The following is a 144179-nucleotide window of genomic DNA, read 5'->3' as shown; positions in this document are numbered from 1 at the left end:
GACTGTCAAACCCAGCCCCAGGAAGGCAGTGAGTTCCCTGTGTGCTCTTAAGGGAAATTGAGCTTGGTGCAGAGAGATGCATCTGGAAATACTGTGTATATCTATCCTTGTTCCATGTAAACATCCCTCACCAGTATCAGTGGTGAGGATTGAGGCTCCTTGATTACTGGCCCAGAGGAGGGGCGTCATAGTGGTAATCAACAACTGGTAGCCATAGTACACACCTCAGACACTGTTGCGTGCAATATATGCCAGCCCAGGCAAAGCAACTATATCTATTCTGCCTCTATGGACCCTCATATGTATGCAATGGTAGCATGGTATCACACGGAATAAAATAATGTGTCCAGTGGTATGCAAAGGCTATGCTGGGCAGTGTGTGGTTGAGTCACTCTGTGCACAAAACACCTCCACTTACCACATTGGAAGGATGCTGGCGATGGCCACAGCTGTCATTATTTTCACAAAGGCTAAGGACACAATGACTTATGGCTCTCTACACAATCTAGGATGAACATTACTGGTCAATGGATGCAGGAAGGTTGGCCATGAAGACAGGAGAATCAGTGTCAAACCTGAATTCCACTGTGGACTAGGTGTGGGAGGCAGTATGTGTCTGCGTATTGAAGCCACAACAATGACTGGATAATGTAGCAGGACTACAGGCCCCTTTGAATGCTAATGTGGCAACGCTGGTGGAACATGACATGTAGGAGGTTCACTGATGAGACAACCCCGCCTTGGCACCTCTGCATCATGATCAGCCCTTATGTGGGTGGGGAACTGAGATACCACTACTGCCACAGCCCTGAACATCTGTTGATTTTTGCCCAGAGCTGCCTGCTAATGTGGGGTGAGCTGTGATATTGGATGGTTCTGAGATCTCCTGTTAAACTACTATAAGGTTGGTAAACAGGCATCCAATGCAATGTGCTGCTCTGTCATCAGAGGACCAAGGAGAGTAGTGGCAGTGCTTTAATTTACAGGAGAACACCCCACACACACACACACACACACACACACACACACACACACACACACACACACACACACACACACACACACACACACACACACAGGGATGGTAAGCCTTCCTGCTGTATATATATTTTAAAGCAGTTGGGGGCCAGGCCACGCTGTCACTCTAGACAATGGGTTTTGGACTACTCAGGTGGTAAATAGTGTCAATGTGTCCTGGGACAATCAATCAACTAACATATACACAGCTTCTTACCACATATAAAATTATACAGCATCCATCTGTTTGTCTGGCGCTAAACACCATTCTGTGTTCTCACTCAGTCATTATGATCTATTGACCAAAAACTACTCTCTATCCACAAACCTATCAAATCTGCTGGGCATGGTCTGTACTCATACTATGTTGCTAAGGACTGAAACTCCTTACCAACAACCATCAGGTCAATACCCTTCCTCCAGTCCATTGCAGCCATTCTGAAAGACTTCTTAGCCAAAATCTGTCTCTCCGTTCTTGCTCAACCCCAGTATATACTATATCCCTAAATATGGACAAGTACCTATTCACATCTTACACCTCATTACTCTCCCTTCTTCACACACTTTGTAACTTCAATCAGTTTCCCACCCCTGACTATCTAAATATGCCATAACACTGTTTTCTCCTCTCATTTCACACTGCAATTCTTATTTTTAAACAAGAAACATCATTATTAAATTATCACTTATGAGATAGGCAATCATACATTTATATATACGAAAACAAACCGCATTGACATATTTTCAGTTGCAAACGTTATACATCACTTATATTCTGTCCAGTCATTGTCAGTCAGATATTACAAAGCTCATTTCTGCCTTCTGTTAAACTTCAATCCTCCTCCAAAACATTTTTATGCATGTATTGTTCCCAAAGTTCTCATTTTTTCTATGTAATTTGCCTCCTACCTCTAGTACAGCTGGTTTCGATTTTGATTTACATTTTCTACTAATTGCTTTTTTTGGCAGCCTTTTCTAAAGATCCCACTTCCAGTTGTTTTATCTCTGTTACTATATTCACTACTTTTAGTTCAGCTGGTTTTGATTTTGATTTCCATTTTCTAGTAATTGCTTTTTTGGCAGCCACCAGAATGAAAATCAGGAAAGGCAGTACTATGTCTAGACAAATCCAATTCTGTATCATAGCTCAAAAAATAATTTCCTTAGTTACCCCAATTTGCTCACACAGTATTTCTGTTAATGCAGTCTGCAGGGAGTTTTTAAAGTCTGCCAACTCATTGCATTCCCAAAAATATGTTTCCAGTTGCCTCTTTCTTCCCCATCACATCTCCAGCATTTGCAATGTACCTGAGAAATATTCTTTGGGATCTGCTTGTGGTATAAAATACCTATGCAAACACTTGCAAGCAAAAATTCTAAATCTTTTAGACTTTGTTGCATATTTGGGAGCAATACATATATTGTCCCATTGTTTCTTTTGAATTGCTTGTCCAATCTATCTTCCCAATCCTTTCTAACTTCCTCTGACTGATTCCTATAGTTATCATGCAATATCTTATATGCCCTAATACATATCCCTTTTTAATAACAGCTTCTGTTCTAGATTCTCCTAAAAACTCTACCAGTGCTGATCCTTGCTTAGGACCCCCCTATACTTCCCCCTGCAGTTTTTGGCCATATTATACTAACTTACCTTTAATTTCTCTAAGCCAGTCAAAACTTCTCTAAATATTAAATTATTATCATATAAGGTGTATCTATTTTAACCAATGTTGTCACATTGTGTCTAATTTGGTATAATTATTGAACATGTACATGTTTTATATTATTTCTGAAGTTTGTAAAATTATTGTTCTTAAAATGTTTTTATACTGCTTTGGAGCTTTTCTCCCTGGGTTTCTGCTGAAAATGGGCACCTAGCCAATCAGACTTTCCCCATAATCAAATCTCAATAAATAAGTAAATAAATAAATAAATAACAATCAGTACTTCTTCTGGTCTCTATCCTATGAAATTGCTGATTCTATAATGTAAGATAGTGCTCTATGCTGTTTAAATACTGTCACTGCAGCGGCACTAACATTGCGGTTTGGCCATAAAAGTCACAGCTAAGTATTAGTTGCACAACTTATATGCAAACGTGACTAGACTCTGCCAGTTTCTATGAAAATTTATTTTTCACAGAAGGCATCAGTGATGTAAGGTGTATATATAGTGTGCTAGATGTCACTGGTATGGCATACATGCCTGCTTATGTTAACGGGCTTTGTGCTCTTGCATGTCACATTATTTAGAAGCATTAAGTTACACTACATGCTATTCTGAGTTCTGCGTAAAACATAAATTACAGGCTGTCATTTTGGCATTCTGTATATTGTGGTTACTAATGTTAGTGTCCTATAGAAAGAGCCTGTCTGGTGTATCAAGGGTAGCAAGATAATACTGTGCCTTCTGCACAGATATTTCAAGGAGCAGTTGCTGACTCTTAATGCATATTCCATTCCATAAGGTGGATGCTTGGTACAACCTGGCAGAGCAGCTAACCAGAGTGACTGCCATGCCACATACTGGGGAGCAGAGCAGGTTCCTGCACAATGACCTGCTATGATAATGCCATGAAGATCGCTGAGCATGGGAAGCAGAGGTGAGGCAGAAATGCCCCAAATGGAGTTGTATCAGCCATTTCCACTGTGTTTCATGATGCAGTTTCCATAATTTTCTATGTTTTTCAAAGTACTGCTCCTAATAAAAGCTGTTTCTTCTAATAGATACCATGAAGTACCAGGTTGGGTGTTGTGAGTGATTGTCTGCCTAATGTTGTGGATAGTTATATTGTTGTGGCACTATGCTGTTAAGTGAGACAGGGCCCATTGCTCTGCCTTTATTGAATTGTGATCAGCATTTCCTACCACTTAGGAGGCACTTACATTTAGTAGGACAGATGCTTTTGCTTCACTGCACATATGTGTGGCAGTGCTGACTATTTCCTAAACCAGGCTTCTTCATTGTACATGCACATGGTAGTGCACCATGTATCTCAGACTGTAAGCACCTTCTCAGACTTTGGCTTGCTTGCACATACATGTGGATCTACAGTTTGCTTTGTAATCTGCTTCTGCCTCATACCTGCATGTGATAGCTTGCATGTTCCTTTTTGTTTTTTAGCATGGGCAGAGTAGGTGGAGAATGCTGAGAACTGCTGCAAGAGGCAACAGAAATTATCATCACAGTGAGGTTAGAGCACACTTAAGTCACCATCTGTAGTATGTATCATATACCTGCTGTGACTCATCATGCACATTTCTCTTTCTGTCTTCCATCTGTAGGTCATGATACTTCAGACCTGCAGGCACTTCAGCCAACATCCACCACTCACCTAGCTGAGGCTGCAGTGAGGTGCATGAGTTGGGTGGGACTTCATCATATGGGGATGAAGTCTGGGTTTTCACTGGCAGATAGGCAGCTCCAAGCACTTGTGCTGGCTCAGAGATGGAAAAAGTGATGGATGTGGTGATTGACCAGATGTTAACATGTTGGATCTCTGCACATCACCCCCTCTTGTGGCAGATTTGAGATTCACCATATCAGCTGACCTATGTGATCAGACCAACAGAGGTGAGTGTGATCCATGCTGCAGGCAACTCATACAAGTGACCTCCATCTACTAGGTCCCACTAACATCTCTCTGGATCAGTCAGCAACTGACATGTTGCCTGTACCCCACTGTATCCCCAATCATGATTTTTGTCCTCTGTTTGTCTGTTTGTGTATATTCTATATCTGCCACTCCTACTATGTGTACATCTGCTCCCATTTTGCTGTCCTGTTTTATATGTGTTTACATACCCCTAATGCATATTTTTCCCATCAGTTCCTCCCCTTCAGGTCTTTCACCCTTCCCCTCTACCATTCTTTCTCTCTCTCTCTCTCTCTCTCTATATATATATATATATATATATATATATATATATAAATAGTTATTTATTTATTTATTTATTGTTTGTTTGTTAACTGGGTTAGTCCAGCTGGGCTTGTGGCCCATTTTCAGTGGAGACGCGAGGAGAAAATCTCCGAATACAAATACAGACATTTGCAACATTACAAAATATAAGTACAGAGTTTTGTAAAACTTGGAAAAGGCAAAAATACAGAGAGTTGCCACATTAGTAACAGATAATGTGAGTATCTTATGTCAAAATTATTATGTACAGGAAATAACAGTTTTACATTAATAGATACACTGCTTCGCAATTAAGAGGGTGTCAGTTTGAGAATATGTGTAAGGCAGGCTAGAGGGGGGCATGCAAAAGAAATAGGAAAGATGTATAATAATAAGAATGTATAATATAAAGAATAATTTGGAAAGATATAAAGAGAAAGACCTATGACATATTGTTAAATTTTGCAAAGAAAAATGATTTAGGAGTGTAGCTAGTGGTGTGGGTGTTTTAGGTGGGAGCATGTGAAGGACATTCCCATTTGGAGGCAAGATGGGAGTGAAGCATGGCTTTGTAGTTGTTATGGTTTGGTATGTTACGTAGTGGTGTGGGGAGAGCGTTCCACAGTTTGGCTATGGTGTGGGATAGCAATAGTTGGCCAGGTGGGTGTAGAGGTTTGTGTACATGTTAGGAGGTTTTGGCCTTTGGATCTCATGGTGCATCCAGGTGTGTAGGGTGTTAGAGATTTGGAAAGAGAGGGGCATTCTGTTGGTTTAAAGATGAGTTTGTGGGCTATTGTAAGTTGTAGCTATTTTAGGTGGTTGTGGAGTTCAAGCCAGTTCAGGGTGTGAAGGGAGTGGCAGTGATGGGAGGAGTTCTTAGAATTTGTTGCAAATTTGCAGATTTTATTGTAACATGCTTCGAGTTTGGAACGGAGGCCAAGTTGTAGGTTGGAGAATAGGGGAGCACCGTACAAGAGAAAGGGGAGAAGGAAGGTTGATGCAAGGGTTTGATGGGAGGAGGGTGTTAGGAAGCAGTTATGTCTGTAGAGGAGACCAATTTTCTGGTTGTTTTTTTTGATTGCAGAGAGCATGTGGGAATCGAATTTTAGGTTTTCATCAACAATAATGCCAAGTAGCTTGGTACTAGGTACGATTTCTAGAGGGGAGTTATTGTGGCTTTTGATGGTAAATTGGTCCTTTTTGAATTGGGAGGTTTTGGTAGGAGTGAAAATCATTAGTTTTGTTTTGTTAGCATTTAGGGCTAGTTGATGAGACTGCATCCATGATTCTGTTTTGGAGAAGGCTATTTGGGTATTAAGTAGAAGTTTGGAGGGGCAGGAGGCTGAGCAAATGATGGTGGAGTCATCAGCACTATTGGATGACTGAGGCGTCGGGGATGGAGTGGTGGAAATTGTTATTGAATAAGTTAAAGAGGAGTGGGCCCTGTACTGATGCTTGAGCGGACTCCTGTGGGTGTAGGTAAGAAAGGGATGGTTGATTCTTTCCATTGTACAGCCTGTTGGTGTATGGAAAGGTAGCTGGAGAACCAGGCTAAGGCTGAGGGAGATAGGTGCAAGTGTGAGAGCTGGGAGAGGAGTAGGGAATGGGCGATTGTGTTGAATGCCTTTGAGAGGTCAAGAAATAGAGAAGATAAGTATTTGCTGTTATCACGTTGTGAAGTTGTGAAGTTGTGAAGGTGGACCCCCCCCCCAAAAAAAAGTGCCTTACCTCTTCTCAAACTTTTTTTTTGTTTTATTTGTTCCTACCATGAGTTCTACTGCTTTTTAAATCTTTTCTTCTTTACTGTCTCATCTTTCCACCCCTTTCATGGATGCAGAAAGGTGCCTAGCTCACTGAGAATCAGTTGGCTGTTTTTTACTATCTGCTGTATATTGTTCCTCTGCAGTGCATTGTAGCAGCTTACCACAGCAGGTAACTACTCACACTCTATATTACAGTTCTCATATATGTTCTTGCAAGGCTTACAGAAGGGAACATCAGGCCACTACTTTGTCCTATTTACATATACTTTCTGCTGTCCCATTGTGCTTCCCAATGTTTCCCCACTGCCTCATATACCTCCCTAATGTTTAGCTATCTGCCTACTTGTACACAATGTCCCTGCATGTTTATTTTAATTACAGTAGATTTTGTCAATGGGATACAAGGCCTTCCACCACACTGAAGTGCATCCTTATAAATCCCACCCATGGATTTACTGCTTATTCTGATTGAGAGTTGTGTTTTTAGTGAGCCACATCACGTTTTGCTTTTTACATAAGAAGCAAAGGAAACTGGTAGAATATGTTTATTAACATGTCTGTGCTATATGGAAAGAGAATGAGATCAAGGACCTGTGTAAACAATCGGGTAGAATTTCTAACTTTAGAAATTTCTTATTTTATGTTTAAGATATTGTTGATGTCACTGATGGGGAGTGAATTTTAATGCATTACTACAGCAACATGAATATCACCTGCAAGATACTTTTAAATGCTAGCCAAGTTACAGACTAAAATTAATGTATTAGTATGAAGTCTTTGCTTAAATTGAGAAAACTAAAATATTAACTGAAGTATGCATCAAGGCTAGCCACCTGACAGTATGAACATTGGCTCTAGGTGATTGGTCACTGTTGATGTGACACCCCAACCCCAAGTACAGAACTGGAAAAATGGGGTTGATGCTGATTCTGATACCTATTGGCAGGACAGCCCAAGTATGGATCTGCAAGTATACTTTGTCAGTTGGAGTACTTCAACTTGATAATGCACCATACAGAGGTATGGAAGTTATGTACTTTGAATATTTTTTTAACCCGAGTTATTTTGATAAACACACAGAATATCAGTTGTCTTTTATTTATTGTGTTTCTTTTGATTACTTATACAGTTATATGACTTGTTGAGGTCCACATAACAGTTGGAGAGAGTACTGCTGAATTCCGACAACCCCTCCAGTATTGATTTAAGGACATGTATGACCTTTTGTTTAATGACAGGGGCAAAAGTCTCTGCTCCTTCTAAATCATGAGCTCAGCAATTGGGTAAATTCACCTTTCCAGCATCCTGGAATAAGCTTTTCCTGGGAGACTAGTAACATGATTTCTATCTAAAGCCAGAACCCAACCTCTTCTTACCCAAGTCAACAAGCCCAATGTGCTAATCCAGAGGTATGTCCTCATATTCCACATAACACAAAAGCCTCACTGGCCATATCTAACAATCCTGTACCATTTTCGCCAGTTGGTTCTAGAAATGTCTCCTTAAAGGATAGCATATCCAGTGGGTTTCAACATTCCTCAAAGTATTATTTCCATAACTTACAGTGTTCCTGGATGTGGTCATTATTTCTCCACCTTTGATTAGAACAGCATGGAAAATCCTAATTTTACTCAACAAATCGTGGTCTCCAAAATTTCATCCATGTGGAGATTGGAGAATGACACCCTTGCACATGAACAGAAATCAATGGAATAGTTTTGTACTATCATACAACTGTAGACTAGAGTAGACTCTTACTCTGTAAATTTCATAGTCCTTGGAGGTAAAAGTGACACTTCTCAATCAACGTCTGTCTTCTATGTTAAGGTTACATCATCGGTTATATATACTGCCCTTACAATAAGTTAAAATCGGTAACCATTTTGACAAGACTCATTAGTGCAAGTCCTGGAATATTGAATGTGTGTATATATATATATATATATATATATATATATATATATATATATATATATATATATATATATATACTAAGTCCAGATCACTGAGTATGTGGCTATTCCCCTTTTTCTGAGGTAAGCTGATGTGTAAGTTAATATATATATATATATATATATATATATATATATATATATATATATATATATATATATATATATATATATTAAGTAGTACCAGTATGGCAGGGCTTGCTCCCTACAAAAAAACAGCTTCAAAGGATAACAGCAGTATTCAACATTCCCTGTTTTCAATAGGGAGTGTTTAAAATGCTTTAAATAATACTGACGTCTGTGTTCCAGAAGTGTTGTATTAAAGGTGCATCTTCAATATGTGAAAAGACTTATACAAATAGTTGTCTTACATATATTCTAAGTGTATTGCATATTACAAGTGATGTATATCCTGTGTAATGTACATGAAAAACTGTATTATGCAAGTGATATATTATCATTTCTGTTAATTTTAATGCATCCTTCTGTCAATTGGCCCAGGTCATGACTGAAAATGGTCACTAGACTAATGTATTTAATGAATCAATAAATGTTACTAAATACAGAAGGAAGGAAGAAAATAAGTAAGTAAATAAATGTCACTCACCTCATGCTTGAATCACCAAATGTTTTGGCAGACACTCTTTGAGGCCATCCAAAAGCCATTTTCCTTCGTCAAAATTGTCCCGTATCTAGGTTTCCCTTTGGTGACTGCCACAGAAGTAGTTTTACTGGAAGCCTTCAGTGCTGCAGGTCATGCTTTTCTAGCCAGTCGGTACCTGCTGGTTAGATATGGAGTCTCACTGCTAACATTACTTGGAAGAATACATAACATGATAGTTCTTCTCACCACTGGTATTCACCAGCAGGTCTTAAGGTTACTATCTGAAGAACACTGTCCATGTTTTGTTCACATCTTACTGATGTCATCTCCACCACAGATGTGCTTAACAAGGACCAGTCACAGTCTATGTTCCTTACCTCCACAGTAAACATGGAGAAGCTGTTCTGGAAATTATCATTAAACTCTTTCCAAAGAGAAGCATCTGCTAGGAATTCCTAGGATACCTTTTCTCTATGTTTTTGTATCTCTGGCCTGTTCAGCTACTGTCTCAGTCATCAACTGACCCCAGCAACTATCTCGTCTCAAGTGTTTAGATCATACGGTCTCAGGTCTGATTACACGATTACAAGCTGATCATCAGTATAGGAGCCAAGATGCATTGGTAGCAAGTATGTGTTGAAATATAGTGTTAATTTTGGAACAATTCAAGATCAGTACAGAAGTCCAATAAAAACTAAGCAATCCTTCTTCTCTGTTATACCTCTCCAGGAATCTCTATCATTTCAAGATGAGCACTGAAATCATCCAGTAAAACTAGAATCAAAGAGCACTCTATCAAACACTGCTTTTCTAACCTCCCAAGAAGTTTACTCTAAATAGCTGTTCAGTCCATAAGTACAGAGTATTTCTTTCTGAAACTCATAGTACTGCATTGCATATAGAGATATGCATACATACATACACACACACACACACACACACACACATATATATATATATATATATATATATATATATATGGGTTCCGGACGTTTGCTCAAATGAGCAAATGACCGAAACTCAAACGGCGGGCATACTTATGTGAAAGTGCTTTTCACCGAAGAAGCACTTTCGCGTAAGTATGCCTGTTGCCGAGGCTGTACTATGGTGCAGGTAAGGGAAATTTCCCTTTTCCCCACTGTAGTGCAGTCTCAGAGGGAGAATGTTAAAGTGGGGGTGTGGGGGGTGCAGGTGGGCAAAGCCCCCCTGCTAAAATGTTAATGTAGTGTTTTTTTTTTTTAACACGCTTTAACGAAAGCGCTTTTTCAATAAAAGCGCTTTTGTTAAAGTGTGTTCGGTTATTATGGATTCGGACATTTGCTCATTGACTTGTATTCTTTTGATTCTGTGATGAACCTTATTGAAGTATCCTCCATTCCCATATAAATATATATATATATATATATATATATATTGATCATCTTGTGGGCCTTACTCTCCCCTTGTCTAGAGTGTTGTGAGCTGAGTATCTCAGCTCTTACTGGAATCATGTTTGACCTGTTTTCTCTGATTTTTATCTCCTTTCTTCATCCCTATAGACACCAGGGAGATGTGTTGTAATTACTTAAATGGTTAGTCGACATGTGAGACATTTTTTGTTTTGTTTTGTTTGTTTGTTTGATTTCAGTGAATATTGCTAATTGGGCATAATTTAGTTTGGCAAAGATTGGAGACCGTCTTTGAACATTACTACTAATTATCTGGTGATAGAAGGTAATTTGCTGCTGTTGACAAGGTATAATTTAGTTTGGCAGTGTTTGGGAGTTGTCTTGAAACATTGCTAGTGCTGGGCCCTTATTAGTTTCACACTGTGCCTGTCAGTTTTACTTCATTCCTACCAGATGAACAGACTCATTTTTGCTGTTGTAGTTACTGTACCAGCTGTATTGTTCTCACATAGTGTGTCCATGGCTACTCTAAACCAATTTTAGCTGTTTAGAATTAGTTGTACCTTCACTAAGCTAATCACTTAGCTAAGTTCTCCTTCTACACTCTACTCCTACACAACCTACAAACAATATATCTTGGGCACTTAGTTCAGTTTGGACAAAATGGAAAGTAAACCTGCTTGTAGTCCCTCTGTTGCCAGCCTTATAGCACTTGGTACTCCAAGGCAGTACAGAAGCTACTGTATGCTCACAGGCAGTGAACGGTACTCCAAGGCAGTATAGGAGCTACCGTGTGCTCACAGGCAATGAATGGTACTCCAAGGCAGTATAGGAGCTACTGTATGCTCACAGGCAGTGACCAGTACTTCAAAGCAGTATAGGAGCTACCGTATGCTCACAAGTAGTGAACGGAACTCCAAGGCAGCATAGGAACTACTGTATGCTCCCAGGCAGTAAATGGTACTCCAAGATAGTATAGGAGCTACCATATGCTCACAGGCAGTGAACAGTGCTCCAAGGCAGTATAGGAGCTACCGTATGCTCACAGGCAGTGAACTGTACTCTAAGGCAGTATAGGAGCTACTGTATGTTCACAGACAGTGAACTTGCACCTGACACAGATAATTCAGCCTGTGAGAGGTGCAAATGTCTATACCATCTGTGAGCATCACACACAACCACCATCTCATCAAGCCACACTCAACTAACTTATGCTGATGGTGTAAAAAAGTCACTATAGAAGCCATCCACCACCATATCGGCACCATGCTCACACTTAGAAAGGGTCACCAGGAAGTAGACCACAAACTTTCTAATGCCTAAAATTTCATGAGTGAAAATTATAATATCTTAGTAATTGGTTATCCTGTTCTCAGCACACTGACTCCATACTCACAAGACTGGACAAAGACAGGCATACAGTTAGTTGTCTTTCTATTGTTAGGATCCATGAGGCTCCGAAGTTGCTCTCAACAGAATAATATGGATCCAACCAAGTGATGATCCATGTGGTGTGAACGGCTTGAAGTGCATAACTTTGATGGATATGCAGAGAGTCATACTAGAGCTCATAGTGCATGTGTCCAATGCAGGCAAGACACTGGTCCTGAGTAATAGCCTTCTTTTGTCCAGAATGATACCCATATACATGAAAAGATGATTAGCTTAAATGACTGATTTAGGAGTTGGTGTCATTCTTGGGGGACAGATCCCTGTTGCGTCAGTGTGAGATAATCAACAGTCCAGCTTGCTTCACCAAGGATGACCTATACCTCTCGATCTATGGCTTCCACATAGTGGCTAAAACCCTTGTTGCTCCCACAATGCCTTTTTTAGCTACAGTCTGGCTAATGGTGATCCTAACGCAGGTATCAATGTAGCCATTTCCAGCTCTAAACTGGACCATATCAAGGTGGCTCTTCTCAATGCCAGACATCTTAACAACAAATTATCTTATTTTCAGACTCTCCTGTAACTAGAACATATACTTGTTTCTGTAGTTACTGGGACATGGTTTCAGTGTAAATACAGCACCTCCTCCATATCTGGGTTTTGTACCTACCATGAATTTAGGCTTGGAGAAAATTAGGCTGCTATTTCCACATTTGGCAAGGACCATATAACCTCTAGACAGATTCCTGGAGACCCGTAAATTAAACTCACTGAATCAATGAACAAGACAAACTATCAACTATGATATTAATAGGCATTCACTTAATAATGCCTTGTATAGACATGTATTACAAAACCCTCTGCATAAATTTCAATTTATAGTATTGGAACAAGTTGCCCCATCTCCAAGAAGAGGGCCTTGGAAAATTATATTAGAATCAAAGGAATATTGGTGGCAGGTATACTTAAACGCCATGCAATTTCCAGGTCTTAATGATTCCATTTCCATTACTAGTATTTTAAAATTAAAAGCTTTTAATAGATGATAGTTGTTTTTAAAATATAAATTTGATTTAATAATTTACATATTTCATAAATTTCATATATTTCACATATTTATCATATGTAATGGGATCATGTGCAATATTATATTATGTAGTATGTATATTTTTTGAGCACTTTTGTGTTGTTAGGTTATTTTATAGGTGTTTAAAGAATATCTAGCCTATTCAATATATGCATAATATGTATTTAAGCAAGTTCTCAATTAACATTAATTGAATGAAATGTATTAGGTAATTGGTCATTATGTAAATGGTATATGAGGATTCTAATCTGAGTTTTAAAATTGTCTGATGAAGGCTGGAGTTCGCAGCCGAAAGCGCTTACCAATAAATTTTACCAAATATCTATTATTCTGGTTGTCCTCTTGATTGCTTTTGTGCTTCTGGATTTATTTTACAAACTATCAACTAACAGATTGCTACAATATACCATCTATTCCCCTGAATACCATGTAAGATTTCTAGGTGCACTTGAGGAACTACATATTACCAAAAATTGCTTTATAATTGGAGATTTTAACTATCTGTCAATAAACTGGAGCATCTATACCTTCAAGGTTGGGAGATTCATGAACTTTATAAAAATTAATTTTTTGAGCAAACAAATAAATCAACTGAAAGACGTAACATTCTTGACCTGGCCATAACAGACCTGGCAGTGGAGTAGCTGTACCTTTTGGACAGTAGAGATCATGTGCAAATTGTTTACCTTGACCTGGCCAAGGCTTGTGACACTATCCCCATTGTCGGTATTATTGAAAAGTTAGACAAACTCAATGTAATCGCTTACATTGTCCACTGGATTGCAAACCAGCTATCTAACAGAAAGTGGGGTACAGAGATCAATGATCTGGGCCCTGTCCTGTTTGGGATTTATTTTGCAGACATTCAAGCCAATATCTCTAAATGAGGATGACCTCATTTTATGACAACTGCAAGCTGGGCATTCTTATCTGCTCATCTACTGATACTAAAAGGCTCAAAAAAGGCTGGTATATGGGCATACTTAGTGTACTAAAAATGGTCTCAAGCTAAATGCAAAAAATTTCAGCATAATAGTGTTCCACAAACAAGCTGTTACTGCCTCCTGTTTTCAGCAGTACTTCTCTTCATAGTCATAAGTGACATGGGTACTTATGTGGATAACTCCATCTCGCTCATTCAGTCATCTTGTTTCCACCATAGTTATGAAATAATTCTGTCTTTTTCAATTAATTTCCAAAGAAATATATTTAATATCTAAAATGTCATCTTACCACTGTACTCTTCCCTTATCAGATCCATTAGTGAAATCAATGGACCCTTTGATTTGTACAAATCTAAGAATATTGCTCAATGATCACCTTGAAAGCTCAGATGTGTAGCTGGCTATTTTTGGAGCCCAGTGCTATTTTGGTGACTCATCCCCTCATCCTAAGCTGAGGAGGGTAACCATTTCAAATGTGGAGACCCACTAGAGCAACAGAAAACTCCTGTCCTTAAACTTAAGGGGAAAAAAGCTCTTTTGTCCTTTAAAACTGTATTAAACTGCTTGCAACACTTGTTGCAAGCAGCTACTATAGTTTATGCCACATGTAGAGCACCGTAGTGCTTCAGTTCTGATTGCAAATGCAATACTGACATTTATTTCTAAATGCTGATATGCACTAAAGACTCATCAGGATCTGCAGATCACATCCCCTAACATTTTGCACCTGGGACAGCTGCCATTTTTGCTTCATTCTAGCTATGCCTCTGTCAAAGGCCCCAATGATTTTTAATCAAAAATATTAAAGGCTTTAAATCCTTCAAGTATCCTGTTAGATTACCACAACTCACCTTCTACTCAGTAGCTTACTAGATGCTTAGAGGTGACCTATGTTTTGCTGTTTGAACCATGAAAGACCTGATCCTATTTGACCTCCTATTTCTTGGCAAAGCCAGTGGCTGTACAAACTTTCATTCTAGGGACCTAAATTTACAATAATGAATAAATAAGACTTGCTGTAGTATAGTTTTCTAACTCAAAGTATTCCCAGTATATGCCACTAAACATTAAGCAAAGTGCTATTTTGTCTGGCTTTAAGGTTAGTCTTGATGATTAGATGGGTAGACATAAATTTATATCAGGGATAGCATGTATGGCATTGCTTGATTTGAGAGTTGGGCATTATTAAGTACTCCTAAAGTGTGGCAAAACATTTAAATGTTTATGTTAAAGATTCATATGGCTAGACCCAATACGGTCCCTGTGACGGCTTGCCTAATGTTGTTCCTATGTTGCTATGTAACTAATATAGCCAGTACATGTACCAACCTTCTGGTTTCTCTATCTCTCATTAAGCCTGATTATAAAATTGCAAGCTTCTCTTCTAAAATCCCTAAAATGCCTGCAGTCAATAACTCTATGTTTATGGAGTTCAGCTAGACAAACCTCCTCAAACTCTTATGATGAGTTATCCAAATTCAATTGTAATATTACCAGACTTGATACTGATACAGCTGCTATTTAGACAAAGGAATTCTACTCCCACAGAGATAAGTGCTTAGTCAGGCCATTCCAACTCAAGCTAGATATAATAGGGCATTTAAGAATAAACCACCCTGTTACTTCCTCTAGCAGCATAAATAAACTTTATAAGAAAAGAAAAAATGGTAAATAATACACAGGTATAAAATTCTTCATATTCAAGATCACATCAAAATATCAGTAGGGGACTAAAAAGCTGCTATCAGGGCTAGTAAGCCAAATCATGAACTTAATTTTGATTCTGACAGCAAGGATAATTATAACTCCTTTGTTAGTTACATTAGGAAACTAAGAAATAACAGCCAGCAACGTTCTGATCTCATCCAAAAAGAGACAGCCATTCAGACTCAACTGACATAGCAAATATACCAGCAGACAAATTTAGTGCAAATTTACTCCTGAAACAGAAATATTTTATGTCAATGGTAACAAAAATTAAATTCTCGTCATACACCTTGTCTGTGATCCTGGATAAAAAATCCCATGAATCTTTCAATATAAAAGTGTGTTCATTCAGCATTCCCCTTACATGGAGGTCAACATATTTAGCTACTCTGTAGGTTTTAGATGCTTTAGCTTCAACAATTGGGCAAAAGAAAGTTTTGTCAAACTCATATATTTTGGGTATACCAAAAATTGTGGGGGTCCTTGGGTAACATACCTGTAAAAATCCATGTTCTTTCTCATCAATCTCTCTAGTCATTAAAAGGTCTTCCAAAAACAAGTCTACCCATCTGCAGGCTATATTCATTTCATTTTCTGACACCTCTTCATATGTGTCAGAATATAGTAGGGTTAACATTTGATCTACAGATTCGTTGACATTCATTACCACAAGGCCCCCACCTTTATCGGGTTTCATTACCTTGATAGATGGATTCTCCCTAATGTTGCTAAGCAAATGTATCTCATCATCTGTCATGTTAGAATGGTTCACTGTGAGTATTGAAAACAAACCCCTGATGTCCTGTTCATAAGCTTTTTCAAACCATTGAACCATCGGTTGAAGCGGTGGATTAAAAGTGTTAGGGTTAACACACAAATTTCTAGAATTACCCATCCTCGCATCATTCATTTTAAACAAAAAACTGAAATTGATTTTCCTTGTAAACATTTTCAACTGTAACAATTTTTCATCCACTTTACCGTTTTTGGCTGGTACAAAGGTCAGTCCCTTGGAAAACAAATCATCCCATTTGTCATTCACCTCAAAACAACTATAATTATACATAGTAAAATCACCCCTATTATCGTGAACAATATCCACAACATCATTAATTTCATCATTGTTGTCCATGCAGTTTGTACAAAAACTCATGAGTTCAATATAATTGTGTCCATCAAAAAGTACATTGTTCTCAGCGGTACCAGCTACCAATTCCTTCCCCTCCCCTTGGGCTGACCCCATTCTGGTGAAAGGAGTCCATGTCGCTTGTTTGCCTGCCTCTCCGGTTCTGCAACCTTTCTGACCTCCTTAAAAAAGGTTGGTTTGTGGACCCCTCTCTATTGTCAAAGTTGTCATAACCCTCGCCATTCATACCCATTTGGTCGCTGTTTCTTGCATTGTCCCAGGTATTAAAAGCACCATTGTCACTCTGGTTGTTTTTTGTCCCCTGTCTGTTAAGTGCTGGGTAAGCTGTCCCCATTTCCTATTCTTTACGGTCCCTATCCAGTTTCGACTTTTTATTTTTTAACTCCTCCATTAATTTGTCAATATCAATTAAAAACCCTTATATTCATTCTCCTTAAGCAAAAAAAATGTCATTTTTTAATTGTCTGTCTAATGTATTAATAGTATCATTACTTTTTTCTATCCTCCTGTTGTTATCACTAATTAACAGCTCAAGTAATTCACATCCTTGTTTATTGAATAAAGCAATCAACTCACTGTGCAGGGCTCAGCCCTGTTCCAGCCCTGTTGGATATTTCCAGCTCCTCAGGCCTTTTGGTATGATTCCACACTGAGTGCATGCCTTCAAATATCCGTTTTCTAGCTGGAGCTTATGGGGTTTGAACACCTGTTCATGGAACAATTTTAGCTGTTGACTAAAAGAATCACCCATAGAAACCTCGGTTCTTCTTTTATGTCACCATTCATTACCATTATTAATCCAATCTGTGAAGGAAAAGGGAGCCTGATCGTTACTTCCAGTTTTCTTACCATTGAAAAAAGCCTGACTCCTATGGTCACCATCAATAAGTGAAGTGGAACCTGATTGCTTCCCTTGAACTCTCTGACTGGGCATAATCCCAGAAGTGCTACAGAACTGTGTAAATCCAAGTCCTTGGCTCACTTCATTAGTATGCTCGCTAGAATGTAAATTGCGATTGTTGAACAAACCCGATATCTGTTTGTTCCAACCTTCCAAAACACCAGTCAAATTAGACAAAGAATCCATGAGCTCAGTTTTTAATTGAAGAAAGGAGTCTCTGATGTCGGCACTGGTGTCCATGGTATAAAAAACTAGAATGTCCAAACCACACAAAAACCAAGAAAACACAAAAACCACGTACTCCAGCCGCCAACAAAGACTCACTTTATTAACAGATTAAGTGCTTTCGTCCGAGAGTATCAAGACCTCATCAGAATCAAATACAGATAAAAAACCCCTGTCCTTATATACAAAAACCCCTCCCATTTAAAATCATGTGATGGTTAATTAAAATACCTGGAATCAAAAGCGTAATTTAAAAACACAAACCCTATAGTTGGCACCCTCCAAACCAGGTCAGGTAAACATTGCTACACATTCAAAAATGTTTCTTAACTCAATTTAACATAATTAAACACTACGTCAAGAGAAAACATTACAAAAACATAGCTTTTAATTTTAGAGCACTGCTTATAGAATTCATGTCATTAAGTTCTGGAAAAACTGTGGCTTGAAGTTATAACTGCCATCTCATTTCCTTATATTCCAAGACTAAATCAGAGGGTCCACTTCTCGGTCCCATGTCAACATGATCAATAACAATATATTTGAAATAATGGGTTGTATATTCCTTCATATGCTTAAATAGTGCATTTTTTCATCACCTTTTGTTATACAATATCCTCTTCCTAAAACTCCTGAAGGTCTTGCCTACATAAAATCCTTCACAAACCTAGCACTTTGCAATGTACACAATCCCTTAGTACCACAGTTATATTTAGAAACAAGTTTAATGTTCCCTAACTTACTTAAACATAACCTTGACCCCTCCAGGACAAATTTACATTTGCCACAATGCCCACATTTTGACATCTTCCCTTCACTTCTTACTTTTAAAGGTTTTCAATGAGTGTTTTTAAATGTGTGTCCTTTTTATAAACAATCATAGGTTTCTTCCCTACTCTTTTTATGTTACCTTCTTCTATCTCAAAAATGTTCCAGTTCTTATTAATGATTTCTTTCACTTGGTCAAAATGCAAATTATATTTTAAAGTCATAGCCCTACTAAAATTAGTAGTTGTTGTTGTTTGGGGAATAGATTCTTTCCTTACTGTTCCTAATAGGGCCTATATATACCCTTTGTTTTTTTTTCGTAACTACCTCTTTGGGCATTATTGTACAATCTCCCACTGATACACATTCATTGCAGCAGGAACTAATCATTATAAACAAGTGGTGTACAGAAAAAGGGTGAAAATTAAATGGGAAAAAGTGCAGTATTGTCACGTTTAGTAAGCACCTCTTTCCCTCAATGCACAGTATAAACAATACCTAACTCCAACACGATAATATATTCAAGGATCATGGAAACTGAGCTGACAAATCTCTCTCCTTCGACCACCATGTAGCAGCAGTAAAAACTGATATCTAAAGGCATGTCATCCACATCAAAAGAAGTTATCACCCCTCTATACAGCTCTAATTGGGCAACTTGTTGATTTTACTGCCCCATAGGATATACCTTTCTAGACATTAAGCAACTAGAAAGATCCTAGAGTTTCCTAACCAAGAAGACTGTTAGTCTAAAGTCCCTGCATGACTAGGAATATCTTGAAGAACTAGCACTTTACTAAGTTTCTTATAGGCTATTACAGGGTAATTTATGTCTTCCATTCCATGGCATAAGAAACTCCATTCTTCTTCATGCCATGTACCTTCATATGTCCAATACATCCACCAATACCAGAATTAATGACATAAATCTCCACCAACACATAAACAGTGTGCTGGAGATGCAAGTTTACTACACAAGTCCTATTCCAACTCTAAAACAAACTTTTTTTGCAATATAAACAGAGGAGTTACATGCTGGAATTCTTTAAAGTAAACCTGGATGATTGAATGGATACCCAAAAATTTCATTGGAGTGACCTGTTTGCTCCTCTTCTGAATGGGGATACAGCATGAGAGTGGGTACTCACAAGGTGTAAATAGTCTTTTAATTAATTTGACTTGTATTCTTTTGATTCTGTGATGAACCTTACTGAAGTATCCCCCACTCCCATTTAGTTGCACAAACACCAGTTGTAGAGCAACCAGATCAGGTCTTGGAGGAACTTACACACTGACCCAGAACCTCTCCTTAAGCACAGCTCCAGAGCAGAAGAGACACCATACACGGTTTACATGTAGAAGTTAGAGCAATTATACTGAGCTGGCATTTTTCATCCTGTTGCACAGCTTCGATCTCCTCCCCTACCACTAAGATAGCAAGCTGTATCTACAAGCCAGTTACAATCTGCCATGCTCATGTCCATCATACTCATTCCTGCTCCTGCTTGCCACCTGAATTAAATCACATCTGATCTCCAACCATTGTCTTGCCATCTGGTGAGCCCACCCAAGGGCTCTATGGAGATTTGTGGGGCTGGATCAAATCATTTTCCAAACTTCCTTGTGCAAATTCAATTAACAGTTCACATTTTTTCTCATCTTAGGTCACTTGCTTTAGTTCCACAACATCAAAATCATCATCATCATCAAGCCCTTTTTTCCCATTTTTTGCATGGGGACAGGACATTCTGTCAAATGTTGCCATCCCTCTCTATTCAATGCCACTTTCCCACCTTCTCATCATGGCGTAGCCCCCTCGGCTCCCAGCAATGGCTGGGTATGGGCCCGATGCTCCAACACAATCCATTTTCAGGACTAGTTGATTTGGCAGTTGAGTTGTTACACACTCCTTAGTGGATTCCGACCTCCATGGCCACCATCCTGCTCAGGAAAAAGTGGGAGACAGAAAAGATGGCCCAGGCTAGGAAGGAATAGTGGTTGACTAACAAAGAGGCTAAGAAAGGAGTTGCAATAGCAAAGAACAATGCATTAGAGGCACTCTACCAGGTTCTGGAAAGTGATTCAGTAGATGGCACAAAGAAACTATTATCAGGTTGCAAGACAAAGACAGAAAGGTAAAGAAGATAGTCAGACAGCCTTCATAATGGATGCCGGCAACAACCTGCTCACCAGTTCACAAGACATCAAAGGCAGATGGAAGGAGTACTTCCAGCAGGTTCTAAACAAAGAAAATCCCACAGAAGCTGTACTGCCCCAGGCACAGCCTATTATGAGAGAAGAGGAGGAGCCCACCATAGAAGAAGTAAGAACAACACTAAGAAAAATGAAGTCAGGGAAAGCAGATGAGGTCACAGCAGATATGATAAAGAAGTTGGGTGAGACTGGGACGAAATGGCTCCTGGAGACTAAGCATACTAGTGCCGATGTGTTCAAGAAAAAATGGGACATTCACAGCTGTGAGCAGTACAGAGGTGTCAAACTCCTGTAACATTGCATGAATGTTCTGGAGGGGTGACTGATAATATAATATGCAGAGTAGTAGAAAGCAAGATGGAAGATGCTGTTGGTCCTACAAAAAGCAATAAAGAAATTGACACTTACCACATTTCTATTCAGATTTGTTCTGGTTTATAAAAGTCTTTAAATACATATGACATACAAGGTCTCTTAGCTATCAGGCTGTATGAAATGCATGTAGGTTAACTTGGTTATAATAAAACTATCGATTCTCTCACTTCAGAAAAGGGTCCTTCTGACATCCATAGAAATATATGCATATTTCTACATTCATCTTTTTCAGTCTCTTCTTCCACTGAAGGTGTCTAGTATTCATGGCCAGTTTCTATTAGTCACTTTGTAGAAGCCATAAATTTCTTTTTGCACTGCAATAATTCAAATCACAGGTGAATGTAGGTATTTATCTTGAAGGATTTTATAGCTTACTGATATATATTATTTGCGTTTTATGCACAATTTTTGATTAACTGGTATTGCTTTGAGGGGTGGGGGAATGGCATAACAGTTAAGGTTTTTATCTCACAGATGCAAGGTACTGGGTTTGAGTCTGACCTTTGGAAGCATCGTTAGGCTTAAAAAGACTCCCTGGGGTTATTAGCCTAGTAATTACCTATGAACATCACCAAGACTAAAATTTTGCTTTCAATACTCCATAACCAAACAGCACTTGAGAGCCTTAAACGTTTCTCAGACAGGGTGATCAGACTGTCTTCTCACTGAATCCTTTCCATTAGTTCATCCTTTAAGAAGCACTCTCTCTCTTTTAGATGGACTTTCTACTTATGTGTTCTAAGGATGTTATCCTCTTGTACTCACCTAGTCCCAATCCGTTGAGAGTCTTGGTACATGTGCGTTCTTCAGCTGGTTTCTCTCATAACAAGACAAAATCTATATATGGTGATGTTATTTATAAACTCCACCTGTCACATTCAGTGGTGAATGTATTCTTTCACTCTCCAGTTTATATTGCCCTTCTAGTAACCTCAGGCATTAATATTGCAAATTGTCAGGTTTCCACAAGCTGGTGAAACCTTTCTACTGTATTGCTGTTTGTCCTTTGCAGACAATAGTAATATCTAAATCACAGACATCAGCATTCTCATCAAATTTTACATTTTTTTCTTTTGTGGCGGATGAAGTAACACTCGTAAAAAATCCATCCATCCACCCACAACCCCTTTTTACACATGGGGTCAGGGTGTCACTTCAACAGTGACAATCATCTATAGCCAAGGTCCACACTATCTGGTGGCTAGCCCTGTTGAGGTAGTTCTACATCACACACTTGCATGCAACTCAAACATATGGCAAATTTAGTGTGTGCAATCAACCTACTGCAAGTCATTGGAATGTGGAAGGAAACCCATGTGAACACAGGGAGGACATGCAGACTCTGCACAGAAGGAACCCAGCCAAGAACTGAACCAGGGAACCTCTTGCTGTGAGGCAAAAACACTATACACTGCACCACTGTGCCACCCCACTCAATGTAAAAAACATAAAAGGAAAAAACTTGCTGAAGGAAATTAACCCTTCCTATGGTCATTTGCTGGTAGTAATTTTCAGTGAACTAAGATCTGACTGTCTGTAAAGGTGCTATACACTTATAATGTTGCTAATATTATCTATTTTTTATCAATTTAGTAAGATACACAGTTTGTTAAACATCAATGAGAAAAATTCAATTATGAAATATATAGCTAATGGGTTTCCTCTCCTTTATTTGTTGCAAAAGTGTTTTGTTTTCTGTACAATGTTGGTGTTATATATATTTCTTATTCTTATTTCCATTCCCTTTGTACCAGGGCATATATAAAAGGATATGAGTATAGTTGGGATTGCAGAATGTAAGCAATTATCTGTCTAGAAATAAAGCAATTTATCAACTTACAATGAGAGTTATCACACAATAGTGTCACCTTCAAACCTCTGTTCTTGTTATACTTTGCTGTTGGTTTTTGATGAACGTACATGTGTGAAATGTTTATGTCATAAAAATAAAAATAGAAATTATGGTAAAATTAATTTGATCAAAAATGAAAATTCATACTTTGGTTTGACATTGTTAACTGCAAAATTAAATGTTTCTTGTCATCACAGAAAAAAACAGGATTTAGCTCTTCAATTCTGCAATATATTTGCTTGTTACACTAAATTAGGAGCAAGCTTTTATTTTAGTCCTTATATCAATATTTCAAATGGGAGGTGAACAAAGTGCTCAAAGCCCCCTCATTTTGTTTACTAAAGACTTTCAGTTTCTTGTAAGGCACAATATTGACAAGTTCGAACATTAATAAAATCTAAGCTAATACTTTAGAATACTGCAAAGCTAAACAACTGGTGTCACATTTGTGGACCTCATACCTGCTTAGTTTTGTTGTTTAATATAACAGGTGAGGTTAGGTTATGGAGGAAATAAATGTGTTGCATTCTGTTTTGTGGCAGTGGGGACCATACACATGTTGTACATTTTCCTTTTCTATAGTTATACCGATATAACAATGTCTGCATAAAATGGAAAAGAACACTTCCTAATGATGATCAGTGCTGCAAACGTTTAGGGAAATAAAACAGAACAAGGATTGCATAACAAGCACTTTATACTCCATATATTAATTGAGATATCTGTATGATAAACAGGAATACTATGCAGTTTCATCAGCAATTGATTTCTTCAAGGAGCCTTACTGGTTGTACTGCCGTATGGTGTTGAGTCATGCATCACTGTAGCTATCACACGTGTGTATTGTACCACAGTTTCTTACATGTTCCGTTTAACTGCTATATACAAGGAAAGTCATTATGTGTGCACTAAATTTATTTCAGTGGTCCTGTGATGAACTTTAGATTAGTATGAATAATAGATATTGGCTGACGGTCACAAATTCCTTACTAAATGTACTAATTGAGTTTTATTTGAGTGAGAAAATATATGATGGTTTGTATTCCAGGAGAATTTAATCTCTGGCAATCACAATGTTTATATTTCAGAAACATTTAGCTTCTGGCAGTCACAATGCTTAGCATGCATTCTTCCAATGTCTAGAATGCAGAAGGTTATTAGCAACAGGTTATGAAATACCCCCTTGACTATATAGCAAGTGATACTGCATGAGTCATAAAGCAAGTGGGAGATCCAGCCCAGGAGCCATCTGTACTTTATTTGAACATGCAGAGTATCAAACTGGCAGAAGCATTCCCTACCCACACAAACTGTTACTCATAGATGGGTCTTCTTGAAGATCCATGTTCAAGAAGATTGGTTCCAAACTGCTAGAGGGATTCATTAATGGTGAAACCAAAGTAGCTAGGTGTCTCGGGTCATCGCATAAGTAGGACGTGCCCTGCTCATGTTAGAACCTGCTGGAAAATCATATAGTTGAGCAACATGTTAGACAGGGGAAACTTTGGGAGAGTGAGCTTGGAATTAAAAAAGGCAGTCACCCTTGTTTGGTTTTATCCTGTCAGCCCTACCAGTGTGCTCTGTACAACTTTTTTTTTTATCAGCTCGCTCTGATTTTATTGACAGGGTAGGATTGGATGTTGATATCATTGTTCCACACTATTCAGTTGGTGTATGGAAACACATTTTTTTTTTCATGAAATAAATTTGACCTTGATACATCAAGGCTTTTGTTTCTCTGGTCCAGTTTTCAACTGGTTGTCTTCTGTGTGGAAACTATCTATCCACCTTGTGTCCATAAGAGTTTTCACAAGATGCTGTGATTTCTACCCACATCCTTAAAACATCCCACTTGGTAAATTGGTAGCCCTCTAAATTGTCCATAGGCTTTTGTGTGTGTGAGATGTGTGGCTAAGTATGTGTATGCATCCTGCAATGCAAGGTTATTGTGTCCAGTATTGCTTCTTTGTCTTGTGCACAGTAAATGATGGGATTGGTTGTGACATGGCCGTGAATAAGATTAAGCAAGTACCAGAGAATGAAATAATGTATCCCTGATGGAGAACATCAGTAAGCATTGTTGAAATAGAAGGCACATCTTACAATTCACAACTGGTTTATAAGGACTTGACAACTTAATATGGAAATATAAAATAAATAAAATGATATTGCTGAAAAGTATAATTCAATGGATATCTCACATATATTTTATTTATTTGCATTTGTTTACTGGGGACGTCAGACTGGGCTAGAAGCTTGTTTTCAGTGGAGACTCAGTGAGAAAAGTTCCATTACAGTTTGCAAGATCACTATTTCACCTCCAGATCACAAGAAGACACTCTATTTGTATAGCATGATACATTTTGCACATAACTACTAGACAGATTAGAAAAATAACCATAACTAAACTGTTTCCCCACATCTCTAGATCACAAGTATACACTGTACTTATATGCCACGATAAATTACAAGCATATTTCCAAGATAGTTTACAAACATAACTACATTGTTTCCACATACGTTGAAAATTATCACATGTTGCATGGTAGGTTTAAGACATATATAGACTGCTTCATTATGTGTACATGACACAACTGAAAGGTATATGGGAAATATAGAGAACAGGTCTTCAAAACCCAGGAACAACAGTAGTTTGTGATCAAAATGCTAACACTGTGTAACAATTTATTTAAAAATATCAATGATTCAAAGCATTGCTCGACATACCTCATATGTATAGCAGTGTCTTGAACATCTAAGAAGGAAGTACAAAAATGAAGTTTGAATCATTAATATGCTGTTAAGTATTTAGTGCATAACAAAATGAAGATGTCCTTATGTAGCCCCTTATTAACATATTGATTAATCTATTCAGTTAATACAGCAAGCAATTCTGCCCAAGAACAATACCTGCTTTAATAAGGCATTTAGCTTTTTGTGCCTAAATGTTCAATTTAACTATTACTGATTCATCAAATTGCACATCAAGAAATGTAATAATACAATTACCAGCAAATGGGAATAGAAGGCATGCCATTATTCTGTTAATCACATAAATGGCTAGTTACCTAACATATAATCTGAAATTAATAATTTCATATAAATGAGGTAAAATGTACAGTTTATTCTGTAGTATAGTACATGCCTCAATGTTTAAATATATGTTGGCCCCCTTCTCACAATTCCAGGCATTCTAAAATGTTGCAAAGTGCCATGTTACAGGTGCATGCCAGATTAACATCACTGTGTGTGAATGTGGCCCTATTGATCATTGTTGGATTACAGTGCTACAGTGCATGATACTAGCCACACGATTGAAAAGTATAGTTTTTACATGTTTAACATTTCCTACTTTATCAATACTAGCAGACCTGCTGTACTTTTATTATCTGGCTGACTGGCACTGAGGCATTTAAGTTCATAAATGTGAAAACTAGCACACAGGCATAACACTAAATCTGTCCTCTTCCTTAGCTTTTACTCTCACCTTCATCTGCAAACTTTCATACACAAAACTCCCATCTGCAGTGATGAAACTTTCAGTATATCCAAACCTTTTGACATTAAAACACAGTCCCAAACTTATCCTAACCACAAACTTTCAAGCATCCTATATTCGACACTTCAACACTCAACAAAGAGTGCTTTTGATCTATTGCACTAACATGTCACATGGACAAAGCACTGATTGCAATCAGCCAAGCAGTAGCACATATGTTGAACTAAATGGTCACTATACATAAGATGGGTGTGTAACTACATATAAGGTGTGTGTGTGTGTGTGTGTGTGTGTGTGTGTGTGTGTGTGTGTGTGTGTGTGTGTGTGTGTGTGTGTGTGTGTGTGTGTGTGTGTGTGTGTCTGTGTGTGTGTGTGCAAATGACACACACAACACAGCACCGCACAACAGTTGCTAACATGGCATGAACACTGATGCATAAAACTAGTGTTGTATAACTTCATATGTTCTGCCATGCAACCCAAGTAGATTTTACTGTTGAAAAAATTTGACACAAGAATCCTGCATATGTGTGGGAAGGGAAATATGGAAATGCATGTGCAAAAACAAAATAGCACATCATAATGTTGATAAACACATGCACAATACACATAGCAGAACGTGGCCGTAAGAGAATTTGCTATGAGTGTCTAGTACATCTGAGTGTTTCATGCAGCAAACTGACACTATAATCAAAGAACAGATATCCAAATGTGCAGGATGTACTCAAAAGAAAAGTTATAGTGTAACTCATGCATAATGTACACAATATCTGGATGTAAAAAACTCTAAAACTACACAAACAAAAGGATGTGCGTAACAGTGAAAAGGCACTGCAGCACTGTAATCCAACAATGATCAATAGGGCCACATTCACACACAGTAATGTTAATCTGGCATGCACCTGTAACATGGCACTTTGCAACTTTTCAGAATGCCTGGAATTGTGAGCAATGCAATCTTTGGGGAAGAACAACATACTGCTGTGATGGAATACAAAAGTTGGAGATATACTTACAAAGGCAGGGGCGCAGGACAGTTGCACATACATGGTTCATGTGTCATTGCTGTACATAGTAGCACAACTATCATAGTAGTGCCATTATACATACCTCATCCCATCCCATTTATATGGTGCATCTATCCTAACCAGCCTACAATCTTCCCTCAGAACAAAACTCTCATCTTGTTTTATCAAAATATCCAAATTTGAGGCAGGTCACAGAGCCTGTTCTCACCATTGTAATTCCCCTCATCAACTAAGTTGGCTAGAATTACCAAACTTCCTCACATATACCCAGCTTATTCAAGTACACAAACTCATTCATAACCCATCTCTCTGCCCCTCCCTAGCAAATACATTTGAAATGCATAAACCAGATAGACTCCTAAGATCCAATTCCCAAAACCTAATTAAATTGCATAAACAAATGCATCCTGCTGGGAATCAATGGATGTCCTCTCTTGCACGCCTCTGGAACTCTCTCTCTCTTCTCCTATCTACACCACCAGCAGTTTCTCCTTGTCTAAAACCTCACTGCACTCACACCTTACTTCACAGCTCTTGCTCTCATCCAACCTAATTCTACCACACTTTCTTCCTAACTTTCCAAACTTTGTTGCCTGTCACTACCTCCTAATGTTTTATATCCCTTGGGACATATTTGACCAATGACTAAAACATTACCTCATTGTAATTCACTAAAAAAAAAAAAAAAAAAAAACTACTACTTACTGAATTAACCTGATGTAATTTTCCTAATGAAAATCTTTTTTTTATTTCTGTATTATGTAACATTTATTTGAATTGTGCAATATGGATTTGTACTATACAAAATATGCATTTAACATTTAATTGAAATGTATATTATGGATTTGTGCTCTTTCTGTACTATGCATTTGTATTTCTCTGGAGCTTTTCTCCCCAAGACTCCATTGAAAATGGGCTTCTTGTAGCCCAGTGGAATATCCTGGAAAACAAACTGCAAATAAATAAAATAAATAAATAAATCCACAATGGCATGAGAACTCACACCGCAGGAAAGGGAAGGAAAAAAGAAATGGCTCCATGTGAGTCATTGTCATTAGCACAGGTGCATATGCTGTCATTATGCTACTACATGCAGGGAAACTATGTCTACAAAGAGCATGCAAAACACTGTAAGCAAAGACAGACAGATCGCACACACTAACAGCATTGCCATTCCAGAGGTACACATACACTGCCAACATGACAAGAATGTTAACACAGGCAAGAGGCAAAGGAGAAAGTATGCTTCTGGGGCATACATGCATGGTGTTACTGTATTCATGTAGGTCTCAGTGGAAACCACTATTGACATATGGCACATTACCAGAACTGATGAATACAGCGTGCATGTCTACAATACATAATGTCCAATAAGATGACACCAAAGGATAATGCATATTTCAGCAGACCACTGTTGTTGATACATATGAGTGACACTATGAAATGTCTTGCACAGGACAAGAGGTTGCCATGTCACAGGTAGAAACAGATATCTGGCATGTACAGCAAATGGTGACATGTCAAAGAATATCATTGGGTAACAGTCTATGGCACATTATAAGGCAACAGACAGTTAAAGCACAACTACCATATGCAGTAATGTCCACAAATATGTACCATGACAACAACAAATCTAAACTATGAGGCAATCACATGCAAGCTACATTACATTACAGTCCCAAAGCACCTCCCTGGTTGAGCCAAAGCTTACAGATGAGCTCCATGGTGATCTTGCTGAAGGAATCATGTATAATCCGTGCCTTGTCCTGGTGAAAGTACCCCATCATTGCCTGTATCTGAGTATGAAATACGTCTATCACAACCTCCCTTAGCTGGACCCTCATGTCAACAGGTGATGCTGGAAGTCGATGTCATCGTCCACCCAAACTATAGAGCATGATGGTCCAAACACCTCATCATCTGGCACTGATCTTTCTTCCAAAAAACACAAACTGCCAACCAACTATCAAAAAAACAAAAAACAAAAAAAAAAAAACGCAGAAAGTGGATTCAATGAAAAGATATTTACTGGTGCATCAGTAAATATTGTTTCATTGAATCTACTGATCTTTCTTCCTCAGACCGTGACTCTACCTGCAGGGATTAGCCATATCCTCTCTGTCATCTTCCATCTGTAGGGAGCCTGTTACATTGTGTACCCTCTGTAAGATGCAGTGAATAAAAATAGTGGACAGATCAGAAGTAGGTAACATGAAATTACCATAGTAACATGCAGTACAACAATATAATGCAACTGTACTCTCAGCATTGTCAATCAAACAGACACATCATGGTTACTATAGAGAAACACATACAGTTAAATTCACACACAGCTACAGAGCTGTCTAAAAAACATATACATGAAAGAGTAACTTCCATAGTTAGCAAATTCTGCTAATGATTGACAGCAAACACTTATGACATTCAGTTGACACATGCTTTAGGCGGGTCTATATTAAATCACCGAATGCTTAAAAAAGCGAATGGTGATTGATCGACCCTATGTAAGCGAAAGCTTGCAATGTCAAAGTGTCAGAACAGAAAAAAAATAAAAATAAAAGTTAATTTCAAACATTCCCAGGGAAAGAATTTGCTTAACAGCCGCTTCGATATTTTCCATTTTCTGCCTTTTAAGTTTGACCAAGACGGATTTGAAAGAATGCGTCTTCGGTCTTCTAATATAGACCCCTTTAGGCATCCATACTTGTCATGAAGGCTATGATGTGTGCCTTCCAACTGAATACCATGGCAATCTAAATGTGCTATGAAATGTTATTTCACAAACTAAATGCAATGACTCCAGCATCATAATTACTTTGAATACTTATGGACACATATAGTAGTAATGAAGTCCTGAGATGCAGGCAACAGAGATGTTAAATATATATCCATTGCACACATGTAATTTGCCCATATCTGTATACAGGACACATATGCACCCAAGTACATCAAGCATCATGTCATATAGCCTCATGAAATAATGACATACACTCCTTCAGGTTATCATAGATGTAGGCAGTCCACATTGAAAAAGCAATTGAGGTGGGTTGGTCTGGTAATGCAAGTAAAAAACATTACCAGTAGCACATATATTGCTACACATTCAGAGTAAGATCCAAGATGCCATATTTTCTGGACACATCATCACTGACTAGCAATTCACATCATATAGTCAAGGGTACACTGGTATGCCCTGTAAATATTACAGTACCATCTTGATATTGTGCGCTATATCAAAAAGTGGATAAGTGTAAATGCTAGCTACAAAGCTCGCCTACCTCATAATAACTAATCAGAATAACAAATACAAATGCTGGATCACTGCTACATATCTCTGTGACCTGTAAAATGCAGAGGACTTATGACAAAAGGCACAGGCATTTCCATGTTTAAGTCAGAGTGTGCCATACATCAATATGTATGCCATTGTTACGATCTTGGGAAATGACACATACCAAAATATGCACATTGTCTGTCAGTATGTGTGCAGATTACAGTCTATTAATCATTTGCAGAAACATCTGGCTATTACAGTTAATTTCTTTAATCATTATACACCACATTTTAAAGCTGCCAGTGATTTTGCAACATATGGCCAGGATTCACGAAGCCTCCGTGTAAGAGTTACAAGGCTTACACGGAGGCTGCAGTTAAACGGTGTGACGTCAGCATGTCATGCATATGCATGAGGGCATGCTGAATCACACCTAAGGCTTACACGGTCCGTGGAAGACAGTAGGGGGCATGTCCGTAGGCCGAGCCCTGCAAGCGGACACGCCCCAGAAGAGTAAAAGTGCCTAAAGTAAACCCCCACGACAGAGTACATGGAAATGTGAATAAACACAACACAACACATGCCCCCACAGACTATGAACATAAAATTATATAAATGAACATGTTATATTTTTTTAAATTGTAAAGATGTTTGCCCGTGAGTGCGCTCGTTTGCGCGGGTGTGCCCGTAGCTCAGCCACAGTTAGCAGTAAGTGGAAAAGCATATAAGAACTAACTATGCAAAGTAAGCCAAAAAGCAATAGCGTAGCAGTAGAGACGTTGGCTGAAGAGCAGGCAGTCATGGTTCGAGCCCCCACAACATCAATTTTTATTTTTATTGAAATAAGCATGAAACAAGTCCCTGACATATATGTACACATATAAAATTATATTTTATGTAAAATGTAATGAAATAGGCCATTTATTTTGAAGAAATGTGAGATAACAAAATAATAACAAATGCCAGATGTGCCTATAGCTGAGCTACAGTTTAACAAGGTGAGTGCATCTGCCCGTAGGTGAGCAGTGGTTTAACAGGTGCAAAATGAGTGCCCATAGGTGAGCAGTGGTTTAACAGGTGCAAAATGAGTGCCCATAGGTGAGCAGTGGTTCAACAGGTGCAAAATGAGTGCCCGTAGGTGAGCCGTGGTTTAACATGCTGAAACTGTGTGCCCCTAGCTGAGCTGAGCGTAATATGCGTGCTGACAGCCAAATGAGGTGTAAACCAGCGTAACCCGTTTGCGCGGAGCTGCGCACCGCGCCAACAAGCTAACCGACGGGCAACGTTGAGCAAGCTGTAACAAAACTGCCTTTACACAGACACACCCCTAGCCTGTCTAGACAGTCATAAAATATAAAAAGCAGTGGCCAGGTTTGAACCCAGGATACCATGCACCATAGTCAAGGTACTGAACCACTAAGCCATGACAGCTGTACTTAGAAATGCAGTAATAGCACATATATAGGAATGAATAGAAAGAGGAGCATGACAAAGCAGGTTTTGTGAAGCTGATACAATTCCAAAATGGCCAATCACAGATAAGTGCGGGAAAAACGGCATATATAAGCCCCATAGGCGGGAATACACAGCATAACCAATTGTAGAACTAACTTGCAGCCAGAATGTCAGGAGTAGGTGAGGGTAGTTGCTTCCGAGCACAGAGGTGGGGCATTGAGGAGTCCAGATATATGGTCTGGCTCCTTGTCCACAATCATGAGGCCCAACTCATGCAGGGCCAGGTCCTGTGGGGAGCATATAGGGCTGAGGCGTGGGACCGGTTGGCTCATGATCTCACCAGTGCCACAGGGATTCCAAGGACTGGTGAGCAGGTCCATCACCACCATGCGGACCTGAAGAGACGTAAGCAGGACCAACTGAACCTTTGGATCCAGGAGGCCCGGCAAATGCCCAACGCCCCACTACTGAGTAAGTTACATCTAATTATGTATGTAAGAAATTAACCTAGCTGATATTATGGAGATGTGTATTCCAATATTACTTTATTTATATTACAGCTGCAGGTGTCCGTTCTGCGAACCGCAGAGCCTATGGCGATAGGCTGGTGTGGTTGCGCCACCAGGCAGGTCAGTAATCCTCTCCCTGTAACTGTAAATAAATATAAAAGTATGACAGTTAGCAAAAGAGTGCAGTGTAGTCACTAAGTAATAAAATGTGCAAGTAACAGTGTAAGAGTGTTTGCAAGTATTGCTTGATTACAAAAGTGTGTTGCAGTCTGTAATCCAAACAGAAAAATGAAAATGTCTGAAATAAAGTCTGAAATAAAGATGCCCCACCTGTAATATAATAGTACACAACCTGCAGCAGGCTGAAAAGTACAGCTGCAGAAGATGAGCAAATCACATGTGTGAAATATATCCCTGTTGAAATACTGAAACATGACAGAAGTGAGACTGTTGGAAAGGATTGTAATAACTACAGGTAAAACATGTCAATAAAGCCTAGAAGTAAGTACCATCCTGAATTGTAAAAATAAAACAAGTGAGAGAGTGTGAGAAAGAGTTATGAATCCACCAATAAAGTAGTAATAACTCCTGAATAAAGTATACTGCAGTCAGTACAGAATGAAATGAATGTGACAAGCAGAACCAAACTGCGAAATGTGTTCAAAATGTTCCTGCAGCTGGAATGTGTACCTAAAATCTGGATATGTTGAAATCAGTCTGCAATATGCAGATAGTATGATTGTCTGAAATACCAAACATCCACAGTTGTCTATAGCTATATAAAGCAAATGTAGCAGGATGATGTAGCTGAACAGAGCCAGATATGAACGTGTATGAATAAAAATAGAAATGTATATTGATGTAGCAGTAACATTCCTATCACCAACTTGAAGTAGTTATCACATAGGAAACTGTAGGTAGAACTGTAGTGTGTATATATCTGCAGCTATTAGAAATGTACAGCATATGTATTGGTATTTGAAGGTGTTAATTATATTTTCTTCACCCTACCCTATAACCACATATAATCCATTCCACGTGAAATTGGTATGTGCAATCACAATTAACACCCCTGGACATTTGTCCTGTTGGGTCATACATATTTGCATGTACGTTGATGCATCTGCCCTGTTCATACATCCAAACCTGATGGCCTGTTGCCATCAATCAACCCTGCATGTTGTTGGACTGTGTATTGCTGTTCAAATTATGCATGTGTTATGCTCGCTGTTCAATGGTGTGAATATCTGGGTGTTTGGTTAATGGGAATACTAATGCATGCTGTTACAACTAATTGCGAATGGTATTGTATGTTACTAACCCAAACTGTCATGACATAATGCAAAACATAGGATGACAGGGAAGGCGGGTTCCAGCGGACCCACCTCTCCCACCTCAGCTGGCGAGTGCACCTGGCAGTAGTGCCCAGTCCGGACCCTCCTCCGGTGGCCCTGTGCCACCTGCGGGTGGAAGCGCTGCTGGGATGGGGCTCATCCCCCCTCTGCAAGTGTGGCCGGAGGAGAACCACCACTCACCCTCCGTAGCGTCCGGACTGTGGTGCATAGGGAGATCCAGGAATCTGTTCTTGGGCCCCTACGCCAGCTTGAGGCACAGGTGGCACAACTAACGGGCATGCCTGTTGCCCAGCCTACACAGCCCCCAGCACAGCCCCATCCTGGGCAGTGAAGGCACAGTGGCAACTGCCCATGGGTGGGGATATCAGTTCCACTGTTGCCATCTGTGGGCTCATGGGCTCTGGATATCCAAACATCCGTCCCCGTCAATTGTGTAACCCCCCACACGTGTCATACACCGCCCCTGTATGCGTCTTGTTTGTCTTGTCTGTTGACCTACCCAACCTACCTCCCCAGCTATACCAACTTCCTTTACCTGACATACCACTCTCACCTGAAAAAAAAAAAAAGGGCACTCTGTACCCACAAAAAAATTACGCCCCATACATAGCTGCCCATTTCGCACACATGTCTGCTGGACATGGAAACTGTCAATTACAATTGGCTGTACAACAAGTATTATTGTTGTCCTTACACCTCTCTCAGGGTGGAAGGTTTCAAATGTCACACCAAATTACATACATATGCACAGCTGTTGCTGATGAAGAAATGGGCAGCTATGGGCCTTACCTACATCCCTCCTGCAAAACCCAAGCTTGTTTCCCTACTGTCTTACCCTCTTTGTGACCCCTTTTTCACCACTTTCCTGTCTCCCCATTTTCATTTCTTTCAAAGAAAATAGTGTGGTGTGCTTGAGTAAGCACTTTTAAGCGGTTGTAAGCGGTGTGCGTGAGCTGAACGCCAGTGCGCATGCGGGAGCTCCGCAAACCAGCGCTAACCGGTTACAACTGCTTAAAAGTGCCTTAGTCACTCTGAATGACAGGTCCTGTAGTCAGTTCAAAAGCAAAATAAAATCCCACTGTCAGTCCCGAACCCAGGACCTTGGAAACAGTAGTCTGCATGACTTACCACTAAGCCATGACTGTTATATAAGAACATTGTGCTACAATAAATATATCATGTAATAGTAGGAATGAATGTAAAGGGAATATAGGATGTGTAGTACACAAAGCATGTCATGTATATTTACTGTCAAATCTAGTGGATTTCTATAATAGTAGTGTGTGAACAGAAACAGCCATGCTAGTTGGTAGCTAGTAGGTAATAATGTCACTGTAGTACCTTGCAAGCCACACACCACAAGTCCCACAGGAAAGCACACACACCCATATTAACAGTAGTAGTAGTAGTTGTAGGTGTCAGTTTACATACACACTTAGTACAGGAAACAGGAGAGATGAATGGAGAAATGTTAATCTACAACACAGCCTGAATTATGAGAGAGATACTAACCTTTACACTCACAGAACAGTGTCCACAGCATACCAGCATGGTCCCCACCCTTACAATCTGAAAGGGCAATGCCTATCTCACATACCCTTTTATAGCACTGTCCTGAAATCACAGTGAGAACTGCAATCAGTACACAACTGGCTGCATGCAATCAGCAAATGCTGGCTAACAATTGGTGCAGAGGCCATCACATGGACATATGCAGATACCTACAAAAGCATCCTGTACTCCCAGTCCATGCATGCAATACTTTCATTGCACCATCTGGAGGCAGAGAGAGAGAGAGAGAGAGAGAGAGAGAAAAAAGAAAATAAAAACACAAACAAAAACTACACTTAAGAAAACTAAGTTGAAGCTGTCATCAGTGACAGTATCAAGCTGGGCTAGCAGCAGCAGGAACCTATACAAACAGTAACACAATCAGCTGTGACAAACACAGGTAATGTAAAGTAACAATTTAATAGTCTACATACTGTGAACCCTCCATATGTGTTATTGGTCTGTATCTATATGTATGTCTATGTGATAAGTTGTGTGTACGTTGTTTTACCCAAAGGGGATGACTATACATTTCATGCCATTCAGTGTTAGGCCATGATTCTGGCACCAGTTGTCCATTTCAGTGAGGCCTGTCTGTAGGATGTGTGTGTCAGCTGGTGTATCGACTATGGCGCCTAGTTTTCAGTCATCTGGGAACTTTGTCATCCACAACCCGCCCATGTTTGCTTTCACATCTGAGAAGTAAATGCCAAACAAGAGGGGTCCTAGGACAGAGCCCTGTGGGATACCACTTGTGACTGGCTTTGAGTCTGACATGGCTCCCGCAAGTTTGACTTTATGGATTCTGTTGTTTAACCAGTTTGCAACCCATCATGTGACATATGTATTAACATTTAAGCTGATGAGCTTGTCTATGATGCCTGAGTGGGGTATTGTGTTGAAGGCCTTAGGCAAGTCCAGGTAGGCTGTATGGACTGCTTTGCCCTCATCAATGGCTGTAGTGACTGTTTTGAAAAGGTCAACCAGGTTCAAAAGGCAGGATCAGCCCTTCACAAAGCCAAACTGGGTGGGATCAAGTGTCTGTAGGTCCCCAATGTCGCTGTATATGAGTCCCATAATGAATCTTTCCATAGCTTTGCAGACCAGGCTGGTTAAGCTTATGGGGCGGTAGTTCCCAGGGTCTGTAGAGGTGCCTCCTTTGTGGAGTGGGACCACTGTTGCTGTACGCCAGTGTTCAGGTACATATCCCGTAGTAAGGCTAAGGTGAAATATCATTTTTATATGCGGTTGTAGCTCCTCTTGGAGTTCACGTAGCACACATCCAGGGATACCATCAGGTCCCATTGATGCTGTGTGTTCTGCTTTGCTGAGGGCGGCCCTCACCTGGACATCTGAGATGACAGGGAGGTTACATTCAGCTGTGATAAGTATTTCTTCTTTTGGGGGAGAGGGAGGGGGGATATTTGCACTGAACCTGTCTGCCAGAATGTTGCCAATATCTGTGGGTTCATTGAATTTTATGTAGTTGTGTACTAACTCTGAGCATATCTGAGGCTTTTGGTCCATGTTTCTAACAAAACTGAAGAAGGCCTTGTGGTTATCTTTAGTGTCCTTGGCCATTTTCCTCTCAGAGTTGGCCTTGGATGTTGTTATGAGAGAACTTAGCCTTTTACTAGTGCTGACCACAGATGCCTTCCCTTTATGTGATTCTGCTCTGTCTTGCAGTAGCCTCCTTCTATCGTTATACAATTTGTCTTTGGCTGGGGTCCACCAGACAGGATGCTTAACCTTTGTGCATAGGGTCTGGGTTAGAATTGTGTGTGCATGTTCCATGCATTCTTGGGGATGTCCATGGGAAGCATTTGCAAAGGGGTCAGCATTGTGGGTTGTGGCTTCCACTGGCCCAGTGGGCTGCATGGATACCATCTCAGTCCTAACAAGTGAAAATCTGTCTATTCACATATATTTCAAAGTAGTCTACTGTGCTGGTGGTGGTGGTGGTGGGATATGTATATCCAGGCCGATTAGTTTGTGTCCAGATCACACTAGTGGATGACGTTCCACATACAGTACCTTGTTATGAACCCCCAGAGTGAGGTGGTGCATTGGACCTGTCTCAGTGTGCTGACTGATGGGGCTTGGTACTATGTTGTATGGAATGTGGCAGGTATTGTTGCACAGGTGTCGGCTGAGCACTGATATCTGGCCATGTACATGTGTATCCACCAAGAGACACACACGTGCTACATATGGGAGTAGTAGTATATCACTACAGTTGAGTATCATGTATAGTATGTGTGCCATATTTTGCTGTCATAGTTTGCTGATATCCTGTTTGTGTTCTCTTTCAGGGACATGGCGCATCAGCAAAATCCTGCCTACTCTGCTGCAGAAGATGAAGAGATACACCAGAGCCTGGTGCAGGATTATGACATACTGTTTTCCCGCACCAGCCAGAATCAGCAGGAGAGGGCTGCACTGTGGCAAGACCTTGTCCATAGGGTAAATGACATTGGCACGCATAATAGGACATATGAGCAGGTACGACATCACTGCAGTGATTTAATCAGAAATGTCCATCAGCGTGCGTCGGATATCCACAGGCAACAGGTCGCCACAGGAGGTGGGGTGGCCACACATCCCCCCCTCACCAGACTGGAGGGCTACTCCTAAGTGTTGTGGCTCCAGCCCAGGAACAACAACAGCAACACACCTGCATTATGATGGAGGCTGGAGCCACACAGCAACACGACATGGAGCGTGCAGGTAATATGCCATATGTACACTTGACTGTTCTGTACACTGTTAGTTTATGCATGTGTAAGGTGTGTCCTTGGTATGTAGCTGTCAACATAGTATGTAATTGTGCAGGTGTGATATTGCCAATATCAGCAGCTGACATGTGAAAGGCAACTGTTGTACTACTGAACTGTATCATACGCAGTATCAATGGCACAGTTGTGCCCACTGACATTAAGCGCCTAATTTCTGCAGGTCCCTCCGGTGTTACAGCAAGGCAGCCCATCCATGCTGGTGAGTGTGTATTAACAATACCTATAATAGTCTTGATAGTGCTAGTAATAATAGTGTAACTCAGTAGTGCTCTGTGTGTATACTGCGGGGTGTGCATGTGTGCGTGTGTCCACGTGTGCATGTGTGCATGTGTGCATGCGTGCATGTGTGGGTGTGTGCATGTGTGCATGCGTGCGTGTGTCCACGTGTGCATGTGTGCACATGTGCATGTGTGCATGTGTGCGTGTGTCCATGTGTGCATGTGTGCATGTGTGCATGTGTCCACATGTGCATGTGTGCATGTGTGCATCACTGGCAACATTGTGTAGACATTGTAAACTGTGTTTCCTGTCTTCCTCCCACAGGTTCTGGTGCTGCTCTGGTGTCCTGCAGCAGGGAACCTGAATCTGGTGCCACAGGTACTGATAATGATGATATCTGTGTAATGGCACAGGAAGGTGTGTCAGGGTCCATCATTGGTCAGCCAATTGACAGTACACAGCTGTCAACCCCATCATTGTGCACAGTCATCCTGCCAGTACATCCTATGTCACCAATGTCCCTAGGTGATGGACAGGATACAGTGGGCATTGACCAGGGTAATGTGGTATCTGTGGCACATGCTTCCCCACACAGCAGCCATGGGCAGGGTCCTGAGATGGTACCACACAGACAGTTGCCCATGGGTTCTCGTGGGAGCATCCGTGGGCATACTGCCTCTGGCAGATGTGCCCAAAGAGGTCTGTCAACCTCAGCTATGTTTCGGGCTGTCATGCAGGCACAGTCACGTATGGAAAGGTACACCAGACAGGGTCTGAGGGAGCTGAGAGCATGTCGCACATCCATGACTGACAGTATGCGTGACATTGCGGATGCTATCCGTAATTTCACCGATGTCATAGACAGACGTTGTGGGGACATATTACAGCAGTTCCACAACTACATGTCCATGAGCCAGGGCAATGGTGGATGGTTGCGGCGTCGATGTGGCCATATGCCAGCAACAGCAGCAGCTGGCAGTCGGCATGGATGACAACAGGCCCGCGGATGCCCCCATAGTGCCAGCAGCAGCCCCAGCAATGCTGGGTCTGTGCTGTCATCAGACCGCCCCAGGAGACCACGTGCACGTGGCTCTGGACAGTCCCAACAGGGACCTGTGTCCAGTCAATGAACACCTGCTTCTGATGACAGTACCCAGTCTGGCTTAGTACCGGATATGGTCCGTAGCACCCCTGCCAGGCACAGGTACCATGTCCGTGGCCACAGACACTGATCTGTATGACCTGGCAGGTGCAGTCTGTGGCTGTCCACAAACTCCAGTATATGGCAGCCATGAGGTGGAACTGTGTGCATGCATACACACATGCGAAATGTTAACACCTAGGGCCACCACATACATGCACACACTGCATCAACAGTGCCCCACCCTGTACTGCTGTCCCTCACCAACACACATACACATACATGTCAATTGGTGGTATCAGTGGCAGACTCAGGCATACCTAGTTCACACCCTGTGCATATGATGAAACTGTGCCACCTCCTGCAATCTCTAACATCAGTGCAGGAACAGGTTAACATGTTGCTGATGCACAGGGTGACTACATAGACGTGTATTAATAGTATCATGTTGGTAACAGTACAGTGTGCTGATATGATTGTGTGTATATCCCAGCATGCCTGATGCAGTAACTGTATGACTGTCCTGAATTGTTATCTACACCCATAGTAAGTACCATAGTGTAACAGCTGCACATTTTGCATACTGGTGGTAAGGAAGTCAACAGATAGCCACATACATAGGTAGCACAGGGGAAGGTAATGCAAGTAGTGATACAATGATGGACATGTACACTAATGGTGGCATGTTGCCCACAACGACTATGCAATGTGGATGTTTGTGCATGTTGATATGTGTGCAGTACCAATTTAATTTAAATTAAATTAAATTTTAAATAATTTCAGTTTTACCATGGACATCTGAGCTGTGCATTCCTGGGTACATGTTTATAGTGCCTGCATATTTGCACTGTTACCTACTGGAAGTGGTACCCCTTCTTTGTTGTACAATGGACTACTTCCAGCCCTGCTTACTGTAGCTTTGTTTGCATGCATGTTTGCTTGAGGTTCCCTGGAACACTGATTCCACCTGCAATGCAGATTTACAGAGCTTCTGTGGATTCCTAGTGACATCTGCATAGCTTACTATACATATGTCAATGTCTCACTTGACAGAACGTCACTGTCTGTCCTGTTCGCATGTACGTTGCCTGTGACACATTGCATATGACTTACCTGGCATTTGCCCACGTGTGCAGTCATAAATGCCAGCGCTATGAAATCAGAAGCAGTACACCCACACATACTCACCTTCAGTATGTTGTTCCCCATTGGCCCTATGTGTTGGTAATCACCATGGCAATCGCACTACTATGTTAGCATGTGCAAAGGTAACTTGTGAATCACCTCTATGGTCCAGTTGTGGAATATGTGAGTCATGTGGCAATGTCACAGCTGCCACATGTATGCAGTCAACCCTCTCCCCTGGCCAGGAATGTACAACACATGTGTGAGATGCAACCACATAGCCAATCTGGGGACTGAGCACTCTGAACCCAGTACTGGCATACCCTGTCAGGTGGCATGACATACTACAGTGACTACAATACCAGTCTGACATAGACCTGCACTGCCAGCAATCCAAACACATGAACACACTGGGGCATACTTGGAGCCTCAGAATAGCATCCTGCCTGAGCATCACACACCTCCGCAGCTGGCACACAGGCATACGATACATCGGAACAGAGCACATGCCACACATGGCACACACATCCTGTGTGCCAAACACTCACAGCCTGTAGGGCTACACAACACACCTGCTACAGATGTGTCAGGTACCTCTCTTGGCCGGTGCAGTGGGGTCCTGCTCAACAGGCTGTACATGGTGAAGGTCACAGTGATATGCCCGTGGGGCACTATGGTCCACCACATAACACATGCATACAGGTCAGTCAGAGGCATGGACACATATGACTCAGTCATTGTCCATGCCACTATGGATGACCTGAGATGTACCTCCCTGGACTACATGATAGGGAACATAGAAGGGCTCTCTCAGCATGTGGCATGGGCTGGTATGAGCCTGACCTTGGTTGCCATCATACCCTCACCAGGTATGCTACCACAATATGTAGGAAGGGTGTTCTATGTCTACATTTTGCTCAATCTCCAATGTCATTCATAGGGTATCCAATGGCTGTCAGCGTGTGCTTACATGCTAGGGAAGCCACAATGATTTGCGAGGGCAGCTTGCACGTGTCACCCATGGGCCATTGTATATTGGCAAAGCCTCTTGATACACACATAGTGCCTTTTGATGCAGGGCTCAGATTACATAGCCACCTCCGCGGGTATCACACGGGATAGGACACTAACAGTAATGCTACACAACACCAGCAGTGTACACCGCAAGATGCATGCACTGGACACTGTCCTCAGCACGGTAAACTGCAATATCTGTGCAGTAACAGATTCCTGATTCACGGCTCACAGGTGCAACCCATCACTGCCAGGTTATACCTCATACCATGCCTGTCATCCCCTACACATGTACCACACATGAACAGGGGGGAGGTATCTCAAGGCACCACAGATACACACACCTCCAGGTTGTTGGCACAGCACAAAGCATCAGGGCCTATCCATGTGCAGCTAACAGTGTGTTGGACTGCCTTCTGGTTCATAGCCTGGCACACACAACCCTCCCATACACAGGAAACCCACCTGTCCTCCCTAACAACACTGGGAATATGACGGTCTCTACATATGTCTTTATATGTCTGGACTGCATCCAGCCGAACATTGTGTGTGAGCATTACTGTAGCTACAACACACTAGCTGAAAGGTTCCTAGCATGTAGTCACTGAATTGCAGTGGAACAACATGTTACCACTCCCACAACAGGTGGGAACATGCAGCACCTGTTCATCGACTACATGTAGACTATATGGCCCAGACCAGATGTGTATCCCCGCTGTTAGGATGATACCATATACAACTCACACTGTATATACACATACCGCATGCAGCCCCTGCACAGTAAGACACAGTCATAATGTTATGCAGTGCAAATACCATTTATACACTTGAGGCACGTGTCAGACATGGGAACTATTGAAGGTCACAGGTATATATGTGTATGTGGCACACACATACATCATGTGTGCATTGCCATTGCTGGTTTAAGCAATGTCATGCATTGTTATGAACAACAACCCACACATGGGCATTTTGTGTGACACAAACACACGTGGCAGTTGTGGGTTACCAAAACATACCTAACTGTGCTCTGACAGTAGTAAGAGACCCAGTAGCGGAGTGCACTATTTGCATTACTGGGCGATTTGCCCTGTTTGGCTGTACTTGTAGTGTGGTGACATCACCTGTGTTTACTGGGGGAATATGCAGCATCTGGTGTATTGTAGTAGTTGCCAAAAGGAACTGTTCTCTCACACTTGCAATTATACACACCCTACTACTCCCTCCCACACACACACACTTGTCATTTGCAGGATTCATACCCCTACCTAACTATGTTATGACACTTGAGAGAGACGCATTAGCAGAGTGCGCTATTCGAATTACTGGGAGGTTCCTCTTCTCCGGCTGTACTTATAGGGTGCTGACATCATCAGTGTTTGGAAAGGGGAATGTGCATCATGTAGTGTGTTCTCCTAATTGCCAAAAAGCACATATCTTCCATACAGAATTGCACACACACAAACTCCCCTCATCCAAACACACACACTTGCCATTTGCAGGATTCAAACCCCTACCTAACTATGTTATGACACTTGAGAGAGACGCATTAGCAGAGCGCGCTATTTGAATTACTGGGAGGTTTCCCTTCTCCGGCTGTACTTATAGGGTGCTGACATCATCAGTGTTTGGAAAGGGGAATGTGCATCATGTAGTGTGTTCTCCTAGTTGCCAAAAGGGACATTTCTTTCATACAGAATTGTACACACACTAACCCCCTCCACACACACTGAGCATTTGCAGGATTCAAACCCCTACCTAACTATGTTATGACACTCGAGACAGATGCATTAGCAGAGCGTGCTATTCGCATTACTGGGAGGTTTCCCTTCTCCTGCTGTACTTATAGGGTGCTGACATCATCAGTGTTTAGAAAGGGGAATGTGCATCCTGTAGTGTGTTCTCCTAGTTGCCAAAAGGGACATTTCTTTCATACAGACTTGCACACACACTAACCCCCTCCACACACACTGGGCATTTGCAGGATTCAAACCCCTACCTAACTATGTTATGACACTTGAGATGGATGCATTAGCAGAGCACGCTATTCGCATTACTGGGAGGTTTCCCTTCTCCTGCTGTACTTATAGGGTGCTGACATCATCAGTATGTAGAAAGGGGAATGTGCATCCTGTAGTGTGTTTTCCCAGTTGCCAAAAGGGACATTTCCCTCACACAGACTTGCACACACAACAACCCTGCTCACCCACACACACTGAGCATTTGCAGGATTCAAACCCCTACCTATCTATATTATGACACTTGACAGAGACGCATTAGCAGAGCGCACTATCCGAATTACTGGGCATTTGTTCTGCACCTGCAGTATTTATAGGGTGCTGACATCATTATTTCTACAGAGGTATGTACATCTAGTACTACCTGTCAGGTGGGGGATAGCATATATATGCATTTGCAGCCACCTACTTCAGGGTCAGATATGCACATCGCACTGGCAGGTATGTTCTATACCATGCTTCGTGACCACAGGACCTGTAACACACAACACAACCAGTCCAGACCACCCCTCCCACATCCTGGACACACACTTTGCTTCCCTGGGAACAGTGCCAGGATATGCAGGTGTTCACATACACCATTCCAGTTGTTAATGTCAGGTACAGGCATATTGTGTGTGGGAACTACTCAGGCCTCTACAACATTACCCTACAGCCACTACAATTTGTGAGTCCATGTGCTATGGCAGAACCACTCACCACAGCCACAAGGGGGAATACATATTGCACCTGACCATCTGCAACATGGGTACTCACTGTTCCACACCAGAGGTAGACCACCATTGTTGATATCTGACCATACCCACCTTTCCCTGGACATCCATTTCCCATCCCACCCTCAAGCAAGGTTGTCACTGCAAACAAACTGTATTTATCAAAAGCAGACTTTACACTTGTGAAGACTGGGGTGGAAGACTTCAAAGGACCCATGCTGGGGGAGTATACAGGCCACTCTGCATAATCCTTGACAATTGCATTCTATGAGCATGTGGAAGGTTTGCATTGATCATGCTATCCCAAATATACCCATGACTGCTCCACAACAGGACACCTGTCAGGTGTACACCAGCCATATATGAGCTGTCCAACAGACAGAGTGAGCTAATACATTGCAGAGCAGTAGCCCACAGAGGGAGGACATCTCTGAACAGTACCGTCACGTCACTTCAATCCCTCATAATCATCACGACACAGTGTTGACAGTGAAATTGTCCAGACAATGCAGATAAGGCTCCCCTCAGTCTGTTATTGATGCCCACTTACTGTTAGAGGTCCTCAGCAACCCTCTTCCAGCACACACCAACAACATGGATGTGGCTTAGCAAATTCAAACCCTGGGATCTCCACTGTGTCCCTGCTTGACAGAGGCACAGCACACTAGCCTCACACGGTGCCTTATGTGACCTACTTTACAGTGGCACAGTAGCCTACTGTACTGGGGAGGCAGACGCCAAGCACACTCTGGCTAAGCTGTCATTCCCTAGGGCAAACAGCCTAGTGTTGACCTCTACACCCATATGTTTAATTGTCAGATGCACATTATTTGTTGCTGATAGACTGTTTGCAGGTCTTTATTGCCATAGCATTCCCTGTTTGTATGAACAACTTGTGTATCTGTGGAAGATGTTTGCATATGGGAGGGATCCACTATATCACATATGTCTCTGTAGTCATTTAACTGTGTGCACTGGGCAGATTGCTGTAATGTGGTTGGTTCCTGGAATAACACGTACAAATACCAGATATGTGTGGCCAACTGCTAAACTGAGATTTGGCCTAAGTGTGTGAGCATGCCCAGTTCAGCCTTCCCATGGCATGTTGTCTGACATATGTCTCATTTATCAAAGTGTGCGAGCATGCCCAGTGTGAGCTTTCCATATGTTGAACTCTGCAGCCCACCACATTTGTGGATGTGTGTGAACTTCAACAATATCTCCCGTTTATGGTTGTGTGTTGTGTGTCATGTTGTGTAGTTACTGTCCAACTGCTTTGTGTGTGAACACAACAGGGATTATACTGTGCCTGCAGGGTTTGCATGGGATACTTTGCATACAGTTGTCAACATCCTTTCATACTGACCTAACACTGTAGTACCGTATAGTGTACTGGTTCAGTACTTTCACTGTGGTGGACAGTATCCTGGGCTTTAGTCCTATCACTGCTTTACATTTCCATAGTGAGCACAACAGCCTGGTTAGGGGCCAGTTGTGCACATCTGACCATGTTGCATTATGTTCAGATATGAACTACTTAAACCAGGCTTGTCCAACATTGGTAGTGTATTCCACAACATAGGTGTACATTGGCAAACACTAGCGATGTGCCCTAGGCCATTTCTAATGCTAGTCGGAGAGTGTGTTTGTCCTTTGACACACATTGTAAGTGGAGTTTGCCATGACATATGTCATGGTTAGTATACTGTGCCTCCGTCTACCTGTAACATAACAGTGATACCCAGGGTAAACCTACCATCTCCCATCCACTCATCAAGATTCCTCTTGAGGAGACTCGATGAGTGACTCTATGGATAACCTGTACTGGGAGTTTACTCATGAGTGGGGGTGGCTTCTGTGTTATGGATCATGCAGTACAGCCTGTCCTATGTATGTCAGTGCTGGGGTTCAGGTCTCTCATGTGCATAGCTCACTGCCATTCAGATTGTACAAGGTGCAGCATGTTCATTGATTCCAGCTTGGACATGGCTTTATACATCAGGCACAGCTTGCCTCTGGGTGGGCAGTATGGCAGTGTGTGGAGCTGCAGTTTGTTTAATCAGGCAACACATGGCATCTGTTCAAGCTCTTTGATACTCCTGGTGAGGTACTGTTGGGGACTTTACAGTTGATGGAGGTGTCTGCTGAGGTACATCCCACAGGGGCTATTGTAGTCAATTGTAATGCTGATGAAGGATGACTGCAGAGCCACAATGACCTCCCTTATCTAGATCTGACAACCTTCATGATTAGGTGGGTATATGGTATGTTTCTGTAAACACTACAGCCACATGTTTGTCCAATGCAGGATATCTATCACCTTGTGTCCCCAGGTCTCTCATTACATGTTAAGTACATAATGGGTTAACACCTATGTGGTAATTGGTGGGCACTTACTGTATATCCACGGGGGTTGACTATACAGTTTTCTGCAATTAGCTTGCTGACATGGCTATGGCACCAGTTGTCTGTTTCTATGTGGCCCTTTTGTGGGATGCTTGTGTCAGCTGGAGGGTCAGATATGGTGGCCAGTTTGTAGTCCTCTGCAAACATGTTCAGACACAGTCCTTCCATGTTGGCCTGTACCTATGGGACATATATACCAAACGAGAGAGGTCCCAGGACCAAGCCTTGTGGGATGCCAGTTATATCTGGTTTGTAGTCTGACATGGCTGCAGCATGTCTGACCATGTCAGTTCTGTCCTTGGTCTGGTTTGCAACCCTCTACTGACATAGGGGTTTATATTTAAGCTGGTGAGCCTATCTATAATGAACACGTGGGGTATTGTATGGAAGCCTTTGCAAGGTCCAGCTACGCTGTGTGGACCACATTGCCCTCATCAATGACCTTAATGACTGTTTCAAATGAGTCAAACATGTTTAAGAGGCAGCATCTGCACTTAAGAAAGCCACACTGGGTAGGGTCCGGTGTCAGTAGGTCCCCAATATCTTTATGTCTGCGGTACATGCTGATCCTTTCCATAGCTGTGCAGACCAAGCTTGTCAAGATTCTGGGGTGGTAGTTTGCAGTATCCATTCAGGCAACACCTTTGTTGGGAAGGACCACTGTTGTTGTACACTGCTCTTTGGGTACATATCCTGTGGTAAGGCTGACATTGAGCAGTAGTGTGATTTGGCATTCCATTCTTCTTGGGGTCCATGTTGGACTCAGCCCAGGACACCATCTCATACCATTGCTGCTGTGTGTTTTGCTTTGTAGATGCTGGCTGTTACCTCAGCATCTGCAATGTCAGGGGGCCAGCAGTCTGCTGGGATAGATATTTTGCATTCTGGGGGGTTGCACTGCACCTGTCAGGTTGTATGTTGGCAATATGTGTGTGTGTTTGGTATGTTGTTTGTAATATATGAGTGATTCAGAGCATATCCGTGAATTCCCAACAAGGTTCCTACCATCAGTTGAGACAGCCTTGTGATTATCCTTAGTGTCCTGTACAATTTGTATCTTCATAGGTTCATAGGTTCATACTAGGCTATCCACCCTAGGGCATTTATAAGCCTAGCCAGAGTGTGTGTGGCTTTCGCCACCCCTTGCTATGTGAATATTATGGCCATTTATGATTTACTTTACTGTGCCTCTGTCTGGACGTGACACAGTGAAGACCCCCAGTGTACATCTATGATCATCCATCCACTTGGCAAGATTCCTGTTGAAGAGTGTCAGTGAGGGGCTCTGCCTAACATGGAGTGGGATTCTGTTCCAGGGTGTAGGGAGCCTCTGGGTTATGTATCTGTCCCTCCAGCACATCCTATTTCATTATGTGTTGAGGATGACATCTCTCACTCTCACAGCTCCGATGGCTTTGGGTTTTCTGGGGTGGAGCATGTCCATTACTCCTGTGTTGGACATGGCCTTGTACAACAGGCATACAATGCCTCTGTGTAGGCAGTATGTGACTGCATTCAGCTGGGGTGTCTACAGCCAGGCAGCATATGACATATATTTGAGACCCTTTATCCTCTTGGTGAGGTACCTTTGAGGTCTTTCTAACTGCTGCAGGTGTCAGGTAAGGTACATCCCAAATGAGGCATTGTACTAGATTATGGGTCTGATAAGAGAACAGTACAGGGGCACAATGACCTCTGTTGACGTAGATGTGAATCCTTTCATGATACGGTGTCCAATATAGACAGTCTTCCTAGCCAGATTGGCAATGTGAGTGTCACATAACAGGTTACTGTCCACTTGTGTCCCTAGGTCCCTGATTACTCCTTCCATACATAATGGTTTACCACCTATGTGGTAATTTGTGAGTACCTTGTTTGGTATTTGGTGGGACATTCATACTGTCCAGTGTCTTCAGGATGGCTGGGTGGGGTTCCTGTGTGTGAGAGTGTGGTCTGTAGCATGCTACCGACTGTACAGCAGTTTTGCCTATGGTTAGGTGCACATGGGTGGTCTCCGATTCTTCGTGCATTGTCAGTTACCTGGACGTATGGGTGTCTGTGCTGAATATGGATACTCCCCCTCCTTTTATGTTTTGGTCCAGGTTTTGGGGCCATAACGCATGATATGAGGTATAACCTGGTAGTGCTGGTGTGCTGTCAGGAGGCTTGCAGCAGGTTTCTGTCACTGCACAGACATTGATGTTCTCCATACTGGGGAGGGCCTCAGGAGCATGCATATTGCGGTTTACATGTCTGGCATTGGTCAGCATTACCCTTATGTTTCTTACCACTTATGTTTTCTAGGGTGGTGGGTTAGTCTTTTCAGCCTTGCCTACGTAAGGCTCTATGGAGGTGGCAAAAGCCTTATCCAATATCCAGAAACAGGTGCAAGCCATCCCTGGAACAGCAGCATGGCTTGTCAAGCATGACATCCCAAGCAGACAGACATTAGATCCTCTTGGAATGACAGCAGTAATTGTGCCACTTGTTAAAGCTGATCATTCTGTGTTTGTACTGTGGCATCATTCTTGGTGAGGGTAGGATGCTGCAAACGGTCAGTGTCATACCGGCCTGGAGTACATACTCAGAGAGCTCATCTATGTCTCTTTTCATGTAGTCCAGGGAGGTACATCTCAGGTCATTCACGCCAGCATGGACAATGACTGCATCATATTTCTACTTGCTTTGGGGTGACCTGCGTACTTGTGTTATGTGGCATATTGTAGCAGCCTACAGGCAGCTTACTGTACCCTTTCCCTTGTTCAGTCTGGTGAGCGGGACAGCAGTGTGTCTGACTATGGAGTCACCTATTACAACTGTATCAGGCATGTTGTTTCTCCTTCTGGCCTGTGACTGTTTGGCACACCAGCTTTGTGTACTATGTGTTGCATGTGCTATGTTTGGAGGTTGTGGTTGCTTAGGGTCTGCTTTGGAGGCCTCTGTTGGTGTGTTGTGTTTGTAATTAGGGCCTCCGGGAATGTTTTTCTGTGTTTATGTCTTTGGTTTGCAGTTGTGATAGGTCTATGTGGGACTGGGTTTGTGGTGTGTGTGGTTACCTTCTCCTCCTGACTAGTTTTGACAGTACTGAGTTGAGGGAGCTCAGCCTCCGGTTTGGATAAATGGTTGCATCTCTCACATATATTTGTATTTCTTGGGGGAGTTGAGGGTTGTCTGTGTACTTGGGGCAGGTGTAACATTGCCTCAGGATTCACAGATTCAACTTGTTGTAGCTGGCCTTAGTGGATTGTATGTGTGGACGTATTTTATTGCCATACTACTGATCAGTGATTACTTCCCTTTTTATGTTTGCTCTATCATGTAGTAGCTTCCTCATTCTCTTGCATGGTTTGGTAATGGCTGGAGTCCAGCATGCCAGATGCCTGCCTGTATGGCATTGTGTCTTGTTGTTATTTGTGATTGCATAATCCATGCATTCCTGGCTGTGTTCATGGAATGCCTGTATAACAGGTTCTGAGGTGTGGCCCATATTTTGCACCTGCACAGGGCCTTTAATGGATTCCACATCAGTTTGGAGGAGTGCAACTTTTGCTTTACACATGTTTTTCACTGTGGTTTTCTGGCCAGGGACTGTGGTCAGGATGTGTATATCCAGTGTGATTACTCTATGGTCTGGTCTTACCAGTGAGGGATACACTTCTCATCTTGCCATCCAGTACCCATGTTGCTGATTATCACATCCAGTATGCTTACCCCTCTTGTGGGAGTGGTACATTGTTCCTGGGCATTTTGGTTTATGGATTCTAGGTACTTTTCTCCTACAGTGTTGGAGCTAGTATAATGCTCCCAGTCTATGTCTGGGTATTTTCAGTCACCCAATATAATGTGGTTTGGGGGGCTTGATATATTCATGTATTCCAACATAGGCCAGGTGCAGTTCCTGGTGTTAGGACAGTAGTCTGTAGCAGGCTATAAACTGGGAAGCAGTTTTAGCCACTGTTACTTGACCATGGCTAGTCCATGCTGCTTCTTGTTGTGGTACCAACATGGGGTGTGGTTATCCTTGACAATTATTGCTAGTCACCCTCCTTTTGTAGCTTGTTCCATGTTTTGAGGCTGTACAGCACAGTATGAGGTGTAACCTGGTAGTGTTAGGGTGCTGTTGTGAGCCTTGACCCAGTTTTCTGTTACAGGACAGATATCAACATTCTCCATACTGGGTGGGTTTACACTGCACACATCTTGCTGTTTAGACTTCTGGCATTGGGTAGCATTACATCTAGGTTCTTATCCCTTGTGATACCTCTGGAGGTGGGTTTGTGTTTTGAGCCTTACCTATTCAGGGCACGCTGTGGGTAACGACAGCCTTTGCCAGTATCCATGCAGCCTGGACTGATAGGTGCATGCCACCCCTAGCAGGTGGAGCATCATGTCATGCTCAGCATGTCATCCCAGGCTGGCACACATTGGATCCCCTTTGACTAACTGCAATACTTCAGCCAATTATTGCAATTGATCATCCCATCGTCATATTGTGGCATCATGCTTGGTGAGGGTAGGATGTTAGTCAGGGTCCTCAAGTGTGCATATAGTACATGGTGTTACATTACTTAACACATGGCATTCATGCCTCAGGTGGTGCTGCAGGGCTGCCTCTGTCGGATGCACATATTACACTCCCTGTACATGTTTGAGAGCAGGTTATGTCATTTTAGGCATCCATGTTATTATATGAGTGAGTCAGAGAGGGGTATCATTCCCAGGGTTCCTACTGAGCCAGTGTATGTGCTATGCATTGCCTCTTTGCCAAGGCCAGGGCATACTGGGCATGCCTCCTTCTGCCTACTGGGGCAGGCTCAGGTTGTTCCTCCTCTGAGTCACGCTCTGCCTGTGATGGCCTTGGCAATGGTGGGGGGCTGTTTGGCCCGGCCCTATGCTGGTCCTGCTGCAGCTGTTTTCGCAGAATCATATTATGTAGCATAGCACATACCATGACAATTTGGGTACATGTAGTTGGTGAGTACTGCAAGGCTCCACCAGATGTGTCCAGACACCGGAACCGTGACTTGAGCAGCCCAAACACACGCTCTATTACATTACGTGTTTGTGCGTGTGCCTCATTATGGCATTCCTGTTCAGGTGTGTGTGCATTTCTGATGGGTGTCATCAGCCACAGCTCCAGTGCATAACCTGCATCTCCCACTAGGTGTCCATGTGGGATGTCCCCATTGGCAAATGTCTGGTACAGCTGCGTCAAATGCCAGATATGGGAATCATGGTAGCTCCCAGGGCAGCCAGCACACACATTCATTATTATGCCCTGGGCATCACACACGACCTGGCAGTTGATGGAGGGAAGCCCTTGTGGTTAATGTAGGCCCTACCCGCTCACCGGCTGGTGCTTTGATGCATATGTGCGTGCAGTCTATTGCACCCACTACCTCAGGGTATTCCGCTATTTGCTGGAAGAGACGCATATTGCTGGCCAATACCTCACGGGCATTGGGGAAATATACATGATCACCGACATGTGCTGACATGGCATCCAGGAACTGGTGCAGTACCCTGGAGGCTGATGCCTGTGATATCCCCATCATATCACCAGTTGGTCTCTGGAAGGTACCTGTTGCTAGTATTCTTAGGCCAACACATACCTTGGTTTCCACTGGGATGGGTTCCCCTCTGTTGGTTCTGTGTGTGAGGCGTGGCCTGCACAGCTCGACAATTTGCTGCAGGAGGTCTCTGTCCACTCTATAGTGCTCTACTATCTCCAGCTCATGTAACCCATGGTAGGTGACCCTGGGCCTGTACACTCTTCTCCGTCTCCTCACTGTGGGTAGTCTGGCACCATCTGCATTGTCACCACCCTCAGCATGTCGCCTATGTCTCCTTATGACAGCTATGGCAGCCCCTAGCATTTCTGCTCTGAGTTCAGCTTTTCAGTTTTCACTTCTAATAGCTTACTCCTGTCTTGCAGTGTCTCTTGAGAGAAACATCTTGCACTGCTGTTTGCAGAGTTTTAAGTGCTTGGCTGAGCTACTATTCTGCCTGTGTAATTGCCTGCTTCTAATTGTTTTCACCTGCTAGCTCCAGCAGTATTCCCTGTTAGCTTCCTACTAATTCTGTTGCTTCCTTTTTCCTTTCTGTTTCCTCAGGGGGGAGCAATGTGCATACCAGCAGAACCACGCTCACAGTGGCTTAGATGCGCGCACACATGCTTACACGGTTCAGAATCTGCTTATTCAGGTTAAAACGTGCGCACACCAGTGCAAACAGTCTTCTACACGCTGCACACATTCTTACACGGTTTAGAATCTTGTTTTTCGGGTTAAAACGCACGCACACCAGCGCAAACAGTCTTAGAAGTCTGCCAACATACTCCCATATGCTCAGTCTGCCTTACATGCATGCACACTGCCCTACTCGCGCTTCATGGCACGCACACGTGTGCATGCATGTCCAGCAAGAAACTTTGGTGTAAGCAGCAGTGTACACCTTCCATTTCTTGACGTTCCCATGCTTATCTTGTGGCACTCCTCTTTCCATGATATGTGTCTGACATCTGTCATGTAACACTGACCTCCAATGAACTGCATTTCTTTCTACCATTCCCCCCTGTGATGTCACCTATCTCCTACTCTATTCCTCCCCCTTATGTATCTCTTACACTACTCAGAATGTGCTCATTTGCTATGTGACAGTGGAATTCAGTATCCTAACACTCATTTACATCAGATTGCCTACTAATGCTTAGTTACATCTCTTAGACTCAGCTTCCCCCCTTTGCAACCACTAAACGGTGACCATGTTGTTTTTGGTCTGCTGGTCCCTGTATTGTAAATCCATGTATTGCATAAAACCCACATTTGTGGGTTTATAACCTTCATTTTTATGTTTTATACAGCGCAACCCGTTTGTGCAGGGCTGCACTGCATTTAAACATCGCCGAAAAAAAAAAAAATAATTATTTTTCATATTTGCATCAGGGTGCCTTGCCAATGACCACATATTTGGCCATTGGCATGCTGCCTGACACATATGCACCCTTTATTTGGAGCTGACATGGCTCCATTGTGATTTTTGCAGAGACGTACTCAGTTGTCAACTGAGTACATTTCTGCAGCTAAAACGGCTCTTACACGGGCTGCTTTCTGCTTCGTGGATCGCTACTCTACCTCATTTGCATGCCTTTCGGCTGCAAGTGAGGTATTTAGCATATCCACGCCCAGTCCGTGTAAGAGACGTTTTAGCTGGTCTCTTACATGGAGTTTCGGGCTGTTCCTGGATCGCGAGGCTTGCATGGAGTCTTACACGTCTCTTACACTCCGTGCAAGCCTTCGTGAATCCTGCCCATTAACTATAATGTACTGCTTGCTTTTATATTCACAATTTACTCATGCTTTGTCTGCAAACACATACATAAAATGATCGGGCTGAAATTTATATGAAACAGTAAACAATTTTCTTCTTTAAGGGAGCAAGTTCTTACATACATGGCGGTGTCAGTAGTGCATCACCATATGTAAATTATGATTATTATTTATGGTATTGGTAAATGCTAGTACATCAACATATGTAAATTAGGATTATTATTTATGGTATTGGTAAATGCTAGTAGGGCTGAAGTTGTGCTGTGGTGTGGACAGAAGCTGCATTGGGTATCGGCCATGAGGTGATTCTGAATTAGGTGGTGCATGAGTTGTTTGTGTATACATTTTTCCATATTCTTAGCTAGTGGAGAAAGTATAGCTATTGGTCTATAATTGGAGAATTCAGTGGAGAAACCTTCTTTATGTAGTGGGATTACATAGGATGTTTTCCAAATGGTGGGAATTTTAGCCTCTGCTATGGTACAATTAATTAGTATTGATACTGGATAGGCAATGGCATCATCTGATTTTTGAAGGTACTTGGCAGGGAGTTGGTCAGCGGAGAGTGTGGTGGATTTTAATTTTTTGATCAAGGTATGGATAAACGACATGGACACTGGTTGGAAGCTGAACGAGAGTAGGTTTATAGGGGTGGTACTATCAGGGCCAGGGGAGCTAGGAGGTAATTGGCTAGCTAGGGCTTGAATTGTCTTTGTAAAGAAATGGTTAAAACTGTCTGAAACATCCTCAGGGGATTTACAATGGTAACAGCGGGGACAGGGGTAGGCATTTTTCCAGGATGAAGTAGATTATTCAGACCTGCCCAGAACTTCTGAGGATTGTTCTGGTTAGCTGTCTGTAAAATACAATAGTATTGTTTTTTGTCTTGTAAAATGGATCTTTTAGTTTCATTCCTAGCTTGCCTGTATTTAGCATGATTATGGGGTTCTTTAGTGCAGTGCCATAGAGCCCAAATTTTGTTTCTACTGGTAATTTTTAGTCTAGATTCTTTAGAAAGCCATGGTGCAGTTTTTGCTTTTGTTCGCTTTGAGCGGGCAGGTGCATGCAAGTCAAGGATTTCAAGAAATTTGATGTTAAAATATGCAACTGCCTCTTCTAAGGGGAGGTGTTTTAGCATAGACCAGTTACAGGAGTTAAGTTCCTGTTAGAATTTGGCAGGTTCAAAGTCTTTTTTGTTTCTGACTTTTCTGAGTAAGGATTGATCAGGATTAATGACTTTTTGCTTAACTATGTAAGTGAGAAGGTGGTCACTTAGGTCACTGGGGAGGGTTCCAGCAGTGTACAGTTGGGGGTTACTATTTACAAGTACCCAGTCGAGTATGCTTTCTTTATGTTTGGGTTTACCTAGCCTGGTAGGGGTGGTTATGATTTGAGTAAATGCATGCAGGTTAATGTGGGTAGAAGGGGATTCTGAGGAACAGGTGCCCCAGTCTATGTTAAAGTCACCAAGTAATAGGGTTTCTTGGGGGTGTCTTTGAGTGTGGCTATATTATAACCTGGGGAATATACATACAGATGATGTTGATGCATTTACTTTTGTTAAGTTGCAATTTAGTGGCAAGAGTTTCAGAGTTGTTAATTTGAGGTGGTTGATTAATATCTATGGTCACATTCAATTCAGATTTGTAGAGTATAGCTACCCCACCCACTTCCTGGAATCATGATCCAGCCTGTGTATGTTATACCCAAGTGGTAACACTTCATTGTCAGTTGTGGTAGGTTTTAACCAGGTCTCAGATAGACAGAGAATCTCAGGGGAGTGGGCAGCCAGAAGTCCATGCAGTTCATGTACCTTGTTATTTAATGCTCCTAATATTGAGATAGGCCAGGAGAGAGTTAGTAGGTCTACTAATTATAGTTTTATGGCTTAGGTTACAGGTAGAGGGGATGTATATATCAGAAGTGGATGGATCAGGGTTGGGGTGAATGTCACCACCAAGTATAAGGCTAGGACTATACTTAGTGATAAGCTTCAGGAGTTTGTTTAAAAGTTTGTAATATTGTCTATCTCTATAGCTAATGTGCCTGGGGTTAGTATGCTGAAAGAATGAAAAAGGCATTGAGTTGGACCCATTGTTATTAGTATGGCTGAGGGTAGGATGCTTTACAGCTGAAGTGATAGCATGGCCTTTTGGGTATTGATAATCAATAAGCAACTGGTTTTCATACAAGGTGAGTACATCAGTGGCCAGCAAAATAGGTAGTAGAGAATAGTGTAACATTATGAGAGAATGAGTGTAGTAGTTAGGATCTGTTATTTGTATGACACAACAGGAGAAGATCTGATGGTCACTATAGAGGTAATAAAGAGGGTGGAGAAAATATGCTAGTTGAAAGCAGATAGGATGTTAAAACGGTGGAAAGAGTATGTTGGTGAAGCTGATAGGATATTGTAACAGGGGTGTGGTGTAGTACCTATAAATTTAGAGGGAGTGGGGGGCAGGGAGGGGAGCTGAGTGGGGCAAACACTGACTCCGAGTGTATTCTTAGGCTGGTCTTTGGTATGTATGTAATATTAACTTATTACAGAATACCAATACCATAAATAATAATCGTAACAATAATCACATATTCTCAGCCCTCTTCTTGGATCTTTCCAAGGCATTCGACATGGTGAATCACCAACTTTCGATTCACACCCTGCAGTCCTTCTGTCTAAATTCTAATGCCATTCAATGGTTTAAATCCTACCTCAATGGGAGGCAGCAGGCTGCTCTCTGGCAGAACAAGCTCTCTAACCTATTACCGAATACCCTTAGAGTACCACAAGGCTCCATATTAAGGCACCTACTGTTTTCCGTCTTTATTAATGACTTGTATACAGTTATCCCAAATGTCAGCTATATCCAACACTCTGATGACTCCACCCTGATTTGCTCAGCCACATCTCCTTCAGACCTGAGGTCTGCCACCCAGTCCACCTTTAATACTATAGAAAACTGGCTCGCCGAACATCGATTGTTGCTAAATCCAAAAAAAACTAAACTGCTGTTATTCTCACCAACACAAAGGTCTGCTGCTTTTACCTTCACCATAAATGCAAAAGATGGCACAATAATCTCCCCCGACCCCTCTACAAAACTATTAGGAGTCATTATCGATAATAACCTAAAATTTGACCTTAATGTAAACCAATCTATTAAGACCATCAATAAAAAACTTGGGTCACTGCATAGAATAAAAGCCTTCCTAACCCCTCCAGCTAAGATTGCCATAGCTCGCTCTCACCTGCTTTCAACACTTCTATATGCTTCCTCCCTTCTCTCGAATCTAAACAAGACTACTTAATAGACTGTCAACCTGTTACAATCACATTGCCAGGTTTGCCACTGGCCTGCTGAATAGAACACACCACTGCATCGACCTTAAACAGCTTAGTTGGCTAGAACTTCCCAGTCTAATCAAATATAACCTTCTGATTATGGCTAATAAAATTCTCTATAATCCAGATAATACACCAGCTCTTAAAAATATTATCACCCCCTACAACAACCCAAGACTGCTTCGATCCTCAAACAGACTACTATTTCAGACAATACAAATTAACAATGTAGCCGGTGATTCCCTCTTTGCAAATTCTACAGGCAGAGCCTGGAACCTACTTCCAGCTGATATTACTTTGCTCTCCTCCCTATGCAAATTTAAAGCTAAACTCAAACAACATCTAGCACTAAACTGGCTTTGCCACTGCAACAAACCTGGCTAACTCTCACCATGAATGTGAATAATCAATTAATCAAACTACTGTTTAATTTTCCCCTGACTGTTACCAGGGTTAAATCGAACTTGTGAAATAATCTATTCATGTCTGCTTATGTATTATTTGTAAATACCATATCTGTAATATGCCTTCTTTGTTATTACTGTATCTGTCTACCTTGTATCTTTCCTTCCCGGGCCTACGCTGAAAATGGACATGAACCCAGTCTGACTATCCAGGTCAACAAATGTAAAATAAAATAAATAAAATTACAATGTGAGGTGTAGCAGCAGCAAGAAATACATAATAATGTATCTGCACCAAAAGTGAAGAATAAGATGACTGATGCATTCTTCATGGAATACAATGGTTTAATGGCATATATAGTACTTTACATAAAGTGAAGTTTTGTGGGTTCAGTATATCAGGATGGCATGCCAGGGATTGTCAGCTCAAAGAAAATATTCACGGGCCATCCTTGTCAATAAATAAAAATGTATAAAACTTAGCTCAAAGAAAATATTTGAGGGCCATCCTTATCAATAAATGAAAATACATAAAAAGCATACACATTTAGCATCAAACAGAGGTATAGCATGCTATTATGTATGTTTAAAATGAAATACGTACTTCCCAATATTTGTTTTAGACACTTGCTGCAGAACATAACAAATACACTTCAGTGAAAAACATACTGCGCGCACCCCTGATAATTACAGCAAATTAAGTAAGACATAATATATAGACCTTATAACCGAACATGATGATGTGATTGTACAATCACCCCTCCCCAACACTGCAGCAAAATCCCTGTAAAGGTACATAGAGAATACTATGGCCCCCAGTACATGCTATGTACTACCACAAGCTGTGGCATATAAATATGAACCCTACCCCTTTTCGCAAAATATAAATTGACAGAAGAACCCTTTCCTATGTCAGAACATGCATAGATGGAGTGAACCAGTGTAGAAACTGTATACTTCTATGCTGTACAGCTGATAATGTGCAAGACCAAAATAGCAACAACAGAGCAAAGCAATTGACCTGCATATAATGTCAAGATTCAGAGAGGAACACACACACCAACAAATAAGCAATACATGCAATCCTTGCAATTTGTATGCGGTACTGAATGACATGTGATTATCATTTCAGTTGTGCACACAAAAAAGTCATGTACATATATGCAGCATTACAAAGGTCTTTTCCATATAATCAGTTGTAGTTCATGAAGTATGCAAATGGGTTTATGGTTGACTTGACAGTGTGCACAAGCTTCACAAGGTTATGTGTTGACTAATTTAAGTTGCACCATGGGAAAACATGCACATGAATTTGCATATAAGGTGGGGAAATGGTACAGCTTCTCTACAGGACTAGAAAAAAAGACTGTTATGATGAGCTTTCAAGTCATATAAACATATCAAAAGATGTTACTTTCCCTACCTCTGTCATGTCAGTGCTCCCACAGGAGATGCATGCAATCAATCATCATTATTACATCATCTTTTTGACTTGTTAGGAGATACAAGAAAATAAACGTGGTCAGCACATAGTAAGGAATGTGCCATCAGCAATAATAAATCTGTGCTACTGATACCTCACAACATTGCCAAAAGCTAACAGTTGGGTATGAATACTTTTCATCAATATACATATAATAAGCGTATTATCTCACTAAAACTACCTGACATGGACAAATAGCCGTTCTCATGACAGTATCCTGTACAATTTGTACAGTGCAATGTAATGAAACACTATTGCACTATTATCTTAGGTGGAAGGAAACGGTCATGCTAGTATTTCTGCATAGAAAAGGGGATGGCACAGTGGCACAGCAAACAGCATTGTTGCCTTATAGTAAGAAGTTTCTGGTTCAATTCCCAGCTGCGGTTCCTTTCTTGCAACGTCTGCATGTCCTCCCTGTGTTCACATGGGTTTTCTCCAAGTGCTCTGGTTTCTTCCCACATTCCAAAGACATGCAGTAAGTGCACTGGACACTCTAAATTGGCCATAGATGTGAGTGTACATGCAAGTGAAAAGCTGTGGCCAGGTTAGCCACCCATTTGTGTAAACCTTGCTCTAAATGATTGTAACTGTTGAAGTGACACCCCAATCTCATGTGGAAAATGGGAAAAGGGGATGTGAATGAATGGATAAAGGCATTCATTGTGTAATGTTACCATGCTGATAACTAAAGGCTGGATTCATTAACATCTACATTAAGTGTACACCACTCTGAGTGAATAGACAACACAAGCATAACTCCCAGTTTCTTACTCCTAATTTCAGTTTTCCTACTGATTGTCTTGCTACTTTAAATATTGAGGGGAAATTCATATAGGTCACCACAAAATGTAGACTATGAACTACATTCCAAAAGCTATTTACGGACTTCAGTGTGCCAGCTGTGGATGCACTTTCAGAAAACACACTGAAAGCATTCCAAGTACTTGTCTATACAGTGTAGGATAATTACAGATTCTGCACAGGCTTGATTGATTCCAAAACACGTCGTGCAAGCCCAATGCACCATAAATGTGACAAACTGCAACAGTATCTCTGTTTCTGAAATCCTCGACATATGCTATTTGGCCTCACAAAGAACGGAAGTTACTAGTATGGATTCTGCTGTATTCCATAAAAAATGCAAAAAAAAAGAAAAATGCAACCTGCAGTTAATGCACTGCAACAGGGTGCAGTAATATAAACCTTAAATGAGGATGCAGCTGTGTGCTCTAGAAGGCAGCCAGCTAGAGTCAGAGCAAGGCTGCAACTAAGCCAGTTTTCAGACCAACAAATAATCAACAGTTACTGCCTAGACAAACAGCTGATGAAGGCTGTCTGCAACATGTGTGCCCCATACATGTTTGTGTGGACCCTGTCAGGAAACCCATCCCCACTGAAACCAAAGTGTGTCTCAGTCTGGGTATTCTTGCATCTGGGATATTCCAGAGACACATGAGGGATGCTGTGGGAGTGTCACAGACAGCTGTCAGTCATATCCTGGCAAAATTTCTGGCAGCAACGTGCAGCAATTTCGATAACTACATCCACTTTTGATCCACCCTTGTGGAGTGCAGAACTGTAATGCACCAGTTATACAACATCACAAACATTCCCCATGTACTCAGTGTAAGAGATTGCACACACATCCCTGTGAAAACTGCAGGATCCTGAAGCAGACCAATATATAAACAGAAAGGGATAGCCGTCCCTTAACTGCCAATTTGTGTGTGCAGCAGATGGCAGCATAACAAACCTCATCCCAACACCCTCTGGAAGTGTCCATGATGCTGCCATATGGAGGGAAAATGGACTGACGGCTGCATTCCAGCAAGGTGAAATACTTGAGGGACTACTACTAGGTATGTACAGGAACACAGCTAGGACATAAGCTAAGGACATCCCTTCCAGCAATATCCATGCTGACAATGTGTGTTTATTCTCCACAACAGGTGACTGTGGTAATCCACTTGAGCAGTGGCTAATGATCCTGTACCATGAACTATCCATCCCTGCAGAGGAGGCCTGCATTAAAGCACACACAACAGCCAGAAATATCACAGAGCATGTGTTTGGTATACTGAAAACTAGGTTCAGATATCTGAGCTCATCTGGGAGTGCACTGCAATACACACCTCAGAAGGCAGCACAGATACTACTGGTGTGCTCCATGCTGCACAACATGCTAACTAAAGCACATGGCGGTCTTCTAGCTACAGGTCTGGGTGACCTACCCTAAAAAACCCAGACGTCTGAAGATGACATCCCACAGGCATCAGAGGAGGGCAGGAGGACATGGGGGGCAGAAAACACAGACGTAGGCAATGTAGGGTACAACCACAAGTGCAGGCCCTGACAACATAGTAGTGTCTGACCAACGACTTTGAGTCATGACAAGCCACACTTTCATGAGTGCACAGATTAAACATTGATGTTCAGGTGCTGTCCCATAACAGCAACACACATTGCATCTAATGGCAAATAACCACTAGATGTAAAGACTGAGCATTAGACATAACAACATAATCATAACATATAACATGAACATATACAAATCTATGACAACAGGGATCATCAACTCAGGGCACAACTGACACAGGTATGTATACAGACTCAGACTGTTGTATCAGTGTATGGCACACAATAAGGGACACACATTATTGCAACATATTCCTACCATAGCTCTCAACCTTCCATGTCCAAAATGAGGAACACTAGCCCTCATAATGTGGAACAAATGGGCAAAATGGCTTGGAACTATATACAACTTCAGCTAGGAATTCCTACCTCTCCACTACAAAAAGTTGTAAACTGGTAAACAACACAGGACACAATGCTGAAATGTTGTTAATACCACAAGGTAAATATAAAACTGTAAAGTATGCATAAGTAATGTAATGGAGTCATCTATGTTTAGTAATACTGTTGGACTTCTGGGGCATCAGACTTATCAACGAACACTGACAGATGACATTGGCAAAGTTCTGCACAGCAGTCATCATCACCATGGGGTGAGAATGACAACACCGAACAGAATGGAGCAATTGACTGTGTGCCTAGGCTGATGGCTCACATCACGGTCTGGTCTGGCTCTATCATGTATGGAAACACTTGGCCCAGGTTGCTTCACAGACGACACTGATGGGATGACATCAGCATATGATGGTGAAGGATCATAATTGTGACTTGACTATCTAGTCATGACTGCCGTACCCAAAACAGATGTGCCAGCTTCAGAAGTGGGTGCATATTGGAGTATAGACATTGATGCCTGATGGTCAGGTTTGGTTCTGCTGAGAGAGGCCTGCCTCTTCCATGTTGTAATTGGCTAAGTAGAGTCAGGGCACGGAGAGCCCTATTATAGTATAGCACTGCTGTGGTACTGTAGAAGCCAGGGATTCTACTGACTGTGCCATAGATAACATACTTTCATTCTGAGCAGCCAATGATGCCATTTCCTCACAGTGTCTGTGCTTCTGTCCTTTGTGCAGCATACCCAACTGGTGTGCAGTATGATTTGTGGCATGAGCAAGTGCAAGGACATCAGGTCCATGACTTTGCTGGGAATGTTCATTTACTGTAGAAGTAGGTAGGCACCTTCTGACACCTGCCCATGTACACCCACTGACACCTGCCCATGTACACCCACTGACACCTGCCCATGTACACCATCTGACACCTGTCCATGTATACCATCTGACACCTGCCCATGTACACCTTTTGACACCTACCCATGCACACCATCTGCACAGCTACATCTACTGCAATGGCTGATATCAATGTGTTGTGGAAACTGTCAACATCAGCACAAGTCTCCACATGGGTCTATTGTTAACAGGCCTCATCCCATCCACCATCCGATGTCCCCACATTATCAAAATAGCCGGACAGTTTTCCCTCTACATCTGAGGCTACAGCTGCATCCACATGACTGTCACCATCTTGGCTGAATTGTATCACCATGACACTGTCCTGTGAGCCATAGACCATGCTACCATACCGAGACCTATCACATCCCACATCATAATCACTCAGCTGGCTAATGGAGGATGCAGGTAACTGATGTACTAAAAAAAGAGACAGATGATACAGATCAGGACAACATGCTTACATCACATGCTAGATATTATTAAAGACATATGATGCATATCTCACTGCAATGTTACAGATAACATTGACTTACCATTAGGTCTTGTCTGTGAATGGTTCATGGAGTCTACATAACAGGGAATTGACAATTAGGTTACATATCCAACATACATAACATATGTGATGAATGCACACATAACACAGACCTGAAAAGCCTTCATCGGAAGACAGTGCGGTAGAAGAGGGATGACCTTCAGCTATTGCAGGGAAACAAAGTCACCATTAGTAATCACATCATTGTCAGCATGAACTATCTGAGCAGCTTTAAAACATACAGTAGGTTTTACACAGACATAGCACTTGTTTGTGCACTGGATGATGATGTGATCTCTCATATGAATGGGTAAAAGACACGATATTAATGGAGGACAACAACAGGAGTAACAGCAGTGACATGTATGAAAGACAGGTAATAACATACCACTGACAGACTCCCACTGGTACAAAGACAACAACATCATGCCACAGGAGTCTGCATGCATTTCACATTAAAATACTACACAAATTATCAACTGAGTAACTTATGGAATATGTTGGAAAATCTCAGTATCTGTAAACAGACCACTGAGATAACAGAGCCTTTTAAAATTGAAACAGTAATTATAAGACTTGTGTTAAGAACCATCAATGAATAAATATCCATAACAGCAAAAGGACATAGTACATACAGATAATGTAGGAATCTATAGGTTTCAGTACATACACCACAGAGTGTATGGAGTAACCTATAAAACATACTAATAATCTGTAAATCCATTATTATGTGCTGTTCATTTTTGCTATGTAAATCTGTCTATACAACTGCATATGAGAAATTAATGCATGCCTTTAATGCAGATGGCTACACCTATATACACAAAGGTAAATTAAAGAGCTCTCCAGCAAGTTATAAGCATTTTTCTTAAAGCATACATTTTCAATAAAAATAAATCTAAACAGGTACATTTGAGAAAACAGAGGTAATATTACCCAAAACAGGAGTGTTGGCAGGTGCCAATTTACTTTATCAGCTATCTATGACTCAGGTATAAGTGAAAGTTAAAGCACCTAATGTGCATCCATTTTTAAGTACAATTTGTGCCATATATAATTAATGAAGTTTATTAAAATTCCAGGTTTTGGAATCCCATTTGTGTACATCTGCATAAGTTCTCAAAATTCAGTGCATTAATCAATAGCTTGGTATAATGGAAAGGTGCTCCACACAAGTACCCAATAGGTATCAATAAACAGTACCATGTGTAGCACATGCCAATCATTTTCCAGTGATCTAATAACATAAGCGCCACTTTTAAATATTGATTTTGAAACATTTATAGATCAGAACATATAGTTGAACATTTCTTTGAAATTTGGAGATATAGCTGTGTAACAATATTAACATTTTACATGCAGTCAGCAAGAATATTATATTGGCAGCTAAATATTTAGTTAGAGTAGTAACATTTTACAGAAAACAGTTGGGTACAATGTTAGAGATCAAACTGCAAAAAGCATTTGCAATAAATCATACAGAAAAGCAGTAGAGTACAATGTGAATTCTTACAACAAAAACTTAGGTACAATGTCATGTAGTTATGGACTATATTTACTTCTAAGCCTCCTATTCCTCAGAATGGGCTTGATTTGTTTGTCATTTAGTCCAGGTGCATGATCAGCTTTGCACCTGATGATCCATTTTAATTCACATTCTAGAGTGAAGTTAATAACATCCCCCCCTCTCTGACTAACATAAATTTTTTGTATAACACAAAACCTAAACTTATGGGTGGAACCCAGGTCCTTGTGGTGTTTCGCCAATGCGTTAAAATCAGACCCTATTCTGACATGGTAAGTGTGTTCTCTAATACGTTCCCTTAACGACCTATTAGTTTTTCCAATGTAAAATGCAGGACATGCTTCACATCTGGCTAAATAAACAACATCTCTACTATTACAGTCTGTATTGGTGCTGAAATTAAAGACATGCTTTGTAATGGGGTGCATAAAAGTTGTATCTTCATTAATATACATGCATTGATTGCACTTCCCACATTGTGTGGTATTGGGACCTCTCCTAGTCAAACCTTCCCCTCTCTTGACATTCTTTGGATTACATAATAATCTCTTCAAATTTGGTTTATTTTTGTAATATACCTTCGGCTTAGTACCGACAACCTGCTTAATGTTCTCATCTAATAGTAATATTTCCCAATTCCTAGCCATAAGATCTCTTAACTGTACAGCATCTTTGGTAAAGAACAAAGGGGCCCTAAGTTCTCGTATATTCAACATATTACTAGTATCAGAGGGTAAACAAGGCTCAGAGTAGTATGGCTTCGCTATGTTACTTCGAAGCCCATTAACTTCTATAATCCTCTTCTCCACTGTCTCCCTATTGTACCCTCTCTCCTTCAGCTTGGTTCGTAAACGATTTATCTCATTCGTATAACCTTCATGAGAGGGATTGAGCCTAGATGCTCTTACAATCTGTCCTTTGACCACATTACAGTCTGTAATTATGTCTTTGATAATGTGGTCAAAGGACAGATTGTAAGAGCATCTAGGCTCAATCCCTCTCATGAAGGTTATACGAATGAGATAAATCATTTACGAACCAAGCTGAAGGAGAGAGGGTACAATAGGGAGACAGTGGAGAAGAGGATTATAGAAGTTAATGGGCTTCGAAGTAACATAGCGAAGCCATACTACTCTGAGCCTTGTTTACCCTCTGATACTAGTAATATGTTGAATATACGAGAACTTAGGGCCCCTTTGTTCTATACCAAAGATGCTGTACAGTTAAGAGATCTTATGGCTAGGAATTGGGAAATATTACTATTAGATGAGAACATTAAGCAGGTTGTAGGTACTAAGCTGAAGGTATATTACAAAAATAAACCAAATTTGAAGAGATTATTATGTAACCCAAAGAATGTCAAGAGAGGGGAAGGTATGACTAGGAGAGGTCCCAATACCACACAATGTGGGAAGTGCAATCAATGCATGTATATTAATGAAGATACAACTTTTATGCACCCCATTACAAAGCATGTCTTTAATTTTAGTACCAACACAGACTGTAATAGTAGAGATGTTGTTTATTTAGCCAGATGTGAAGCATGTCCCGCATTTTACATCGGAAAAACTAATAGGTCGCTAAGGGAACGTATTAGAGAACACATTTACCATGTCAGAATAGGGTCTGATTTTAACGCATTGGCGAAACACCATAAGGACCTGGGTTCTACCCATAAATTTAGGTTTTGTGTTATACAAAAAATTTATGTTGGTCAGAGAGGGGGGGATGTTATTAATTTCACTCTAGAATGTGAATTAAAATGGATCATCAGGTGCAAAGCTGATCATGCACCTGGACTAAATGACAAAACACAAATCAAGCCCATTCTGAGGAATAGGAGGCTTAGAAGTAAAATGTAGGCTAGTCCATATAGTAGGATATATATGCGTGTTTTTTATTGATAGAGTTCACTGGTCACACATTTATATTCACATGTTAGAACACTTACATGTTTTTATTTATGATACGTATTTTTAATAATATTTTTAATAATATATTTGTATCTGCATTTCACATCTATTGCTATTTTATACTTATATGTTTTAGTGAGCAGCTTATGATGTGCTTGAATTTAAAGTGCTTTTTAGAGTGTTAGCTCAAATGTACTGTGATGAATTAGAGTTGAGTAATCAACCAATGAAATCATTTGTTGAACTATTTAAAATGGTGAGAAGTAACTGATGTTTGTATAAGTCTGATGAAGCCTCCGGGCGAAAGCGCTTACTTGCTGTGATCCAAAGAAATTAAAAGAATTATTATTTTTACACTTCTGAACAGCGTTTTGCTTTTCCTGATGTCGTTGATTTAACTGGTGTTATTTGGACTGCATTGCCACACAGTTACCAGAAGCATATGCGATTTGGTATGTATGAAAGACAGGTAATAACATACCACTGACAGACTCCCACTGTTGTGAGTTTGTGTATTGTACTGTTGATCCTGCAATGGGAAAGTAAAGACAAAGACAACGTGGTCGTGTACGCAGGCAACAGAATATGACATTTATGAGACAGTGGCTGTGGATACGCACGTGATGGACTTGAATGGAGGTACAAAGACAACAACATCATGCCACAGGAGTCTGCATGCATTTCACATTAAAATACTACACAAATTATCAACTGAGCAACTTATGGAATATGTTGGAAAATCTCAGTATCTGTAAACAGGCCACTGAGATAACAGAGCCTTTTAAAATTGAAACAGTAATTATAAGACTTGTGTTAAGAACCATCAATGAATAAATATCCATAACAGCAAAAGGACATAGTACATACAGATAATGTAGGAATCTATAGGTTTCAGTACATACACCACAGAGTGTATGGAGTAACCTATAAAACATACTAATAATCTGTAAATCCATTATGTGCTGTTCATTTTTGCTATGTAAATCTGTCTATACAACTGCATATGAGAAATTAATGCATGCCTTTAATGCAGATGGCTACACCTATATACACAAAGGTAAATTAAAGAGCTCTCCAGCAAGTTATAAGCATTTTTCTTAAAGCATACATTTTCAATAAAAATAAATCTAAACAGGTACATTTGAGAATGAGTAAAGTTAACAGAGGTAATATTACCCAAAACAGGAGTGTTGGCAGGTGCCAATTTACTTTATCAGCTACCTATGACTCAGGTGTAAGTGAAAGTTAAAGCACCTAATGTGCATCCATTTTTAAGTACCATTTGTGCCATATATAATTAATGAAGTTTATTAAAATTCCAGGTTTTGGAATCCCATTTGTGTACATCTGCATAAGTTCTCAAAATTCAGTGCATTAATCAATAGCTTGGTATAATGGAAAGGTGCTCCACACAAGTACCCAATAGGTATCAATAAACAGTACCATGTGTAGCACATGCCAATCATTTTCCAGTGATCTAATAACATAAGCGCCACTTTTAAATATTGATTTTGAAACATTTATAGATCAGACCCTTGCTACCTGCAAACTGAGTGGGACCTCAGTGAGCAGTTTTCCATTTTTACTACATTTTCCATTGGAGTATCAGGATGGCTACTTCCAGGAGGTTTCAACATGTCCAGGCACCCAACTGAACTGAGGAGGATACCACACAGATGTTGACCATCTACACTGGAGTGGAACATTGGATGACAGCCGGGGATCTGTCAGACGAGTGCAGGTTCACCAAAGCAACAGTAACCTGCATCAGAGTGACACAGAAGAGATTCGTCTGAGGGTCACAAAGATGTGGAGACAGCACATCGATACCTACACTAAGTGTCACAGCCTTACATATAGTTGAACATTTCTTTGAAATTTAGAGATATAGCTGTGTAACAAATATATCAGATCCATGCCATTTATTTATTTTATTTATTTTACATTTGTTAACCAGGTTAGTCCAGTTGAGTATTAGCTCGTTTTCAGTGGCGACCCGAGGAGAAAAGCTCCGCAATCAGTATTAACATTTTACATGCAGTCAGCAAGAATATTATATTGGCAGCTAAACATTTAGTTAGAGAAGTAACATTTTACAGAATACAGTTGGGTACAATGTTAGAGATCAAACTGCAAAAAGCATTTTCAATAAATCATACAGAAAAGCAGTAGAGTACAATGTCAGAATTCTTACAACAAAAACTTAGGTACAATGTCATGTAGTTATATACGTATAGGTACAGACTGAGTAGTAAGGTAATGTAGAGGTTAAACAACGAGACAGAGAGGTAGAGGAATATTAAGATAGACAGTGCAAAAGAAAGGAGGGATGAGGGACTGAAGCTAGGGTTAGGTAGTTTCAAGGAGGATGACTACAATGGTAGGACCATTTATTTATTAAGTATTCCTGAGTGGCTAGTTTGAAATGTTTTGTTTGGTCAAGGGACCTAATTTCTAGGGGTGGTTGGTTCCAAGTTGTAGCAGGGTTATAGTTATAGAGTAAATACCCTGTTTTGGTTTTGGGTTTATAGATCTGTAGGAAGTCTTGGTCTGAGCTACATAGTGTCCTGGTTGGGGAATATTTAGTTATAATTGATAGAAGGCTAGGAAAGAAATATGGTAGATAGAGGATGGAGTGGATAATTAACAGTTGCTGTAATAGCAGCAAAGGAGGGAATTCCAGACACTGCAATTGTTTAAGAGACAGGCAATAGTGCGACTTGCAGGCTTGGTTTGCAGTAAATCTGGCAACTTTATTATATGTAGTTTTAAGTTTGGTTATGAGTGTGGTGTTAAGATTTGTGTATAATTGAGAGCTATAAAAGAGGGTGGGAAGAAGAAATGCATGGGAGAGAGTTATTCTGGCTGAGTTGGTTAAATGTCTTTTGTTTCGGTAAAGGAGTCCCAGTTTCTGGTGAGTCTTTTTGATAGAGGTGGTGATTTGGAGGTCAAATTTAAGCTGATCATCTATTATGACTCCTAGCAGTTTAGTGGTAGGGTCAGCAGTAATGACAGTGTTATTGCTAGATAGGATGGAAAATGTAGTTTTGAGATTGATGAGGTTTTTTGGGAGGAAGAGTAGGAGCTTAGTTTTCCTAGGGTTGAGAATTAATTTGTTGTCACAAAGCCATGTCTCTATGGTGTTGAATGTTGCTTGGGTAGTAGAGTGGAGGTCATTGGGATGGTCAGCAATGGTGATGACTGTAGAATCTTCAACATATTGTACAAGTGTAGAGTTGGGACAAGAAGTGTAAAGTAGGTTGGTGAAAATATTGAAGAGCAGTGGCCCCAGTATGGATCCTTGGGGGACACCCATTGGGACACTTGGTGGGAGAAAGAGCAGAGTGCCATTTAACAGCTTGCTGGCATTTAGAGAGATAGCTGGAAAACCAGGATATGGTGGGAGGAGAGAATCTTAGGTGAGAGAGTTTGTCTAAGAGGAGGGGATGGGAGACAGTGTCAAAAGCTTTGGACAGGTTGAGGAACAGACATGAGACTAGTTTATTATTGTCATGGGCCAGTGATACAGTATTGATGAAGGATATTAGTGCAGTTGTAGTGCTGTGTTTGGGACAAAATTCATGTTGTGTGTGTGTTAGGAGAAGGTATTGCATTATCTGCTTGTGAATGCATTTCTCAAGAATCTTGGAGAGGGGAGACAGTATAGCAACTGGTCTGAAGTTTGATATATCAGAAGAATTACCTCCTTCATGTATGGGTAATGTGTATAAAGTTTTCCATATTGATGGAATGTATGATTCAGAGATAGATCGGTTTATCATGATGTATACTGGATAGGCTAGGGGTTCAGCAGCTATATGTAGGAAGTAAGAGGGTAGGTTATCAGCTGAGAGGGAACAGGGTTTGAGTTTAGAGAGTAGGGATTTAATATGTTTAGTTGAGACGGATGTAAGAGAGAAAGAGTTAGAAGGAGAAGGAGGGAAAGATGAGAAAGTGGGGTTTTTAGTATTTTTAATAGTGGGGAGGTCATTGATTTTGGTAGTTACTGAGTTAATAAAATGATTGTTAAATTAGTGGCGGTTTCTTCAAAAGTTTTATTTGGGCATGGGTTAGGAGGGGAAGGGTTTCCTGGATGCAGTATATGATTGACTGAGTTCCAGAATTTTTTAGGGTCAGATTTTAGGGTAGTGGGAGGGTTTGCATAGAAGTTGATCCTGTCTTTGTTGATAATTATTTTATTTGATTTCTAAGTTCTTTGTAAGTCTGTAGGAGAGAAGGGGTCTTAGTTTTGGTCCATAATTTCAATATCTTGTCATGTCGTTTCATCAAGGCTCTAGTATGCTTGGTCAGCCAAGGATCACTGCTTGCTTTGATTCTGATAGTACGGAGGGGAGCTAGGGAGTTGAGGATGTTTAGAAAGGTAGAGTTGAAAGAGTGGACAGCCTCATCTAAGGGGAGTGTAGTGAGATGGGACCAGTTAATATTAGAGAGTTGGTCTATGAGAGAGTCTGGACTAAAGGATGAGGTTTTGCAGGAGGTGATAAACCTGAAAGGTCTGGTGAAATGAGGAGTGTGTCTAGTTACTATGATAGGGCAGTGGTCACTAAGGGAATTTGGTAGAGTGTGAGGGTTGTGGTAATTTTGGGGATGAGACACCAAAATCCAACCCAGGAGAGACTGTGCCAGGTGTGACTTGTTAATATGGGTAGGGGAAGTGATTAGTTCCTCAAATCCATGTAGGTTGATACAAGAGGTAGTACGGGGAGTTTGAATTGTAAGCCATTCTATGTTTACATCCCCTAGAATAATGGTTTCATTACGGATGGTCTGTGAGAGGTGGTATAGGATATTCTCAAGTATACTAAGATTATCACCGGGGGGGTGTAGATTGCTACAACACTTATGGTAGTAAAGTTGTTAAGTTTAATATTGGTAAGTAGGGGTTCAGCTGTAGAGAAAGTGGGTAGAGGGAGGTTTGGGTGGTTATTGAGAGGTAGTCATGAAAGAGTATGGCTACCCCTCCTCCTCTTTTCTTTTGTCTATCAAGTCATAAGATGTTATAGCCAGGTGGGGTAATTCACTCTCTTTATTATATGGTTTCAGCCAGGTTTCAGTTAGGGTGACTATATCAGGGGTATAGTTAGCTAACCAGGCCTGGAAGTCCTGTACTTTATTTACTACACTCCTGAGGATGATAGAGCAGAAAGATACTTGCTTTTTTAAGGGGGTGAGGTTAGTAGATGTTTGTACAAGAGGATTATTATTTATGGTAGGTTGGGAGGGGCCTGGGTTAGGATGGATGTCTCCTGATAGTAGTGGTGGTTTAACCATTAAGTAGTTGTTCTGACGATTAGCTCATTTAGATAATTAAAAAGACATGGTGACTTTTCTTCATATAAGTATGGGTTCTATTCCTATGCTGCTAACTTATTTACTAATGTTTATAATATACCCAATTCTAAACTTTGTAGATGTATATCAGTTTTCCATCATATAATGACATAATTTCAAAAATCCACTATAGTTGTGTATCACTGGTGGCTATAGTGCCTAGGCCGCAGACTGACTACGCATTTTGTAATAATCCATTATACCATAACAGTATCGCCTACTCTAGCTTTATATGTCTGAATAGTAACAGATAAATAATTTCTTTACTTCATTCCCCCTAATAAAGTATATGTTCTTACTACAGTCCCATTTGTTTAAGCCAAGAGGAATGTCTGCCTGACTGATTACATATATGTTTTCAGTTATGTAATGATAGTTATTTCTTTAGCTTATAATGTCCAATAAGTGTCAGAAGTTTCTGTATTCATTTGTTATCCACAGGGATACAGATAAAGACATGTAGTACCTGTTTGTTTAGAAGAAATACATGCAGTGTACCATCTGTGTAACTTACTCCTACTTACTGTTTTTTTCTGACCTTTGTCTGTCATGTATTGTGATATTTGTTCTATGGGTATATCTGTTGTGATGGCCTTCTCCTCCTCTTTCCCTATCTTTACCTTTCCATCTATTCTTAAAAATATAAAAAAGGGCCTATTCCGCACAAAAAAACATTGCCCATACCCCTCTAACTTTCCCTCTGATTTTCCTATTCCAACATCCTTCTTGTGTGCCCCTCTTGTTCACTCATACCCCACATCTTCTTTTCTATCTCCCACTTTCCTTAGGTGTGTACATTACCTGTGTTACCCCATGCGAGTCCCACAACCATTGTTAGTTAATGTTAGCAGTGGCAATGTGCCATGATTGCCCTTCGCCTTTATTAATTTTTTTACTAGAAAATGTACAGATTCTGTGGAATCCGTTAAGTGCTAGCTTGTATATTTTTATAGTAATAGATATTCCATAGCTGTCCTTAAGCTTACTGGAGAGATTCTGTTATGGATATTTTAAGACTGTCAGGATGCTTGAATTGTGAGATTCTTTCTATAACTTTGTTGATGTACATCACGATTTGACAATGATTTTTCATTACTTATGGATTGATTGCAAGTAATGTACAGTGGTCCATTACCACTGAGATATTCCATTGTGTGCCGAGATATTCAGAGTTCACTGTGGTACATTTACATATTACATTGTTACCGACAACTTTGCCACTAATTTCGGCATAATGTGCCAGATTCCACAAGCTTTACGGAATTTGACGCTACATCTACACTTGGTCAAATCTTTCTGAGTGAACAGGCAAAACAAAAAATGTGGGAGGGATGTTCCTGGATACAGATCTTGTACACAGTATAAGAGTTCATGAATCTGGTTCTTAAGTTTATCATGACATACATGTTATTGTTTGATTAGACAATGATGTATGGCACCTGCTATGAAATGCCTAAGGTTGAGAAGAAGATATGAATCCTCAATTGTTTCAATATCCTGCACTAAACTTGAGATTGCTGCCTGTTGTGCCACACACACACACACACACACACACACACACACACACACACACACACACACACACACACACACACACACTGTTCAATACAAAAGTTCTGAAGTTTGAAATATTTATTCCTTCAGCAGTTGCCTTTCAATCCTATGCAGCATAAAAGCATTCCATATACATGTCAACAAACATATATTTACATATACATTTAAAGAAAGAAAATGTGTGTGTATGTATGTGTCTGTGTATTCACATACATAGTACACCAAACTCCCAGATGTAAATGTAGAAATGAAAAATGAAAATAAATCCCAAGGAGCCAGAAACCTTCGTAGCGTCTAAGCACAACTGCTACCACTTCAATATGTGAGTTACCAATGTGGATCCTTCACAAAGTTCCTATTGATGTTATTCCTCCAGGTACACAGCAAAGGCAAAGCAGAAACCAAAACAGGAACCAAGTACTCCGACAGTTCAATGCTTGGAACAAATGAGTAAACTGTAGTATGTATCATAAAATGCTTTTAGCATGCTTTTAAGTATATGTAAGAATTTTTATAGATTCATACAATGGTTTGTAATATATTTACTGAATCCATCATACATTAGTTTGCATAAGTATATTTTGTAATTGTTTATACATATATCTATACATTAGTTTTAGTATCTTCAAAGTCTGAATGATATGTATTAGTATCATGATGTGGTTTTATTAGCTTTGTTTTGCTTACACAGTTTTTAGCGAATATGCACTGATGATAATATTATAAGTACAATGTTTACTGTGGTAGTTATGTTTCCTCACTTCCTGTTGGCTTTTGAATAGAGGAAGTGAGAATGATACTAGCATTGTTCATTGCAGTTATCATGATACATCACTTCCTGTTGGTCTTTGGTACAGGAAGTGATGCTTATTTTGGAGGGAATTTTGAAAGTCAGTTTTCATGATACATCACTTCCTGTTGGTTTTTGATACAGGAAGTGATGTTGATTTTGGAGGGAATTTTGAAAGTTGTCATTAGATGCTTAGTTTATTTAAACCAGGATTATTGTATGGCTGTCTTTGTCTGAAGAAGCGGTGATAAGTCCCGCGAAAGCGCTCATGATTTTTAACTAATAAATGAATAAGTTTTATGATCCTCCTCCTTGGGATTTATTTTCAGTATTCACATACATATATACATACGAATTCACTTTATAATCTCGAAATACTGAAATCTCGAATTTCAGTATCTTGAGACTATAAATAAAGCTGAACATTCACAATATCGAAACCCCAAAAGCGTGAAATTCAAAATCGCGACTTTTAAATACACCCTCCACCATACAAACAAACATGCATACACCTTCCAACCCACACTACAACCAACCAACAAAACACACACAAACACAACAACACAAATACACGCACCTACCCTACATATAAGAAGGGGTCAAGCCCCTCTGCACCCCACCCCATACCCGCTACTTATATATACTAACTCCGAGGTCACACTAAAAAGGCAAAGACACTACACCCACCACTACACACTCTACATTCCCCATGCACAAACACACATCACATACGTACAAACACCACCACTCTCAAAACTTACACATTTTTACCTACCTACCCCTAAAACTTCCCACCACACTCAGATACACTCAAATCCCTACCCAAAACCTTTAAAAAAACAACACGTACCTGAATCTCCAGATATATCCACACAACATCAGGTAACACATACTGACAGCACACCTTACGTTACAAACACAGCAAATCCCACGTAGCACTTCACCACAACCGCGGATTCCACAATTCAGATTCGGTCAAGTGCAGTTTCGCTCAACTGCACTTTCGGCACTTTCGTCTCGAGATACTGAAATTCGAGATTTCAGTATTTCGAGATAGTAAAGTCCTTTCATACATACATACATATATATATATATATATATAGAGAGAGAGAGAGAGAGATAATATATAGATATATATATCTATATATATAGATATAATGTATATATATATATATATATATATATATATATATATATATATATAGGTCTACTTACGATGACTGAAACACCCAAATGTTGATAGCAATAACTTTGACCACAAAAGGTCAACGATGCAAATGTTGACAGTCAACTGCACATGCACGAGGAAAATTCTCACTGCATGCAAACAAAAACTTATATATTTACTCCGGATAACACAGGATAAACTTAGCTGTAGAAAACTGCCTGAGTGAAACATCAGTCAGTCCAAACAATGGGCTGGATTCAATAAACTCTGTGGAATTCGGTGGATTGTACTGAGGTCCGAGGAAAATTTACTGCAAGTCAAGTAATATGCAAATATTTCTCAGTATAATGAACATAATTACAACCAGTGATGTCAGCACAACTACAGTCAGGTATTGTAAAATAATCATCCTCTTCTTTTGGCTTTTTCCCAGTTAGGGGTCGCCACAGTGGATCACCTGTCCGCTCATGATTGGCAGTGAAGTTTTACAGTGTCGAGTTGCCAGCCCGGCACACAACTTTCCAGGTAAGGTACACACACGCACTCACTCATGCCTAGGGCTAATTATAAGTATCCAATCCACGTACGCTATGTCTTTGGGATGTGGGAGGAAACCGGAGCACCTGGAGGAAACCCACATGACCACAGGAAGGACATGCAGACTCCACACAGAAGTCACCCCAGCCGCGGATTGAACCAGAGAACCTGTTGCTGTGAGGCAGCAATGCTAACCGCTGTACCACCGCGACCACCCTGTATTGTAAAATAATCATATTCCAAAGAAAAATTGTCCATAAAGTGATATGTTTGCATTATCAATGTACATGTACGTGAAAGGAAGACAGACTTAACAGAACATGTCAATAATATGTGGAAAACACTGACTGATGACAAATTTGTATTGGCAATAGTCTGGTAAAATCACAAATATCTGCAAAATGTTGCGAATATCATTGCAAAATGCAGAGGTATACACACACACACACACACACACACACACACACACACACACACACACACACACACACACACACTGATCCATTATCACTTGTGGAATTCATTGTAATCTTCAAAAATTTAAATAAAAAAATATTAATTATAACTAAGTGGCATCTATGACCACATCACCAATGCTAACCTTAACTAGCAATGGGAGCAGGACATGTGTAGGGAAAACAAGTAACACACACATACACATAGAAATAGGGTGATACCAAAGCAGATGTGGAGTGAGCAAAGCAGATGTGGAGTGAGGGTGAAGAAGAGGGGCACACACAAGGGATGATTGAATAGGAAGGTCAGAGGGAGAGTCAGAGGGGCAGGGACAATTTTTTTATTTGCAGGAATAGGCTCCATTTTTTTTGAGAATAGATGGTATGGAAAAAGATGTGGGAACAAACATATAGTATGTATCATAAGTCATGACAGACAAAGGTCAGTAATATAAGGTGAGGTTTGGCTTTATTGGTCTGAATTTATCCATAAAGACATAAAAAGTAAAACGTCATGGACATTCAGAAGCCATGTAGATGAAACACTTGATGTCCTTAAGGGGTCATTTGCATATATCCCATGGGCCTTCATTTAAGGAGGTTTACGGTATCACACCGTGTAAACTATAGCTTGGTTGGGTTTTTCTTGCAGTTTTTACTGAATGGTTTGTCTGTGTGACCTTTTTTACTTTTTTTGGATACATAAATAGGTGAGGTGCAAAAACAACACTCATATGGACTATACAACATGGGCTAAGTAAAGATGACAAACAGGGTAGGGGTGCATATGAGCCATGGTGCACCTCAATGATGCATTACATGCCAGTATACAAAGCAGTGCTGTGATGTTGCCAACAAGAAGATACTCTGGAACTTTCTGTAGAATGCCCATAAGAAATGGAGATCAATGAATGTGTCCTCTGTTGACAAGAAAATGATCTAAGAGAATAGTTGTTTGATTGGACAGACATTAAGATCAATTAAAGAAATAGACTGTAGACAGTCAATAAAACCCAAAAGTTAGAAATTTGATAAAAAAATGAACACAGCAATTAGGACTGCTTATAGAAATACATGTGATATAACAGAAGTAAATAGGATATACTATGTGCAGCTAAATTAATAACAGATAAAGTCGTACCACAAAAACACAGGGCGGTAAGGGAAAGGAAGGGAAGAAATCAAATGCCATCATGGAAGTACTGAACAGAGAAAACTATAAAGCAATTAAGACAAGAAGTGTCGCTGGTAAAAGAATACGGAAGAGAGAATGGAACAACAACAATGCTCAGAAAGATAGATGTGAGAAAAGCAATGTGCAATATCAGAACAGAACATGATCCATTGTGCACTATCACAAATAATAAACTAAAAATGTTAACACAAGCAAAAAAACTTAGAAGATATGCTGATAAATATAAATAAAAAGTTAAAAATAAGTAATTTATTTATGGCCCCCAAAAAATAGAGAGAGAATTGGGAAACAAGCAAAAAGGAATTGAAACACCACCGAAAAAAGAAGTAATATATGAAGATCTGGTGGAGCATAACAAAGATGCTGAATGGATAAAAGAAGTAAAAAAAAGAATAAGTTCAGATGTACATGATATGAAATGGGGTTAAGTAACTGCCAGAGAAATTGAAAGAAAGTTAAGAAAAGCTCCTAACTGGAAAACCCCAGGCCCAGATGCAGTACCAAACTTCTGGCTAAAAGTATTAACAGCTATACATATTTAGATGAAAACTCAATCATGACAATAGAACAAAAGGGTAATGAAAGAAAGTCATGTTGAACAAAGGATAATTTGTTGTTAAATAAAGTCATAATGGAGAACTGTAAACTTGGGAAGAACCTAAGTATGTCATGGATAGACTACAAAAAAGCATTTGACAGTATCCCACATTCATAGATAAAACGGTGCTTAAAAATGTGTAGGATACACCCTACCGTGATTGATTACATTACAATGACCATGAAATGGTGGAGAACCACTTTGCAGTTAAGCAGTGATAAAAGACAAATTATTATTCCAGGGATAACAATTTCAAAGAGAGATATTCCAGGGCGACTCTTTGTCACCGCTGCTATTTTGTCTTGCCCTTAACCCATTAAGCTGTCTACGTAGCAGATTAGGTCATGGCTACAATTTGCTCCCCTAAAACAACAATGTGTAGACTTCTCATCTTCCTTTTCTGGATGATTTAAAACTGTATTTCATCATATGAGGAACTGAAAGCACAACTGCAAGTAGTCAAAAATTTGTAGATGTTATAAGAATGTCATTTGGTCTTAAATAATGTGCAAAAGCAACCTTTAAAGCAGGAAAGCTGCAGATCCAAGAAAACATCAGCCTGGGACAGGAATGTGATATAAAAAAACTTGAGCAAGTGAAGGTATAGAAAATATTTAGAAACCGATGAATCATCAACAATAAAACATGAACAAATGCAAATAAAAGAAGGGAATATTTTAGAAGACTAAAAAATTAATACTAAAAACAGCACTGATATCTAGGACCAAAATCCAAACTCTAAACCAATTTGCTCTTCCTGTCCTAGCTTACATTTTTGGAGTGATTGCCTGGCCTTAAATGGTGTTGATTTGGTTTGGCAGGAAAACAAGAAGGATGTGCCATGCTTATCAAATGATTTATAAAAAAAAATCAGTGTATACTAAGACTATATATTCTCTCTTCTGAAGGAGGCTTGGGCCTCCACAAAATCAATTACATGTACAGATCTGTAGTTGTTGGACTGCATACATATCTGCTGACCTCACAAGACCCAAACTTAGTGAAAGTTTAAAAAAAAGAGAATATGTCTAAAATGACTTCCCTGCTTAGTTTAAGAGATGCATATCAGTGTCAAGCAGGAATGGAAATCAAACCAGAAGTAGATAAAAATCGAAAGGAACTGAATTTCCCATAAAACAAAAGGAAGAATATAAGGTGAAGGATCAGATGAGAAGGCAAGAAATGTGGAAAATACATAAATATAGTTGCAAGTATAGAAAATTCTTGAAACAACCTCATCTTGATCAAGATCGAACACAGGAATGGTTACACAGAGGTGAATTTAAACCAAAGATGAAAGGTTAATATAGGTGGCCCAAGATAGTGGACTATGTACACGTTGGTTTACAAAGTCCATTGAACATGTGGGAGAAGCAGACAAATGTAGGTTTTGTAAAACAGAACTGGAAACAGTTGCACATCTTGTTGCTGGTTGTGATATACTAATGGCAGAAGGACAGTATACTGAAAGGCATAACAGTGCGGCAAGACCATTGCATCATTATAGAAAATGATGAAGTTTATATCAAATGAGATCACCCATTACCAACAGTTCAAAAAATAGATGCAAGAAAATGAGATATAGTGGTCCATGAAAAGAAGACAGAAGTACCATTGATAACTGAAATTGCTACACCCACTGACTACAGTGTCTTATGCACAGAGAGACACAAAGTCATAAAATACCAGGATTTGTAGGCAGAAACAAGGACAATGTAGAAGAAGAATACCCAGACAGTTCCAATAGTAGTAGGAGCAATGGGTCTTATAATAAATAATTTACAGTCATAATTAGATATGTTACAGATGCATGTAACTCCATATGAATTGCAGAAGGAGTCAATACTGGGCATATTGCGGTTGCTTCTAAGAGCACTTCTGGCTAACATTAAAGATTAAAACAGTACTAATTTCATGAGCTTTAATCATGCTTTGACTTAGGAATGTGGTCCATTCCTGTCATGGTATTAGAAACCAAAAAGACTTAGAGAAATTAAAAGGGGGCCCACATAAGGAGATGATTATGCTGACAGCATATGTCAATTGACCTTCTCTGAATTCAAGCACTCTGTAAAATTATATAAAATAGTCCATGTCTTCTACAGTAGTGTGACATATAAAACAACATATGTGATATGAAAAAGATGCCTCTATTCATAAGACATGGAATAACATCATAACTTGTGACGTGTAGAAACTGTATGTGGGACTTGAACCCATTATAGTGGATATCAAACCAGTGGAAAACCAACCACAATGTCATTGTAACACTCAATCAGTACAATCTGAATGCAATAACATATTCATCATAACATATGTGTAAATCAATAATGTTGGATAGCTGTCAGACACAACCATAGTTCGTAAGACACATTCTAAAAATGACATGTACTGTCAATAGATGTTATGCAACTCGTGCTTAAACAGAAAACCTGTGGAAAACAAGCAGTCATGGTAATATAAACTGTTATGCATGACTAGCTACATATCAAGACAATCAGTGGTGAGCGCTCAATGCTATCCCCACTTGGTCTGTATGAGATGAAATTCAGTGATAACTACTACTATGTTACTCTTAGGAGAAAGTATCTGTACAGTACTGTCATATACATTTTGTATTGCAGATAAATTTCCCTAAAAACATCAGTTTAAATATGCACAAGTACATTTCTATGAAGTAATAATTCCACAGGTCTGTAAGGAGAGAAATATATCGCACCACAGCAAATGCCAGCATGTGCCACATTACCTTTAAAGCTACCTGCCAGTCATGTATACCAGAAAGTCAGACCAGCTATATGCACACAGTTTTTAAGTCCCATTTGTGACATACATAATTAATGAGGTTCATTAACATTCAAGGTTTTGGAATACCATTTGTATACATCTGCATAAGTTCTTGAAATCTGGAGCATTAGCCAATAGCTTGGCGCAACAAGAAGGTACTCCATGTAAATTCCCAATAGATATCATGGCTACTGTAATGAGGCTTTGATGTGTCTGAGTACTGCACTGGACTGAAGAGGTGACTACCCACATGCTGACCGACTATGCTGGAGTAGAGCATTGCATGAGACCAAGACCACAGAACTTAGCAATGATCAACATCTGTAGCCAGATTGCAAGAGAGCACCAATGTCACACTGGAATCTACTGAACTGGAGTGCAGGTTTGCTACTGTTATGATGACCTGCATCTGAGGGTCACTGAGGATATTCACCGGAGGATCACCAAGGTGTAGGGACAGCCAGCAGATGCCTATAGTAAGTGTCATAATTCCCAGTGTATCCGCACAGTCTAATAGAAATCATACATATAGCTGTGACCCATGTGCCATTAATGTTCCTTTTAAACTTATAACTTAGCTGTTCTGACAATTAGCTCATCTGAGTAATCAAAGGCAAGGTGATTGTTTCACCCTTAATTATGGGTTTGATTCCCATGGTGGTTATTTCTTTAATATTGTTTTTGATGTACATAGTATTAAACATAAAGCATGTTTTTTCCAACTTATACAGTACATCATTTTATGCATCCAGTATGGCCTTGTTTCATTGACACTTATAGCACCTAGGCCATGGCCCACTGATGACTATTTATTTCTCCATTATCCATAATCCTCCAAGGCTATGACACGGTGTACTGCTGTATGTGTGAATACTGAATCACCAAGGGCTGCATTAGTCCACTCTGCTAAGAAAATGAATATTATTGTTAAACACGCATTTGTTGAACACATTAGTGTAAGACCACTGTAGGTTGACATGTCTGACAGATGTTGTACATTTTAAAACTTACTGCAATCTGGCATTTACACACCTCGAGTGTTGCTGGAGCATGATGGCCTATAGCATGTCATTGTAAGACGGTTGTGTATTCCTCTGTTATCTGCAGGGTTACAGAAGCACACATCCAACAGTAGTTTGTTATGGGGGAGTTCTTGTGCTGTGTATTACTTCAAAATGTAAGCAATAGGCCAGCATGCATATATTGTGGCTAAATGTGGATTCAGATCGAGGTAAGGGATAGCTTTCATTAAACATTTTTCTGTGTAAATGTTTTGAAAAAGCTTTTATAGATACCTGCTTGTTCATGTTTACAGTATGTAGTACATTCTTACATCTATAGCATTTATTTTTTTGGATTACTTTGAATATCTCCATTATCCATAATTTTTCTGGCAACAGCAGCTATGTTACTATAGCTTTATGTTAAGGCTTTGACCATAGTGGGATATTTCTGTACACTCAGAACTAGCTGTCAACCAATCATGGATACATCTCAACATATTCAGAAATAATCAGTGGCAATCGGGGGACACATTTTCCATTTTAGTACTATTACTGCATGGCAGTATACAGGAATGTGGCATATTCTAATATTGCCATAGTTAATATATTGTATACCTCTATCATTATTTATTAAGTGCACTTCACCACTCTTCTCTTAGTGTTATCTGCAGGGAGTGAGAGGGACAAATATACACTTTGACTCTAAGTCAGGGACATCCCCATATATCAAGGACATTTGTGATGTATAATTTGTAATGTAGCCATACGTAGATATTTCCTGATGTCCTGCCTAACCTACATGTTGATGTATGTGACGAACAGGAAGTCTGGTATAGTGTCTGTTAAGAGCAGCTATGTGTCCTATGAAAGTGTTACAGAGTCTGAGCTCTGAAATGTTAGAGATGTGTTTTTTGTTTTGACCACTGTGTTGACATGCAGTCAAGCTTGCATGTTTTGGTTTAAAAATCAGAGCACATAGGAAAAGTTGGATTGTAGCTTAACTATCTTGCAATGTGGAAGCCCTGATCTGTGTTATTACTCCATCCCTGCAGAGCTATACCTTTGATTTGTTTAACTGCATTGACACCATACAATCACAACCAAGATGGATTATCTATGTGGGTATGTTTCAGGGTTATAGTGTGAACAAAGTAGACAGCTGCAGGTTTGAATATCTTGCCTCTAATCTGTGTTCACTAATCTTTCCATATGTAATGTATTTGTGTGACACAGCAAAACATGAATATGCAGAGACTGTATTGTTATTTAAAATAAAGGGTTGAGAGCATGTGCTGCTTTCTGTATTATTTTATACATACCTAGTTTTTGCCATTTATACCTGCTTTGAACCTTTTACAGGTGATGAAGACAGAGCGTTGTACATCAAGTGGATGTACAGACTGAAGTAGCATTGGAGGGAGAGAGGTATGTTTTATACTCTTTCACATTATTTTACCTACAAAAGATCAGAACATTGTTAAATGACTGGCTTGGTTTGCATCTCCATGCATGATCCTATCAAGGCAAAACTACCCAACATGCATCTGCAAAGTAACTGCAATAGTCCTAAATTTCCTGTGCTTACCAGTATGTATTTCACACAAAAAGTTTACATATGAATTAAGAGCAGGGCAAATTTACTGAAGTTAATGTTGTTAATTGTATGTCACAACCTAGATGACAATCAGTTACATACAATACAATTGTGCTTTTGCAACTGTGGTGCTTAGTGATTAGCTGCTGTGTTGTGCCTACTATGCATTTTTATGTTCTGAATGATTGTCTGCTGTTGGAAGGCTATAGTTAGCATGTTTTCAGTAAAGTATGGATAATACTTTTACTTACAAGACTTGTGATGCTTTGTTTACAACACACTTGTATCCTGTGATTAGGAATTGCTGTGTACATAGCCACTCCTTTTCTTTATTTATATGTGCCTCATACATAATCACTAATCAGCATTGTACTGTTTGCATTTTGCAGATGAGTACATATGGATTGCTAAAAACTATATGCATCGCATTGATACATTAGTAGATGGACAGTATTGTTTCTAAGACATAACTTAATGTTTTATGTCACATGCTGTCACTGTGTCTATGATTATTCATTTATTCTAGGGAGAGGGTGCTGCATTCCAAATATTTGCTGTTGTTGTGCAGCCACTGGCCATGTTGCACTGCTCATCTCATTTGCATGTAATTCAATTTTCCCACTGATTTTTCATCTCACTATATCTTTTTTATGCAAATAGGTTATTTGGTGTCTGTTAACATGGCTCATTACTTACACCTCGGTTACACTTGTGAGTGATTCACATATTCACATACTGACAAAAATGTGTGAACCACACATCCAAGACAGGAAACCTGGCCTTGCAAACATTCTAAAAGTATGTTGGTCAATGTAGTGTAGTATATCCCATGTCATGATCTTTATTTGTGTTATGTAGGCTGACTGTGTATGTTTGTCATGCATAATAATGGCTAGTTAATGTTTGTTCCAGAAATAGCAGGATTTACACAAATAAGTTGTGCTATGCATGCCACTGCCATGCACTGAAGTAACCTGCTTATATTCTGTAATGGATATAGTGGCCATGACATGGACTTCTATTGAACTGATCCATAAATATAGATAGTAGGACATTGGGAATGTGTTGCACACATGAATATCTACCAGCAAGCCTCAGCTGTTTTTATTATAATCTTTCTAGGCCATATCATCTCAGAATGAGTTTTAATGACACTTATACAATATGGTGATATACCTTTCTTCTCATATACAGGGATTATGTTGAAGGCATCATAATGCATGTCTGTTGCATTATTTTTATTCACAATTTGTATTTCATGACAGCTATGGTTTGCACAGGAATGTGCAACCAAGTAGACAAGTGGTTGTCATCATTATTGTTTGGATTCATGTCTTACATCCCATATGGTGGTAGATTTGACTAAGGACATACCTTATTTTAATATATCACACAGAAAGTTTTCCACATGTGTATTGTGTCATAATGGGTATGTTATGCACTCATATAGTTGCAGTACTGCATATGATGTACTTTCTTTCTTCCTATGTGATTCCCCTTGAAAGAACATGTTACCCATGACTGCTCTCCTATCAGAAGCCAAAGATGAGCTCATGCCAGATCACTGCCTGAGTCCTTGGATTCTGATGATGCTGATGACCATGATGGAGATGATAATAATGATAACAAGGAAGGACTTGAACCTGCACATGCCATCATCCCTGCACACCCCAAAGGAGGCATCAACCACTACCACCTGATGTCTTGTGGACACTGATGAGGGACCTGATGAGAAATGTTTTCCAGGGTATGGCATGGGCCATGCTGGACTCATTCAGGGAAATAGCCCACAAGATCATGTGTGGTGTTCAGCCCTGTTAGGGCAGGCCCTCAGAACCACTGGTATTGTCTGTGAGATCAACTTGTGTAATGCTGCCACCATGGTGTTTGCCATTTGAGCAATTAGACTGTACAGGCCCACTTGTGCAGACATAGCATATTGCTGCCATGCTTATGGGATACACAATCCAACTGTAGAATGTAGATGTCATCTGACATTTTGCATTATGTTGCACCTGGTGAATGGCACATATTAACACGACACATACAGCATTCATGTTGTCATAAATTGTTGCACTTAATGTATACATTGCTCCATGTGGGAAGGTGTGATACTTCTTATGTGTGTGTGTGTGTGTGTGTGTGTGTGTGTGTGTGTGTGTGTGTGTGTGTGTGTGTGTGTGTGTGTGTGTGTGTGTGTGTGTGTGTGTGTGTGTGTGTGTGTGTGTGTGTGTAATTCTATTCATGCAGTGCAGCATAACGTTGTTATGCCAAATACACTGTGGCCCTGTATGTCACAGTTACAGATTCTGCGGTTCACATGCTGCTTCTTCTACAAAAGTTCCACTGTATACATGTGTGGGATTTACAGCAACTCACAAATAACATTTTGCCCATAGTTCACAAATAAAACAGTGAGATGGGGGGGGGGTTGTGGCTTGTTATGTCATGTTTATTCAACATCAATACATGTCCTTTCCCCTGTGCTTTGTATGACACTGTTGTGCCTGCTGTCAAACTGTCATACTGGATTTGTGTGTGGCATGTATTGGCAATAATCTTATATCATCTAAGCGTGGCTGCTATATATGGGCAGTCCTCCTTTACATAAGGCATAGGCTGCCACTGTAGCATTCTTGTATATACAGTGGGATTAATGATTTATATAGCAACATTCAAGTATGCCTTCTTTGACTTATGTTACATTTCCACATGCATTGCTTATTCACATACATGCCCATATTTCAGTGACTTGTGTACATATGCACTGATTTATGTACATGTCTCTGCACATATTCTGATCTATACAGAAACCCCATTGTAGCTTGGGCTGTGAACATTGATTGAATCCATATTTACATGCTATACTGTTGTTTAAAACGCTGTCCATTGCTCAGTCATACCCATGGACAGTGATATATATATTATCGTAGGTATTTATTCTACATTTTGTTGTACACTGGCATGACAGCATATATGTGTATGCTATACCATTTCTTAGCTTGTGTATCCATGATTCCTGATGCTAGATGACTGCACATTACTGTGTGTGTGTGATTTGTAAATGGCCATGTTTAGTTCGGTCAGCAATGCAGTATGCCCATGTGACATACATTTGCCATTTGTTTCAATGTAGCTTGGGTTGACTTCAATGCCATCCAGTGTGGTTAACACTTACATTTGCAATGTGTCCCCCTTACAAGGTGTTGTCCTACTTTCTCAGTTGCCTAGTTAGCTTTGCTGGAATGTCCTCCTTCCCGTGGGCCCGTGTTGTCCACCTCTCTTCCCCCTTTATAGGTTTGGCATATATCTTGCCCATATGCATGGTATATTTTAACCTTCCTTTCCATTATCATCCATTACCATATACTTCCATTGTTACAAGGCCAGCTTGAGCCAACTCTTCGGCCATTATACACATGTAGGATATAAGCACACAAGTTGATTGCTAGTGCATGCATTACATCCTTGTTCCTGTTATACTTGTGTTATGTGTTACCCAGAAAAATGTATGTCTATATATATATATATATACATATATATATATATATATATATATATATATATATATATATATATATATATATATATATATATATATATATATATATATATATAGGAGCGCTACAGAATCCTGAAAGCCCAAAATCCTGAAAACTCAAAATACTGAAAACTCAAAATCCTAAAAACACACAGGATACCAACACTTACTATATTCCAGCAGAAGTACATACAGAAAGAAATAAAACACACACTATAGTACTGTTCTACAAGTATAACCAGGGGGGCCTGCACCCCACACCCCCTGCTACTTAAATATATTAACTCCAAGATTGCACTTAGTGTAGTGAAGTGCAATCTCGGAGTTGATATATTTAAGTAGCAGGGGGTGTGGGGGGCACAGCCATACAGTTGAAGAGTAATATGTTTCTGTATGTACTTGTACTGGAATATAGTAAGTGTGTATGTATAGATATATATATATATATATATATATATATATATATATATATATATATATATATATATATATATATATATATATATATATATATGTATGTGGGTCTACTTTGTTTCATTGAATCTCATTTCACTGAATTTCATTTCACCCCGACCACTTCACTGAAAACTCAAATTACTGAAAACTCATTTCACTGAATCTCATTTCACTGAACTGCAGTTAGTATAAATGGCATTGTGTAGAGTACTGTAAGGGAAGTAAAAGGTATATGCCCTTTTCTCCACTGTAGGGCGATCCTGGAGTTAGTATATATAGTTAAGGGTGTGTGGTGGGTGGCCTAGCTCCCCCACCTAGTTTGGTTTTATATTATATTTCACTGAAAACTTCAAAACAATATATTTTAAACCATAGACATGCATACTTACAACACCAATGACTAACTCTTTCCAGAGTACATATTGTCTTCTGGAGAGAGTTAGTCATTAGTGTTGCAACTATGCATGTGTATTGTTTTGAAGTTTTTTGTAAAACACAATATAAAACAAACAAGGTGGGGGGCTATGCCCCCACACCCCGAATATGGGGGCTGTGCCCCCCAATTATATATACTAACTCCAGGATTGCACCACATTGGGGAAAAGAGCATTATACCTTTTACTTGCCTTACAGTACTCTACACAGTGCCATATATACTAGTTCAGTTCAGTGAAATGAGTTTTCAGTAATTTGAGTTTTCAGCGATGTGGTCGGGTTGAAATTAAATTCAGTGAAATGAGCTTCAACGAAACAAAGTAAACTCATATATATATATATATATATATATATATATATACATTTCTTTCTGATAGGTTCCTGTTAGGCCAATAAAAGTCACACATATATGTGTATACCTCTGTGTTACCTCAGACATGGTATATGTCTGTGACATGTATTGCATTACACATCAGTCTGGGTTGTGTAAGGAGCAACCAGTCTGTTGCTTTGCTACAGTACTGATGTCTGGTACTCTGCTTGGTTGTTTTCCTTTCACATGCATGGTGGTAAGTTCTAATCTGTCTTCTGCTGGTCTTCATAGCATTTCATGGCCTGCATTTGGCCATCTGTGCAGCTGCTTTTCACCATTGCTGGTATGCATCCCTACCCTGATTTCCATTGCCCATGATGCTGAGTGTGCTGTCTGTGTACATCACCTTTCCTTTATATTTGTTTCTTCTATTTTTCCCTCTTCATCCTCTTTTCCACTCTATCTATTCTCTCTCCCCCCCAAAAAATGGGGCCTGTTCCCACGAAAAAAAAACTACACATGCCCCTCTGACTGCCTCTCAGATTTTCCTCCTCAAACATACCTGTTGTATGTCCCTCTTCTTCACCCGTACCCCACATCTGCTTTTCTATTTCCCTAGTTCCTTGGGTGTGTGCCTTACCTGTGTTCCCACACATGTCCTGCAACCATTGTCATTTGCTGTTACCCCTAGAGAAGTGGCCATGATAGCCCTTCACCTTTATTAGTTTTTTAAGAGAAATTTTACAGATTCTATCAGATTCCGTGCTTTCCTGTGAAAGTATTTTACTTGTTCCTGACTTACGGAAACATCTGTATTTGTTTGAGGACCTATTGGAGCACAGCATGGTTTATGAGGCACTTTTCATGAATTACAGGGTGGCTGTGACTGTTAGACAGTGTGCTGATGCTGCTAGTCAGTTCTGTTTTGCACCTATATATTCTAACTTCACAGAGGCATAGTTGCATATTACAGGATTGCCCGCACCTTTTGTGCCGATATTGGCTAATTGAGCCAAATTCTGTGAACATTACAGAATTCGGCCTATTGTGTTTTGGAATAAGGCATAAGTGCACTGGATATTTATTTAACATACCAAACTCAGTCACATATGTGCTTGATTTTTGATAGTTTTTGGGATTGTGTCCATTCTCAGTTCACCAATGTCTTTCACTGGTGCACTGCATCGTGCACAACCTTGTTTTGGAATCTGGGCCAAATTGTGAAGCACATGTATCCACATTACCAAAGTGTTTAGCATCACTTTACCCACATAATCATTTAGGCACACAATTATGCTACCCATGAAAAACATAAAATGAGACATGCACTGCATAACCGAAAGAGATACACACACACACACACACACACACACACCCTGAAGGTCTGATTACTAAAAATAACCACAAATTCACATCTAAAATGAATTAATAAAGGAACTATAAAATAAAAATAAAACATAGAACTCATCTCAGTCTTGACTCCACATACAGAACACACTACTCACATATTCAAAAGCACTAAAAGCATCCATAACACCACACAACATAAACACCACACAACATAAAACAAAGCTATAAATACATCAAGAGTAAACACATTCAGTTTCACCATGTAACTATGCTGCATTCACACTAATATCTATCCATCTTGAGAGAGCTAGATAGACATTAGTGGAACTATTCTCACTGTATACATAAATACCAGAAATCCCCATACAACTGCTTCCACCTAAAACAAATATGGAGAAAAGAAATACAATCTTAGTTTGATTTTTAAAAAAGGCATTTAAATCAGATAATAAATTAATTAAAAATTTCAAACAATCAAAAAATGGAACCAATATTAACCAAAAATGCTACATTACCTGCTAGTCTACACATTATCATACCTCTTTTACAAAAAGCAATATAACTAAATGCCATGTAATAAGAGACTTACATTTAACTCACAACTATAGAGAGACAACAGCCTATGAGACCACTCATACATAACTGGATGAACAGCATTCTTCAATGCTCCTTTGAAATGGTAACATATACAATTACTGTATACCACTGAAATGAATGTGAAACAGCAATTCAGGCATGAGAAGACAGGCAAAACTAGATAAATGGAACTTGTGGGCATCTAGTTAGTGTGATGCATAAAATATCTTCCATTATAGGATTAAGGGCATTGGTTCTTTTTCAGTTGTGAAACACATTCCCTAAAGCTCCATGAAAAGATATTTCATGTTCTACAATAATCAAACCCTACTGTATTCCATGTGGATGACTGTTCAAAGACAGAAAATTGTGACTGCTGTCTTCAGAACAGTGAGCATTTAAGTGAGAATGAGGTACTAATTCTGAGACTGCATTATCGTGAAGTATTCAACTTCACGCTGAGACATACCCGAACAAGTTTAATGCAAAACAAACAGCTGAAAGCTGAGCAATATACTCGTACACTAGTGAATTTTAAAATGATAAAATAAATGAATGACACGTACTTTCATCTCTATACTTGTTAACCGAAACTTCATCAGATAAAACAACTGTTCAAATAAACTGTTCAAATAAGCCATTTAAATAAACTCTTTCTCACTTTGAGTTTAGAGCCAAAATTCTTAAAATGCCAATACTACTAACAATGCAGTATAATGAACGTGCAACATTCTAGAACTAGTATTTGCATTAACTTTTAATACAAAAATAATTGATTAAAAATAAAAATAAAAAATGAGTAAAAAGCCAAAACATTTGTCATGTTCCACTTTAATAAAGAAACCAAACACCAAAAGACCTTTGAAGACCTTTATTGCTTCAACATAAAGGAATAAATGCATCAAACTTATTAAGCATAACTTTCTTTCATTGCATATTGACAGAACATTAAATAGCCATCCATAAGGGCAGCATAACACCACTCACCCTTGAGGAATAAGCAATGTCCTCTATCTGCTTGCTTATCCTCACACTTCAGGCAGGATTCAACCACTTACCTTCATCCGAAAGCCTAATTTTCTATCCAAACCACCAGATGCAAGCAGCATCCACACACTCGCTTCTTCCACTCCAAACGTCTTTCCTCCAACTAGACACTAGAGGTGGAATAGAAGAGGGGCAACCTGTCCCTCTTCTCCACCCACCAGCCTACTCAGGTTGTTCTCCCTCACTCCCTTCAATCACTGACCAACTCTTCCAAAAACAACCCCAGATTTACATTAAATAAATCAAGACCAAAATTATTAAGATGGACCCCAGATTTACATTAAGTAAATCAAGACCAATTATTAAGATGGACCCCATCTTCCCTGAACCACATAGGGTCCCTATCAGCAAACTCATCATGCAGTATGGTCCTAACTCCCATCACCCCCAACTGCTTTGACAAAGTTTACAAACGTCCTTTCCCTCTCAACTGCGAAAAGCTTCCTAGCATCCCTCCAAGTCAAACGGAATAATCTCTGACCATACCAAACATAAGGTTGAATACAGCTTCCTTAAAGCTAAAAAATCCTCCCTTATCTGATACACCAACTGATGCTTTGGTGTCACTCCCAAATCACAACCTCCTAGGTGCACCAGCAAAATTCAAGGAAGCCCCACTTGAGTCTGAATCATTGTAAATACCTGAAACAGCCGATTCCACTTAAGCCCTCTAATACCATGCCATGTAACTTTCCAACCGAACTGGTGTAACCACAAGTCAGCACCGTCACTCCTAACCGCAGCCCTCCTTACTGCCCAATACACATACGAATGGCCTATGATGAACTCCTATTGCCTAAAAGAGAAAAAAAAGTTTTAATAATAGAATAACAAAACACCCTCCTTTGTCAAATATAAATGAAAAAAGTGTTGGAAGACCATCGCCCTACCCTTTTAATGACTTTGATCGAACTGCCCCACCCCACCCTTGCCAAATCTGACACCCTGCCCATCCTAAAAGAATGGGTGGAAAATTTCTCTTCATCAAGGCCAATAGTGCAAAAAGCCCTTCTCATGACTACATTCAACTGTCCCCCCGTTAACGCCCTACCTCCTACTGACTGAAAAACTAACACATGCGGTCTACCTTTATGAGCCACAAACAATCTCCTTGCCCTTGCCACCGGACACGTCTGCTCCAACCTGTCTTCCCCCAACACTATTGGTGCCCCTTTTCCATCTCATCAGTCTTAGATGATCTTAACTTAATATGAACTTCTCCAGGCAACAACAGAACATCATTCCACACCAACAACCCCAACAATTCTGATACCCTAAATGCTCTAAAGTACATTCATACACTCAGTGCTCCCCACACTACATGATCCTCAGAATCCCCAAATATACTGCCCAAACCCCATAGCAACACCTTTAAAATCCCTCTTGTCACAGCCCAATGACTATCCCTGTTCAAACATTCCTCCCTGCCCCATCCTTTCCACACTAGCCCGACTGTCCAAGATTTAGTAAAATCCTTCACTCTTGCCATCCGGGCAAACATGCTAATTGCTGCCAAGTCCACTCTCACTGATTTCACTGCCTAGCCTCAGATAAATATCGCAATAGCAACTCTTCCGATCACACACATGCCTCCTCTGGCAACTGACTGGAAAACCTGTCAAAATCATGCAATGCACTACTGTAAGCATTCCTGGTGGACACTGCCCAGGACTGCTGTACCAACCTGCCAATCACTGTTGCCCAATCTGCCACACCTCAGCTGGTACCACCATGAGGTCCTCTGCTGCCATTGGGGCCACCTGCCAAAAGCTGGAAAACTGAAAATGAGACAAGCTGTCAGCAATCTCATTCTTCACCCCCAGCACATGTACCCCCTGTGAAAGAAAAATTAATCAGCAAACTTTGGAGAACCAATTTACACAATACCAGCAATAAACATTCAGACAGCCATCTTAGCCTGTAAAACTTTCACAACTGCAATATTATAAGAATTAAAAGCAATCCTCTTGCCCCTCAAACATTCCTGCCACACCACCGATGCTGCCCAGATTGGCATCAATCCAGAAAGGCAAACTCCTGCTTCCAGTCCTCCAGCCAATCAAGAGGCCATGGCACTGAAAACCACTGCCCTGCAAAAAACGCCCCCATATCCAGACCTCCCCTGCATCAGTGAACAGCTGTAAATCCCTTTGACCCAAACAATCTGTCTACCAAAAGGTGACACCATTAAATTACTGTAAAAACTGCAGCCAAAAGGTTAAATCTTCACTTGTTAGTTTGCCAACTCTCACCCAGTGGTGCTCACTCTTGCCCCCTTTCAAAAGGAATGCTACCGACCTACAAAATGTCCACCCCAGATGGACTGCCTGACAAGCAAAATTCAATAACCCCAAAGACTGCAATGCATCCTTCACCCGCACCTTATCCCTAGCCTTCATCCAGACTTCTCCTTTAGCCTAGCTACTTTCTCTCCTGGTAGGCAAAATAATCCTAGTCCCGCATCCACACTCAACCCCAAGAAATCTAATACCTTCACTAGGCCCTCCAACTTGTGAGTGGCCAATGGAACCCCCCAACTCCTTGCACATCCACAAAAACTCCTACATCTTCACCGCCGCTCCCTCGTTATCTTCACCCACAAGCAAAAAAATCATCCAAATAATGCACTGCTCTCTGTTTCTTCACCTGCTGTTGCCATTTCCAATGTAAGGCCGTACTAAACTTTTCAAAAGTGGAGCAAGCCACTGCACATCCCATCGGCATAGCTGTGTCAAAATAAATCTTATTCCCCCACCACCATGCCCAACAATGGCCAATCCTCCTCCCATACTGGCAAAAGGTGAAAGGCAGACTGAATGTCTACTTTCAACAGCCATGGATCCTCAAAACTTGTGATGGTACAGACCGCATCATCCAGTGATGAGTAACTCACCTTAACCTCCTTCACTGGGATGAAATCATTGACTGACTTCTCTTCAGGGTAAGATAAATGGTGAATCAAACAAAATTTACCTGGTTTCTTTTTGGGAACCAACCCCAAGGATGACAACTTAAACTGGATAAATGGAGGGCTAACAGACAATCCCAGTAACCTACCTGCCTGATGCTCTTTCTTGACCAAGGCCCCAAAATATCCTCCATCCTCTACACTGATCTCAATTTTTTTCCCACCTTGCCATCCCCCACCAAGCTTGACTTAATCAAAAACCTCTTAGAAAAACCCTCAATCAATTCCCATGCCACTGCCAGCTGCAGATACCGCAGCAGCATGTCCTGCAGAACATACACCTTAATAACTGAATGTGTCCCTGTGGCATTCCCTTGTCCCCCTCTCTGGCCACAAAAATTGCCCCTATCATGTACCCCCAGCAACCCTGGAGATAGTCCGCCTAATCCCCTCTGACCTGTAAAGAATGATGTCTGACCCCCAATTGGCCCTCACTCCTACTACACTGCACTGCTAGATGCCCACCCGTACACTTCGAACAAGCATGGAAGAATCTGCATGCTATCCAGGCACATCTCCCTGCGTTGAAAGCCCAACATACTTCAACACCCCCTTCTCCGACCTTACTTCCTCTACCACCCACACTAAAGCTGTCCAACATAGTGGACAGCCATATATCAGGGTGTCTTACCTCCCAGTGCATAGACCTATCAACTGACTTCCTCTTGTGAAATTTCTGATCATACCACAGCCAAGCATTTCCTGGCCGTATGCTTTGTGCCTCCCATATCGCAAGAAAATAAGCCAAGAAAGGAAGGCCCAAAGTGCTATCCCTCTCCAACCATACCACCATGTAATAAACAAATTCCAGTACCCAGTTCTGCCATGTTCTCTGCTGAAATTTCCCCACTCACCTTCAACCAAGGGCCACCAAGGCTGATAAACAGATCTTTCCCATTCACTGTCTCAGCTTTCAGCAGGTGCATCTGCATCAATTAACTCAAAAAAGTCCACATACTCTGCTTTCCAGATCTTTTCCTTTACAGTAACAGGCATGTGAGAAGTTAAAAGGACTACCACACAATCCTGTCAAAATGCCTGTGTAGCCAACCAATCTGCCGGTTGTGACCCAAAGTCTGACCCTACCTTATCTAAATAAGGGTCAGTCTCTTCCTCTATTGACGAAAAACTACCAACCATGGCTGTACTCTCCCTACCAAAAAACTGCTCCCCAAAGCTATAATCTTGTCCCACTAAGGTCGGCAGACCCCCAGTGCTGCCCCTTGGATCCTGTGAAGACATAGGCAATCTGCTAGCCCTGTCACCCAATCTATGGCCCTCTCTCTTTCTGCTACCCATGCTCCCTCATCCCCTGTAGGATCATTACCTGCTGGAGCAGCAAGTGCTTACTCCCCATGTTGAGAGATCTGCTGTCATCTCCTCTGCTGGCTGTGCCTGGCATGCTCTCTTGCCTCTGGCTGCCTGTTTACCCTTTGATATTTACCATCTCTTATGAGTGTTGGGGCCCTGTGTCCTTGTCATCAGGGTGTCTCCGTTTGCTATCTCCTGGAAAAAAAATCCTCCACCTAGGCCACAATGTTCATTCACCTCTGCTACACAGCCTGGACATCCATCATGTTGCTCCTGGACACCTGAAAGGAGATAAGAACACTAAGCAAATGTGATACGACTATGAGAGAGTAAAAAAAAAAGACACAGCCATTCAGAACTCTACACAGTACCTTACGCGCATATGAAATCTTATGCCCTATACCTGCTGGTACATCATCCAAAAAACCTCGTAAACTCAATGGAAATATTCCTTCTATAAGTCCCTTAATATTTATTAGAAGACTTTTGTCAGCATTTTTTTTTTTATTTTATCTGAAGGGAGCTCCCTACTTAGTGACACATCGGTATGCCCCTTGATACTAAGTTTGTAGATCAGTACTAGGCTAACTGTCCCTTGGAACTATTTTTAGCCTAGCCAAACTACCTCATGTGAGACCCGAACCCTGCACCTTGCCTGTATATGGTAAGCTCCTTAACCAATATGCCCCACTCCCACCTCATTAATGGCAACTCATTAAAGACTGAGGGTAGAAAATAGTGGCAAACAATTGAGTTTCAGACTTTATATTCTTCTGATAATGAGCCAGTGCAAAACTTGTTCACTTCATTTTCCCCCTTTGTACCAGCCTTTAAATTATGTCCCTGTTTCTGGGCCCCTGTCTCCCTTTATTGAAGGCTTGTACAACTTGAATACTTAATCAATTATTTCACTGCCACTTTATCCACTAGAAACACTTTCAAACAAAGAAATCTAAGTCCCATCACATGGCAATTTACGATATGTAGAGCAAGGTGACTGGTTGGCTGTCTTTAACTCTTTCAGCAAAATAAACTCAAAACATCGCCTTTTTACCTGTTCCCAACTTTCTTGCTTTAAGAGGTCGAGTGGTGCTGTAGAGCACTTTCAAACTTGCTTTCCTGGACTGCAGCTGGCTGGAGCACGCATGCATAAAAAATTACTGTTATGAAGCGGTCCATAAGCCAGCAAAAGGAAAAATGCTGCCTTCCGGCTGTGCACTGCCCTTTCCCACTGACCTCCAACAAGAAGAGCACTCCAATGAGTGTTTAAACCCCTGTTGTTTTATCAACTAACTGAGCCACCATCACCACCGATAGGAGAATAGGCCAGCAAACGGATCATCTGGAACTCCACCATGTCCCCACTCAAGACCACTAACGATCGAAACAGAACAGTGACCGGACACCAATGAGAGGCAGGAGGCAACACCATGGCCAGACCATGAGGAGCTAGCCATTCCAAAACAACCAAAGCTGACATGATGACCAGGGCCAACCCAGTGGACCAGAAAAGCCACGAACAAACCATGCAAGTAAGTCCAAAGAGAATAAGTTAAAAGGAAACAAATACTCCATCACTGATGGCACCCAAAAACCACTTGGCCACTATATAGTAATTCAGTCATTAACAACAGAACTAAAAATCAAGATGTCCTACCGCATGCTCCCTGTAACCAAGGGTACACCAAAGGAAAGCAAACCCTGTACCTTGCCTGCGAAGTGGAATCTCCCCACTCCGCTAGCATCTGACCTTCCAAAGCTACTTCATGCCTTACTGTCCATCTAATTCATGACTTGTCTTATATTCCTATTACAATCTCTTTTAATACAGGAAAAGAGAGGAAAAAAAAACTATAAATATATTCATATGGAATTAATTTTATTCCATTAAAAAAAACTGTACTCACCCTTCCTCTCGGTATAAACACCCAAGGCCTATATTATGTCGTCTGGGACACGATCCTGCTACCAACAAAATCACGCCAAAATGTGGATCCCAACAGGCAACTCCTCTCCTAAAAGCCTTGCGACACTCCCCTTTCCATAACTCACTTCCTGTCTTCATCCATTCACTGGTTAACCCTTTCTTGCCTAATCTCCCTTTAAAGCCTGCCTTTTCTACGTAACCTTTTAACCCCCACCTTCCCCTCCTTGCTCAACTACACCCTCCCCTTCCCACTAAAGATATCCATGACAAATTTGTCTGTTTGAAACATCATTTCTGAAAAGCCTATATAATATACTTTAACTACTAGTAAGCAGCAAAATGTCCTTGAAAAAAATCTTAGAAAAAATAATAAGGTAAAAGAGTTTAATCACACTTATCTATCCAAATCCTTCAACTTAAGAAGAATGGTGATCAAAATAGTGTCATTAAGCCCTGGTGGTGCTGTGGCATTAAGAAATATTTCTCTTTGTTCTAATATAGCGGACCATGGACCACCCATTGGATTATGATCCCCTTCTCCAAAATAGAGAACTGAAATTTACGTTGATCATTATTAATAAGATGTTTATACAGCATGTTGATTGTTCTAGCCTTTTTAATGTCATATTGATGTTCATAAATCCATTGTCTAATTTTCCCTTCCATTTTTCCAGTATAGTAAGCTGAACAATGTGCACAAGTAGCTGCATAAATCATACCAGAGGTTTGACAATCATAGCGACCTGAAATATGAATTTTCTTACTGCCAAAATGTAGTGCTTCCCAGCATAATATGTATTGGCATTGAGAGCATAATCCACATTTTGACATTTTCCCCAATTTGTTCCTGGGTGTATTTGAAATATATTATTGAAGCTGGTGCAGAGTTTATAATCAGTTTTTGATCTGGCACCTAACCGCTTATATAATTCTCTATCACTAGATATCAATGTCTAATTTTTGATAATGATTGCAGCAATACTTTTACCATTGATGTTATAAGGAGTAATGTAATGATGCCTATTATTTGGGCTAAAATGCCCATTGTTGCTGCTGATATTATCCTTTAAGTGATTTACAGCTTGCTCGCTGTTTTTTTTTTATGTTCTATAATAGATGGAATACTTGTGCTTGCAATTACTTTCTGGGATTCCTTGACCCAGTTGAAATAGTAGGACATACAGTCCAGACAGTCTCTTCTACATAACTTCCTTTTTAATCTCCTTAATCAATTGCTGTGGGTATTCTTTGTTCTTAAACATATGCTCCAAAAAAACATCAATTTCTTTGATAAAGTGTTCATACAATGTGGTCATCCTGATTGCTCAAACCATTTGGCCCTTAGTGACCACTCGCTTTTGGTGTTGGGGATAGCTGCTTCCATAATGTAAAAGGCTGTTAGAATATGTTGGCTTTCTGTAAATTGTAGAAATAAGGCTGTTACATTGAAAATAGTGAAATTCGCCACAAACCTTCCTAACAGAACTCAACACTGTGATGCTTTCCAGCAACTACAAAGGCTCAAGTTAACCAACCTTTTATCATATAACCAACTTACAATAACCCATTCCATCATGTACCAGCCTGATAAGTGTCCTGCCCTCCAAAACTTAATACAAACCCACACTAATAATAGACCCCCTAAGATCCTCTAACAAACTCCTGCTAAAAGTCAGAAAACCAAACAACAATTTTGCAGACTCCCTTTATTCAAATCAAATCTCAAAAAATGGAACACTATCCTACAGAATATTCTCACCACAGAAAACCCCACATAATTCAAATAGCAACTTATTACATACGTAAATGAAAATTGGGCATGCTCCTGCACATCCCAAAGCTAACAGCTGGATCAACTCATCATCCTGCAAATCCTTCCATCCCTGCTTTTCCTTTTCTCCTCTTCTGCAGCCCTACATATCTGGGCCACAATCTCTCTTAATAATATTGCAATCATTTCTTCTGATGCATTTCTCATGGCTGCTCTAAACTACTAATAAATGTGCTGACTGTGTTAGTCCAATACATTTTTCTTTCTGGGCTACAATGAGTAATTTGTGACTAATGTAAATAATTGTGTTGTACTATAAGTCTTCTGCTCCTGTAAACTTGTAACAATTTCTATCACTGAATGTATCCATTCAATGTTGGTTGATATGCTGATTAGTTTAGTCTAACACATTCTTCTCCTGCTGGTCTACAGTGAATAATCTGTAAATAATGTAAATAATATATATTAGATGTCGTAACACAAGTCTCTTGTTCCTGTAAACATACAATATTTATAACTATCACTAAATGTACCCATCAATGTTTGCTGGCATATGTAACATTGTATTGTATCATACTGTATTGTATTCCTCTTTATGTGGAGCTTTTCTCCCTGGGCCTATGCTGTAAACGGGCTACTAAGCACAGTCGGACCTACCCAGTAGACAAATGTCAAATAAAAATAAAAATAATAGTCAATGTGTATGTTTAACTGAAAATCAAATGTAAATTAATACAATAATAAGACAAAAACTGCGGTGGTGGTGCTGCGGTAGCGTTGTCGCCTCACACTAAGACGTTGTCCTGTTCGATTCTCAGCTAGAACGTCTTCTGTGTGGAGACGTGTGAATGGTCGTACCTTCGTTGAAGGTTGTGCGTCAGAGCTGGCAACTCGGTACGTAAAAATCTACTGCCAATCATTAGTGGACCGGAGTTCCGCTGTGACGACCCCTAACCGGGAAAAGACAAAAGACACAACAAATAAGACAAAATACTGATTATTTCAATTATGTGTGTTTTGTGCTGTCAGTCTTTTTTTGGAAAGTTTGAAGATTTTTCTATGGTTTTAGGGAGACTCACTATAACAGCTGATAATCTTATGATGTTGAAGAGTCACAGTAATTATGATTAACTTTAAACGCTAGCTCAGAATGGACTAAATATATATGATTGCAATGTGAGCGCTAAAGTCAGCCTGACATACAATCCTGATTGCCCATATATGTCAAGCAGAGCGCCTCCTTGGCCCTCTTCAAAAGGAACCTTGACGACTGGATGGACAATAGGAAATTTACCCCAGGGATCAAGTCAGTCACCCTGATAGACAGGGATCTAGGGAAGTGAATATTGTGGGAAGAAATATCCAGGGAATTGTTATGGATAGGCTTGTATAGGCCCTAGGGCCGATAGCCTAGTACCAACCTGTGAACCTATGAACCTGATGCCAAAGGATAGAGGAGGTGTTCATAGTTTGACAGTGTCACTTATCACTTTGCAGTAATATAAGCTCATAGCGACCTAATATCATACCAGTACAAATGAAGTTCAGTTAATTCAGAAGATATGCGCAATGAGCAATGTAAAGCCCCCCAACAATATATGGTTAGTAATCAAAATGCTGTAGAAATGTAAGGTAGTAGTAAGCAGTAAGCATGCATTCCTCCCATATCACAAGTAAATTAAACAAAAATAGCATTTAATATCCTAGTCCTATTAAAAAGCAAAATAGTGTCCTCTTCCTTCCATACTTTGGCCAGTAAAAATCAGATATGGCAAGATAAAAAGGGTTTTAACTGGTGGACCTCCTTAATGACTTTATATACTTGTGGCCTCTCACAAAGACATCACTTACAAGAATGTTAGCAATTATTTCCAATATTGCACTTCAGCAGTCTTACTGGTTCGTAAGCTACCTTACCCATATGCAGGGAAAAGCTTGTGAATGAATCACCCCCTGTGTCACTTACATCATTAATGTGAACATTGTCAGCATACAACACAGATTTCAGTAGAAAGCATTTGGCTGTGAACTAAATATTCAAATTTTGGGGACAGAGTTTGCGGTAGTTATACTGCAGTTGTTGTTGTTGTGTCTTTCGGCTTTTCCCGGTTAGGGGTCGCCACAGCAGAATGTTTGCAATTTGAAAGAAGCCCATATTATGCATTAATATGGCGTAATATACATTACATGGCATAGGATGTCTATTCAGCAATTGAAGAGAAAAACCTCCATATAAAAATACATTATTGATACATTATTGCATTGATACAGGGGTAGAAATGTTTAGACCTTACAGATCATAGTCTATTAGGTTGGTTAAATAGAAAAAAAATAGCTTTATTATGCAGTAGAATTTGACTCTATATAAACATTACTTTCATGTGCAGTAGAAAAAAAGGATAACACAGATAAAATAATCAAGAGGACTGCAGAAGGAAATACAAAGAGTATGGACGAGTAAAAAATGAGTAGAAATGTGCAGTAAAAAATGAGCAAAATTAGATAAAACTTTGTTTTATTTGGTTTGGAGAGTGGCTGACATTGAGAAGTCATATGGGTGGGGATAAAAAGACCTACAACCCTAAAAGCTGCAGTTTTGAAAATAATAATACATACAGGCAATAAATAAGTCTCCTAGCTTTAATATATAAACAACTGTTCTGTTTTTTGTATGACTAGCCATCCAAGATAGCATTAGACGCAAATGGGAAATAACAAAATGAAAACATTATGTGAAGAAGCCTTATTCACAGCCTTCCAAGGAATTACTACTGCCAAAGAACATAGCTGTGCACGCAAGAAAAAATTCTGTCTTTTTACATTAAAAGGGACATTGGTAAAATATACTGGTGCCTGCTATGATCTGTTCTAAATAAACATTATTGACAGTTCCTGGATACTGACCTGTATCTGAACTCTGAAACAGAAATAAACTCTGTATACTTGCACTGTGGGAATTTTGATACATTTCCATTCATGTACATTTTTTTTCCAGAGTGCACAGAGCATTCCAGCAAAAGAGAATCTGAAATGAGCATTTTATTATGGCATTGTCTGAAAAGTTATGTAAAGGGAAAGGAAAAGAAAGGGTGGGAGCAAGGGATAAGGAAGGAAGAAAAAGTAATAAAATGACCGATCATATTGGTGAAGAAAAAAACACTGCAGAATGAAATGTCTGGAGATAAAAAAAAGCAAAAACTGTAATGTGTGGTGCAGAAATAAGTGCATTTCAGACAAATGCCAACCTCCAGATGAGATAATAGCCAAGTTTAAAGGAATACATAATATAAATTTAAAACATGTCATTGAAATAGGTGTCTAAGGAATAAGCTGGTCACCAGCCAGCAAATGATTCATTTAATTGTAACACGAGGGCTGCTGCTGTTTATGTAGCCCTTCCAAGGCATTCAGCCAAGCCACATCATTTCACCAGGGGCGAGAAGAAGAAAGAAAGATAGTTTCTTGACATCACCATTCTGGCATGCAGTTTCATTGCCTTTCAAACAGCATATATCATCTAAGTCAACACCCCACTGTAGTCCAGTCATGTGACCAGCAAATAGAAAAAAAAGTGTTTAGATGTGCAAGTACCTTAACAAAATTCTTCACACAAAAAAAACAGCATAATCTGTGTAACACAAATGTTTTTCTTGTGTAAATAAAAGAACCGTGGCTAATGTCAGTAGTGTAGCAGGTAGCACTCATGCATTTGGTGCAGAAGTTTGTCAGTTCTATCCACACACAAGGTAGATGGATCGCTGACACTGTAAGTGCAGCATAAATGGTGCTGTACCCGTAAGTGTGTTGTCCTTCAAATGAGACATTAAACTAAGGTCCCATCTGCTTGAATAGGTGATAGCTCATGTAGCTGTAAATGATCTCATGGCACCTATTGAAAAAAGGGGTCTATAGTAGAATGAAAAAACCTCACTTACGCGAATCCCATAAGGCCGACACATAAACAGAGAACCACATGAACACTGAATGTCCTTAAGCACGAAATTCAAAATACCGAATTGCCATAGTTGTCCACACCGTGTTTAGTGAGGTAAAACGTCAGTAGGAGATTCCCTTATCCAGTATAGCTCCCTAATGTAAATGTGCAATAGTTACTGACCTTAGGGTTAGGGTGCGGCTTAAGGTAAGTGTATATACAGTAATACATTCATATTTATTTTGTTTGGGTAGGCAGTACGTAGCAGGCGGTGACGTTTGCCAACTATGGCAATTCGATATTTTGAATTTCGCACTTAAGGGCGTTCAGTGTTCTTGTGGTTCGCTGTGTATGTGTCGGCATTTCGGGATTCGTGTAAATGAGGTTTTGGCATTCTAATATAGACCCGAAAAAAGTAGGGGGAGCTCCTCAATACCCTGTCAAAATTCCCCCTTGTAGTATAAATAGCACCTTGGATCTCCCCTAAAAAGAGCCCACTAACCAAGTCGACTAACCTGTCAATGAAGGATAAATAAATAAAAAGTCAGTTGATACCCAGCCTGTCATCTGCATGCACAGAGTACTAATTAAAGGCAGTAATGGGTGGTGTGAGAAATCTATTACCATTAAGGTTTCCTACAAAGGAATTGCATCATCTTGAAAAGGATAGTTTCACTCACCAGCAAGTACAAACTGTTACCTACAAACCCAAGTGCTGCTTATACCAGTCAATGTTCTGAGGAGGCACCAGGTTTTGGCCACCATTCATGTTCTATAGTGAGCACAGTGGATATCCATGTATATCACAGCAACATGTGTCATATTATCCTGGTGTGCCATTCTTAGCACATACAAGTCAGTTATTACATCAGCTGGCACTGCTGTTTGTGAGTTTGCTATTGAAACATGGCACTGCATTTCTATCTCTGAGACATCTGGTTCTTTTATTATGAATCTAAAGAAGTGCTCCATGCCTGCTATGGCCAATCCATAAGTGAGTTAAAAAGAATTAGTTAGACTGATAAAGTCCCATTACAGTTTAGCAACATTGTTGGTGCACAGAATAAAACATAAAATAGGTTTGCTGATCTCTGCTGGATATCTGAACATTCTCTTGTTAAGAAGCAATGAAATTATTCATGGTCAACTGTTGAATGAACCTGTCAAAACAGGATTCAGGCCATGTGATTCATTTTGAAAACATACAATGTTAATGGTGATGGAAGTTTTTAAAATGTCCATGGCAAAAGCAATACTAATTAACCCACAAGTTTATAATCTCTATGATTCTTTGTGTCTCTTTTTCAAATTGGACTAAGGGTCACTTTCTAATTATTCACTGAATATTAATGACCTTAATAACTCTACCAAAAGGGTCGGTTTCTTTATAATTTAGTCAAGAGAATAACTGAAATTTTGCTTACCAAAGATGCACATGATTGCTAAGGAATTTTTTAACTGAGTTAATAAGATTAAGAATATCATTTCTAATTATAGCTGTATCCTAGAAGAGCAAAACAAATAGGAAAGTTGTCCTGTTGACATTAAGTAAAAAAAATAAATAAATAATAATCTTGCACAATTATAAAAGTCAAAACGGGAGAATGGTAATATTTAAGGTTGAAGTGGTATACGCTATATACTGTGGCATTTATATGCATCCCATTTTTAGACTATTCAAGATGTTTAGTGAGTTTGCAGTAGGGATAAACTCTCTTACAAGTGAATTTACTTTGTCTTCTAGAGATTACGGTGTTGTTTAGATCCCACATCTTGAATACTCCCTTTTTCCAAATTGCCTTCGAAAAAAATGATGAATTTTTGACATTCAGTAATACAACAGTATTCTCTTTTCTATGAAATATGACATCCTTGGAATTTGAAGTAGGAGGCACGTGGAGGATAGGGGGAGCTTGCCACTCAAAACATCTGTAAATGAGAACAGGGGATGTCAATATTCTCAATTATTTAGTAATGCTGCTACTTTTTATAATCCCTGAATTTGCAACTACAAGTCTATATTACAATAAGATTGCATCTGCAGCTATCAGAAGTGAAACAGTTTTTGCAGGATACTATAACTATTAAAAGTGAAACTATAAAGCAGATGAGCCATCACTCTTGGTTGCTTATGCACGCAAAGCCTTTTATTGAATAAATCAAAAAAATGTAACTATGATGCTCTTACAAGTTTTCACTCTCTACAACAGTTAACACTTCAAAATATTTATTTTATAATATTGAGTATCATAAGTCCATTATTGGAAAGCAATCAATTAGATGTGTCCAGTGTAGTGATATCTTAACAGTAAGAAGTAAGACAACATATAGGATCCTGGTGTTGGGGTAAAAGCTACTACTTTTTTAGGCAAAAATCAGTACTGGTACCAGTGACATTCAAGGCAGAGTACATGATATCTGCATGAAGAAAATCTGAATTATCTTAAACTGGTATAGTCCCAAGAAATCATTGTACAGTTATGGCACAAAAATAAGTTAGAGCATTATCTGTGGTCAAAAATATGTTGTTGGTGGTGTTAAGCTCTGCAGTACAAGATTCATTTTTATACATATAGCCATATTTCAGGTAAGGGCACATTTCACATCAAGTTTAATTTACCAGCCTCATTGGAAGACTTCTAGGGAAAGTATCAGACTTAAAAAGCTTACATCTGTTATTATATTGTTTGACTAACTAAACTTTTGTTTCAGGACTGTAATACTGTATTTTGAAATGACAGGATAGAGTTGTACATAAATAGCTCATAGTCTCACAGGTTTAATTATCAACCCTCTGACCTACTTGCCTTCAAGAAGCTTGATGGCTGTAACCCCATCTGGACAGTTTCTACTTCCCATATAAAGAAAAATATTACTTTTCAAAGAAGTTGATGACCGCCTTCATCTGAATGCATTCATAATCCTGGAAAAAACACTGAGCAATGCATTTGCAAATTGTTTCTGTTATGGATGTTGCTTCTTTCGGCTTTTCCCGGTTAGGGGTCACCACAGCGGAACTCCGGTCCACTAATGATTGATAGTTGAGTTTTACATGCCAAGTTACCAGCCCTGACGCACAACTTTCAACAAAGGCACGCCCATTTTACTTTTAATATTACGTACCCTGATCTGGTATTAACTACCAAAGCAGCACATTCCAAGCACAGACTTTCAAACAGAACTGGATCAAACATTTCTATATAGAAAAGGCAGACTTATAAGAAATCCATTATAATGACAGTTCCTTAGGGATTTCTGAATAGTTCAAGTTTCCCAACCCTGTGATTTTTCTAGTAAGGAGGTGGTGTATTTTTTAAGCTAATTGGTTGGCTTGTTTAAATACTAGTGTATCAGCACCATTTACAATAATGCTCCAGGTCAATGAAGTAAAGCGTGGTACAGTGATCTCATTGACATGACTAGACATGGACTTAAAAATTAGATGAACTACAGAAAATGTTTCCTGGTCAAAAGTTTAGTGTTGCTACCACTTGCACTAGATCTTTAATGGTGGTGTTTGTTGCCACATATTTTGTAATCATAATTTTTGTCCATTTTACAAAAGCCTGTGATGCTCTACTTACCGACATTAAAGTTTAGATAATTACTATTTCACACTGGGTCTACATTTTGTAGACCATCTTGGAGAAGTTCATCATCTTTTATGGAAGAACTTATGATACTCATTTTGCATTCATTGGCATATTTGATTATCCATAACCCAAATAATATTTTTATTTCCAAGAATAGTCCAAATAAAAAATGGCGTTTGTACAGAGCCCCTGTAGGATGGCAATGACACCGTCTTTCAGGACAGACAGGTAATATACCAACATAACTTGTTAAACTATGTTGCTTAATAAATGTTTTAACTTTAGAATTACATACAAATTAACATTTTATTCTCTTAATTTGTGAATTATTTGTCAATAGTGTTACTGCAAGGGATTACCTTGTTAACAGATAAAAGGTCAAAGTAAACAATATGCATTGTCACTCATTCATCAAATGCTGTTGCTACTTCTTCCAAGAGCACCACAAGGTTCAAAGGAAATATTTCCCCTTAACAGATCTATACTGTTTTATATCTTACAGCTATAGGTCCTTGAGTCATATTGTATAAGAATATTTATGAATCGGTATTACTACAGCCCATCATCACAGGTTTAGCATGACAACATGACAGATTGAGGTTTAGTTAGGTCTTCTTCTATTCCTTGTTGAAAATCACCTTGTATGTTGTCTTACTACATGAAACTTGAGCTTTTAATTTTAAATCTGACAGCTGTTGTGTCTGTAGTTATGAAGGGATGCGTCCCTCTGTTTCAGTAGCAGTCTGATGTGTATATTTGCTTATTGTGAAGTCTGCACATTTTTCTGCAGGTTATGTCCATTATATATTGTGAATAGAAGATTATTTCATTGCTTATTAATAATGTTATATTCAAACTAATCCCTTTTAATATGGTGTAGTTTAAAAAATTATTACATTCAGCATTTAAAACAAAAAAAAAATATCTAAGGTTACCTGTCAAGTTCTCACAGCAAGATCAGTTACTGAAACTGAGGGATTGTAACAATTTTTTCCCTGCCCTCCTGCTTTTTTATATACGTGGGATGATAATTAAGCAGCACATGGATCTGCCCAGATGGTGGGTTCATTAAAGCTGCTATTTCTGTTAGACCCTCTTGAATCTTATGAGGTGTCTGCACTCTATTCTATTTCCTCACTTTGCAGATGTCAGCTATATCTTTTTGATATTTCTAATTGCCATTTGTAACTCAGATATCATTTCCTTTTCAAAAATAGGTAACGGGCAAATTACTTACTTTTACCTTGCCTGTTTGATCACACGTGATCCTAATGACCTCTGATATCTATATGTTGTTCACTTTTATAAACCTTCCAGGATCAGTCGATGACAATTTCATCATTCCTCTCATTATCTCCACCACAGATTTCAGGAAACTTTAATGTTTAGAACACTTTTGACAAAGCTGGAAAAAAAACTTTCATCTTCTTAAAGACTACCATACGCTTTACTTCCCTTATGAATATTTCTAATTTCTGGCATTAGGGATAGACAGCAGCACAGAGCACAGGTGAGGTAACGCCATTTTCTGGAAGACCACCATTCAGAAAAAACACCTGGATCCCTTATTGATAGCTAGTTATTCAGCTCATTCAAATTTCATAGTGAGGTACCTCCTTTTTAAGGCCTACATGCATCCCCCCCCACTATCTCTCTTACATTCAACTGTTAACTGCTCACAAACTCATTTTCAAACCCTCTAACTGCCCTTCCCTCTCCTCCATACTCACCTTGCATCATCCTGACAGAGTACTCAGGTCCATTTACCAGAACCTCCTTGAAGTGTACAAATCCTTACATGCACCTGGGCAATTTCTCCTGTCTTTTTCCCTCCCTTGCCTATGGAATTCACTTCCCCCCCACATTCTAATCACCCAAAACCACTTATTGGGTGGCGAAAGCCAGGGAACCTTTTTGGCTAGACTTATATAGGCCCCTGGGCCAATAGCCTAGCACCTACATATGAAACTATGAACATTCAAGACCATGCACCATTCCCATCTCTCTTCTCACTGGAAATGCTCATGCTCTTACCCCACCTGACTCCCTATATATCATTTCTGCTCCCCCATCCTTTTTTCTCCTTTCTCAAAACTCAATCTAGTGACTTCCTTCATTTCATTTCCAGTCCCTCTCCCTTTGCTCCTTTCTCATAACTCAACCTAGTCACCTCTCACTGTTCTACTCTCTTGCTTTAATTCTTCCCACCTCTTACCTCGTGAAACGTTGAGTACATAAGTGCTTGAACTCCAAATTATACTTATGTACTCCAAAATACTTATGTTTTAATTTCATTCAATGCTTTGTTACAACACCTTGCTCAAATGTTATTATTCTGTCTTCTATATTACTGTGTTTTAGTAGTTTTGAAAATTGTATTGTACTTAACTTTGTTGATATTAGCTTTGTACCCTAGAACACCAAAAAGGAAAAAAACTAAGGGTAATGCTGCTCAATGCCAGAAGTCTCAATCTCAAGATGCACGCACTCGAGGCCCTTCTCAATATGGAGAACATCGATGTCTGTGCTGTGACAGAAACCTGGTTCAAGGCTCCTGAGAGCACCCCAGCACTAACAGGTTTCACCTCATATCATGCGTTCCGGCCCCAAAATCCGGACAACACCAAGAAAGGAGAGGGGGTGTCCATATTCATAAAGGACATCCACACCTCAAGGTTGGTGGCAACGCACGATGCATCGGAGACCATCCAGGTGCAATTAACCATAGGCAAGACTGCTCTGCAATTTGTAGCATGTTACAGGCCACCCTCTCAAACTCAGGAACCTCACATGGCCTTCCTGAAAACATTGGAGGATAAATGTATCTCCAAACACCATCATACTAGGTGACTTCAACTACCCTAATATAGACTGGGAACACTACTCAAGCCCGAACTCTCTAACCCAAAGATTCCTGGAGTTCATAAACTCAAATGCCATGGAACAACTAGTCACCATCCCCACAAGAGGAGAAAACATACTTGATCTCATCATCACGAACATGGGATCAAAATGTTCAACACCGGAAGTATACCCCTCACTGGTGAGATCAGATCATAAACTAATCTCACTGGAGGTCCTCATCCCGCCCCCACCTGAAACAAATAAGACCACAGTGAAAAACTTCTCAAAAGCCGATTTCACACTTCTAAAAACTAGTGTGGTCTCCTTTAAGGCCCCTGAGCCAGTGGTAAACATTACTCAAACCGCTGAATCACTTACAAATGCCTTCTACCAGCACCTATAGGACTGCATGGATCAGGCAATCCCAAACAAAACTAAGACTCTCTGTACCAAAGGCAAGCGTCCAGTCTGGTGGACCCCAGCCATAAACAAGCTCTACAACAAAAGAGGAAGCTACTACAAGATAGATCAAAATCCTTGAAAGGTAAGACACCTTTGATCATTATAAGTAAAAAACTAAGAGCTCTCATAAAATCATCCAAGGCAAATTTTGAGAGAAAAATCGCCAAGGACTCTAAAGAGAATCATAAGGCCTTCTTTAGCTATGTTAGAAACCTAGGAGGAAACTCCCAGATATGCTCAGAATTAGTTCAAAATGATGTGAAAATTACTGAACCTACACACATTGCCAACATACTGGCTGACAGGTTCAGTGCAAACTTCTCCTCCCCCCCAAAAGGAGAGATATCTATTCCAGAGGATTGTAGCCCCCCAAACATCTCCAACGCCCAGGTGAGAACTGCCCTCACTAAGGCAGCAAACACAGCATCCATGGGACCGGATGGTGTCCCCGGCTGTGTGCTTCACGAACTCAACGAGGAATTAAACCGACAGTTAGGACAGCTGTTTAATCTTAGCCTCACCTCAGGATACGTACCCAAGGAGTGGCGCACGGCGACTGTGGTCCCACTTCATAAGGGCGGTGCCTCCACAGACCCTGGAAATTACCGCCCCATTAGCTTGACAAGCCTTATCTGCAAAGCCATGGAGAGGATCATAATGGAACTCATAAATAAAGACATAGGGAACTTGCAGACTTTGGATCCAACCCAGTTTGGCTTTGTCAAAGGCAGATCCTGCCTCTTAAACTTGGTTGACTTTTGAGACAGTCACCAAGGCCATTGATGAGGAAAGGCAGTCCATACAGCCTACCTTGACCTGGCAAAGGCCTTCGACACAATACCCCACTCAGGTATCATCGAAAAACTCATCAGCTTGAATGTAAACCCATACATCACAAGATGGGTTGCAAACTGGCTAAGTGACAGAACCCACAGGGTCAGAGTTGCTGGAGCCATGTCAGACTCAAAGCCTGTCACAAGTGGTGTCCCACAGGGCTCAGTCCTGGGTCCACTCTTGTTCGGCATCTACTTTTCTGAAGTACAAGCAAACACAGGAGGGTTATGGCTGACAAAGTTTGCAGATGACTGCAAACTGGCCATAGTCGAAAACACACCTGACACAGATATCCTCCAGAAGGGCCTCACAGAAACGGATAACTGGTGCCAGAGCCATGGCCTGAAGTTAAACGCCAAAAAATGCATAGTCATACCCTTCGGGAAAAACAAGGTTACTCCTAGCTACCATATAGGTGGCAATCCACTGAGCACAGAAAAAGTCATCAGGGATCTGGGGACCCAGGTTGACAGTAGCCTTTCGTTTGACAGTCATGTTGCTAAAGTAGTTAGGAAAACCTTCTATATCGCCCACCTGATCATGAAGGGATTCACATCTAGATCAAGGGAGGTCATCGTCCCCCTGTACTCATCACTCATTAGACCTATGATTGAGTACAATGCCCCGTTCAGAATGTATCTGACCAGACACCTGCTGCAGCTTGAAAGGCCCCAAAAGTTCCTCACCAAAAGGATAAAGGGTCTCAAAAATATGTCTTATGCTGCCCGACTGAAAGAACTCCAGCTCTATTCAGTCTCATACCGCTTGCTCAGAGGTGACCTGTGCCTGACATATAAGGCCATGTCAAACCCAGATTTGATGAATATGCTTCACCTCAAAAAATCTAGATCCCTCAGAACCACAAGGGCGGGAGACTTAAACCTTGACACGGTTATAAATAGAACGTGCTGGAGGGACAGATTCCTCACCCAGAGACTCCCTATGCTGTGGAACAAAATCCCGGTACATGTGAGGCAGAGCACCTCTCTGGCCTTGTTCAAGAGGAATCTTGACCAATGGATGGGAGATTGCAGATATACCCCAGGGATTACTTCAGTGTCACTGCTTGACAGAGGCACAGCAAAATGATAGGCATAGTTTTTATTCAAACTAAAGGGGTGGCGAAAGCCACATAACTATGGGCTAGGCTTATAAATGCCCTTGGGCAGATAGCCTAGTATGAACCTATGAACCTATGAACCTATAATAATTGTATATGGAGCTTTTCTCTCCGGGCCTCCATTGTAAACGGGCTCATTTTGGCCCAATGGACTTTCCCAGTTAACAAACTGCAAATAAATAAATAAATATCTTTTGGACATTTCACTTTTGTAGCATGCTTTGGAAACTTCACTAGAGCATTTTTTTCAACCATAACATAAGTAGTTCAAAATGCAATGCATTTTTTGCCACAGTGTTGTTTGCACATTCTTAATAACTCATCTTATACAGTAGACAGTGTTTTACATTTTCCAGTCTTTAGTACTACATGTAACTCGATAGACTGTTTTTCCTGTCTTTTCTCTTTAATAAGCAACAAAGACTTAGACAGGCCACTGGCTAAAAAATCCATGAGAAGTGCACAAGTCAGTACTACTTGTACAGCTTTTGATGATCTTTCACATGTGGACTGACTTTTGAGATGCCCTTCTTGACCAAAGATGTAAACAGGAACATTTACTAAACCAATTGCTAGATGCTAATCCTTTTCTATGTTGACACAATTAGCTTCAGTAGCAAAAAATAAAAAAACATTGCAGTGTTAGTCTTTCATATTAAATGCTCATTAATTGATTGATCTGATGTTCCACAGTTTTGTCATGGTCTTATCTGTCATGATTAGAGATCAAGCATGGATTCTATCACCTGCATTGCATATTCAAAGTCCTTAACTACAAAAATTCTTTAACATCTCCATTAATCTGTTTTATAACATTTAAGCAATTTATATTATGCACAACTACCCTCCACTAAAGGAATCAGTACCTTGATACTTTATTAAAAGTGTCAGTGTATACAAGAAATAGATCAGATTCAACCTTAAATCTAATTGACAGTTTTTTATTATCTAGCCCCTTACAAAACTGTCACCTGTGTTAGATACCCATCAGTTAAAAACCCATATTTCTCTTTTATATTTAATTCTAATCAATGACTTCCATAATGTATTTTGTTGTATTTCTAAGAAATATACTATCAAATTACTTTTGTACTTTGGTCAATAAATTATTTCCCGTTAGCATGCTGGTGCAGTGCAGTTTATAAGTACACTGTGCCTAAGACAATTGTTTGTTCTTTCCAAAACAGATTTTACATATACTGCCTTCATATTAAACTCCTACCCGTGTGTTTTCAACCTCAATGGAATGTTTCAGTAACTCTAAATGAATAAATACCATTACTGCAGTTCCAAATACAGCAATTAATATGCTGGGTGAAGAAAGGCTTTATCATACTTTTTGATAAACCAAAGAAGAGCTGACAAATGGTTTGCCTTTGGCTGCAAACCACTTCAACAGGTACAGCTTCACAAGAATTTCCAACACAAAATGGATTCAAAATGCATGTGTTTTAGAAAAATCACATTTCCTTTTTTAATTCTCAGAATATCTGCTTTTCAAAATCTTAAATAAAGCATTGAATTGCACAGAAAATAATTGGTTATAGCACTGGTTTAGTTTTAGTTGTCTTCCTACATCCAAAACTGGCATGGATATTACAGGACATGCCTTGTCAGGACATCGGAGAGATTATTTTTGGCACATGTCGTACTGCCACTAAACACTGCCAGTACACTTCCCTAGCTAAAGGCTTCATTGCTGTCTTTGTGACCTTATTGAAGATACATCCAGTTCTCAACAAAGAGGAAAATAAATATCAATTTAGACCAAATTATAATCAAATTCTGTACTGGAGCTTATTTTATTTTACAGAAACTGATAATTACCTTTAGGCAAAGCAATTTTGCTGCACAGAAAGGACTATCTTATCAATGAATTGGAAGAGAGAGTTATCTGGGTTTTTGTCTGAAACTCGTTTGCTTGGTTTTTATCTGAAACTTGCTAAAACACTTGTCTAGTTTGAAATAGGCATTCTGTATATGGACATGCTTTCACACCAGAACACATTATGGACAATATGAGATGCCAGGTCCTCCTTTTATAAATGGCAGAGCAAATGCAGTGAAATGTGTAGGTATAGTGGATTTATTTAAAGCATTTTATTTTTAAGCTAATAATGTACAGGTTTACATTTTTTTTTCATTTCATATTATAAAAAGACAGCTGCCACTAAATAATGAATTAGCCAATTTTGCCCCTGGGAAAAATTATATGACAGCACTTTTTGTTGTGGTTTTATAGTGAAATCACTTCAGTTGGCAATTTATTTTCCTGGAAAATGCCTCAAAGTAAAACAGGGCTTGCATTTTTGAAGTTCACTAATGGTGCAGAGAATTAATCTAGATTGTATAATGATTTGACTACTTTGTTCAATCATGAAAAATGTGAAATGGTTTATTTTAATAAAGGACAATGGCAGGCAAGTACACAGATTAACTGCTGAAGTGAAATAGTTATACAAAACATTCCTGACTGCCTTTTATTTGGGATGTACAAGAAAAGATTGCTAGCTGTATTCAAGAAAGTTAAGTTAATGTACCAAATTAAAGCCAGAAAAGAAAAGAAAATTTAGTCTGTTATGAACTAAAATACCAGAATAAGCAGGTATACCAACGTCCAGTAAAATAAAAAAGTGTTTAATAACAAAGCTGTTTTTTACCACCACTGATCCTACATCTAAAACAGATAGGAAGACAATAATCAAGAAAGTTTCTTTTGCATCCCACACCCCTGTTTATGAGACTGGAATTCCTTGTAGGCAGACTGATGTCAAATTAAACCAATCAACACCCCTAACCATTCAAATGCCCCACAATTCAGAGGAAGGACAGGAAGAGGCATGAGACACCCAGAGATAAATGGCTTTTGTTGCAGCACACATCCTTGAATCCAGAGAATATCTGGGATATATTCTATGAGTACAATTTCAATGATGTTTTCATAGATAAAACAGGTGGACACATTTCTAAAGAAAGCTTTATGTGTGTGCCTGCACTAAAGTTAAATATTGCAATGACTTTGGACTTTGGAAACGTTTTGTATGTAAGTTATGTTTCAACTTGATGTTTAAACAAATAGAAAATACTTGCTGTAGACTACCATTAGTACATTTTACTTTATTCAGCCCTTCATTACATCTTCAGGCCTTCAAGAGAATGTGTGAAAATGAGATTAGAAAGATATGTTTACTCAAACCAGATGTGAATAAATTAAACTGTATCCAAGAGATAATTAAGGGGAGTGCAACAATTAATTTAAAATAGAGATATTAAAATTATGAGACCAGACAAGGGAGATGGATTGGTACTTATTAACACGCTTGACTACATTTCGAATAGCCATCCATTTGTCACTAATGAAGCAGCATATCAGATAACTTTGCTGAATGAGGTGAATATAGCATATAAGAACCCTGACTGTATTTTAAAGGATGCTTATTGAATGGTTTTTAGTTCTAAAGAAGTTTTTGAATTTTCTCATGCATTAAAATACTTAAGAATAACATGCCCCCTCCCCCACATTTAGACTGAGGTTTATGGACACAAGTTCTAAAAAATAAGCTTCAGCAGTCTATATGGACAAGAAATTTAAATATATTTAAAAACATCTTTGACGTGTTTGCAAGGCTTTGTGTCATTTCTTGGACATTCTAAGAAAATGTGACTGCAGTAATGATTTAATTTTAGTAACAGCAGATATTAGATATGTATATGCAGTGATTCCTCACAATTTAGAACTTCATTAATTTAGAAATTTCCTATGGAAAGATGGAACTCTCCTTCTATGGAAATGATGTTGCAGTTTTGTATTTATTTAGGTAAATGATTACTTTGTACTTGTGAATTAATACTGCCATCAGATTAGAGGGGGAGCATGGGAACAGCTGGTGTGCCACTCTAAGTTACTCTAGTAATATGTTGGTGGGAGCAACATTATTTTTATTATTGTATATTATGTTGTAAATTTTTGACAAATTAAATTTTATTAAAGATTTTGGGATGATATTTTCTTACGGAAAGGTTCTGAAGAGTTGTTAATTGATGTCTTTAATATTACAATGTACTACTCTGTACAGTTTTCCTTGCAGACATCTAAAACTGAGATCAGCTTTCTACATATTAAAGTTACTAAGGTATCTACTAAAGCAGTTTTCTAACTACTGTTTTTGAAAGAAAAAAAATTCTAATTATTTACATTTCAGTTGTTGACATCCATTCAAATTAAATAAAAATATTGCAAAGGGACAAATGGGGAACTTTCTTATCTCATATATGAAACCACTATTTTTAAGGAATGGAAATGTTTTGGGACAAACGCTACCTTCAGACTTAGTTAAAATCTCTTAAGGAAGAAATGAACATCAGAAGATTTTCTGACTTTAAACTAACTTTTAACGTTTCCATTGAAAAAGTTCTAGAATCAACATTTCTTCCTATCATTACAGCAGAAATACATTTCTCTTTACTTATTCAGTGGACAGCAAATCCATTTTGGATATTATATCCAAAATGTGACCTTTTTTATTAAGCTATTCAGCTTGCAATAAAAAATGCCACACAATCCAAATTTTCTTTTTAGAAAAAAATTGCATTTGAAAACATTATTTGAGACGAAAAGATCAAACAACAACAATAAAGATTATATAAAAATGTGGAAGTGCAAACATGTTGTAGTCCCTAAGTTGATCATGTGGTGATTAATGCACTATGGAGATTTAACTGTAAAACTAGGGGAGTAGTTTATATTGCTTGCTGATAAACTTGTAATGTATAGTATGTTTGAAAAAAAATGAGAGGTAACTTCAGCAAAGAACATATGAACACATTTATAGCATTAAAAAAGTTGATTACACCAATGTATTATTTAAGCATGCTACATTATGCAACAATTTTTACCTTGTTTAACAATGTCCTCAAGTCAGTAAGAGGTTGAAATCATTAAAACAAATTAGAATACAGATAGGTGCTATTAAAACTGAGAGTGAATTAAAATATCTTCTCTGAATTAACTGGCATAATTTTTGTTTCACATGTTCTTTTACAAGCAGCAAAACTGCAATTTAACTTTTTTATCCAAAATATGTACACATTGTTATATTTTTTCTGCATTTTTATCTTAAATTTTAGTTGCATTTTAACTTAATTTGATACTGTTTTCTATATTACATCATTATGGAATAAGTGATTATATCACATGCATTTCATTGCATTATTCTGAAGAAGCTTGTATGATGTAAAAGGATATAAGCATTTAATAAACATGGCATATTTCTTTGTTTCTGTGGATATAGTGTTATCAGCTAACAGGAGCATGGGAATATGACATGGAAAAAATTAAGAGCAGCCCCTAGTCGTGCTTTAAGTTAGGAACCCATTTTTGGAACAGCAATGAATATCCAAACACAACTTCTATAGCAAATTGCTGGTTCATATTTAAGTATACGAACACAGTCACATGGGGTGTCTTTTCTGCACTGCCTTTTCCTAATATATTCACTGTCTGTTGCCATGTCAGCTGATCATCATGAAGCTCAATCAATTGGCTTCCATACTGTGCTGTGCTAAGCTTGGCATTGAACCCTAGAATTCAAGTCTGGAGTTAATATTTTGTTGAAATAAAGGTTCTGTCTGACATTCCAAAACACCCCACCAAAGGACTGGCTGCATTTTATACATGTAGCAGCCAATACAGTTTATCACTCCATTATGTGTATGTCCTTCAATTTAACTCTTACTAAGTGATCTCATTTTTATAGTAAGCAAACTAGTCCCACATAAACTGTATTCTACATTTTTATATGCTTTCTAATGACAACTTTGTAAGCCTACTATTTATCTATATAAAATGGCATCCTAACAGTATATGAATATATACCTTGCTTTTTATCTTACTACAAACTCCATTGTCCAATATGTGTAACTTTTCCCTAGAGTGATATTATCTCCCAGTAAAATCACCTAGATGTTGTTTGTGTTCACAAACCCTTCAGTGACTGTCATTTTTTTTTCATTTCTATTTTCATCTCTGCCAGAGATTATGAACAAGGTTTCCTGTTCACATCTTTCAGAAAGGAATTTGTCACAGTCTACATAACCTAGGCTAGACAACAGAGCTTTTATGTTTTTTCATGTTGGTCAATGGCCACAATTTCCTAGGTTCATAGGAGGTTACTAGGCTAATGGCCCTAGAGCCCTTACAAGCCTAGTTATATTTATCCATAGTTGCCCCAATTGCCAGTGGTTAGGTGAGTGAAGTCCACAGAGGTAAGGGTCTATGGTAGTTAATACCATCTTCCTCTGTCCAGGAGGGACATGGTACCAAATTTGCTGTCACCCATCCCTTGATCTAGATTACATTTGAAGAAAGTCAGGGAGGGGCTCTTTTGCACATGAACTGGAAGCTTGTTCAAGAGAAGTGGCAGGCTCTGGGAGATGTATCTATCTTTCCAGCCTGACATGTCCATGTGAGAGGCTAGGTTAACCACAGCCTATAAGGCATAACAACGTACCCAGCACTCTAGTCATAGGTAATTCTATAGTCAGGCACACTGATGTTCCACTCACCAGGCTAAACAAGGAGAAAGTTACTGTCAGCTGCCTGTCAGGTGCCAGGATCCACCACATAATGCATGCAATCAGGTCATTCCACAACAAGTACAAATATGACTCTGTCATTGTCCATGTTGGTGTGAACGACCTGAGACGTACCGCCCTGGACTACATGAAAAGAGACATGGAGGAGATCTCCAATCTTGTGGCCCAGGCAGGTTTGACCCTAGCCCTGAGTAGCATCCTGCCATAACCCAGAATGATACCACAGTACAAGGACAAAAACGATTGACTTCAACAATTGGCTAAGCTTCTGGTGTCATTCTAAGGGGATCCAGTATCTGTCTGCCTGGGATGACATGATTAACAGACCACGATGCTTTGCCAGAGATGGCCTGCACCTGTCACCCTTGGGATTCCAGATACTGGCTAAGGCTCTTGCCACCCCTATATGGCTTTTTTTAGGCAAGGTTCAAATGACAAATTCACCACCATAACAGGTACAAGCAAGAAAGATCTGAGGGTAATGCTACTCAATGCTAGAAGTCTAAACCTCAAAATATACTCACTCAAGGCACTCCTTAAAATGGAGAACATCGACATCTGTGCAGTGACAGAGACCTGGTTCAAGGCTCCAGAGAGCACCCCTGCATTACCAGGCTATAATTCATACCACACCTTTAGGCCACCTAACCTAGACCAAAACACTAAAGGTGGAGGCATGTCCATATTCATTAAGGAGATCCACACCTCCAGGCTAGTTGCTCAGCATAAAGCATCTGAGATTATCCAAGTGCAACTAACTCTGGGCAAGACCACAATCCAAATTGTAGCTTGCTACAGATCCCCCACCATGCCCCAGAATTCCCACTCCTTATTTCTTGATACACTGGAAAATATTTGGGTACAACCTAACACCCTAATAATGGGTGATTTCAACTACCCCACAATTAACTGGGAAAACTACTCATGTACCAACTCTTTTGCTCAACATTTTCTGGAATTCATAAATTCCAACGCTTTGGATCAACTTTGCCACACCCCCACCAGGGGCAGCAATATCCTAGACCTGGTCATTACCAACATGGGTGACCAATGTTCCACACCAAAGGTCAGTTCCTCGTTAGTCAGATCCGGCCACAAGCTAATCACCCTAGACATCCACATCCTGCCCCCACCCCCCATTAAGGAAACCACAGTAAAAAATTTCTCCAAAGCCAACTTCATGCTTCTTAAGACAAAAGTGGCAAATTTCCCGACACCCATGCAGATGGACAATAGAGGTACAAATGCTGAATTCTACATAAATGCACTTTATAAGCACGGATCATGCTATCCCTAAGAGAACCAAGATGCTATCCTCCAAAACAAGGAAGCCAATCTGGTGGTCCCCTACCATAAACAAACTCTATAACAGAAGAAAGAAACTGCTGCAAAAAAAGAGTAAAATCCCATGATTGGAGAAACTCCCTGGTCAGCCTCAGTAAGAAGCTGAGATCCTTCATAAAATCCTCCAAAGCTAGTTACAAAAACAAAGCCGGCACTGCTTCTAAAGACAGCCACAAAGCATTCTATAGCTATGTCAAGAAGCTGAATGGCAACACTCAGATCTGCTCTGAGTTACAGCACAATGGCACTAAATATACAGAACCAACTGATACTGCCAACATCCTGACAGATAGGTTCAGTGCTAACTTTACCCCCTCTCACCCCCTAAAGGGCCCATCTCTGTACCGGAAGAATGCAAAGTTCCTGTAATCACGGCTGCACAGGTAAAAGCCATACTCTCCAAAGCCAAGAACACAGCATCCATGGGACCTGACAACATCCCAGGCTGCGTTCTACATGGACAACAGAATGAACTGGTACACCACCTAAGTACCATATTCAATCATAGCCTCACCTCAGGCTTTATGCCCACTGAATGGCACACAACGATGGTTATCCCACTCCACAAAGGGGGACCCACCATGGACCCCAGGAACTACCGCCCCATTAGCCTGATGAGCCTGGTCTGCAAGGCCATGGAGGGTATCATCATGGAACTTATAAACAAGACATTGGTAATCTCTAAACTCTGGGCCCCGCCCAGTTTGCATTTGTAAAATGCAGATCATGTCTCCTAAACCTGACAGACTTCTTTGAAGCAGTCACCAAAGCCGTAGATGAGGGTAAGGTGGTTCACACAGCCTCTCTGCATCTCGCCAAGGCTTTTGACACCATCCCCCACTCTGGAATTATAGATAAACTCACTAAACTAGGTATAAATGCCTATGTCACAAGATGGGTTGCTAGCTGGCTCACTGACAGAACTCACACTGTGAAAGTAGCAGACTCCAAATCTGACTTCAGACCAGTGACAAGTGGAGTACCATAGGGTTCAGTCCTGGGTCCTTTCCTATTTGGTATCTACTTCTCTGAAGTACAGACTAACACAGAAGGTCTTTAGCTAATGAAGTTTGCAGATAACTACAAACTAGGAGCCATAATCGAAACTCCTAATGATGTGGACATCCTACAAAAGGGCCTCACTGAGACAGATGCCTGGTGTCAAAGCCATGGCCTCAAGCTCATTGCCAAAAAGTGCATTGTCATCCCTTTTGGGAAAAACTCTCTACCCATGAACTACCACACAGGCGGTAGTCTACTTAACACTGAAAGTGTGATAAGACACCTTGGGACACAGGTGGACAGTAGTCTTTGCTTTGATAATCACATTGCCACAGTAGTCAGGAAATCCTTCTACGTGGCACACCTCATCACAAAAGGGTTCTCATCCAGGAAAAAAGAGGTAATTGTTTCCCTCTACTCTTCACTCATTAGACCCATTATAGAGTACAATGTCCCTTTTGGTATGTACCTCATAAGACACCTACAACAACTGGAAAGGCCACAGAAATACCTCACAAAGAGGATTACCGGCCTCAAACAGATGCCCTACACAGACCGTCTTAAAAAACTCCAGCTTTACTCCATCACATATTGCCTACTCAGGGGTGATCTCTGCCTAACATAGAAAGCTATGTCAAACACAGAGCTGTTGGACATGCTCCGCTTAAAGAAATACCAATCCCTCTGGGCTACACACTCTAGGGACCTAAACCTTGTCACCACAATAAACAGAACATGCTGGAGGGATGGATTCCTGTCCCAGAGACTTCCAGCTCCTCATTAGCACTCTTCAAGAAAAATCTTGATGATTGGATGGGAAACAGGAAATTCACCCCGGGGATCACCTCTGTGGCTCTACTCAACATGGGCACATGAAAATAATTTTCTTGAGTGGCGAAAGCCAGGGTACCTTTTTGGCTAGGCTTATATAGGCCCTAGGACCAATAGCCTAGTACCTACCTATGAACCTATGCCACCCATGTGTTTCATCACTGTCGTTATCCTATCAACATGTTTCTCACTCTGAATATTCTGTAAGTGTCTGGATTAAAAGTAGGAGTTGTTTTTTTCTGCTTCTACTTTGTGCAACTAAGGTTGCAAGCCATATTGCAGCATCATATATTAATCATTTTCCAACTCTATGCTGGACTGCTTGCCTATGCATCCAAATAATTGTGTGTTTGTGTGTTTGTGCATGTGTGTGTGTGTGTGTGTGTGTGTGTGTGTGTGTGTGTGTGTGTGTGTGTGTGTGTGTGTGTGTGCGTGTGTGTGTGGGTGTACACTTTGAAACACTTCCAGGATAAATTTCTGGTACAAGTATATTGATATGCATCTGCTAGTGCTATAAGTTATTTTGTGGGTTGGGCCTCCCCAGTAGGCACATTTACACATTATGGCCCCACCTGGGGAATGAAGTTATGCAAAAGAAAATTTTAAGTGTTTTAATTTTGAGCCTCTGCTATGATTTTTGCTGATACCTGCTATGATATATGGTATTACCGACAATGTTCTTTCTACCTCTTAATACTGGCACCAGTTGAGATTTACCTTTCTCTAACGTTGCTGGGATCAGCCTAGATAATGTTCCCCTGCCACATAAATTTATCACATTCTTTACCAGAAACTATTTAAAATCATCTGTAGTAGGTCATGTTCCATTGCATTCAAACTCCTATTACACTTTAGTGTGCCTTCACTTCTGTGACAGCCATAGTACCTGCCTTCCTGTCTTCTTTATACCTAGTTTTCTTACCTCATCTCCCAATTAGCATTGAGCTGAAGGTCTGTTTTTTTAATCATTTTTATTAACCAATATACTTTTTAACCAGTATACAGTAAACACACATATTATATTCAAAACCACGTTACTTAAAACTCTAATCTCAAAAATCAGCAAGTATACATTTCTTATTAAAAATCAACAAGTATCACCCTATTACCCTGTTTCTTAAATCAGTCATATTATGCAGCATTTTTTTCTTAAGATCTTAATTCCAGGGAATTTACTCATAAAATAAGAGTAACTGATGTGTTTACTTATTTAAATCAATTAGCTTTGGAACCCATATCTAGTGGAACAAATTGGATCCACCTATTATATTCAATCCTACCTTACCTATTTATCACATAATGACAACTCTCTTGAAGATTTCACATGTTCCTCTAATTATTATCTAAATATGTTATAGTCTCCTTATTGCATTCATTATTTTAACATGTACTTCCATCTAAAATTTTTATAACACTGAATCAATTTCCAAGCAAACATTCCAAACATAATGTCCATAGACAATGCAATGATGAAAACCTTCTCGCATCTCCTCCATCTTACTGCTCGCCTAACTTTATTACTTTCCATGTAAATTTTAGACCATCTTCATTTCAATATATATGGAATGTATTTTAAGACCTTCTTCACCACAAAATTCTCAAATTCAGGAACAAATCAAGTATGCAACATTGACCTTGCACATCAGACAAACAAGAATGTGATCTTCATTTTTACATCTGTCCACCATTTTATACTGCCAGCATATCAATCCCCAACCGTTGTGAACTAGACCACCTAGTCCACCCATCCCAGCACTAACCCGCATGCAAGGCAATATCCTTTCATTCACAATAACAATTAAAATGACTGCTGACAAATTATTCTCTTTCTATGCTGTCTTACAACTCTAAGTTGGCTTTATGACATATCTATTCCAATCTTTTCTGTCAGATCTTCACCAAAACAATTGTTTACTTATTCCTTTCTTAAGGCCAGGAATTCATAACTATATGCACTCTTATTCTGGCTGGAATTCATAAAACCATGCATAGTACACAATGCCTTTAGTATTACGTAAGGGGAGAGTAATTCACAAACTCCATACTGCTCAGTAGCTTAGCAATGTACAATTGAGCAGCTAGCATATAAATGGAATTGATTGTGTGTATGACATATGTGGAATAGGCCCATGTTTACCTATGCTCTGTCATTGTTTTGCATGTGATCTTGCATAGTACTATAATTCACAGGTAGCTGTACTAAGTAAGACTGTTATAGTGCATGCACCCATCACTTTCTATTAGACTATTTGAGCAGGGGCGAGCTGAGTAAAGCCGAGCAGTACAGATTACACTAGGTCTACTGTATTTTCCTTTCTGTGCTCAGATAGCCACTCGGTTAGGTAGTCCCATGCAGAGTGCGCTCACACATATGTGTATTTATATACAAGCAAAATGTGTGTCTCCAAGTCTTGTGTGTTTGTCAGTGTGCTTTATGTGTATGTATATATGTCTGTCTGTCTTTCTGTCTGTCTGTTTGAGAGAGACTGCACTACTTGTAGGCCAGCTTGGTAGGGCCCTTATCAACAGTTGTTTTAACTGCCCATGTGGACGATTAAAAGTCATACAAATAATGTCTTATTGTGCATCCATGACTCTGAGTTACATTACTGTTCAGGAACACAGCTCAGTGTTTCTGAGCAACATAACTTATGCTGCTCAGCAGGCTTTTATGAAGCCCAGTCTGTCTCCCGTAATAAGGGTGGTTGGGCTTATAAAGGCCTTGGTTGTCATTAGCCTAGTATATACCTATGAACCTATAAGTTGTTTGAGTCATTATCAGGGGAGTTATGGTCATTATTATTAAAGAAATCCGTCTCCATTTCCATTGCTTTCTAATGCAGCTGTACTGTCGTTATAAAATGCATCTAGTTTGCCTCCATAACAGCATCATTAATTTAACCAAGACTATCTTTTCTTTCTTAAGTAAAAATAGTGTTACATTCCTATTCACTTTTTCTTAGATTTGTAATGTTCCTGCTTTAAAGGTTCACCTTTTACATATAAAAATACTGTATCTGAAAAACCAAAACTAAAACTTGTAAAGAAATGGCAGAAAACTAATGAAAAATGCAGACCCTTACAGTAGCTGCAATTTATTAATACAATCAGGTGCTTTCATCAGTGGTATCTCTGACTTCACCAGAATAACAAGTTCCAATTCACACAAAGTTTAAATAGTTCAAGTGAGTCACATGATCAACAAGCTACTCTAACAATTAAATTAACTAAATAAATTAAATCCAACCACAGAAGCAAGATGGGCTAATAACATGTTGCACAAAAAACTCTCACAAATCACCTTATCATAAACAATATTGATTCACGACTTTAAAAACATAAAAAACATTGAAAAATGTTAAAGAATGTGTCCCATTTGAATTATAGAACCGAGTCAGCCTTTAATTTCAGGACAGTTTGTTTCATAGGATCATAAGAGACAATAAGAGATTACTAGGCCAATGGCTCTGAGGCCCTTACAAGCCTAGCCAAGAGTTTATCCCCAAGAGAGAAACCTCAGTCAGCACCTGTTGCTCCTGTCAATGAGGGACACAGTTGGAGACCCTGGGACAGATTTGTGGTTGCCCATCCACTCATCAAGGTTGCACTTGAAGAGGGTCAGTGACGTACTTTGTTTGACATGTATGGGGAGCCTATTCCAGAGACAGGATAGCCTTTGGGAGACAAACCCGTCTCTCCAGCAGGTTTTGTTAAAGTCACATATTAGATTTAAGCCTTTCGATCGGGTACTATGTGAGGAATTAGACTTACAGATATGGAGCATTTCTAGTAGAGCAGGGTCTGAGAGTGCCTTGTAGGTGAGACATAGATCACTTCTGAGCAATCTGTATGATGCAGAGTAGAGTGATAGTGATTTTCCTGCCATTTGTATATAAACATACTGTATTAATATTATTGACTATTATTAAATTCACTTAGTATTCCCTTATCAAATGTTTGTTGACAATATTGTAATACAGTTGTACCTATCTTCATAATGAAGGCCCCAAACTAATTGATATTTCATTATTAGTACCCCAAGTCTTACACATTTGTGAGTTGCCACAATAAACAGACTTCATAGCATGCACATAATGAAACACTGAAGTAATAAACTGAAACAATTATAACATGTACCATCAAATGCACGATTATAACAATCATACCATAATACTTATGAATAGCTGCTAACATAATATGTAAAGTTTCCATTGTCTGACACAACTTTCCTGTTCATTCATAAGTCATATATAGTCTAACTGTTTCACATTTGTTTATCATATGTATCAAAGGCTCAGCAATGACCACTTCATTTTATTTATATTTATTTTATTTTATATTTGTTTACTGGGAAAGTCTGACTGGGGAAGAAAAAAGCATGCATGAACTGAGAAATGGTGTTGGGACAAAGGAGAGTGGTGGAAATGGTATTTCCAGTGTTTCCACAATGCATGGAACTGGTGCAAGGCCAAAAACCACAGGTACTGTTTTATACAATGAGGGGGAAAGGGGTTTTGGCTTTAATACTGCAGTTACACGACGATTTAATGTGGATGGGACTGATGAAGTGGATATAGACATTTTTTTTAAAAGGCCTTTATTTTTCAATGACCAACAAAATATGGGAAACAATATAAAGACTGTGAAACATGCAACAAAGACTGGGACTTTGAAAGAAAACATTTTCCTTTTAGAGAAAAAAAATGTTTGCTGTTAGAAATCTCCAAATGGAGAATGCTTATTTAGATGAATGTTTACAGAAGAAAATTGTGCCAAAACGCCTAAGGGTTTACAAATTTCTTTTTAGGATAGAATATGAGGAAAAACTGATTATTGAATTCTCTGAAATGTTTAATAAGCATGAATTAGAGCTTGTGGAAAAGATTGTTTTATGCAATGATTCTAAACTGTGTCGTCTGATTAGTGAAGTTGAGACTTTAAATAATGACATCAATGACCTATTGTTTTCACAATATGAAAATCTGTATTTTAAATAGTTTAAAATGGTGGAAAACTAGTGTAATAGCATTTTTGACAAAAAATGTAAAACTTTACAAAGGTATTTAAAAGAGAATAAAGAGAACAGAGCGTACATTTTAAAACAAAAAGAACATAAAATTGTTGGGGGTATACCTACACCCATACTCACACTTACCAAGAAGAATATATGTATAGGAATGAAAGGAGAAGTTCCCTTTACAACTCTAATGGTCATGACAACAGTTCTCAGCACAATAATTATAGAAATAATCAACATTTTGTTCATGCACAGGAGAAATGGGATGTGGGGGAGAGAAGAGACAAGGAAAGGGCACCGAATAACAACTAACAGTGACAACGAAATTTCAAGGAATAGACTGGTTAGCACATTTAGGGGTTACCATATTTATTATTATTCAGGAATAAATTTAACAAAGGAGCATTTTCTGTTATTTATGAAGGGGTTAAAATATGTGCCAGCTAGAGGCTTTGATTACACAGACTCCATTTTGGAGTTAAAAATATACATGAGAAAACTGAATTTAGCTTTCCTGTTTAGGGACCGTGATGAACATATTAGTCTTACTAGGAACAAAGAAATTAAAAACAAGAGTGTGTATAATCCACCAATGGACGCCACCCTAAATGTTTTTGAAAATAATTAGCTAAAAAAGATTTTTTGCAATGATGATTCCTAAACTGTGTCGTCTGATTTGAAGACTGTGACTGAGGATTTATATGCTCTAAAATTAAAAGAAAAAAAGAGTTTTTCATATGGAAATCTTAATGGGGAAGAGATGAGATTACTTGAACAGGTCAGAAACAACAGGACAATTAGGATTATGCATCCAGTTAAAGGGGGTGGGATGGTCATCTTTGATGCTTTACATTATTCCCAAAAAATCCTAGAGATGTTGCATGAAACTAGTGTATATACCGATGTTTCACTTAATGAAGTCAACATTAGTTACCGAAGAATAGATTGTTACTTGGAAGAATACCTATTGGATGAGCATATTACACATGAAATTTACAGCATTTTGAAAGTCAAGAACCCTATGGTGGCTACCATTTTTGGGATTCCAAAAAAAACCACAAGGGTTTAAGTAATTTAACATTTCGGCCAATAGTAGCAGGACAGTGGTCAAAAACTTACCCTTTTGGTGTCACCATAGACTTTTGGTTAAAACAAGTTGTGAATAAAATGGAGCATTTAGTAAAAGATTCATGGGACTTTTTGGGTAGAATTAAGGAAGAGCTTTGGGAAAACAATTTGATTTTTTTTGACCATCGATGTAGTGGATTTATTCACTTGTATCCCTAGGGAAGAAGGGTTAGATATGTTTGTTAACTGTTTGAATAAAATATCAGGTTTTTCTAATGAGAAAGTAAATTTAATAGTTGACTTCATGGGGGGTAGTTTTAGACTACAACTATATATATATTTTGAAGGAGAATACTTCAAACAAAACAAAGGTGTTGTTATGCGCTCTCATATTTGCAAACCTGGTTCTCCTTGACTGGGAGGTAAATAAAGTCTTTAGATGCGAGTATTTTCAAAATGTCAAATTATACATAAGATTTTTGGATGACATTTTTATTCTGTGGAATAGTTCCATAGATAGAGTGGAGGATTTTGTTAAGTATCTGAATTCCACTACCAGTTTCTTAAAATTCACTCACACAAGTAACCCTTGTCCGTTAGTTACCTTGACACTCAGATTTTCAAAACTTCAAGTGGTTTTACATCTAAAATATACAGAAAACCATCATTCAGCAACTCTTATCTTGGATACACAAGTAGTCACTCCCCCCCACCAAAAAGCCAGTATTGTGAAAGGCCAGATGGTAAGGGTTGCTAGAATGACATCTTCGGCTGGTGACCTTAAGAATGAATTACAAAAAGTTGCGGAAATGTACTATGAAAGAGGATACCTACAGGGCATGGTTCAGGAAAATGTGGACTATGTTAGAAGGGAATGGGGTAAGAGATTTAAACCCCTGTTAGGAAATTTTAACATGGTTAGAGAGTCACCTCAGGGACAAAAAAAAAACTTTGAAAAGGTATGATTTTACCATACTGGGGGAAGGTAGGGAACGTGAAGGATATATTGGGAAAAAAATGGGCTATTCTCAGGGGAAACCAAGATTTGAGAAGAGGTATATGAGACAGACCCTCCTATGTATACAAAACTAGGGTAAACATAAAAGAAAGTTTTGAATATGTGAAGAACACACAAGTTAACAAGTATGATGGTACTATAAAGTGTGGATTCTGTTCACAATGTTGCTACATAGTAGATTGTAAAATGGTTATTTTAGAAAATACCCTTAAAACAAAAGTAGAATTTGTTAAGGGTAACTGTCCCACATCAGGTGTCGTATACCTTGTACTGTGTAAGGGATGTCCAGCATATCATGTTGGCAAAACTGAAAGGCAATTACCTTCATAGGTTCATAGGTTGGTACTAGGCTATCCACCTTAGGGCCTATACAAGCCAAGCCATAACAATTCCCTGGCTATTTCTTCCCACACTATTTACTTCACTGGACCCCTGTATAACAGGGTGACTGACATGATCCCTGGGGTGAATTTCCTTTCTCCCATCCAATCATCAAGGTTCCTTTTGAAGAGGGCCAAAGAGGCGCTCTGCTTGACATATATGGGCAGTCTATTCCAGAGTCTGGGGAGTCCCTGGGTCAGGAACCTATCCCTAGGTAATAGGATATATGAACACGTGTACCAGATATACACTAAGAATAATAACAATGCACTGTATAGGCATTATTTAGTTTGTAGGCGTTTTCAGGGGTTCCATTTTGGAATCTTAGAGAAAGTATTAGTTAACGCTAGGGGGGACTACAGAAATTTAATGGAAGAAAAATAAGTCAAATGGCAGTTCAAGCTGCAGGCAGGGGAGGGCATAGGTTTAAATGAAGTTATTTCTGTAAAACCCCTGTTAATTAAGAGAGCTAGGGACAAAAGGCTATGTTAAAAATTTCCATGAAGTTAGGAAAGCTTATTTTTAGTGCAGTATATATGGTTTCGGATGTTTATAAATGTTTTTAAGCTGTATTTTTTAAAAAAAAGTGGTAGTGCCTTTAAATGCATTTGTGTGGCTGTGATGTCATCAACACATTGGGATATAATTGTTGGACTTAATAGAAGGCATGTATTATGATGAAGTCCCCATTCTGAGGGGATGAAAGCTCTCAATGAATACTTTTTAAACATTTTTATGTCTCAATAAAATGTTTCATACCTTTGGAAGGTTGTGGAGTGCTTTGGCTGCAACACAGTGCTTTTTATTATTTTATTTCTGTTTTGGTTATCACTGGAGTCATTGTTTAAACAGTTTTGACTGGGGAAGAAACACATTTTCAGTGGAGGCTTGGGGAGAAAACCGCCATTAAAATACAAACAGTAGACTTAGAAACAATGCATAGGTTAGACAAGTACATATATAAAACCCTAGACATGGGTATAGCTGTTATCAATATATTACATTACTAGCTTTCTTGAAATAAAGCAGTATGATTAAAAACAATATGCATAAAAATTGAGGCGAGAACCCTGAAAAGGATAAATAAATACATACATACATACACACATACATAAATACATACATACATACATACATACATAAATATTTGAAACTCAAATAGAATCCTCATGGCTCAAACCTAAAGATCATGTACAAAGTAACAAAACTAAATGCAACATCTTCATACAATTTCACATTTTTGTGATGAGGTGGATGAAATGGAGGGGCAATAGAAGTTGAATAGAAAATAAAGGTAGATTTGACACAAGGCACCTGGTCAGCGATGGTATGAGAGATTTCATTTAGCTGATTGATTAGGTATTTATGGTTGAATGTACATTAGAAAGACATTTAGGACTGAATACACTAGAGGGAAGGTGTATCTTTAATTGCATATAAACTGGATGGTTACATTAATTAAGAAATGGTCTGTTTACTTGAATTATTGGAAATAAAAACTGAATTACATTATGGTAGAGTACATCACTTTATATTTGCTAATTGTTGCAGTAACAAATACAGTTATAGTGTGTTTTACATCAAAGAAATAATGAACTTGGGGGCAGAGCCAAGATGGTCAACTGATAGCAGCAGTTTTTCAGAGCTCCATGAAACTAGTATAAAAAACAAGAAATAACTTATTTTATTTTAGCAAAAATACTTAGAATTGATAGATGAAAGTATACACTACATTATTAGTAACTTTGGTGAACTTAGGAAAGATCTTTCTTGTCAAATTATAAAGGAGAATATATCATTTGTGGAGATGACAACTTTGAAGACTTCTCATTCTGACATGGCTTTAAAAAAAAAGAAATGCAGCTTGTGACATCTGCTCTACAAGAACTCTCACTAAAAATGGATGATTTTAAGGAGAATTTACAAAACCTCAAGGAAAATTGTCAGAAACAGACAGATTCTCTCAAAGAACTTATACAGCAGCATCATTCCAGAATAACACATTTAGAAGCATCCCTGAATGATCTTGACAGAAGACTGAAGGAAGAAGAAAGCCAGAAAGATTTTCTCATCAAACAAAACACTTGGCTTCTCAATAAAGTGGATGACCTGGAAAACAGGGACATAAGGTCAAATATAAGGATTTTTGGCATCCCTGAGAGAGCTGAAGGAGAAGATATCATTTATTTCCTGAATACCTGGATTCCAGAGATTTTAGATTTAAAAGAGGGTCTGCCCTTTGGTATTGAAAGGGCTCATAGAGCTTTAGGAAAGCCAGTGTCAACATCCTCCTCTACTCCTCCCAGATCAATAGTCATAAAGTTTCTATCTTATTTGGACAATGTGTTGGTCCTAAAATCTGCCTGGAGGAAAAGTCCATTAAAATTTAATCAAAACCCAATTAGGTTTGATAATGACTATTCTACCAGGGTTTTGGAACAGAGGAAAAAAGCTTGGCCATTAATAAAACTGTTAAAGCAGAATAACCTCAAAACTCAGCTTGTCTTTCCTGCCAGAATAAAAATTCTATATCAGAATGAAATGAGATCATTTAATGCCCTACAGGAAGCCACTGCCTTTATTAAAAACAATAGCATTATTTCCTTACCTGAAGATATGGAATGGGCATCTGCTTCTCTGAAGAGAGTTACTAATAAATCTTCTTGGACTGATGTTAAAAAGAAAAAACAAAAAACTGAGTCAAAGATTGCTGTTCTCACTAAATCTCTCAAAACATCTACTGCAACTGGACTTTAATTTGTTTTATACTTGCTAAATCTTCAAGTAAGGTATGTCATGACAATATTTTTCTTTCTCTTTTTGCTTTTTTCATTTCTATACTTTTTGTTCATATACAAATTAAATAACTGTTTATACTTTTTAGTATATTAGTATAATATTACTGGTTTATTGAGTGACATAATTGAACAGTAAGCTGTCTTTGCTTTTATGACCTTAATATGACACGCTTTATTTCAAATAATATATAGCCCTTTGCCCTGCTAAATGCTCTTCTGAGTTATGGCACAGGCATAGTCACTGCTTAGATTAATTTATCAAAACTGTTATGTTTCCTGTAGAGTTTAATGTTAAAGTATTGTTTTCTCTCTCATTGGCAATGGACTTACTATATTCAACTTGAATTTGGCAGAGAGACTATGTTTCCTGCATTTTTAGCAGTATGTATCTCTTGTATATCTACTTAGCAGCAGTGGTTTATTGAAAGATGTCTGTAGCTGTCTGAGTGTCTCTGTGATACGAATCATTTGTGCTTGGAGTTCCTGGTAAGTTCTTGCTTCAGAAAATGACTTTGTATTTAAAATAAGAATGATGACATGAATTTATGGACTGTTCTGCCTATTAATTAGAAGCTTTAGCTGGGATCTGAAAGTTTTTATGTAATGGGAGAGGTGTTTTTTCTTTTTTAAAAAATGCTTTTAAATTACTGTGTTTTGATGTTTTAAATTTGCCGGTTATATAGAGTTTAGTTATGGGAAAGATTGTATGAAACTGTTTTTTTTTTATGGTTTGTGATATCCAGAGGTGATTTCTTGTGTATTGAATGTCATTTTACTGTTTGGAAGTATCTGACAGTTAAACTTTGCATTTGTTACTATAAATAAGCAAACTTTGTGATACAGTTAAAGTGAGGTCAGAAAATTGTACTGTATAGAGTGCTGGGTGGGGAAATGTCATTTTGAAATTTAAGAAGTGAAGCTTCTTGGAGATATTCTCTAATTTCCCCTATATTAAAAGAGAATAAGGACCCTAATCATTGCAACTCATATAGACCAATTTCTTTGTTGAATAATGATTATAAACTATGTCAATTATGGTCAATAGATTGAAAATACCCATATCTGAAATAATTAACGAAGTCCAAACTGGTTTCATACATAACAGGCATACACAGGATAATGTTAAAAGAGTATTAACACTGATAGATTACCTCAATAGAGGAAACCAAAAAGCATTGATAATAGGTCTAGATATTCAAAAGGCCTTTGACTCTTTACATTGGGGTTATTATTTAAAGTCTTACAGTTATTGGATTCCCCCCTTTTTTATAATAATGATAAAGAAAATCTATGTAAATAATCTAGCATATGTCAAATTAGGTTCCTTTACTTCCAAAGCAATCCAAATCACTAGAGGTACTGGAAAAGGATGTCCCATGTCCCCTATCCTCTTTGCTCTGGCCATAGAAATACTTGCTATTTTAATACACAATAACCCAAAGATAAGAGGTATAAATATATATGATCAATATATCTCTAAAATAATGATGTTTGCTGATGACGTCTTACTTACCTTACCCAACTCTAAGGAAGTGTTAGATGAAGTGGATATAGTAACAACAAATTTCCAAAAAATCTCAGGACTTTCCTTCAACAAATCTAAATCAAAATATTTATTATTAAATAAAAAAAGAACACACAGGTTCGAGTTAATCATATTACTGGAAACCAAGTTTCAACTCTAGACTACTTAGGAATAGTCCTAGGTAAGAATATAGAGGAAACCTTACAGCTTAACTATGCTGAAGCCATAGACTTCCTCAAGACATTAATAAGCAAATGGAATAATTTGTTTATAACATTTGATGATAGGTTACAACTGATAAAAATGGCTTTGTTACCTAAAATATTATATATAGCACAAGCCCTTATACTTCCACCAGGAAAGAAAAGAAATTACTTCAACTCTGATGAAATTCCTATGATACCCCAAAAGAAACAGAGTGGCATATTCACATCATATCAGAAAATGGGAACAAAGGGGGTTAAATTTCCCAGAGACTGAAACTTATATAAAGGCATCTATATTTAAAATAATGATGAATTGGATAAATCCTAGATACTCTTCCAACTGGAAACAGTTACACTCCATTATACTAATGACTGAAATTTATTTATCAAAAAATGCTTTGGTAACTGACAGAGATAACAAGATATGGCACTATTTAAGTTTAAATTTACAGTATAGCACAACAAAATTAACTAAACTAACAATAAACAATATTTTTGATGTGTTTAGAAGATTCATTAACACAAATTTAGATATAAAACTGTGGCATAGATTTTTAATACCATTTACTATTACAAGGGATTTCCCTGATAAAACACATAGAGAGATTTTTGGTTTATGGGAAAATAATAACCTATTTTGTTGGTTGCAATGTATTGAAAATCAACAAGCTTTGAACACACAAAGTATATTGACAACCTATGGCCTATCCCCTAATGACTGGTTGGATCTTCAGAGTGTCACAGCATACACTCAGGATCTGTGTAGAATAATACATAACTCATCTTTCAAAACTGTACCAAAAAATATAAACTGGATTTTGGAATTCTATATAATAATATCAATATTACAAATGAATTATCATATCTATATAACACTTTAATTGTCTATAAGACAGCTCCTAAAGATTCTTACTGGCAATATCTAACTAAAGGGCTTCAAGTATCATCAATGGAAGATAAAACAAACATTTTATTTTCAGTTAAACTAACTTCTTATTCACAATTCTGGAGGATTTTACATTGGAAATTTCTACACAGATCCTTTTTGACACCTGACAAACTCTCAAAAACGAACCTTCAAACAGCAAGTTATGTTGGAGATGTCATCTGTCCACTAATGCTGACTGGTCTCATATTATTTATGACTGTACTAATATTAAACCATATTGGAATGATATTAACAAATTTCTTCAAGCTGTCTATTCTGATATATTTGTTATGACAAAATCTTTAATTTTATTGAATGTTGTTAATAGTAATAATATGAAGAAAGATGACCTGTATTTGTTGTGGACAATGTTAGCAATAGCCAGAAAATGTATAACTAGAAGATGGAACTCTAATGTAGCACCCATAATGGAGGAATTCCTATCATCACTGAAGAAATGCATACTAATGGAGAAAAGAACTAAAGAGTTAAGAACTTTTCCTAAGCCATTGGTTAATAGTCCGTGGAGGAAAGTTATAAATTTGATTGATACCCTACAGATGGAAACAAACCCCTCCTAACTATCATAGTTTGTATATTAACTTATTTTTTAACTATAAATGTTTTATCTGAATCCTTTTTGTCAGGCTGAATGTAAATACTGTAAATAGTTATTGAATATTATGAATGCATTAAATTATTGTGTATTTCATCAAAATAAAAATAATTTGATTAAAAAAAATAATGTACTTGATGGGAAGGACTGCTAGGAGTTACAAAAAGCTGATTTCTGAACAATCTAATTAGGTCTACTTTCATTGGAAGAGGGCCCATATACTTGAACGTCATTTTTATGAGATGAAAATAAAAACTGAAATCCCAAGCAAGTTTTTCCCGGGGCATGTAAACACTTGCCCAATGTGGGGAAATATGCCCTTTTCCCTACTGTAGTGGATCCTGGAGTTGGTATATATATATATATATATATATATATATATATATATATATATATATATATATATATATAGTTAGGGGGTAGGTTTCAGATACTATGGTGTGTTTTCCTGAAGTTTTGGGCAAGTGTTTACTTGCTGTGGGAAAAATGCACAGTTTGGGATTTTAGTTTTTGTTATTTTCATCTCACGAAAATAACGTTCGAGTATATGGGCTTTCAAGCATGCAAAGTAGATCCTCTAAATGTCATGTGTAGTGAAACGTTGTGTCTACCAGTGTTTCCAATGAATTTGCTGCACTCACAGATTTTATTCTCCAACTTCTAAACTTGCAGACACCAGTAAAATATTTAATTTTTTCCACCTTAAAATACAATTAAAAACAGGCAATTTCTTCAGGTTTGCCACACACACTGCTCACATGCTAACCCCATCATGCATTGCATATTGATGATGCAAGGTTGGAGATATGGGTATTTCCCATCGGCAGGGACTACAATTGTTAAAAAAAGTCATAAAACAGATATGCAGAAATAAATATTTAATGAGTACATAAGCTGTGAAGCTGTATTCAGTACTTAGGAAGTTGAAAGTTGTATGAGAAAAGATTGAGGGAAGTAAACTTTTGTGCCTAAGAAGTGGAGGAAGAAGGAGGCAAAAAGGGGATGTGTATGAAAATGAGTTATGGAGGGACGGACAATGAATTTGTTGGAGAAATATTTGTTGTCTGGAGCAGCCCAAGCATGATTTTTTTACACTAGTGATAGGCTTAACAGCATCAAGCTATGCCTCAAAGATAGCTTTTTTCCATGAGAGTAAAAGAGTTGACAATGATCAAAGTTATTCTTTTTAGGCATTTTTTTTGACTAGTACATTCTGTAGTGGGATGACTAAAAGAGGCTGTAAAAGAAATAATCCACCAAAGTCAGGGAATGGATGCAGTAGGGATTGTGAAAGCATTATCAAAACTTTCAGAATGCGAAGCAGAGAGTATATACAATGGAAGGAGGAAAAAAATTGCTTTTCTAAGGATGAAGGATGAAGAGTGAAGAAATTAAGTGATGAATGTTGAAGGAGTAAAATAAGGGGGGATTTAGGCTTTTGGATGTGAACGGTCTGTCAGTTATGGAAGGCCTGAAAGTTGAACACTGCGGTACCATGAGTCAGCAGGATGAAGAATCAGATAGAGACTGTAGAACTGACATAGGAGAGATGAAAAAGGAGAGGGTTAGTAAAGTGTGAGGTGAGAGAACAGGGGTGGGTAATGTTTCAGAAAAAAGTGATGTACACCTGACGTATAGGTGACTAAGGTACATGTGAGTAACAGTTTTAAATTCTGAAACTTATATGTGCAAGTCCAGGAACAGTGAAACTGGACATGCATAAATGCTGAATTACAAACACTATGACCAAGATTGCTGTGTCTAGATGTATTCCATTTTCTCTGAAGCATGTCATCTTCAAAGGTTGTATATTTAAGTAGTAGAGATGTGAGGGGTGCAGCTCCCTACACTGTGGGATGATGGGGGCTTGCACTTGAAAACCAATTTTAAAAGAGAACAGCAATCATTCATGTTCACTGTTTTCCATTAGTTTTGCTTTTGCTGTTGTTATTGTTGTTGTATTTCCAAGACTTGCATGCAGTTATCAGTCTTGGAATTACAATAGGGAGCTATGGAGGAAGAGGTGTGTCAGTAAAGGGTGTGCCTAACAGTAGAGTTGATGGAGTGTGTTAAGGGATTGTGAGCTAGGTTAATTATGTAATTCTGTACCACTTAGAGCCCTATAAGAAGCTTAGTACTAAAAACTGTAGTACTCAAATAGGAAGGGTTCACTAATATTGTAATATACGGATTGCCCTGCAAAGGCAAGTCATCAAAACAGAGAACATAATACAGCAAAATGCAATATCACTTGTAAGCACCACAAATCTCATCTGTTTTTAATAGAAAATCCTGACTTCATCCTTAAAATAACAAGTGCTACAAAATTCTGAGCAACCAATTTAAATTATGATTTGTACAATTTATTTGATCGCCACCACCACCACCACCACCACCACCACCTCCACCAACTGCCACTGTTCATTAGGTCTCATATGCTACACCACAAATTTGATGATATAATTAGAAGCAGGATTGCAAAGCAAGGGCAACAACAAGCAGGTACACATTGCAAAGCCTCACTACATTGTTTTATTTCCCTTTGCTGGTCTGCGTGTGAGTTGTGACACCTGAAGACAAATGTCAAGTAACAGGAAGTTGTTGCTGCAGGAAATTATACCACAGACAAAAGACCTAGAACCATATTGCATTATTATCTACAGAAACGCAGACACTGTGTAGCCTAGGTTTTACTGTAGTAAGGTCCCGAACTGATAAAAGGAAGGCTTACAGTTGTAGATGTCATGTTCATTGAATTTCCTTTATAATATGTTTCTCCCCTTTGCCTGCCATACTCCACATGCCAGTTTATAAGTATCTGTGATTGTTTCGAGTTTAGAAAATCGCTACTGGAAAATATAACAGTCCTGTGTGGGAGTGCATGGACACTATTAGCTGTTACGTGCACTTATACTAGCATTTTGTTCCTTTCTCTCCTTCACTAGGGCTCCAAGATATTTGCCCTTATTTCTGCATTACATTGCTTACCTTGGAGATGCATTTTATCATTTAGAATACGCTATGTTTATACAAGTAACAGTTATAAAGGTGAGGTCTCTATTGAACTGGAGATATAACCACATTCCTAATCAGAGGTGACATCCTATTTTACCTACAAAGTAGAAGTATGTTTGAAATAACTTCTACAACATGACAGAGTTATCTTGTATGGTTGGTGGAGGGTTTAACAAATTTTATTTAAAAAGGTTTAGTGGAAATAAGAGCACGGACTGGATTCCATAAAGTTTGTGAATTTCGATGCATTACGCCAATATCAGTCCTAAACTTGCGAATAACATTGTAATATGTATATGTACCACAATAACCTCAGAATAACTCAGCACATAAAAGAGTATTGCAGTAGCAAAAGTGCACTTAACGAACCTCCAAGTAATCCATAAGTAATGAGAAATTGTCAAAGAGCATTGCACATTAACAAAGTTATGGAAACATTATCACAGTTCAAGCATCCTAATAGTTATACAGGCATATGCATAATAGAATCTGTCCAATAAGGTTAACAACTACTATGGAATATAACTGCCACCTTTATGATACCAAAAAAAAAATGCCAACTATCCCAGTGTAAGCTACATGGCATTCATAATGCATATTTTCAGAAATTTCTCCAGAAACTTTACAGACAATTATGATTATTTCTGTAATTCATTCACCAACAAAATATACTTGCTCCAAAGCTCCATGCCATTTCTAATATATATTGTCAGCAATCTTTACAGTAAGTTCAGAGATAACTATAGATATATCTTTAAGGCATGTACTAATAAAATATGTCTGCTTCACTTACAGGTTCTGATGGAATGCATAACATTTCTAATAAAAAATTAATACAGGCAAAGGGCAATCATAGCCACATATTCACAGCTACCATTTGCTAACAATGGGTGTAGGATGTGTGGGGAACACAACTAATGCACACTCTCAAGGAAAGGGGGAGACAGAAAAGAAGATGTGGGGTATGGAAGAAGAAGAGGGACACACAAGAAGGATGTTGGAATAAGAAACCTGAGAGAAAGTCATGGGGGCATGGGTAAGTTTTTTTTTTTTGGGTGGTAATAGGCCCCATTTTTTTAAGAATTCAAGGAAAGGTAAAGACAGGGAAAGAGAAGGAGAAGGTCATTGCAGCAGGTATACCCAAAGAACGAATATTATAACACAAGACAGACAAAGTTGGAAAACAAACAGTAAGGAGAGGTAAGCTACACAGATGGCACCCTGCACAACACAGACAATGGAAAGTTGTCAAACAGGTTGGGGATGCATATCAGCCATGGCAAAATGCAGAAAAAACATACCTGCCTATGCACTATTACATTATGACATGTTGCAAACTGTGTGGCAGTCAACCCTGGATGTGTATGACCAATGGTAAATGAGTGTTGGAGGATAATAAATGAGGATCACAGTACAAACTGGATAAATAAACACATGTCCAAGTAGTCTGTCAGCAGTGCACTTGTAAGCCAAACAGCATCACAGTTGAGCAAATGCAGGTCTAACAATGCTAGATAGCTCCAGTAGAGGACAGAACCAAACCTACAACCATGCATGTGAAAGGCAAACAACCAAGCGCCAAACAGAAGTATTGCAAAAAAAAAAAAAAAAAAAAACAAGCAATAAAATGTCTGATACATACACAAGTAGGTGTACACAACGTGTAATAGAATGCATATATGTTATACACATATGCCACGTCAAAGGCAATACAGAGGTGTAGATGTGTGTGTATGAATGTCAGTGGCCTAAACAGAACATACATGAAAGCAAGGTCAATAATCAATGACATGTAAGTATATTTACAAAAATACAACACTGCAGCTTAATAAGTACAGCAGGCTGTGCACATGGATGTTAACAAAGTACACAAGTATGATGATAACAAGGATGTATTGCAAGCATCAGCCAGTGACTTGTGCATATATGTCCCACATTGAAAATGCCCATGCATTCAGCACATGTTCACTGTGTCAAACTAATACAAGGCAATGTTCAATAATTGCAAGAAAGGCAAACATATCTGCAAAATATGATAGGGAAATATGAAGGTGGAAGGGAGGTGGCCAAACTTGGCCCACATGAGGGAAAAATAAGATAAGGTAAGTTAATATACTGCAAATACACGTGTACAGCCAACAGGGTGTTGTAGAGGAGAAAAACACATTTAACCCAATGGAAAATGTATGTCACATGAGCAGAATGATTGCTGATGTCCACAGAACTAGCTACGTATAAAACACACATACACAGTAATGTGCAATCATGTAACACCAACATGCATACATATGCATACTAAGAATTTCAAGCACATACGCATATACTGTCATGCAAATGTTGAATAAACAATCACAGGTGTATGTCACCCACCCTGCTCATTACTGAGCAGAGGACATTCCTGTGAGCATTGTTGCAGCACATCAGTGGTAAGTCAGTGAATGCTCACATGTCAAAGGTACAATTGTGTGTCAGTATGGATCCAACTATGTGCAGACACATACAATCAGTTAATGTGTACAATTATTTGTAGAAGGTATGAACTTATGTGAATAAGAAATGGATGTGGAGATTTAGGATACAGCAAAGATGACATAATGTACTGTTAAAGACAAAATTACCTGTAACACTGTGTACAGACTAAGGCTACGTTGCTGTTTGATGCAGTCAAAAAAGGAGGCATGCACATAGACATGATATATCAATATATGATCTCACATGGCATCAGTATTGTCAATCATGACAATTGTCATCCAAAACACATGGGGAATGATGTGTCCTTCTTTTGCACATACATAATATGTCAATACACAATTCCAAGCCATACCACAGTGTTAATGCTGGACTATGGAAAACATATGTAACCTTGCTTAGTTGTTTAACTTTGTTCATTGTTATTTTGCTCTATAAACAATTATTAGTGTTTATCATCCATATTATACAGCTGTCTATATACTTGGCTCATTCTACATAATTAGCCTGTTTGGTACATGTAGCATTACAAGCACATGTAATCCTACAACAGCCTTTTGGCCATTTATAATCTCTAGACACTGTACTGCTAATTGCACGTACCTGAGCGACCTGCACTAGGTCCGCCTGCTCTTCGTCACATTTTTCTTTTTGCTTCATGTGTATTGTTTCCACGAAATTGTACTATATAGTACCAATGAGACCTCACAGTTCTGTGTTATTTTAGAAGTAATTGCCACGAGATAAGCTAAAGAGGTGGCAGAGGTCCGCTCAGCATTGTATATTTGTTTTTCTTTTCTTTTCCTTACTATCAAACACTCTCATTTTTTTTTCAGTCATACAATTACTCTACTGTATAACCAGTCCAAATAGGATTCTCTGTTAAAACTGTAATTTTCTCTTTTATGTTTGAATATTACATTGCTATGCCAGTTTTAATGTTCTGCTTGTTCACCAGGTGTGTTTAAAATGGAAATGTGGTTGCTCTCAGTGTGAGCCTTATGCTGTTTAGGTGTCCTTCATATCTTAGAAACGGTGGTAGGGTGATAGTTCTTATCTGTATTCCTTATGTATTATACTATTTTTACTGTACATATACCTGCTGTGGAATAATTTGCTAAAGGCTTGTCTACATTTTACCATAGTGTGCACTGCAAATGACCAGTTTTTGTTTACTAATTGCTAAGATACCATTTTTATGATTTCATTGTCCTTCATCTCCTTCTCTTCTACTACTCCATCCCTTCTATCTGTACCCCCCACCTTTCCCTTCTGCCTACTCCGTTCAGTATTCCTATCTACCTTATCAAACTAAATTCCTACACTCCTTCCCATTCTATTTCTCTGTACACTCACTGCTCACTGCATTTTCATTTACCTTTCTTTTACTTCTTTTTCAGCTCACTCGAGTCCAACTGTGCTTCCCAACTTTCATTAAAGCTGCCACGGTAACCTGCTCTCCATAAAGTAAGACATTAGAAGGCTTTCCAACTGGTTTCCCACGTCAGCGTGTATGTGCTTATATTTGTATTGTAAAATTGTGTTCCTTGCAATCTACTTGCTGTGTGCACACTTGCAGCCTACAACGGCCGTTTTTTACTACTCTCACTATCTCTCTGTTAGCTACCCTTTGTCCTGCTCATTAGCAATAGAAACTAAAATGTATAAAACTATGCTTCCCTCTATTTTTATTCTTTTTGCTTGACTTTTACATATCCCTGTTAGCTACCCATTCTCCCGTTCATTAGCAATAGAAAATAAAAAGTATAAAATACGCTCCCTCTATTTTTACTCTTTTTACATTAACCTAACTTATGACCTTGCCATTAGGTGGCACTATAAACACTTCCATTCATAAAATCAGAGTGATATTGTAACTCCTACTTCCCTGTAAGCTTTTCATGAATGAATCAGGTTTTCTAGTGTAAGTAATCCATCTCTTTTTGTAATTAGTCCGATCCCCATTTCAGAAATGGCAGGAACCCACAGTTTTATGTTTTACTGATTTGAGCTTACCACTGAGCTATATGTGTTTCCCTGAGACTATGTGGCGGATTGTTTCTCAGATTTCTTCTTACTCCCCTTTCTCAGCTCTACCCACTCTGTTAACCCTGCGGGTTCACTCCACTTCCCTACCCTGCCCCCAAATCCCACATGCCCCCAGCACCACTTCACTAATACCTCACTGATCACTCCCACACTAAAATTACCCTATTAGGATCATCCCCACCTACCTACACATCACTGTTTCTCCCTCCACCTTTCTTAATTACCTCCCCCTCCCTCTGCCACACCCACCTCCTCCCTTAGTAACACTACACTCAGCAATAATAC

The sequence above is a fragment of the Protopterus annectens genome, chromosome 1.part1 (genome assembly GCF_019279795.1).
Source record: "Protopterus annectens isolate FY-2018-M chromosome 1.part1, PAN1.0, whole genome shotgun sequence".
Lineage (NCBI taxonomy): Eukaryota > Metazoa > Chordata > Ceratodontiformes > Protopteridae > Protopterus > Protopterus annectens.
This window is presented reverse-complemented; position numbering follows the sequence as displayed.